Source organism: Clupea harengus, chromosome 17 (genome assembly GCF_900700415.2).
Source record: "Clupea harengus chromosome 17, Ch_v2.0.2, whole genome shotgun sequence".
NCBI classification, from domain to species: Eukaryota; Metazoa; Chordata; class Actinopteri; order Clupeiformes; family Clupeidae; genus Clupea; species Clupea harengus.
In genome coordinates this window covers 24408188-24538187 of record NC_045168.1, presented here as the reverse complement: position 1 = coordinate 24538187, position 130000 = coordinate 24408188, and the positions used below count along the sequence as shown (strand labels likewise).

Genomic DNA, 130000 nt, shown 5'->3' with positions numbered 1-130000 from the left:
ACACTGAACATGATGCATTATTCTCAATCACTGACACTGTACACTGAACATAATGCATTATCCTCAATCACTGACACTGTACACTGAACATAATGCCTTATTCTCAATCACTGACACTGTACACTGAACATAATGCCTTATCCTCAATCACTGACACTGTACACTGAACATAATGCCTTATTCTCAATCACTGACATTGTACACTGAACATAATGCCTTATCCTCAATCACTGGCACTGTACACTGAACATAATGCCTTATTCTCAATCACTGACATTGTACACTGAACATAATGCCTTATCCTCAATCACTGACACTGTACACTGAATATAATGCCTTATTCTTATTCGCAGTCTCTGCCACTGTACTCTGAACACAATGCATTATTCTCAGTCTCTGACACTGTACACTGAACACAATATGCCTTATCCTCAATCACTGACACTGTACACTGAACACAATGTTTCAGTTGGACTGGACTGGAACGTGTATCCTGCTGGAATGTTTGATATCTGATGACATAAATGCTCCAGCGCTGATGAAGGAGAATATCTGGTGTGGCACAGCTGGAAATCTGTGACAAGAGTTCTGTTTATGAGGCAGATTTTCTCTCCTAATTCACAAATAAATGTTGAGTCATACATGTTCCATTTTATGAAAGGGAACCGGTAACAAACATTGGTATACACATGGTAATCTGTAATGCACAAGGCAATGATGTCAACAATAGCCATAACAGATGCGCTTACTAAGATGTAGCGAAGGTATTTAACAACCAATTGCTAACATAGCAAACAATACTGTATATGTATCTGCTACATTAGGCAGCGCAGCCAGTAGCACAATAGTGTTGTGGCGGTCGCAGTCACACAATGCAGCGATGTGAGCCATCTGATAGGCCATAGGGGATGCCCTTTTAAAAAAAAAAATGCATTTGAGGATCAAGCCACATCAGGAATAAAAAAAACACACGTCTGTGAAGCGGTTTGTGAATGCAGGCTCGTCAGTCTATAAATAAATGATATACTGTATGTGAAATATGTTTGGATGAAAATTGTAATTGCTTTTATATACATATATTTGTGAATTTCTATTACATTTATTTAAAAATGTGAAATATTTGTGTGTGCATTGAAAACTTATTTTTGTATGTATATTTGTGAATGTGTGAATCACATGACATTTCTTTGTGAATCCTCCTGTTCTGTATAGACGGTGTGAGTGTTGTGTGCCACTGTTGTGCAGCTACGATGTTCAGAGCTTCAGGGCATATGCACATACAGGCGTAGATCAGATAAATACCATATCAGAGACAAGAGGCAGTAGTGCTGTACACTTGCCATAGTGCCAAATGCCACACTTCCATCAAATGCATTTTCAGAGGCACTGAAAAAAAAAAGTTCTAGGGGAAAGAAAATGGTTTCTTGTAAGAAACTTGAACTTGTAATCCTTCTGAGAGTAAAGCCAGAGGGAGAGTGAAAGCGCCACTCGAGTGGAGAGATAACATTTCAGTCACTGTGACTGACAGGACAGCTCCAGTATTTGTTTGGCTACACAGAAAAGGGACAGCAGGCATCGCTTAGCTTGGACTCCCCTGTGTGGGACTGCATTGATTTAAATAGCTGAGTCACCGTTCCAGGGAGATTTATCTCTGCAAACATCATCGGCACACGTAAAACATGTCAGCCATCATTCACTGGACGGAGGACTTCTGAAGAAAGATGGTGGAAATGAATTTTGCCCAGATGCTTTCACCAGCGACAAGCAGCACACAGCGCTGCCCAGAATCAATTGACAGCAGAACCAAAACTGAGTGATTGACATTTTAATTAGGGTAACACTGGTTGGGAAATGAAGGCAATAGTAAGATCAATATTATCACACATGAACACTTCCTTAATATCCACATGATCCCCAGCGAAATCTTAAATGTTAATACAGAGACCTTTCCGTATAATGAAATTGTAGATGATTGTAGAGATTTATCATTTGGCATAACAGTGATGGATGCTTCACACACATGATATATGAATATGTATTTATAGCAAATGGCAGGCAAATTTAATCAGGCATGAAAACAGGGGTTGCACTCTCAGCTGGGCTCTCAAGAGAATGTTCCGGCAATATCCCTCCCCACAATCTGGTCGCTGTGACCGTTTCAGCAGCACACATTATGTAAACCTCAGGAGGGACAGCATGTCTGGTATTACATTTGAAAAGGACTGAAATACAGGACTCTTTTCAGAGGCCACCCAATATGACAACATGACTAAAAACAGGGAGCTCTCACTTTGTTTTGTCTCTTGATTTTCCTGTGTGGTGGATTGACATGGGAGGGAGTGTGGGATCTGCACGAGGTGTTCGGTCAATCCCTACTCCAGGGGGAATGTGCACTGATGAAGAAACATCCTATCATGCAATGTGCTGTTACTCGACACACAGTACAACCATCAGGGTTGTGCACAGTTCTAATCCTCTCCCCTGTATTCAGTTCTCTTTCATTCATTTCACCATGTATTCCTCTACAGCTTTGAAATGAGAGGCATCACTGCAATAGGGAGCTATACTACACATTCAATATCTAGAATCATCTTTAAAGAAAAAAATGATTTGTTGGTTTATGGTTGACAGTCCAAAAATGTTAATGAATGGCTTAGCTACCTTTGGTGTTTTTATACAGTTCAATCTCACAGGGTAGCTGGAACTGGCACTCTTTGAACCATGTTGTTCTGACTGATTTATAGCCACCATTTGACATCCATATAAATACTGGCCCCAAACAGGCAATGAAATACCAATGGCTTGTATAGTAATGTTGTGCTCAAGTAGAGGAATAGAATATGCTATAGTAATATCCCTATAGGGACTCTATCATGGATGAAGGCAAGAAACAATGCAGAGAGATGGCATGCATATATGAATTGATGAAGTATAATTATCTGGAGGAGAAATAACCATGCCACAGGTCAGAATGTGTTTATGTTTATGTTTATTAAGGATCCCCATTAGTCTACACCGTAGTGGAGACTATTCTTCCTGGGGTCCAGGTGTTCCAAACCTCTCTGTGGCTTTAAGGCAAGATCAGACAGACTCAACCACCAGGAGCTAATCTTTAATCACACACAGACACACACACTATATATGACTATTTATCACCACTATAGGACATAACCTTTAAATGTTGTCTAAAAAAAGGTGACAAATTAAAGTTATGCAGTCTTTCTTTTCTTGTTTTGATACAGCTCTGCTGTTCATCTTTGCAATGAAAACTGGCAGGATGTTTTGGTCCTGTAGAGCTCCCTCTCTCTCTCTCTCTCTCTCTCTCTCTCTCTCTCTCTCTCTCTCTCTCTCTCTCTCTCACTCTATCTATCTACCTATCTATCTATCTATTCATCTATCTATCTACCTGATAGATTTATCATTAAAATGCCTTGCAATGAATTGCATTGCACATTTTTTTAAACAAAGTTTTTAAAAGTCAAAACACCCTAACATCTAGGTCAGGGATAGGATTTAAAACATAGAAAACTTCACTATGACGGCATATAGCATATAGACAGTGGAGGATCTTAAAATAAAATTTCTAGAAAGATGCCAGAACAGTCTCCCAAATGACAAGTACCAGCATTCAAGTAAGACGCGCACCCACCACAATGTCTCCTGATTATGATGAAGTGACAATCTTGCTCCATTTCCAAACCAAATGCTACTTTCAGTTGACACAATGAGGTAAACCTCCACAGACAATGTGCTCCCATGGGTGATATTTAGCCTATCCAGTTGACACACAGGCCTCCCATTTATACACATGGGTGATATTTAGCCTATCCAGGTGACACACAGGCCTCCCATTTATACACATGGGTGATATTTAGCCTATCCAGGTGACACACAGGCCTCCCATTTATACACATGGGTGATATGCAGCCTATCCAGGTGACACACAGGCTTCCCACGACCAAGCAAAAAAAGACTGAAAAAGACAGAGGTATGAGTCATAGCTTTTAATGGGACTTTCAACTGTCTAGGTTCTTGTCCAGTGGTCAGGACCAGTTTAGCGTTAAGCACTGTTAACAGATGGAGAGCTGTCACCAGACCATCCACTCTAGAGCTCATTCAAAAGAGAAGCCAGTCTTTGGCCTGTCACCTTTCCTCACTCACACATGAATGGGTGGAAGACAGGATGGAAGAAATCCCATCATCCTCTCCCGGGGAATTGTTTGTCATAGTTATTTCATGTCTAAAGGACAGAGAGAGAGAGAGAGAGAGAGAGAGAGAGAGATCGTGAGAGATAGAGAGAGAGACAGAGAGAGAGAGAGAGAGAGAGAGAGAGAGAGAGAGAGAGAGAGAGAGAGAGAGAGAGAGAGAATTATAATTTGACGTGTGATTCATCCATACACTTAAGCGTCTTTAGTTTTATGGAGGATTAAAAGCTCAAAATCAGCCTCTGGTTGCATATTTCCAAATGATGAGATTTTAAATGATGCTGTTATGACCTGCACAAGTGACTAGATGATGTGGAGGTTGCACAAACAGTTTTGAGAATTTGAATTCTGATCTGCGAAATGTACCCCAGCGACTGAGAAAAACTCTAATACTCACCAGGCAGAAAGCACAAGGGAAGCGGCAAGATCTTTTCTTCTGTCCTTATGCTTGTGAAGTTCACTAGAAAAAGATTTAGTTATAAATATTGTATTATGACTAAAAGTGATTATTTCCGTTCACTATCTATTTTATACTTGTGACATAAATGTCCACATTTACTCTGTTATTTGCTCTCTATATGAAAAGGAAGAGACTTGTGAAACAGTGGAGATCTGATGACCCATATGGACACCAAGAGGAGTATAACATATGATCTCCTCCTGAGAAGAATGGACACCAAGAGGAAAAAGTACCTTTTATTGAGAGGTGCTTGTTCTTGTTGCTCTGTAGAGTTTTGCTAGATCTAGGAGCCTTGCTTCCCTGTAAGACGCCCCATGATGCTCCATGATATTAGCTGCAGCTTTAGGTTTCTGCTGTGTATTGGGCAACATAAAGGGGGGGAGGGGGAGGGGCTGCTTAGGAGCATCACTGTGGGCTCTGACATGTGTTTATCAACAGCAGAGATAAAAGGCCCCTTTGTCCTCACCAGCCAGGGAAGATAAAAAAGCCCTCAAGAGGATTTAACTGCACCCAGGCCATTACCACGGAGACAAAGCAGTACTGCAGAGCAGAGCAGTGTGGAGGGGAGGATGCACTTGACCAGGTGGCATTCCTCAGACCACAACCTGTGAGCTGGACTTAATGGTCACTTCCATCCACAACCTGTGAGCTGGACTTAATGGTCACTTCCATCCACAACCCGTGAGCTGGACTTAATGGTCACTTCCATCCACAACCTGTGAGCTGGACTTAATGGTCACTTCCATCCACATGGTTGTGTGGTTGTGGCTGTGTGGCTGTATTTGGTTGAGGAGTGGTGAAGAATGACAATGCTCCTTTTCTCCCACACTCTCTCTATGGCCTCTTTTTCTCCTCAGAATCAGAATCAGAATCAGAATGGGATTTTTTTGTCCTCCTATCTGCATATCTGCAAGGCCTTGCTTTGTGTCTGGGTTTCTGGAGAGACAGAATGACAATCTCATCAGAAGGAGCACAATGAGAAGAAACAGACCATGAGCTTGCCTTGGGGTCTGTGACAGAAGGCTGATGTGATTTTAGAGATATACATACACAGAGGGAAAGAAACAGAAAGGAGGGCAGGAGAGATAAAGAGAGACCAGTAGAGTTGGACAGAGAGAGAAAGAGAATGGGGACAGGCAAGGACAGACAGACAGATTAACAGTGAGATCGCAAATTAAAACACACTCACCACAAACCTTTGCATTGTACAAGCCTGCATGAAGAGAAGTACAGTACATGATACACATAATGGAAGTCTGGTCATTTCTCTTTTTCTGGACACATCAGGCATGCCGCATGGTGGCATGATGGCTGGACACAGTGTCTTCTCAGAGAGAGTCAGCACGCCGGGGCAATGCCTTGAGGAGAAACCTGCTGCATATTTGATCTGGCTAGTACTCATGGTTCCTTCTTTGTAAGAACCATTTTGACTCAGGATAAATACTGTAAAAGCATAATAAAAATGTTAATGAGAGTGTATAAATGCTTGTGGTATTGAAGAAAAGCACTTATAAATACTTCATGAATAATAACTCATATTATGCATACTATTCTGTCTTTACCAGAACAACTGCTCAGGTTGGTGTTGCACATTCAGTGCACAGCATCTCACATCTCTTCTTTATCGGACTGAATCAGTCGTTTGACTGAACAATTCAGTTCAGTACAGATGCTGCCAACCTCGATGAGAGGAATGCTGTGTTTCGGATCAAAAGAACCCTATATGGGTGCTTCTGTGGGGGTTGTTAGTGTAACAGAATGGATACGACTCCACGTCCCATTTCCTGTTTACCTAACTTCCGCCATTGTTGTAGATTCTCTTGCAGTGGATTCTCTCCCTCAGAAGCTACTATTGAGTGGATTGCTGTTGGCCATAGGTCCTTCCCTAAGCTAATACACACTGCCTGATCGGGACCGTAGGCCTGGGGTTTGTGTTGTTAAGCAGCTTGACTGGGGTCTACGGCTGCTGCTCTGGCTCACACTACAAGAACACTGCTGCTTTGCTTTTACCAGCTTTGCCTCTAGCTGCCTTTGCCTCGGATTGTTTTGTCTTTTCACGATGGTTTCTCCCCTCGTTGTGTTAGTTGCCTACTGCCAGCTAGCAGACGGTGCTGCCTGCCCCTGTGTTACTCCCTGATTCCTCCCTGTTCACTGTTAGAGCATAGAAAGGTTATTGTTTCAAATCAGTTCAAGAACAGAAAATTCACTTTACTGAATACTTTGTTCAGCTGCTCAATAATAGCTATCAACTGACAAAGTCCAGGCTCTCCAGCAAATGACTCAGAGTTTGAGTTTGTTTTCCCCATAACTGCAATAGATAAGGATAAGAAGCTCAAGACAGCCTCAAGGAATAAAAATAAACAGCACAAGTGAGGTTAGGAAAAATGCTCAGATATTCATTATTTACTAAGGTTTTCTAAACTCATTAATAACAATATCAGTGTAAAGTCAGATGACAAGATGGTGCAGAGGTGGGCTTGTGAGGGCTGAGTCTGGAATATTCTATAGCTTGTATGTCAGCTCCGAGGGAGACGCCAGAAAGAACTCAGAGACAGATAAAAGGGTCTGCCGGTTGTTACCCCGTGCCTTTGTTGTCAGTGAGCAGGGTAAGGCTATTTATATCACAGCGCAGTATGAATTGTGTGTGCGTATGAGTGGCTGGTGTTCTGCCTATGCGTGTGTGTGGTTTGGCATTATACTATGTCCGTGTTTTTATATACGTGCATATATATATATATATATAAAAAACACATGACACTTTAGTTTCCACTGAACGAGATGGAAAAGTGGAACAAGTACAGTTCTGAGAAGGCTCAAACGCTGGGACTCCATAGCACAGGGAAATGCTTTGAGATCCATCTACTAGTGATATCTGGCTCATTATATGCATACACCATACGTCAAGACAACAGTAATGGTCCTATTTGCACAATGGAGAAAAGAGGCAACAGAGCGTTTACCTGCAGGGTCCTCCATATTTCCTCTCCTCTCTCTCTCTCTCTAGAGAGCAAAGGCTGTTTGTTAAACTGAACATGAAATAAGGGGAACTCTTCATGGTCTTTTATAAATATCCCATGATGCCCTTGGTGGCTTCTCTTCCCATGCAGCTTCCTGGGCTGTCCTGCTCTGATGCTGTGGGGGGGCCAGAGTGTGGGCGGGAGGAGAGAGGCACGGCATCTCCTAACAGCTGGCTGTCTTCAGGCATGGCTGCCAATCCACATCCACATCCAGGATGGCGCCCACCCTCTCCGCGCCTACGCAGCTGCACTCTGACCTTTCACCTTGGCTATAGTCCTCTGGTCGAAATGGAAGTGGCACTGGCAAGGAGAAATAAAAAGGTCAATCAGCAGTCCCTTGAGAGGATAGTCTAAGAAGATGATCCTTGCATTTATATTCATGGAGGTACTGCTACTTTTCAGTTTCTAGTGTGTGCATGTGTCTGTGTCTGTGGATACGTGTAAGTGTCTGTACGCAGCCGACTCATGTGAGTGGGCATCCTCCATGTGTGTGTCCATTGTATCACAGACCTGACAGAGACAACACTATAATAATCACCAACTGGCCTTGCCCTGTGCGCTATTAGCCTTAATTGCACTGCGCTTACCCTGCAAGTCAAGGCGCGAAAGCCTAATTCTATTTTGAATAATTGCTGCAAGATTTATAACAACTTTTAATGGTACCCTTCCTGATAATCTTGTGGTTGCTATGGTAACAGGATGGCAGGAAATGGAGAAGAAAATCTTTAAATGTTTTTTTCCTGGGAGCCTCAGCACCTCCTCTCCCCACTCACTCCCAAAGCCAGATCTATTTGAGTACTTCATCAGTTTGTGCTTCCCGAGGAGTAACCCAAACTCATGTTCACATTGTTGTCCTTATTCGACAATATAGCGGTATGTGCCGTTACTGCTGTAGTGGTGATACTGCTTCAGCTACGGGCCACTATGGGTCTTACATCACATAAGAGGAAAAAATGGCTTTCGAATACATGAGATATAATCCTAATTTAAGATGGTAATTTAGCTAATAATCAGTTGCTGCAATTTAGAAAAAGAATGTGTATATAATTAAAGAACTCTAATGGCCTGAATAACTGCCTTGAACGCCTAATTAGCCAAGGATGCTGCTGCTGGCGCTGCACGTGCCCCCTGGGTAGAACATGCCTCAGAGTTGTCCTGTTTTGTTTGCATCGCTCTCTGTCAGATGTACGTGTATACTGTACATCTGTGTGTGTGTGTGTGTGTGTGTGTGTGTGTGTGTGTGTGTGTGTGTGTGTGTGTGTTTGTGTGTGTGTGTGTGTGTGTGTGTGTGTGTGTGTGTGTGTGTGTGTGTGTGTGTGTGTGTGTGTGTGTGTGTGTGTGTGTGTGTTTGTGTGTGTGTGTGTGTTTGTGTACATGCAAACCCTGTGTGCGTGCTGACTAGCTGCAGGGTTTCTTATGTCATAGATTTGTGGTAAACCAGTAGTTGATGTCATGTCTCCACTGTGAACCACAGCCCCAGCAGTATTTTTTTGTGGAGCAGTGCTTTGTTCATGCCTGAGAGGCAATTAATATGGTGTTGGTCCCCAGCGTTTGTTTGCACGCCCTGCCTTTCATCATTTATTCCTCTTATGCGTGATCTCATTCCTGCTTGTTTGTTGATGTTTGAAGTGTGGCATTTCCAAAGGTGACTCTGATGATTCACTCCCTGATAGTTCCTGATAACAGTGCTATTAGCCTTCTGCTCTCCCTTCATCAGGGTCTAAGGGTGGCCTGTGGTCACTGTGCTATCCTCCATATAAAACAGACCCCTCAGAATGACTAGTTTATATGGGAGGATGACAAGTAAACCTTAAAGCCCCATTATGTGAGAATTGGTGTTTTTTTGCTACTGAGCTCCCCCTAAAGTTGTGGAGTGTAGTTCACTTTTACACCACTGTCGTAAATACAAATCACGCTCTGAGGCTGCCTAATGGACACGTCCATCAGGGTCTAAGGTGGCCTGTGGTCACTGTGCTATCCTCCATATAAAACAGACCCTCAGAATGACTAGTTTATATGGGATGATGACAAGTAAACCTTAAAGCCCTGTTATGCGAGAAGTTCACTTTTTACTCCACTGTCGTAAATACAAATCACGCTCTGAGGCTGCCTAATGGACACGTCCATGTACATTTGTTAACAAGCTGAAGAATATGGAAGCAAAAAAAAGACAACACCAGAAGCCAAAGAAGCACGTCCGACTGACAAGGACAACACAAGGACAAGGACAGAATTTTACACAAATATGACTGTGCATTGCTTTATTTATTGTGACATCGGAGATGAACAAAAAAAGAATGTCAAATTTTAGTTTAGCTGAAATACTGCTTGAATTTTCAGCCTTTATATATTGTGTTCTACATAAGCATTTGGATGTGGAGTATATGTAATCGAATCAAATGTTGTTGGAGACATGATAAAGGTACATTTTGTGCATAATATACATTGGACAGTGTGATGTATTACAAGCTAGCTGAGTTACTTCCAAGGTTTATTCGGCGTGAGATTGACGAAAAGTGATCAAACTTTTTGGCGTGAAATTAATTTATTTGGATGTAATCCTCAGATGGTACTGACTTTAGGCATCTGTAAAAACTACACATCTCTGTGAGACATGGATGACACTGATAAGGTGACAGCCTATGTTGTATTCTTTCATAAAAAAACATTGGCAGGGATATTTATGATGAAAAACTAAGGAGTCGACACCTAACACAGCCTAACATCAAGCAAGTGCAACACAAGACATAGCAAGACAGCTAATACGTTATTACTGACCAGCCCAACAGAAAGAAGGCCAGCTCTGCATCTGACTTGCATTCTTTTGTGTCTTTTAGCTCTCGCCAATGAGTTAAAGCCAGTCTCTCTGAGACTCTTATTCGGAAACATTAAAATGAACACTTCTGAAAAAGAACATTGAAGGAGCCATCACTACACAGTACGAATTGTCTCTTTGTTACGTTTCATCAATTTAATAACATGAAAGGTAGCCTGCATGATTATTTAAATACCTACTTTACAATGGAAATGAATGACGTGCATGTAAATGAGATCAGCTTCAGACTGACTGTAGCATATGGCTGGCAAACACTCCAAAACAGCAATCACTTCAGACCCAATCGAGTCGGAGAGGGATAAGGAAAGGGAGTGAAGAACCCCTTCAACACCTAGCTGGAGGAGAAAGATTTGCTTGTGAAAAATGTGTGTGTGTGTGTGTGTGTGTGTGTGTGTGTGTGTGTCAGCATGTGTGTGTGTGTGTGTGTGTGTCAGCATGTGTGTGTGTGTGTGTGTGTGTGTGTGTGCATGTGTGGTGTGGTAATTACAGAGAGGATTGTGCTAGGGAAGCACATATTTCCCCAGCTCAGCTGTCTGGGTTCGACTGATAACAACCAAGTGCCTTATATTTCCCACAATTCTTTACCACTTTGGAGCTCTCTCTCTCTCTCTCTCTCTCTCTCTCTCTCTCTCTATCTCTCAGTGTGCACCAGATGTAACAGTGGTCTGGTCAGAGGGAAATGCCAGGTCCTTGGAGATTTACCTGATTTTCTCCTTAACATAATTCCATATAACATGAGACAGACAGATGCAGCTGTCACTGAGCAGCCCGCATGAGCATACATTACAGCACATAATCCACAGGAGAGTACGACAGCAGGATTCGGCACAGATTAATCCAATTCTGTATCACGCTGTGCACCATTACCACAGCCCACAGACTACCACACTGTGTGACTACATATCCTTTAGAAAAAAACAAAACCGCCTCAAAGCCAGCATTTGTAATAGTTCCAAATCTATTTCTTAAACTCTCCTATGACAGGGTCCTTAACTGCTCCTCATCACTGTCACACATTTACTGTTGTTCGAGGATCATTCTTCTCATTCCTCACCTCTCCTTCATCTCCCTGTGCCACTCCTCTCTGTGATCCCTGGCAGCACTAGTCTCTCCCCTGTGCCCCACTCTGTGCCCACTCTGTGCCCACTCTGGCGGGGCTGCAACTCTAACGAGTCCCCTGGTGTGCTCCATCTTCTGTGCCTCGCTGTGACAGAGCAGGGAATGTGTTGTGTCTTCTCGGGGCTGCTGTGTGTGCAAGCTGATAGGGTGCTGCTCAAGCACCATATAAGGGCTTTTGTTTCTGGGCGAGCAGAGGTTTTGTCAGGTTCCAACTCAGTGGGACACACAACAGATAGAAAACGGCACCATTAGCACAGTTTGGGGATGTTTCATGTCCTCTATTTCTGGTTATGAGTGTGGATGGAGGAATGTTTGCCTGTTTGTGCCACACTCTCTCTCTCTCCTATGCCGTTTCTAACAGTTTAACCTGATATGTCCTGTGTTGTAACAATGCTTACATGGCCACTGTGTGTGTGTGTGTGTGTGTGTGTGTGTGTGTGTGTGTGTGTGTGAGAGAGAGAGTGTGTGTGTGTACGTACGATTGAGTATGTATGTTAGTGTACACACACAGCTATGCGTGTGTGTGTGTGCATGAGAAAGAGAGAGACAGAGAGAGAGAGAGAGAGAGAGAGAGAGAGTAGGATGCTAGACGGAGGGAGGAGGGGAAGAGGAGGCCCAGAGAGATGAACCCGACTGAGTGTGCAGTGAGGCTAACACCAAGAGACACTTCCCTAGCAGGTCAGCCCTGAACCTCCATGGTGAATGAAGTGTCACAGCAAATATGTCAGCGACACACACAGACACTGCATCACCCCCCACCCCTAGCCTCCCAATCATCTACTCACCCATTTACTCTCATCCGTTTAGGCAAAAGAAGAGAGAGAGAACCTGTGCCTGTGTCCGTCCTACAGGGAGAGTGAGGGAGAAGAAGAGAGAGAATCTGTGTCTGTGTCAGTCCTACAGGGAGGAGTGTGAGGGAGAAGAAGAGAGAGAACCTGTGTCTGTGTGAGGGAGAAGAAGAGAGAGAACCTGTGTCTGTGTGAGGAAGAAGAAGAGAGAGAACCTGTGTCTGTGTGAGGAAGAAGAAGAGAGAGAACCTGTGTCTGTGTGAGGGAGAAGAAGAGAGAGAACCTGTGCCTGTGTGAGGAAGAAGAAGAGAGAGAACCTGTGTCTGTGTGAGGAAGAAGAAGAGAGAGAACCTGTGTCTGTGTGAGGAAGAAGAAGAGAGAGAACCTGTGCCTGTGTCAGTCCTACGGGGAGTGTGAGCGAGAGAGATGGGAAAGTACTGACTTCCTGCAGAAGTTGTCTCTATAATAGTCAAACTTTGTTTCCATTTCACGTCACCATTTGCACTTTCCAAACTGCAATATTAACAGAATGGGAGCTAAACTTATTCAAATACATTGCTTGAAAATGTGCAGAGTACCTGGAATAGATACATGCATATCTTACTGAGATGGAGTTGTTTGATTCATGCTGTGAAGTGCATGAATCATTGTGAGCTCTCAAGGGGCCAGGCTTGGCTCAGCACTGGGGATGCAGAGCTATGTCATCCACTCTAGAGTTGTGTTACCTCATCTGGAGAGCTATGTCATCCACTCTAGAGCTGTGTTACCTCATAAGGAGAGCTATGCCATCCACTCTAGAGCTGTGTTACCTCATAAGGAGAGATATGTTATCCACTCTAGAGCTGTGTTACCTCATAAGGAGAGCTATGCCATCCACTCTAGAGCTGTGTTACCTCATAAGGAGAGCTATGCCATTCACTCTAGAGCTGTGTTACCTCATAAGGAGAGCTATGCCATCCACTCTAGAGCTGTGTTACCTCATTCTGAGAGCTATGTCATCCACTCTAGAGCTGTGTTACCTCATTCTGAGAGCTATGTCATCCACTCTAGAGCTGTGTTACCTCATAAGGAGAGCTATGTCATCCACTCTAGAGCTGTGTTACCTCATCTGGAGAGCTATGCCATCCACTCTAGAGCTGTGTTAGCTCATTCTGAGAGCTATGTCATCCACTCTAGAGCTGTGTTACCTCATAAGGAGAGCTATGCCATCCACTCTAGAGCTGTGTTACCTCATAAGGAGAGCTATGGCATCCACTCTAGAGCTGTGTTACCTCATAAGGAGAGCTATGGCATCCACTCTAGAGCTGTGTTACCTCGTAAGGAGAGCTATGTCATCCACTCTAGAGCTGTGTTACCTCATAAGGAGAGCTATGTCATCCACTCTAGAGCTGTGTTACCTCATTCTGAGAGCTATGTCATCCACTCTAGAGCTGCGTTACCTCATCTGGAGAGCTATGCCATCCACTCTAGAGCTGTGTTACCTCATCTGGAGAGCTATGTCATCCACTCTAGAGCTGTGTTACCTCATAAGGAGAGCTATGCCATCCACTCTAGAGCTGTGTTGCCTCATAAGGAGAGCTATGTCATCCACTCTAGAGCTGTGTTACCTCATAAGGAGAGCTATGCCATCCACTCTAGAGCTGTGTTAGCTCATAAGGAGAGCTATGCCATCCACTCTAGAGCTGTGTTGCCTCATAAGGAGAGCTATGTCATCCACTCTAGAGCTGTGTTACCTCATAAGGAGAGCTATGCCATCCACTCTAGAGCTGTGTTACCTCATAAGGAGAGCTATGCCATCCACTCTAGAGCTGTGTTACCTCATAAGGAGAGCTATGCCATCCACTCTAGAGCTGTGTTAGCTCATTTGGACGAGGTAGAGGTGGAGAGAGTAGGGCTGTAGAGGTGAGACTGGTCTGGCCATCAGTAGATCAAGTCCTCATAGGAAGAAAAGGAGCATGGCCCTTTGGCCAGGATGTTAATTTAATCCCGTCACCCCGGCAGAAAGCAATTAGCTCGCCAGTGCAGCCCAACTCATACAGTCTGTTCCCGGAACAGGCACAGGCACAGGCACAAGCTAGATTGTGTCTATCAGTGTCCATCAGTGGGGTTCATACAATAGTCTATCGGATATATAATCCACTCACTGACACTTTCATAACTGCTGCAAGGCACACACTACACAATGCTGGATGCATGCACAGATAAGACAAACACGAACACATTCACACGCCTCCCCACATCCCCTTCCCCTTCAATTTCCCCCGGCTCCCCCCCCCTCTCTCTCGCTCTCTCTCTTTCACACACACACACACACGCTCATATCACAGATCTGCTTACACATTATTCATTTTTTTCTTCACAGATTCAGACTCACAGAGCTAAGAACATGTGATTGTAAGAGGCTTTGTGTCCCTATTTTGTGGGGTTATGTGCTATGTTAAAAGGATTTTTAATTAGGGTGGGAAGTAACCTATTTATACTGTATATATATATATATAGGCAAACCTAGAGGAAAAGCCACAGAGAGAGTGAGAGAGAGCGAGAGCTTGTTTGTTTATAGATCCACCCATGCACAGACAACACATGAGACACACATATGGAGAACCTAAAAGTAGAGTAGAGTTTGGGCTGTGTGAATCACCACACTGTTCTCCACACACCTTTTTTGTGGGGCTGTATCATCTCATGTGGCGGCTAAGCCCACTCGTCACCAAACAGTGTGAGAGCCGTGAACAGCAGCAAGCACTCCGTTTTGACTATTTGTCTCGCACTCCTTTCCCATCCTCTTGGCCCCACTTTCTATCACTCCTCTCTCTTTCTCTCGCCTCTCTTTCTGTTATCCTCTTTCACATGTATTAAGCTTCCACACTCCCTAACTCTCAGCATATGCATATATTCATACACACACTCATGTGATCCGCCATGCTGCAGAGCACTCTTTAGAGAGGGGAGCTGAGAGCAGAATATGCCAGCCTCCTGTGCTCTTCTGCTGACGGCATGTCAGCATCTTCGTGTGCCAGTCCAGCTGTGAACATTCTGTCCTCCAGCACCACACTACGGCAAAATATCTCCCTGTGTGCCACTAGTACTTCAACATCCGTATTTGAAAAAGCCTCGTACCTGACACCTGTTCTTGAAGGATCGTTGACTGGACTGGTGTATTGTGCATAATCAGCACTAACGTGAACACCTAAGGAAGTCACTGATATCAATATGCAGTTCATTTTGCATGGGGAAAAAAAAATATGCCCTACCTCTGACGACTGGGGTGTTTATGGTCATCTTTGTAGACTGACAGAAGCCATGTGGCTTGGCTAATGCACTGAAGACCAGACTACACTGTGATAATGACTTGAAGGTGCCTATTAAAGGAGAACCTGATTTGATATGGTGCGGGGTTGTAAAGCGTTGAACAAGGGGGCTGTTAAATCCCTCTTTTGTCGCTGTGTGCTGCAGAGGAGCGAATTAGGCCGAGTCAATCTGACACGCTATTTGCATCTGCACTATATAGTGCCATCTGATGGCCAAGCATGTAACTGCATCACTCCTTTTTTACTGAGGGCTCGCCTATCTATCCTTTGTTTTCATCTCTTTATTCTCTGTTCTTCTCCCCTCTCTCTCTGCTGCTGCTCTATCTGTCCTCTCTATGTGATCATATTTGATTGAACATCTCTCTGTCTCCGTCTTTTGGTCTTCCCATCGCCCAAGAGACGACTGCTCTGTATACTCTGCTAAATCATTTAAGTAGGTCTCTTTCAAATGCACTGCTACAGTCTGTGAGGTTCCCATTAAAAGAAAAGAACATCTCCAAGCCTCTTCTTTAAGTGTTGCAGTTTCTTACCATTAAATACAATGTGGTGAACCTTGACAGTTATTTTAACATTCAAGAATCCCTTTTCTACAACTATGACCAAAAGTAAAATCAGGTTACCATAATACATTTTAGGCATTCATATGTTTTTCATTTTCAGAATTTAGATATAACAACGATGTCTCACCCTGTGAAATATATAGTATATGAAATGTATGAAACACTCGAAACAGAACAATGGAGGTTCAGTTTCTTTGTTCTCTGATTTGCAGAAAGAAAAAAAAACTATTCTGAGCAACGCATCTGAACATTTCATCTCAGAGGAGAAATATAATTAAAATTGAATTGCAACATAGTCTTCTGGCACTGACAAGATATTACTCCCCAGTATTAGAAACATTATAGTGTTCCGTTGTTGTCTGAGCATGTCACGACCCCTTTGGTGTTTTAGTTGTTTGCCTTGACTTGCTCTTTGCACAGCCAAAGAGAAAGCTCTGTGGGACTCAAAGAGGAACCTCAGTGAGACCTCTTGATCGCTTTTAACTGAGCCAAAGAGGAAAGCTCAGTGAGACCTCTTGATCGCTTTTAACTGAGCCAAAGAGAAAGCTCCATGAGACTCTTGATCGTTTTTAACTGAGCCAAAGAGAAAGCTCAGTGAGACCTCTTGATCATTTTTAACTGAACAATACTAGTGCTGTCTGAGAACAGGACAATAGGACATTTCAAAACAAGACTTTAATCCATTTCATTTGAGAGATTGGGGGATGTTTAACCTACCACCCTATTAATAAAATGAAGTACACCCTTGGTTGTCTACACTGTCCACATCTTCTTCAGACCTCCACAAGCACAGTCAGTTCCAGCCTTGGTCTCCAAGCCCTCTCAGTAGTGTGTGTGAGTGACAGTCCTCTCCTCCCCTCTCCTTTCCTCTCCCTCCTCTCCTCTCCTCTCCTCTCCTCTCTGCTCCTCTCCTCTCCCTCCTCTCCTCTCCTCTCCTCTCCTCTCTGCTCCTCTCCTCTCCCTCCTCTCCTCTCCTCTCCTCTCTGCTCCTCTCCTCTCCTCTCCTCTCCTTTCCTCTCCCTCCTCTCCTCTCCTCTCCTCTCCTCACCACCTAATGGCAGCAATCCAATCCAGAGATCCCCATCAGACAACACTCCCCCCCCCCCCCCCCCCCCCCCCTCCTCGAACACACTGGGACTGTTTACTGTATGGAGTGTGTGTGTACTGTCCTGAATGTTACATCATGACAATGCAATCATACCCCAGGGATTTCCAAAATACAATCAGTACTTTATAGCTAATAAAACTGACAAGTCTACGATAAACATCCTATCCAGTCATCCAACACAATATTCACCACTGGCGGTATGGGATACGTACATCAAGATGGGCTTTGAGTTCAACTGAATTATTATTTAAATGGCATAGAATCATTGATTGATTTCTCAGCACATTTTAGTTTTTACTTTTTTCTCCAATCACCATTTCATGCTTACAAGCTTTTTTTATCTTCAGCCAGTTAACTTTCTGCTGGTGAAATGTTCTGAACTGACTATGCTGGCAAAACATTTCCATTCAAGTGTGCAATTATTCTGACAAAACAGAACATTTCTGTACATTGTATATCAGTCACGAACACCAGCAACCAAGCATCTTTATCTGGCTAATAACAATTACGTGAAAACTATGTTCCTCCTAATGGCATATTATACATACCAGTCACATGACAAACATGGCTCTAGTCAGACATGTTGCACAGAGCTCAGGTGACTGTCTATTCATACTGTGCCCTGGAATTGAGCACTGAAAATGTGCATATTCTCTTGGCTGTAGACCCCACTGAGGGTATACTGATCCATCCCTCTCTCCAGGTCTGTATAATACCTCAATGGCCTAGACAGCTCGAAACATGTTGATGGTATACTGTGATCCATCCCTCTCTCCAGGTCTGTATAATACCTCAATGACTTAGACAGCTCAAAACATGTTGATGGTATACTGATCCATCCCTCTCTCAGGTCTGTATAATACCTCAATGGCCTAGACAGCTAGAAACATGTTGATGGTATACTGCCACCTGCTGGAGGATCACAGGGGCCATTATGGGGTGGAGCAGGGCGGGGGAAGGGGGCGTAAGATCCTGTGAATGATGAGTCTTGGTCAGCAAATGAAAATGACACTCACACTCACAGGCTGAGGCTGGGCCACACATTTCATGACATAGAGAAGTCCCAAACAGTCAGGAGGATTTCAAACAGTAGATGGAGTGTTGAGTCATTTTCAGCCAATGAAAAGCAGATTTTTTTTCAAAATAAAATGGTAATTCTGTCAATAGCATTTTTTTTTTAATAATTACATTTTTTTTTAATAATCATTTTGTCACCAGCCTTGATCACACTGCAGTCATATCATTTAGTTGACAGTTCAAAAAACACATTTATGTGTGCAGTACCTCTTTCAGGCTTTCAATACCACTGAAAATGTAGTTGTTAATCAACTAAGAGGCTCACACCACACCCCAGTATTCAATTTAGACTGTATCTAAATCAGGAGACATGGTATTTCCTTTCACAGCTTTCTCAGTTTTGCTTTACTATTTGTCTCCTGATGATATATACCCCATTGATTCCATTTAAAATAGTGTATTAATAAGGTATTAATCAGGTATTAATATATAATTAAAATATAATTATTTAAAACCCAACCAGAACAAAGGGTCTCTAAAGATAGCAAGTGGTTTCACTCGATCATTTAGGTGGCACTCTTGACTCAGAGATGAACTTTTCACTCTTCTATGGTAAAATCTTCACTGACAAGGACGGGATGAGATTACCTGGCCAACACACCCATTACCGTGGCTGCTACAAGTTCATCATCTCCATGCCTATAAAGCTGTTCCTACCCTTGCACGTCATAGTCCTTCAGTTGGAAGCAGACATGTCCGTAAGTCCCTCCTATGATGGTCTCTTGACTGTTCTATAAATAGCAGTACATGCCGTGATGCTGACCCAGGATGCTGCGCTCTTCTAGTGAGCGTCGTTTGGCACTGCCGTCTGTGCAAGCACGGCAGTCCAGACTATTCTCATTTGTAGTTCCACGTTGGTGGAATGAGCTGCCCAGCACTACCAGAGCAGGGGCGTCCCTCTCTACCTTTAAGAAGCTTTTGAAGACCCAACTCTTCAGAGAGCACTTCCCGTCCTAACTGGCACTTCGACTAGTGCGTAACTTGCAATTACAGCAGTTACACTTCTGCACTCTTTCTTTCTTTTTATTTCATTTTGTTATATTTCTAATGTAAAGTAGTATTTATTTATTGTTACACCAGGTTCTATTGCTCGTAGCTTGAATATTCTCTCCCTTGTACGTCGCTTTGGACAAAAGCGTCTGCTAAATGACTAAATGTAAATGTAAATGATCCAAATGCCTCAGGATCTTAGGCCGAGCAAAAGCATCAGTATTTTAAAATCATAATCTCAAAATGTACCTGTATAGCCTAGCGTAAACTCTGTTTATTTCTTGTTTCTGGTTCTGTCCTTATTGTTTTTACTTACTTTATTATATGTAATTTTCACTCTTTTTAACACTTTTGATAAATTAATTTACAGAGTTATTCTATGGTATGCATGTGAAGGGTTTCGATTGTATTTTTGACTTAATTTTGCTATTCGATGACATTGTATAGTATTTCAATACTTGTGATATAATCACTACTTATATGTACAGTAAAGAGGTGTAATGCCTTATTTAAATTTCTTGTATCCAAATTAATTTATGAATAAAAAACATGCCAATATTTTAAACTGCATTTGGTTGTATTAGTGTTATAAAATGTGACTGGTTGTCTGATGATACTTTGATGGAACACGTTGTGGTGTTTATCACTTCACTGTGACCTTGCAGGCAGGCATTTCTAAACAAGGTGGCTATTGGTGGTATAGTAGTCAGCATAGGTGCCTTCCAAGGAGTTGACCAAGGTTTGATTGCCGTCATGCCCAACTTGAAGTAATTGACTATGGTCAGTAACTTTAATCAATTTATGACATCACAAACCTAGTGACTTAACATACAGCCTACACTGACTAAGCTGCCTCATGGAGGCAGGCAGACAGGGGGCCAATGGGTCCTGTGAGGCAGGCACCAGAGGGAGCACGAGCGAATGGAGAGGCCCAAACCGAGTGTTGCCCCTGCGGTGATTAAGCACCGCACTAGGCTTCACCACAGCAGGTGAGGCAACCGTTCTTTTGACCCTCTCCCCTGACAAACACCATGTTCCCTAATGCTATGGAATGGGAAGAAACCAAAGGGAAAGAAATCTACAGAAAGCTCGTCCATGACAACAGTAGATCTATTCAGATAATATACGGTATATAGATAATATTCATGCTACTGGTATGGAAACTAGTTCTAAAGTGAGTTCCACAGCAGGTGCAATCTCCAAAAAGTTTTATTCAGTACAATGCTAAGGCAATTAGCTAATTTAGCTACATTTAAAGAATAATTTACACTATTGTACAGTGTACTATACATAATACAAATAGTTATTAACATAAAACCTTCCTGCCATAAAACAATCTCTCAGTGGGTAGCTAGGCACTTCAGGAACTAGTTCTTCTAAGGTCCTCTCTCCTTTGCCACGCCACCACCAACAAATCTATTAAAATCATTCGGACTACAGACAAGTGCCCTAAAGTTCCCTGTAGCAGCTTTCATGTGAGAATTCCTTTGATGGAATCAGTGATTACATGCGGTGTATTTTCTCATGGTTCATGAACTCTTTAAGGTTGTGCAGGTTGTCCCACCATTTAAAGAGGAAGGTTTCAGCGATGAGGCTAAACCAAGGTGTGATCTCCAGTTCTTTTCTCTTGGCTTTTTCCAGCATGTCCTTCAGCTCCTCTTTGGTGACGTAGCAGTAACTCTTGATCTCATTGGGATCCGGGTCCAGCTCCACATCCTTCTGCATGAATAGTATGTAGTCGATCTCATGCTCACCCCACATGCCATCTGACTCCGCCTTGTAGTGGATCCGGGTCAGGTAAGTCATTTCCTCTGGTGGTACCTAGATTGCAAGGGCATCTCATGAACAGGAAAGCTAGGAAGGGTCCCAGTTAATCAACCAGATAAGAACCGTTTTTTTTTTTGCTATGCCATCAAATGAAAGGCAAAAATATGCCAGGACGTAGTATTTATTATTTATCATTTATCATTTCCAACGGTAGTTTTGAACCCTTTTTCAGTAAATCCCCGGAGCATTCACAGACACACCTCTATGGGACTGTACCTGATCTGTGGGGATGCCCAACTCTGCTTTCATGCGTCGCTGTGCTGCCCTCCTCACCCCGATGGCATCCTGATCCTCCAGCTCACTGTCGGTGTAAAGTGGATGGCTACAGCAGGTGTTTGTGAAGCAATCTACTCAAAAGAAGGCAAGGAAAAGGGAGAGTGATAAGTGAAGTGGACTTTACTTTGCTGAAAGAACTGAATAGCACGTTGTGGTGAGTTCATCTTTAGGTCAAAATGATAATAAAAAAATAAAAAAAGTTATGCAAAATCAGAATTTTCATATGTTGGTCAAACATGGACTGATCCACACGACAGCAGATTGTACGGCACAAACTATTGATTAACTTTTCTGATATATGATCACCCTTCATCAATCAAAGGCCACAATAATACACTATTTGAATTCCTGCAAAGTAACAAACCTGGGAAAGTAATCTTGGCATCAGATCTTTGTTGTAGTAGAAGCTTCTCTTCGTTGTTGAATAAGAACACACTGAAAGCACGGTGCAACAGTCCTGAGATAAAATAAGAACGTAATTAGGATATGGCTTACGAAAGCACTCTTAGTTTTTCATGTGTACAAATGAAAACATCAAAATATTACACTACTGAAATTACAGCAGGAAGTAAGGTCATACTAAGTAACCTTTCTCGATGTTGGAATTCAGATGACAGTTCTTTTTGCTGTCAGCTCCCGTCACACGATCATTCTCATCGATCAAGATGCACTTCTCTGCCAGGAGCTGGACTTGTTTTTCGTCCAGGTTATCTGTATTCATTTCTGGCATCTTTTCCGACGTGCCGTAAAGTCTTGTTACACTGCACAACACATATTAGTTCAAACTCATATTATTGGCTATATCTACAATGTTTAACTGACAGCAACTTTGCAGATTGTTAATTTTGTAAACAACCAATACTTGAGTGGCAACTGGTTCTTCTACCAGTGCTAACATTGCCGTTAGCATGGATTGTTCTAAACCAATAAAATAATGCAAGCATCAAAGTGAGAAATGATCTTACCTTCGGTATCTCCCTCCTAAAGGAATGATACTCTTTCGGAAGCTGGTCGATACTGCAATGTTTCTCGTAGCGAGTACAGGTACGCTTGGTTTTATCGACGTAAGTCCCCTGCACAATCCTATCCTTAGCGCCGCCCACATAGTGCGCGCCATGGTCTGTCAGCACCAAACCACCAATCAAAACAGAAGAACTTCCCAACATGCCATCGTACCATTCGTTTAGTAAGTAGAAACTTGGTTGGAACCCGGTGGATAATCACGAATAACCTTCGTGGTGCACACTTAATAACGCTCTGTGGGAGGTTGAAAGTCGTTCAGCACATGCACAATGTACCATTCAGAGAACAACGACAAAAAACTCGAATAAGACTTGGATCCAATGCAGCACGCCCGCAACACTTCCAGTCACTCTGACGTTTGGCCTGTTCATTGGTTCATCCAAAACACAGACTACCTCTCTGAGACCGATAATGTCATTGTATTTAAAGGGCCAGAACTGTAGTGGTCCCTGTGTGATTTTACTAATAAAACTGATAATCAGAGATTGATGACAATAATCACCAACATGGGTAAAATCATAATTTGTCTGATTTTGAAGACAGACTTCCACAGTCATTATTACATACCATTTTATGTATCAAATATTTTAAGAGAAAACTTCCGTGTTCAAAGACAACTTTCCCCCCAATCCCTGTCTAATGTAATTTTGTACACCACACGAAATATCTTTTTCCCCTCTGACCCATAGCTGGAATGAAAAAAATAGAAAGCTTTACTTGTGGTAGTTTGAAAGTGTGTATCTACTCTCCTGGACAGTAGGGGCGACACATATATTACAGACCTTCAAGCATCGCTATGATATTTCCATGGGGAACCATAGAAGAACAAAGAAAAGGCCACTAGTTGAAGAAAATGGCCGACGTAGAGATGGAAATTCAAGACGAGAGGTTGAATAATGGGTAAGAACACGTGCAGGACACACGCTATTGTACCGCACAGGTGTTTTGAAAATATGATTATTGAAATTAATATCTCACATAATGTGTGGTTTTCAGTTTATAGTCACTTTAACGAGCTGTTCAGATTAGTTGTAATAATACTGCTAACGTTCGTAAGCCAGCTAGCTAGCTCAGCATCTTAGCCATGTAGCCAACATAGGGGAAATTGCTAACATACGTTACAGTAGCTACATGAGACCAAGCATATAACATAGCGGTAGGTTCAAAGCATACAATAGCAGACGTTAGGAACAGGTTCCCTTCGGTTCTTGATTGTCTGCGGTTTCTGTAATTGCAGCAACAATTAGCGTATAGATACACTGGAAATAGCTAACGATAGCTAGGATAAGTGTGTGGTAAAGCTACATTGTTATTAGAGGACTGATGCTAACGTTAGCTCATGACGCTCTGCGTTGTGTTGCTAATGTTGTAACTGGTTGTAGGTAGCTAACGATAGCGATCAGTCACTCGTTAATACTCGTTAATATGTTGCAAACCCTATAGGCTAAACTTTCTACGGCAACAATGATGCATTTTCTGTCTGACTCGCTTGTCAACACGAGAGGTTGTAGCTCTTCAGTCGTTCATATGGTCACAGATATTAGCAATTGTTTAAGTAATTTCAGCTATCTAGCAATGGTAAATTCCCCGGTTAAACTTTGTTTGGGGAAGGACCTGCGTGTCCAAGCTAGCTAACTCAACGAACACGTTGGCTATCAAGTTAATCAACAAAGTGCTTGTGTGATGTAAAGAGTTAACAAATAATATTAATCCTCGCTGTAATTTTAAATGAAGGAAAAGTAATATCATCAACGAGTGTCTTATTACCTATGCTACTCTTTGCCGCTGAAATATCAAGGTAAATGTTTAGGATCGTGATTTAATGGAAATTTTCAAAGAAATGATTGGCTTTAATTACCCACTTTGCCTAAAGGCAAATTTGTATCTGCCAGATATGTACATACATTATGTGCTAGTACAAGTGAGTAGGAGTTTGGTCTCTAATCTGTTTGTTGTTCTGTAGGAAAGAGGATTTGGAAAGCCCTGGAAAGAGTGAGGGTGAGGATGAGAATGGTGACATGTCAGAAGAAGAGGAGGAAGACGAAGGGGTGGCGTCAACAGTAACAGCTGGGGCCGAGGTAAATGGAGAGAAACCAGAACAGGGGTCCAAGCATCACAGCAGCAGTGGCAAACACAAGAAGAAAAAACACAAGCACCGCAGCAAGCACAAGAAACACAAGCATGCCACAGAGGATGAGAAGGAGAAGAAGCGCAAACACAGGCACAAGCACAAGAAGCATCGACGCAAAGATGGCGCCTCACCATCCCCTACTGCTGCGGCTGCAGGTAAGGCTGAAGGCTCCCCAGGCTCAGTTAACCCCAACATGGATGATCGAGCCCTTCTGGAGGACTTGGAGAAGCAAAGGGCGCTTATCAAAGCTGAGCTGGACAGCCAGATGATGGAGGGAAAAGTGCAGTCGGGGATGGGGCTCATTCTGCAGGGCTACAACTCTGGCTCAGAGGAGGATGCTGGGGGAGGAGAAGGCAGGGCTCGTAATGGGGAGCAGCGGCACCGGGTCGGCACGGGGAAAGCACCCAAGGACCAGAGCAGCCGCTCTGGAAAAAGCCGAAAGGACCCGAGCGATGCCGGCAAGGCAGGCTCCAAGCGCCGCAGCCGAAGTAGATCCAAAGACAGGGGTAACCGGGATGCCAAAGTTGAAAAGACCACGGCAGTCGTAACCCCAGTGACCAAGGGCACAAGTGGCAGTGATACGAACAAGGAACGTGGCAAAGATCTCAGCGGTTCTAAAGACAGGAAGCGCTCACGAAGCCGGGATCGTCCCAAGAAGTCTCTGTCCCCAGCCGGACGCAGGCGGTCACCCACAGACAAACGAGTGGAAGTGAAAGGCCGCCCAGAGAGGCGATCATCTCCCCGGCCAGACGAGAGACGGCACCAGGCTGAACCAAGCAGCAGCAGTCGCAGGTCAAGCTCGCGTGGCCGTAGAAGCCGGTCCAAAGATGGACGGATGGGTCCCTCGGAAGCAGAGAAGGAACGAGAGAGGGAGAAAAGGCCCGGCAAGTCCCCGTCCAAAGACGCCTCATCTGGGAAGGAGAACCGTTCACCGCACCTCAGGCGACCTCAGAGCCCCCCGCGCCACCGCAGCGCTTCTCCACGCCAAAGGGATCGCCACCCACACCCGCCCCCGCCCCCATCTGGGTCTGCAGACAGGACCAAGCAGAGCCACTCCCCCCCCAGAACCAGGTCCCCGGCCAGGAGGGGCAGGAGCAAGTCTCCAGAAGCACGCAGGAGGGACTCTTCACCTATGAGGTACCAACAAGAATCGCGTATACAAAACAATCTGCTGGTTTAGGTTGAGGTAAAATGCTAGAGTTGCTTATAAATCACTGTAATTATTGAGACGGGTATTTTGTCTCGTTCCTGCAAATTGTATAGCCTAGTTTTTTTTTTTTTTTTTTTTCTCCCTCCAATTTTTCTGTTTAGGCCTGATGGATTCATTTGTTACAGTTTGCCTGGCTCTTCTCTCAGTTGTTTCTTTCTGTGAGAGATGTGTAACATAGTTAAACCAGGTTATGAGATTTTGGTCACTGCGGTAGCTCAAACTGATGTCAGGTCTGTTAAATTAGTGTATTTAAACAAATGGTTAGATCACTGCTACTTCTACCTTTAAAATGTTTTGGCCAGCTATAACACAATAACATTGTGCAAATGCAATTCATGTTGAGGAATATTGAAATGAAGCATGACTGGTTTAGGTGTTCTCAGGCACACCGTGAACAAGCTTACACAAAGAGTTGCATTTCTTCATTAGGAGACGTTAGGGGTTTGAGACCTTCTGCTACTTCAGATAAGATATTCACGTCATGACGACATCGTTTTTATGTTTCCCCACTCTTGTCTCCCTCTTGCAGAAAACGGGGTCGTCCAGATGCTGTCGCAGGTAGAGACCGATCACGCGACGCCAGTCCTTTTCGACGAAGAGTCAGCCGCTCCCCCTTGAGGCGGAGATCTCTGTCGCCGCGGCGACAGTCACGCTTTTCTCCCCGCAGACGGAGCAGGTCTCCGATGAGGCGCGGGTGAGGGAAGCTGCCCTAAAACATCTCCGCTGTTTCTAGAACAGTGACTTGTCATTTATAAACATAAAGACCTGTTAAGTAGACTGTTAGAAATGTAGCTAATGGCAGCTGACTCATTGATTATTTTGTATTTTCTAGTGAGCGGGACCGTTTTGGTCGGCCACGACCCTACCGCCGGTCCGGCTCTCGAGATCGAGACCGGAGGAGACGGAGAAGCAGAGATGAGGACAAGTTTAAGGGCAGCCTCTCAGAGGGCATGAAGGCTGTCCAGGACTCCTCAGAAGAAGAAGTGTATGTGGAATGACATGATGCACGACGGGCTGTTTGAGCCCTATTTGTTTGATGGGATTTCATTGTTGGGTGATGGACATTGACCAAGTGAGGTCACATAGCTCACACATACATGCTGATACACCTCCCGTTTGCCTTCTAAATGTGTTCTCTTTCCCTTCAGGCTGGAGGACTATGATGCAGAAGAAGAGGATGAGGAGGCTTTGATTGAGCAGAGACGACAACAGCGACTAGCCATTGTGCAGGTCGGCAATGGCAAACAATTAGTATATGGGATATTTGGTCTGGGCTTGGCCATGGTTCTGTCTAAAAGACTATACAATTAAAAGAAAAATGACATTTGAAATTGTAATACGTGTCTGTTATGCTTAGTTTGTTAAAGCGGTCTAGTTAAAGCTTGGGTCAATGGTTTTAGTGAAAACCCTGACCGATCAAATCCACACGCAGGCTCTGTATCTCTATTAGGTTCAATTGTTAGAGGCTAATGCCACCTCAACTAGACGTTTTGCCAACTCGTAAAGGTCTATGGTTTCTTTTGCCCACAGAAATACAAGGCAGGGAATGACGACAGCAACATGGGCTCCATGGCGTCCGAGCCCAGCAGTCCCCAGAGCAGCACGCGCAGTCGCTCCCCGTCACCCGACGACATCCTGGAGCGCGTGGCAGCCGACGTCAAGGAGTACGAGCGGGAGAATCTCAACACATTTGAGGCCAGCATCAAAGCCAAGCACAACCTCATCGCCCAGGAGAAAGATGGTGAGTGTGTGTGTGAGCAGGGTTGTAGATAACCAACGCTTGTAGCACACACAGGTTTGTCATTTGGATGTAGGCTTTTGTGATAGGCCTATCTTCTGTGTGTCATAGTGAGCTGAGCATGTTTTCACTGTGGGGGTTGGTCTCTCTGTTGTACCCTCTTGTGATTTGCTGTGCTTTCAGGATTTTGATTATCAGGTATTTCACTGATTGGGAGTCTGATTATCTCCATCATTGCAACTAATCTCTAAAGATTTGTCTTTTTCCCCTCAAGGGGACATAAAAGTTTTCAGAAAAAATGTCAGTAAAATGTAACTGCCAGTAGTAATCCTTAAAAGCGTCTGCCACTGGTTGGTGACTGGAAACCACGCCAAGAGACACTTCTCTGTGGTGGAAACAATTGTTTTCTTGTTATGCTACTAGAGAGGGGCTAACAAAGCACAATGCTTATCCCTAACATGCTCTCCTTCCCTGTTAGCGTGGTATTTGAAAATCCTTGTTTGTGTGTTCTTGTGGAACAAAGTCTCTGCGTAGGCTTGACTGACTGACTGACTGACTGATATCCCATTTCCTGTATTCCTGTCACATTTAGGATCAAACCCAAAGAAGCCATCGGCTCCTGACATGTTTACGGAGTCGGATGACATGTTTGCTATGGACTTTGATGTGAGTCACGGTCGATTGGTCTGCCTTCTGTAAATCTCTTCAGCCTTCATTCTATTCTCTTAAACTAAAAAGCGGTTATATATTTCTATACCTATTAGTCCCCTGCTTATAAAGAAGCTGAACATAACAGTTTGTTTTTCATTGTTTACGGTGGTGGCATTAGGCAGTATATCAAACCGCATAAACATTGTCTGTGAGAAATCAGATTGGTATTTCAGTGTGGTGTCTAACTAGCAGCAGTGATTTAAGGTATAGTCCAATCAATCTGTCTAAATTGGATTTGGATTGGGGGGGCAAGAAAGCCTGCTACTGGATCTGCACGTTTCTATTAACATCTAATGAAACAACTCTCATCTCTAGAGCGCACGGATGAGGGCGGCTGGCATTGGAAAAGACTTCAAAGAAAACCCCAACCTCAGGGATAACTGGACAGATGCCGAAGGCTATTACCGTGAGTCTAATCTCCTCCGGGAGGAATCTTCAAATCGATGTTTGTTGTTTTTTGGGTTTCTGAAGTTTGCTATTATTTATTGTAAATCAAGGAAGAGCGATCAAGTCACAAATAGGTGAAGGTGCTCCAAGCAGGAGGGTCAGATACATTTAGACATAACAAGACAATTTTCACTCTTTAAAAAAAGTCTTGTTGCTGTGTTGCCATGGCCTGGTGTCTGTTGTGCAGGTGTGAACATTGGTGAGATGTTGGATAAGCGGTACGATGTCTATGGCTACACGGGTCAGGGCGTCTTCAGCAACGTGATCCGCGCCAGGGATGCAGCCCGCGCTGGCCAGGACGTGGCCATCAAGATCATCCGCAACAATGAACTCATGTAAGCATAGCGATTATGGGCAGCAGACGGCACTCTGCCAATCAGAACTTTGCCCTGATGAAGATCTCTTTGCATATCAAATGTTCGGTCGTGCAATAATTCTTATCTTTTTTTTGTATGGTTTTGAAAGACAGAACATGGTGTGAAAAATACTTTTATTTATTTCATTTCTTTTTAATTTTTAATTTTTTTTAATAATTAAAATGTTTCCCCTATAGGCACAAGACTGGACTGAAGGAGTTGGAATTCCTGAAGAAGCTGAATGATGCTGATCCTGATGACAAGTTCCATTGTCTGCGGCTGTTCCGAAACTTTGAACACAAACTGCATCTGTGCCTGGTGTTTGAGCCTCTCAGGTACACAAAACAGTGCTTTAAACATTAAACTTCCTTCAGGACCAGTAAAGTAGTAAAGCGTACATTTAAATGATCTCACATTTTGTTTGGCTGTAACAATTCTCCAAACCCATGGGGGGGGGGGGGGCATTTATGGGTTTTATTACATCACCAACAATCTGTTCATAGTTAATTTACGTGAATCTACCATGTATACATACATACATACATACATACATGCATACATACTGTTACATACATACACACTGTTACATTAGTTCTCAACAGGCTGTACCTGCAGCCATGACAGTGGGTTTGATTTTTGAGCAGGGCATGTTGCGGTTCTGTCTTCCGGAACCACGACACAAGACCGCCTGTTTGGGTCTCCGTTTCAGAACTGTTACACCCCTAATGACCATAGAGCTAATATGATTTAGGTTTGTATGCAACCATACCTAATAGAATACATGTGCACACAAGTCCGGTTACAAAAAGTCTGTTTGGGAGCTGAGGTGTGAGGTCATTTTGGTGTTTACATGAAGAGTTTTTGGCCCGATCTTTTGTGTCCCTCAGCATGAACCTCCGTGAGGTGCTCAAGAAGTACGGTAAAGACGTGGGGCTGCACATCAGGGCTGTGCGCTCCTACAGCCAGCAGCTCTTCCTGGCTCTCAAGCTGCTCAAGCGCTGCAACATCCTGCATGCCGACATCAAACCAGACAACATTCTGGTGAGCATCACCACACCAAACGCCTCATATAGAATGAGTTCAGCATCACCACACCAAAGGCCTCATATAGAATGAGTTCATTTTTGATTTTGATTTTCCAAATGCCTCACCTATTTTCTGTTTTGTACTCCCAATTCAGGTGAACGAGTCAAAGACGATTTTGAAACTCTGCGACTTTGGGTCTGCGTCCCACGTAGCAGACAATGATATCACCCCCTACCTGGTCAGCAGGTTTTACAGAGCCCCTGAGATCAGTAAGCACATCATCTCACTGTTTACTGTACAGCTTGCCCACAAGAAATGTGTCTTCATGTGCTTTTATATATTGATATATATATTTCTTTTTTTTACCTGTCACAGCCAGAATCTGATATCACTGTAGTATAAGCATACAACACCTTCAGTTGATTTTGAAACCAGATTGAATTCGTTACCAATTTATGATGCACTAAACGCAACTTCATCTGTCACGTGCTCCGGACAGCCGAGATGTAAGCGTATTGAAATGAACACTGCGTGGTTTCTCTCTCCTGGCAGTCATTGGGAAGCCATATGAGATGTAAGCGTATTGAAATGAACACTGCGTGGTCTCTCTCTCTCTCTCCGCAGTCATTGGGAAGCCATATGACTATGGGATAGACATGTGGTCCGTGGGCTGCACTCTCTATGAGCTCTACACAGGCAAGATCCTCTTCCCCGGCTCCTCCAACAACCACATGATCAAACTGGCCATGGACGTCAAGGGCAAGATGCCCAATAAGGTATGCATGGAACTAACTGCCTCAATAGTGTTCAAAAGTTGGGATCAGTTTTGAACTGTCGCCACTGCTTTTTTTAATGTGAAACTGTCAAACTGTAAATGGCCAAGCATTCACGACAAGTACACAATCTTCATTTCTTTTGCAGATGATCCGGAAGGGCCTATTCAAAGACCAACACTTTGACCAGAACTTGAACTTCTTGTACATCGAAGTGGATAAAGTGACCGAGAGGGTTAGCTCTTTCTTTTCCCCGTCCCCCTACCTTTTCTATACATTAGTTGAGTCCCATCAACTATAAAACTGTTGGTTTCTTTAAATGTGCATATGTGTTGCTCACACCCACAGGAGAAGGTGACCGTCATGAGCACCATCAACCCCACAAAGGACCTGCTTGCTGACATGGTTGGGTATCAGAGGCTCCCAGAGGACATGAGGAAGAAGGTGCTGAACCTGAAGGACCTGTTGGACGGGACAATCATGCTTGACCCCGCCAAACGCGTCACCATCAACCAGGCCCTCCAGCATCCCTTCATCCAGGAGAAGATCTAAAATATTGGTTCCCACCAGACACGGTTCTGCAGGACACCAATACAGCTATGTTCCCCTCATCCTTTAAGCAGTCTCTGACCGGACCAGCAGAATCAGAATCAGAACAGACCTGATCCATCCACAAACCTTAGTTAGGACCGTTGGGGACCCCTTTAACCTCCCAAGCCTACAGTTCACTGAATGAGTGTCTGAATGGTAGAAAACAATCCATGAATCTATTTGAATGTTCTGTTTGATACATCTGCACCAAGTCCACATATTTCGCACTCAGTAGAGAGTATACGCATTATGTCTGGATGCCGTGACACCATTTCTCAGATGCTTCAGATATGTGCTGATCATTTTCTCGTGTCATCCAACCAAAATGGCAATGACATGCCATCATTTTTTTTATTTTTAAGGTCTTTACGGTTTTTTGATTTCAATTGTGCTAAAGTGAACTTATTTTTATTGTAAATATGTCAGTGTAGGCTTCCAGTTTTCAGATCATTCAGGAAAGTTATTTGTTCAGTTCACAGCCTTGATGGTGAGAACACTGTTCTCACGGAACTTTCTAGCGACTGGTAATTGAAGAACATAATTGTTAAATAGTCTAAAGTGTACAGCTCAGACGAAGCTCAATGGAAGGCTGTTTATATTGTGATCATAGGAGGGCCTGTGCTTCATGAGAAAGACTGACTGGTCTTTAGAGGATGGCTCGTGTCACTTTTAACAGCACTGAGGTCTTTAAGTGACAAGTGGAATTTCAGGGATGTCATGTGCTCTCACAGGGAATCTTGAGGAGTCCACGTTGCTTTCCCCTTACTTACAGATTCCTTTGATTGTTGAAACTTCAAAAGCTTCGCCGCTTCAGGAGTACCAGAGCATCAGATTTGGCCAGTATGCTTAGAGCGCCCTCCCAATTGTGTGGAGTGCTTCTGCATTCTACTCATTCTACTCTCATTTTTATGACCTCCCAGATCCATGGAGTTCAGAATGCACTCTTCTGAGCCCTGCCAATGACCAACTGCCCATACTCTTTCTGGTTTCTGGTTCTTCACCCCACCTATGGGCATCCTTGTCAAAGTGCCTCCTCCATGAGTGATCTGTGTAAAATGGAAAGCGATTCAAATGACACCCCCCCAAGCCCTGGCCCCACCCCACCCCATCTCATACTCACGAGCACCATCGTTTGCATTACGTGTTGTATATATTCCACAGTTACCACTTTCGTAATGCAAGACATCAATGTTTGTTTCTTATAAAGGAATAAATACCTTTTGTTTCCACTTTGGGGTTGAAACTCATTAATTGTGTTGTGAAGGACATTAAATGAGAAGAACACGTTGAGTGTACCATTACTTTTATTAATAAAATGTTTCATATCTTTTCCAAAAAACACAGTTGTCTCTTAACTGATAGAGAAGTGCTGCAAATGCTACTCAGCTATTTCGTAAATAATTGTACATATTGTGTAAATTTGTGTAACTTTTTGCTGGTTTATAGAGAGGGTACCACCATTTGGTGGCTGATGATTGAGTGGTTCCTCTGAATTTTTGCTCTAAAACTGCTCTAAATGAAGATAAATGAGCCGGTTCACAGTGGCAGTCCATATAGATTTATTTCTGATTCACATGGATAATAGGAGTCATTTGTAGTTTTATGTTTTTTCAGTAACTATGAATGTTCTGGTGTTCTGAGCTGTACCTCTGGTTCAAGTGATGCCTATAGCAGTGGCATGTAGAATGGAACTTCATTTGCAAACTGGCCTGTGTCCTTTGAAGTCAGGCAGTGTTTGGATTACTAGGTTTTCCAAATCAATTCAGAATTGGAAAATATATCAATAATATAAAAAAAACACATCTTCATTTGAAACCCAACCCTATTGAATAGCATTATAAATGGCTCTAGTTTGGCCTTGCCATTCTGATGATATTACCGGCATTTATTCAAATATTCCTGAAACTGGCCATCCTCTTAGGCAACCTTGCACCAATCCAGTCATCCACCAGGAGGCCAAACGTAGGCCAAGCATGTGATGTGTTGAGCACGTCTCTTAACTCACTTCCTCTTTGCCTCTGTCTGCAGAAAAGAGGCTATGTTCTGTGTGAAACATAAGGCAAGTCTTAGAAGAGGCTATGTTCTGTGTGAAACATAAGGCTAGTCTTAGAAGAGGCCATGTTCTGTGTGAACCATAAGGCTAGTCTTAGAAGAGGTTATTCATGACTTTCAAGCTGTAACCCAAGACTTCCTGACCAGGAAAGGTTTTCATTATAGGAAAAGCAGGCTTCACAGCTAATCCATGTTTGTTGGTTTAATAATAATGAGCCTGCTAATTGGGACTATAAGAGTACCTCCCTTAATTCATGGGAAACGGTTGACTAGTTTCAAAATACTAAGAAAGGAAAGTGCCGTCTGCAAAAACAAGCAAATTAGTGGAAATGTGTGGTTGCATTACAGAGAAGAGACTGAGTATCACAGGAGAGATTTGACATCCCTCTGTAGAATGTTTTTGAGGCGGGGGAATATCTTCAGAGTTTCACAAGTAAGATAGAAGGGAAGCTTCTAGCAACACCACCAACCCCCTTTGCTCACATGCGCACTTGGTTTTTCTTCCTTCTGTTTGTCACATAATCTTCAGTCAGACATCTTGCTGCCCATCGTCTGAACTGCCTGTCAAGCCTGCTCCTCTCTTACTCTTCCCCCATGCATGGAGCTCCTGTTCTTCTCCCTCCACTTCAAGCATAAAGAGCCAATGCACGTTATGACAGGCAACTGTCACTTAATAGAGGTTTGGGAGTTTCCCTGGAAACTCAGAAAGTAAAGTTCTATTTTTGGTTGGTAGACATCAGTATGTATCTGTACACAAAAACAATTGCAGTTTTGCAAAACTGAGTTTTGCAGCTCTAAGACAGCAAAAGGTTCTAAAAATCCTTTATTTAATGAGGCATAATTAGTTTACATGTTTAGCGCATATTGTTTCATGTACTACATTGCTACATAGCCTATCATACTAGTCTGTGATTTAATTGGCTTCTTGTATGATGGATTCACTGTAAGGACAACACTGTACATATTTTATTCTTGTTCATTAAATTAAATAAAAAACTAAATGTGATAATTCCACATTCCACATGAAACCACATTTGGAATGTATAAAATATAACTGAATGTGGTAAATATATATTCTGTCAACATGTGCAATGCCACACAAACAAACGAGACTAATTGCAGGCACATAAGCACATGTTTATCTGGATTCCTTGCCTGATCCTTGGTGCTGTAGGCGGAATGGAGCTGCAGGAAACCTCTGTACTTCTGGAGCAGTCTTCAATTTTCACTCTTTGATATTGTTGAGCCATTGTTTTTGGTTTGATTTAAACTCACATCCACAGAACTGCAGAGTATGCATGAAAGCTGAGGCCCACGCCAACCACAGGCACTGCACACGACTGCAGAGTGACCAAAAACATTCAAGTGGATTGTTGGAGTTTCTGCCCATGTTTGGCAGTTCTGTTCACACTCATAACTATCCCTCGTGTTCAGAGCCTATACTTGACTGGTTCTGTTCACACTCATAACTATCCCTCGTGTTCAGAGCCTTCTTGACTGGTTCTGTGGCATGATGCAGTTCTGTTCACACTCATAACTATCCCTCGTGTTCAGAGCCTTCTTGACCGGTTCTGTTCACACTCATAACTATCCCTCGTGTTCAGAGCCTTCTTGACCGGTTCTGTTCACACTCATAACTATCCCTCGTGTTCAGAGCCTTCTTGACTGGTTCTGTGGCATGATGCTGCTGCTGACACACACACTGCTGCTGGAGGAGACGGGGGATAATAGTGGCTGTGGGATCTAGTAGAACCAATGCCAACAGCCTGAAGTGGTTAGGGGGCCAGTGAAAGTACAGCACAGGGCTGCAAATGATGGGTTTGAAACAAGAAATTACCCGTTTAAAAAAGGGAATTGCCTAAGTGTCTAAGTGTCAAGTTACGGAAGTGGTTTATACCCATCTTGCTCTTGCACAATGGACACTACACACACTGCAAGTCCATGTAGAAAGTACTCAAGCCGGTCCCAAAGGCCAAGGGTTACACACTATAACTCAACTTTTCGCAGTCTGCACTTTGTTGTACTGTGTTGACTACTTTTCCATCAGGTATTCAATTAAAGCCGGTATGGTGTACCAAGGATTGCAATGCATTGTAAATCACACCATGTTCAAGGCACCACACGGCAACTCTGTGCAGGCAGAGGCTACCTCAACCAACCCTGGTCAACTCTCTGAGAATAGGGCCTTTAAACCAACCCTGGTCAAGTCTCTGAGAATAGGGCGTTAAAACTGAGCTTCTGCCATTCCATGTAGAGTCATGTTATATCAAACATGAATCCAACAGTGTTCAACTGTTTTTTAGAGGGCTTAAAACTATGAATGAATTCATCCACACAATTTCCAAATGAATTGCTTTAAAGCACTATTAGTTGAAATCCATTCATTATCGGATAAAGATATATGAGATAAAAACCCATACCATAACCTGAAATTATAATCCTTGAATTTCCTTAGTTAGCTCATTAACACGTTTGTAAGTCTCAAAACACTGCTGAGTATTTCTACACATTCAGAATCTCAGATTCGGGATTTACATTTACATTTAACATTTACATTACATTTACATTTACATTTAGTCATTTAGCAGACGCTTTTATCCAAAGCGACTTACAATGTATACACATTTTTTTTACATTTACACTGATGGCACACTGCACATCAGGAGCAATTAGGGGTTCAGTGTCTTGCTCAAGGACGCTTCGACAGGGAATCGAACTAGCAACCTTCTGATTACTAAACGACTTCTCTACCTACTGTACCACTGTCGCCCCTGTCGCGATTAGATTCAGGACTACGGACACCATCCTGTAAGAAAACCAGTTATACAAAATGTCTGAACATCATTCAGCCAATTATCAGACTGGATCATTTGGCCATATTGGGATCTCAATAGGTTAATGCATGCTGTTTAAGGCTATAGCTAATGACTTTCATGTAGAGAGTGTAAATACCAGTTTCATTTAGTCCACTGTAGCAGACTGACTGTCTTGCTTCCCAGACACCAGACACCAGACAAGCTGCATAACGAGACATTGCTGCCCTCAGCACAGCCATTTAACTGCTAAATAATTGAACTCCTTCCCTGATGATTTAAGGGCCTGTCTTTGAACAACTCCCTCCCTGTCCTGTCCTGAAAAACTTTAGTTTGTTGGAAAATGAAGGATACATCTAAATAATGGTAACACGGTAAAGAGTCTCTTTATCCAATACTGGACACCCTGTGCCCCCATAAATGGTTGGTAGTGACAGGAATGTGCTTCAGCACACAGCTTACAGCTATGCTCATGCTTAATCAGCGTTCATTTTTATTTGTAGAAACATGTCTAACGTTTTATAATCCGTCAAATGTCAAAGCAGACATTAAGTCAAGTTTGGTCTTGCGCTGGAACAGAACACACAGAACATCCCCCATGCCCACAAGGCAACCCATCCCATCCCAATCCTTCTCTTATAAAAGGTTTCTAATGAACTTGTGGTTGGCGTAGGAGTTCCTCCCCTCCTGTAACTGTTTTGTCTTTTTTTTCCCCTCAGGTCTTACCACAGAAATAGATTCAACCTTAGTAACAGAGATAGGGCTGCACATTTCAGGGCAGTGTACTTCTGTAGTACGGAGCTCTAGAACTAAATCATGTGCTAAATGCATGAAGGTAATGCAAAATCATCAGTGAACTCCAGTGCTTTGTTCTGCTATAGTGCATTAATGAAGAGAGACCCTTTATTTTGAGTGAACATCTTACTTTCATTTCCAGTCTAGGGTCTGCTTCAGCCAGTCACAGGTTGGCACAGCATACCTGCCCTGGGCTAGCTCATACAAACTGCCCCCTACATTAAACACACTATGAATGTAAATATGAGCAATCTTTTTTTAAATGAACATAGTGATAGTCCTTAGACAAGTGGTTCCTGTGATTACACTTGCCTTAAAAACTGTGTAGAAATATTTAGTGAAGCCTTGCAGAAAACTTTGTCAATTTGCCCACTTGGCTACTTGGCTAAGTTCGCAGGTCAGACAGACCCGACACTGGAGTAGCATTGAAATACATTACAATGTCGAGACAGTAGGTCTCTTCTCAACAGAGCAGCCCTAACCTTCTGATAGGCGGGAGACACTGTAAAGCCGATCCATAAAGCAGTGAGTCTAGCAGATGCTCCACAAAGGCAACCACAGTCAATTACCAACTCAAAAAAGCTTTCTATGTTTTAGACTCTCCTCTTGACCTTCCCCCTTCTTCTCCACTGCCTTCCAGGAGGCTTTGTTTAAGAGGGGATGGTTCTTGAGTTATGGCTCCTCTCGCGGCTTCCTCCTGCTGCTGAAGCTGGAAGGGTAATGGTGGGGGTCGAAGCCCTCTCTCACTCACTTCTGCGGGACGAAGAGAAACAGGAGAGCTGCAGATGTTCTTTGTTTCCCTTTCTCCCAACAGATGCCTCCATCCTTTTGTCTGCTCTGTTCCTGTTCTTGCCATGTCTTTTGTTTTATTTGTGTTTTATTTGATGGCCTCTGTTTGGTTGGAGAAGCCTGGATAAACTATAGGAGAATACCCTGTGCATATGGTCACATAAGTGCAATGGGGTTTATGTCTGGTACCAGACAGGATATTGGAAAATCATTGAGGGGAATTGCTCCACAGATCTTTATCGGGCAGAGCGTAGAGTGTTCAATGTGAGGATGCCCTCATCACCGTATCTCTATTCAAAGAAATAGATGGGCCGTGTTTACCTGGGGTGGAATCAATATCTGAAAAATAACATGATGAAAACAAGAGATCATTATTGACAGTTTGATACTCTTGTTTCAAGCCATTTCCAGATGTGCAGTAACCGATGCCTCTTGCATTAATGATTAGGAGGGGGAAAGTAAGGCACCTTGCAAAAGAAGTTTAATATGTTCATTAAAATGCCAATGCAATTGCACAGTACTTCTTCCTAAGTGTTCGATTCTTGCCCATATTTCACTCCTGTCGACAGAATGTTCTGTTAGAATATATCCAGTGCCTGGTAATGACTTTATAGTGGACCAACTGCATCATTGGTTGAGCTGGCTAGTCCCAACCTTACAAAAGTGATTATCTTAAGACATGACCATTTCAAGGAGTATCTAACTGATAACAAGTACAACACAAGTCCTGGTGGTCTAAAAATGCACATCAACATCATGCTTACTGGTCACAGTGCACACACACACACACACACACACACACACACACACACACACACACACACACACACACACACACACACACACACACACACACACACACACACACACACACACACACACACACACACACACACACACACACACACACACACACACACACACACACACACACACACACAAAGCCCCAACTGTTTTTGTCCTTGCAAGATCTGAAATGCTGTTTGAGTACCAAGAGCCCCATTGTCTTTTTAGCATGTAAACTAGGAGAGCTGACAGAGCAGAAATGCCCCAAGGATCTCTGTTACAGGGCTGGTTACAGGTGTCTTTATGCTTATCGAAACATAAGGAAATCCTCACAGAAAACAAAACAGAGATATGTTTTGTATTTGTAAGTATAAAAGTACATTCACGCAGACTGATAAACAGATCAAATAAGAGACAAGAGGATGATAATGAGGCTTTATTTCTCATGGTGAAAAAGAGACCTTAATTAGAACTACTGACAGCTTATGGTCACTTGACCCTGTCAAGCATGTGGCTGAAATCACAGAAGCTCTGGTGATTGACAGGATCATAATCATTAGGGGCTCATGTTTTCCTGTAAGTCGGTCTTTGTTCTAATAGCACCTTAGATCTGGCTTAATAAAACAGCTGTGATTGTGTGGTCAAGCTTGCAGAGGCTCTAACGCTGTGGCCCAAAGGACTCTCTCACTGCACTTCCCATTCGACTCAACTATCACCAACGTTTTCATTTTCATTTTCATTTTTTCTTCAGAATGTGTATACAGTCAAAGGCTGTTAACAGCCAATCCCTTCCGTTCTATGCTCGTTATGATTAATGGAATAGTGTATGGCTCAGTCTAAGCCATACTGTTTGTTTTTTATTTTGCAAATCCAGGACTGGATTTAGCACACACACAGAACAGACAAGTAGAGGACAAAAAGCGTTTTGGATTAGAATCACGGACTGTACCTTGAACCCTACAGTTTTATGCACTTGTTTCAAGTTTTGTCACGTGAAAGAGTGTCTGAAACCTTTGCAATATGTTATCTGTTTGTGTTGTATTTTATATCCACCTTCTTCAAATGAGCCCTTGGACATGTTTATCTGACAGGATTTGCATGTCTAATTGTACACATCCTTATTAAAGTATGAGACTCCATACATGCAGAAAGGATGCTTTTGCTGTAATCTACATGTTCTCAAGGCATTTGCTTCTCTCTGTGTTGAAAAAGAAAGTCAGGTATAGACTATCATATAGGTTTTGTGTGTGTAACTGCCATGCTATTTAATATACTTCATCTGTGTACAGTGACAGGAACACCATTAGGACTACAGGGACACAGACCTCGGGCGTCCTATTTCTTCATACGGTACATATGTTGCATGAAGTTAATATTGTTTAAATTAATTTTTCTCTCATCAGTCTACACTCAATAACACATCATGACAAAGCAAATGCAGGATTTTAGAAATTGCAAAGTTGCAGAGCAAATTTATTAAAAAGGAAAACCTGAAAGATCACATTGTCATACGTATTCAGACCCTTCACTCAATACTTTGTTGTAAGACATTCCAGCCTCGATTCTTACGGGTTTTACGGGGTTTGCACACCTGGATTTGGGGATTTTCTGCCATTGTTCTCTGCAGATCCTCTCAAGATTGGGGACCGTCGGTGGACAGCCATTTTCAGGTCTCTCCAGAGATGTTTAATTGGGTCCAAGTCAGGGCTGGCCCTAAGCTACTCCTGCATTGTCTTGGCTGTGTCCTTAGGGTCATTATCCTGTTGTAAGGTGAACCTTCAGCCCAGTCTGAGGTCCTAGGCTCTCTAGACCAGGTTTCCCTTAAGGATAGCTCTGTACTTTGCTCTGTTCAGCTTTCCCTAAAGCCTGGCCATTCGCCCAGTCCCTGCCACTGAAAAATACCCCCACAGCATGATGCTGCCACCACCATGCTTCACCACTGGGATGGTTTTGGGCAGGTGGTGAGTGGCGCTTCAGACACGATGCTTACAATTAGGGCATGGCGGTGCAGTGGTGAGGGTCACTGCCTTGCAAGCAGTTGATCCAAATTCAGTTCCTGATTGGTGCAGGTTGGCTGTAAGTCTTATAGTGACCTGACCGTTACCTTTTAGAATTGAGGCCAAACAGTTCAACCTAGGTTTCATCAGACCAGATAATCTTGTTTCTCACAGTTGGAGAGTCCTTTAGGTGCTTTTTGGCAAACTCCAGATAGATAGATAGATAGATAGATAGATAGATGGATACTTTATTAATCCCGAGGGAAATTTCCAAGCGGGCTTTCCAGTCTTTCACTGAGGAGAGGCTTTAGATTGGCCACTCTGCCATAAAGAACAGATTGATTGCCTCAACCTTCTAACTTAGCTTTTGCCCTGAACTGCATTGCCAGCTGCGAGACCTTATGCAGACAGGTGTGTGCCTCTCCAAATCATGTCCAATCAATTGAATTTACTACAGGTCGACTCCAATCAAGGTGTAGAAACATCTCAAAGGTTATCAAGACATATGGGAGTCGCCTGAGCTCAATTTCAGGATAGACATCTTTCAGCTTTATCTAAGATGAGAATGAATTCCGGCACATTCACCTCTAAGTTTCCCCTGCATTCCCAACATTTTTCCAGAAACACGCTGAGCAGCATTCCTGCATCTTGTCATCCTTTAGGAATACTGGAGCTGGAACTTCAGAGAGTGCAGCGGGGAATTTATTGATATTTTCGTGATGGAGATATGAGATTTAAAACCACTCAATCCACTCCCCAATTATATGGCAGATGTTCATTCTGTGGATGACATCACCTTTAAGATTCCACTGACAGCTCATTGGTCGGAAAGAAGGAGACAGGAGAGAAGACAATGATGAACCACGGCCAGGCACAATTAGAGAAAACTCACACGCATGAAGCGCTGAATAAAAAGAGTGGTGTCGAATTTGAAGTGTGAAACTTAGTCATGGAGTTTTTTGTCTAAAACTAGTGAGCTGACTAGCCAGCAGACTTGCCTTGCCTTGCCTTGCCTTGCCTTGCCTTGCCTTGCCTTGCCAACAACAGCAAATCTGTCGCTAATAAAAGTTAGCTAGGTTGCTAACTGATGTGTTCTGGTGATATAGTTGGAGATGCTGAGCTGTAAAAGCTGTTCTTACATTATTTCAGGTGCTCCTCCCCAGACCACACACTACATAATGACTGTCCTGGGCAGCTGGCGGACACAACAGGTGTGCTTACCTCCCTTCACTTCAGGCCATCCAAATGAACTTTAGGATGTTATAAACAGTTACCTACAAAAACGTACCATTGAACACTACGTACTGTCTCTCTAAAAGGTGACGTAATAATGAGGTATTAAAAAATAATCCCATCCCAATTTGGCATGATCAAAGTGTTAGCTAATGCTGAGCAAAAATACATGACCAAATGCATGAATAATATGCTGCCAATTATGGATGCATTCATTTCAGTATTCTATTGATTTGTCTGTAGTATCTGTTTTATTATCAGTTTACTATCATCCCTTACCACTGTTTCCTATCTGATATAATCAGAGTCCCTGTCCCCTAGCACCCCACACACACACACACCTTTCCCTCTCTCTCTCTCGCACACACACACACACACACACACACACACACACACACACACACACACACACACACACACACACACACACACACACACACACACACACACACACACACACACACACACACACACACACACACACACACACACACACACACACACACACACACACACTATCATCCCTTACCACTGTTTCCTATCTGATATAATCAGCCAGAGTCCCTGTCCCTTTTGCTATCGGTACTATATTCTTTTGACCATGTCTACTAACTTCCACTGAATAGCAGGCACCCCACCACACACACACACACACACCTTTCCCTCTCTCTCTCTCTCACACACACACACGCACGCACGCACGCACGCACGCACGCACACAACACACACACACACACACACACACACACACACACACACACACACCATTACAGAATAGAATATATTAGATCCCCCTATATTTTATTTGTTCTTATCATGGCTTTGCAGTGGATGAACAATTTGATGAGGTCTGTATAGGCCTGAAATATTTTCCATAACAGCTGGAATGACTTCATCCAATGCTGTAAAATTCCGTTTGCTTCTCAGTTATCAACTATAGTGAAAACATCTGGACAGTGTAACTTTGACAAATCAACAAATCAGCTAAGCGTTTCTTCATGTCCAAAGCAACTTTCAGCGCTGCTTATACCAGTGTTCTTCGCTGTAACGGAGTCGCTCTGTTGGCCCTACCACAGTAACATAAGACATGCAAAGGAAGACGGAGTTCCAACCTTCATATGTGGCCAGTTGTAGTTGGTTGGTTTGGTGCTGCATGCATATGGTCAGACATATTTACAAACATGCAAAGCCCAGTGCCTTAGGAATTTTAGGAAGTAGGTGAGCACAGATTTCACCCTGCCTGTTAAGATCATGAACATACAGAAATCCCCAATCTGTCAACCTAATATGTTAGTGTTAAGGAATATTATTTACATGCCTTTAATTGACTCTTAAAATGAGTAAGAAAATACATTTTTTTTTGCCAGTGAAAATGTTCACTTTTCCTCTAGCATCTAGTCTACACTGAAACATGCAAGGCAGAGTTCAGTTTATGAACAAAGGTCAGCTAACAGAATACATAAGCAAACAAATGGTTGCCTAAATCCAATCATGTGAGTTTGATAACGGACAGCTATTTGGTAACCGTATGCAACTTGACCATTCGTTTTGGTGCGAAGCTATTACTTCACAAGTATACAACCATTAATGAGCCGCGCAGCAATCAGTATTTTTGTTGTGTTTAGAAGTAGGCAACTAATATTATTGTTCTGTGGAAGATTGCTTTGGATTGTGTGTTTTCGTTATGTTTAGGCCACTAAAATAGGCCTACTTTATCATATGCGTCCACTTTACACTTCGAGTAAACTTTTCGCGCTGGACAATGCCGTAATGCAGGGAGTAGCATTCCTCGCATAGCGTTGAAGAGAATCAACAGGGAGAGAAGGAAGCAGGGGTGGGGAAGTGTTGACTCCTGCGAAGGAAGTCATAAAGTTGTCTCCTTTAGTGTGACCAACACAACGGTCAGGCTACGACTGCTGCAAGAATTGACGGTAGTGCGTGGAGTATTTTTGAGAGAGAGAGATTCAACAAAATCCAGACGAGCTATTGCTGCTGTCCCTACATGTCAATCTGACATTATCTCTAGCACTAGAGAACCAAAGATGAATATAATACGGCACTGGAATTAGGGTCCAAAGCAAAGCTTCTAAATGGTTATTTCCGATTTCTTTGGTTAATATATTTTTGAAGGAATTTTCACCGAAAGGCAACTGGTCAAAGGTTGTGTCTCATGTGTCGGTTACTGCCACGTTTAGAATTGTCTGGGCTGACCATGGCGTCTTCACGGAGGAGTTTTTCCTTAAAACATCGGCTGAACGCTTACTAATAGGTGGAACTTCAGTTTTGTATCTCACACTCAACTGGTTAGTTAAATTAGCAACCCAGGACCGCGCCTCGCCGAATGGGCATGTCTGTTTGATTATTCAGTTTGACAAGAGAGTGCCAACTAGTCGCACAATGTGGGATTGACGGCTGAGGAATGGCATCGGCGATATTCGAGGGCACATCTTTGGTCAACATGTTTGTGAAAGACTGTTGGGTTAACGGAATCCGGAGACTTATTATAAGTCAGCGGGGCGAGGAAGAGGAATTCTTTGAAATTAGGACTGAGTGGTCAGACAGAAACATTTTATACTTGCATAGAAGTTACTCCGATTTCGGAAGACTCTTAAAAAGGCTTGTGGAATGCTTTCCTGAGGACAGACGAACCCTGTCGAAGTCACCACTAATAGAAGGTAGGTTGGCTGCCTGCATTGATTATGTTGATAAACTACAGTAGCCTATACAGTCATCAATTTGTTCAGTTTAACCCCATAGCCTATCCCTACAAACTACCTACATTAATCTGTGATCATTGAGACACTGGGTATTACTTGTGCAAAATGTCTAAATACATGAGCCTACTCTGTTTCTTAGTCTTACACTCAAAATAAATGCATTTTAAGGCTAAACTAATTTTGTAGTTACCAAACTGAATAACTGTTCACTTGGGAGTTCAATGATACATGGGTTTAAACCATCTCCTGTGTTTTAACCAGTCAAGCTGGATATCTTGCCACTAAGCTCGATACATTCTGAGCCTCAGTTGTCAGTTTGTAGATGGGCCGCTATGCCCCACACAAGCGCTGAAAAAGTAATTTTATCTGGTTTTGGATCGGGCGCTTCCGGCCTCATGATCACTGCCGGTGGGAGCTATAGATATACTTTTATAGAAATAATATGCCTATTGTTTCCCTAATAGCCAAATGTAGGACGACAAATATCAGATTAAGATACCGCCTAGGAGAACCATTGACTGTCTCAGTTTATTCTCCAATACAGCATCAAATGTCTCCATCCCCATGTCACATTCACCTTAGAAGACTGCATGACTCCCCCATATTCTTCTTTCAGTTTGGCAGTTTGATGCTGTTGCACACATCATTTCCTCTGTTTCTTTGAGCCAGTATATTTTGTTCACTAGAAGGGCCTATGTCATAGTTAAATGTGCGATGTGCGTTTGAGTACGGTTCAAAGAAAGTTCTATGGAGTAGTTTGTTGTTTAATTTCAGCCATTATAACTGACTGTATGGAAGGCCTCACCTCTAAGTGCAGATGCTCCTGAGACCGCTGCATTGGATTGTGTAGCATTACGTTGTTAGGAAGCCCACAGAACAAAGATCACTGTGAATCTTAATGATTCAATTACAGGAGTCCCATTCCATTCTCTAAAGTGTCTTTAAATGACCTGTTGATGTGTGCTTCACCCACAGTCTCCCAATCCACCCACACTTACCCCACTGATCGCTCACAGCACTACTAATACTAATACTTCACACAGACATGATTATTAGCCACAGGGGGAGTGAAGGCCTGCGCTGCAGTCTGTCTCCATTCACACACTAGATCTCAGGAAATCACAATATCCTTCTTATTCATTGGGGACCCTATGTATTCGCAAAGTAAGACTTGACAGCAAACAGCCATTTATGATGAAATCTTTTAACATCAAGGTATAAAGTAGCAATGACTCAATTCACAAGGCCTACACTCTTTTCTACACTTGTAGAATAAGTGCTTATGAAGTATTTTTGTAGTTGGACATTTAACTTGTCCTTATTTACTGTACGATCTACATTATTTCTAAGTTAAAGTTATCCTTGAACAACCGGTATTGATGTTTGTCGTCAAGGAATATAATGAAGGAATTACCTGGGGTTATAATCAAGAATGCGAAAAAAATCAGAAGCCTTTTCGATCAGTAACTCATCTGGTAGAGGAACGAAGACATTCTTCACAATGAAAACACCCTGTCTTGTTAAGATCCCTTCCATTGCATATAATTAAAGATGATTTGATCTCACAGGCTGATGCTAGTAAACATGTCTTGACTCACACTTCATGATTGCACTGTTTAGTGGGTCACCCATGTCATGCCAGCTCTGGACACATGGCTGTCCTAATGGGCTGATCTGGGACCTGGCCCCGTGCCCACCGTGTGCCACCGCTACAATCAGTCTCAACTTCACTGGCACCTCTGCTTCTGTCCATGCCCAGCCGGGCGAGGTGGAGTTTGGAAACAGTGCCCCAGACAGCCCTTTGTGGCCACTGAAATTGGGCCATAACCTCCACGTCATAGGATATTCATAGACCAACTATTATTGTCAAATAAGGAAAATGACACACTGTCACATATTTTCAAGGCACTCTTCCTCTTTTTTTGGTACCTTGTCCTTCTTTAAAAACCTGCCTTCATCATTGTGTGTATGTGAGTGAGAGAGAGAGAGAAAGAGAGTGTGTGTGTGTGTGTGCGTGTGTGCGTGCGTGCGTGCGTGTGTGTCTTTGTTTGTATATCTGTGTATCAAGATGGATGGTTTCAGGCTGGACCCATGGAGTCTGTGAGTGGAAGTGTGTCAGTGATGTATTGAGGTGTACAGATGAAATCCCGTCTAAACACACTGTTCCCTTTATTTGCCTTTATACAAATCAATGTTTAATTTACACCCCTTTAATTGCCAGAGGTGAACATGTCCAAGCAGGGACATCTTAATCTCCTCTTCTACTGCTCTCCTGGAGCCCAATGCACCATTCTCTTGGCATGGCTCTTGTTGTCCTGCTACTGGGCCCTTGCTAGGCAACTGGGCCAGACACACAACACTTTTCAGGCTGATGTCATCAGCAGAGAGTGACCCACAGGGCTTGGGTGAGTAGCTGGCGAGAGGGAGTAGGGTTCTATATTTATCTCAGCAGACCTGCACACCACACACATGTGACATTCTGAGTGTGTGTGTGTAGAGAGTGGACACATAAGGAAGTTGACACTGAGAGTGAAGTAAGAGAGGAAGTGGACGGTGGTACCATGGCATGGATATGAAACCTTTTAGAATCCTTTTCTTGTCGGGTCTTATGATGAGGGTAAACCATTTAAGTTGTGGAGTGCTGCATGTCTGGATGGATTCCTAGAATGGAGACAAGACGATAAGATGAACAGGAACGATAGCCACACTCAGAATCAGGTCTGTTATGAATGATGTCAGCTGGGCAGTGGAGGAAGCTATTTTAGAACATGTCCATTCTCCACTCAGCCTGTCATGATGAACAACACTTAGGTACTACTTGTATGAATCTGCACCAATTCATATTTTTTTCAAATAATGGGATTTGAGGGCTTTTTGGCTTTATACCTAGTTCAGATCATACTGACAGTCAGGCCTGTTTTCAGTGACAGTTAAACACACTTACAATTACAGCAATAAGAAGGTCCATGACAGAGCAAATATAGTTCCCTCTTTGTCAACCTTCATGATCTGCATTTTCCATTTTAGAGAACTATGTCCTGAAATGCACACTACATTTAAACATAAGATAATTTGGGAATAGGGAAATTGTAATGTATTTCTTGTGGTTTTTGTGGTTTTCAATCTTGATAGGAACTCTTTCATTGAGTTTTAAATGGTCTTGAGATATATCTACAAAGATAAACAGATGCACTCTTTTGCTGTCTTACTGATTATCACAGTGGGCATGACAAGCCTTTTCATATACTGTTCCATGACTAGTACACTTGATGAAATGAGAGAAATATAGCTGCAAAGAAGGAGCCAGATACAAAAATGTCATGACATGCATGTAAGTATTCCCTATATGGCTTCACTTCCTTCTTGCTACAGCACCACCTAGAGGTCATGGCATGAAAGTCAAGTTGTTGGACAGGCCTATGCATGAGGCCAGGGCCCTAGCTTTATTGACATCCAATGTAATGTGCAAAGTCTACCTGCAAGGAGCACATGCTAAATTAATTTCTAGGCAAATTCATTTTGATAATTTTATACCACGTACAAAGTTTTAGGCACCCCCAAAGGTCAGAATAATGCTGTTTGTGTGTGTTGACATGGATGATCCTTGTAAATTGTGTTGCTCAAAACGTACTGAAGTCTGCTTTGGATATACTGCTTACATACTGCACTGCTCTGGTCTTTGATCAATGACAGTAGCCTTTTGCAAATAAGAGTAAACCTTTTAAACAAGTGAAGTGGATAGAGTTACATTCTTGAAGTGTTTTTTTCCCTTCCACATAACACCGGCAGATGAAAGGGAGTAAAGGATCGCCTGTTCCTCAGGAAGTTCTAGCTGGGAATGCAGCTGTTTGTGGTTTCATTGAGTCTTTCTGGTTGTTTCTTTGAAGAAAAGGCATGCTATTACTATATATTTAAACCAACCCAATATGTACGTAGATGTGCCAGTTCTCTGTTTCACTGTTCTCTGATCAGCAAGAGTCCTGCTTTTGTCTTTGCTACTACAGTTCCTGCTGTTAATGTCTGACCACCAAAGGAGACACCCTGTGTCCAGACTTCAGTAATCTGAATACCCCAGCATGACTGAACTGATTTGTATTTTGGAGAGAGGATTAACGTCTGGTCTCTGCCAGACAGCTGTGTTTTTGTTTTGTATTTCAGACTGAAAACATGGGCCGCAGAGCACGTGTACCACCAGCCCTCTCAAACTTCACACCTTACATATTTAATGAATACGACATACTTCACACCTTATATATTTAATGAATACAACGTACTTCACACCTTATATATTTAATGAATACAACATACTCACGCTGGTTTGAAACGATATAGTTGCCTGGTTACATTGCCAAAGGATTTAACTGAGATGCACTAGGAAAGCATCAATTCAAATCTTTTCAGTGGAAATCTGAATGTGTTGAACCGATGCTGAACTGCTCTCTCGGGTGGAGAGCCTCTTGAGTAGAATCAGCAGTTATTCAATGACTTCATATCTTTCACTAGTCATAGGGATGATGTCATCATTATGGTGCACCAGATGACTGAGAGGTGCTGCCTCTCCGCCTCCAGCTCCAGCTCCACTCTCAGCTCTGAGGTTTCTTTGTGTGGCCGATGAGCCCTGTTCCCCCTGTACTATCGTCATGGTTATCGTCATCGCCATGGTTCTCATCCTCAGCATGACCACAGAGATCTATGAGGTCATAGCTTTAGTCTGGACACTCAGCTTTCTGTCTGTTAGTCAGAATCATGTGAATGTTATTACAGAAGCCTTATGGATCAGCATTCACATATTTCAGACTAGAAGCTGGTTCCCACCTCAGTATCAAACGCCTAGTCCCAAAGTCAGTTTAGCTCAAAGGAGAAACTCCATGGGAGAACTTAGAATAAGCCTCAGGTGAGTTTACTGTTCAAATTAGATGTACCACCCATTAACATTTCTAGGTCTTATGTCAGCAAACAACCCTGTATCAAAATCTAAATTTACTGGGACTGCCAATTGTTCACTATGGTGTCACCTGTTTGCTTCTGTAAATGACAACATTCAAATGGGTAATGTGAAGGGAAAGGTTAGCGCTATTGAAATGTCAGCCAGCAGTGTTTCTTGGGGCTGGTTCAGTTGGCTGCTCTGAGCTCTGAGCCTTTTTCGTGGCATAAAACACTATAGTGTGGAAAGGTCAATAAGGCTGGCCTTCATTGCTGTTTGTTATTGCAGTGTGTACCTGTGTGTTTACATTGCTTGGTATTTCTTGTTATCATCCAGGGCTTGTGAAGATTAAGGAATCAAGTGATATTGAAGTGAAGCTGAACGAAGTGGAGAAGTTATTGAAGAATGCTATCAACTTGCCTTGGAAGGTATACAATATATTGGTCTTGGTTCTCTAACTTGCTGTACTTGAAGGATGTTAAGGAATACAATACAATATTTATCCTAGTTACACTGAATCAGAAAAGAAAGAAAGATTTAAATAAAGCTTGTCAGCACAATTTACACCAAATTGTTGTAGGTATGATTGAAGGAATTTTTTTGCTAGACTTACAATAATTATGTTTACTTTATAATTGAAAGTATCCCCCGGTACTTATCTGCGTCCTGTGCATATATATTGGGTTTGTTTTGTACTTTTAGTAACTTAAATGCAATAAATCAACAGGAATATTGTGAAAATGCCTTTTCACAGACTATAGATAATAATAATAATAATGGATTTTATTTGTATAGCACACTTTAAAATACAAAGAAATCTCAAGGTGCTTAACATAGTATAGACAGTCACAACAACAATAATACAAAGTAATAGAAGTGCTAATGAAGTGCAGAAAATAAGATAATATAATATACCAAAAAAAGATAATAAATTAATTTAAAATAATGAATAAGGTTATAATGAGATCGAATAATATGTATTAAAAACAGAGTAATTTTGGACAGAGCAATTAAAACAATGCATTCTAAAAACAACACAGAAAATAAACTAAAACAAAGACCAGGACTTTAGGTGAAGGCAGAGATAAATAAATGGGTTTTGAGGTGTGATTTAAAAGCAGTGAGGGAATCTAAGGCCCTAATGTTCTCCGGGAGCTTGTTCCAGAGTCGTGGCCCCAGTGAGGAGAAGGCACGATCTCCCATTTTAGTCAATTTTGTCCGGGGAACTGCAACGAGGTTTGAGTTTCCGGACCTAAGTGTCCTTGATGTGAAATGAGGGGTGAGGAGGTCCTGGAGGTAGGTTGGGCCGGTAGTGTTTATGGCCTTGTGAACTAGGAGAAGGACTTTGAAAATGATTCTTTGGTTGATTGGAAGCCAGTGGAGGGAGTAGAGGACTGGGGTGATGTGTTCTGATTTCCTTGTAGATAGAAGATATCCCAGTAGAAGAGAATGTTTTGGTATTGGGATAATGTCATACTTAGAATTCCATTATCATTGTAGTTCTAGAAGCACTTTGAACACAACTCCTTTAACTTTTTATTGAAATGTTTAGTGAGAACAAATGGAAAGATGACTTCATACTTACTGATACTACAGGGGTTTTAGGCATACCTACATACTTTAGTGTCTTATTAGGCCAACCTTGTAAAATGTTGATGGATACGTTTTGAACAGGAACTTAGCCCTTGTCTTTCTCTTTAGTATTCCAGGTCAGAGGTTGTGCTAACTTTCTTTGAACGTTCACCACTTGATCAAATCCTAAGAAATGATAATGTTCACAAGATCCAGCCTTGCTTCCAAAGTCCAGTCAAAATCTCTGGTTAGTCACAACAATTTATTTTACTTTTGTGTGTGTGTGTGTGTGTGTTTGTCTGAAGGTGCACATTTATGTGTTCTGCCATCCACTAGCAGTGGAGGGGTCAGTTGTACTTACAATACAATACATTATTCTGTACATTCATTCATTTGGACTGCTCCTGGCTTCCTACAGAGATCATGAGATCCAACGGCTTCTGTCTAGCCAATACGGAGACCATTGTGTTTGATGAAAGCATCCCCCAGGAGAAGGAGAGACCCTCATCGACAGACTCAGCTGAGCATTCGTGGGTGTTTTTATTCGGATGTGTATTTTCAATGATTCCTGTTGTTAGATCATACAGACAAGAAGACTGCTACTGTAATGTGAGACACACCTCTATGTGTGCATGTGCATGGATGTGCGTGTTCCTTGAATGTGAATGTGTGTCCCCCTCTGGACAGGAAGTAGCACAGAGGCATTTCCTTTCCTGGGTGTGAGTAGGAAGTTAAGGAAGTCAGCTTGAGGGTATTCATTAGCAACTTGAACCATGACCTATATGACAAAATCTACTTTATAACTCAGACCGCCTTTAGTCATTCAGGAGTATTTCCCCCCCCCTTATCCACACCCTCAAAGAAAAACAAATATCAAAGTGCATCCTGGCAGCTTGCTGTTGTATTTGATAGGCCACAAGGTCATATTTGGGTTCGGAGTTTTATTATTGTTTTCCTGAATATTCCTCAAATATTCCTCAAAACATAAACCTCTATTTGGAGCCTGGAGACACGACGTCAGTGATTTATCTGCCGTTTTCATCCCCTCCCTTCCCACGAGACTGAATGCTCTGTGCTGTGTTTAGGTATGATGACGACGTCAGAGAGTGCCTTCCTGCGGAGCCCGAGCTCAGTGATGAGGAGCCTGAGGCCTACGTCACCAACCTGTCCTACTACCACCTGCTGCCCTTTGAGACGGACATCCTGGAGTGAGATAGACGCTGCTACACTCAAGCACCATCTACTCCACGTGTCAGTGAAGCACCCATTAGTGCTGTTCTCTCTCCTGGCTGATTTTCATTCAGTGAGCTTGGATGACGTTGCAGGACATTTGTATGGAGGAAGCTGAGACGGTCCTCTACACCCTCGTTGTCTTGGCATCATTATCTCAGAGGTCTACCTACGAGCCAAGGAACATTCACAGACGAGCCTCAATCAAGTCATCCTCATGGCCCCTCAGTGGTACGCAGACTAAGGGCTAAATGGGAGAAGAGCGGTTTGTCAGGCCATTTCTGGAGGAAGAAGGAAGGGTTGTGGAGGATCAGTGCTTATCTTGATAGGAAATCCTAAAATAAGCTCCTAAGATGAGAGATTTTTATTTAATGTTATGTAATTTTATTTTAGATACCTGTCAGTCTCTCACATGCAGGAGTTGTTGGACTTTCTCTGTCTTGGGAACTATAAAGACACAATCACACAGATATCTGGAATTAACAAGCTTGCCTGAACTGCCCAGTCAGCTTCTGTAACTGTTGTAGCATTAAAGAGCATATTCGTTTGGGGTGAATGCCCTAAGCCAGAGGGCACCAATTAGTAGGAAATAAGCTTTTATTGGAGGATTGCAGCTTTACTCCTGCAGCCCCTGGAGTGCTGTTATCTCAAATGATAACCATTAAGCCAGCGCATGCAGTCTGTGCAGCCGCATGACAAATCGAAGTTGCCCAGTTGTCTCACGTGAGTTGGCAGAGTTCTGAAAAAAAGGTTAGATAACATCATCAACTCATTGATATACAAGCACAGTGTTAAGTAGTTGAAACTGGACTATTTGTGTATTCACATATCTATTAAACATTCTCATAGCTCTTGCATATACTTTTCTTATTCAGTCAGAAAGGCTCTCCTTTTTCTGTAAAGATCAATTACTTTTCGCAAAGTGGATTTGGAGGATTTTGCAAGTGGTTCAGATACTTTACACAACCCTAAACAAATGCTCAGTTGGAACAAATACAGTACCAAAATGACCAATGACCATCACAGCTACAACTACTTGTCCTGTCAAGATAGTCGTATCAAATATTGGCATTAGGTCTTGGCATTAGGTCAACCCTCAGGTCAAACCTCAAACCATATCTCTTTCTGTGAGAGTTACTTGTTTAATGTCTCAATTTCAGAACATTTGAAAAAAATTTCATTACTTTCATCAGTATTTGGTAAAAACATTTCAGAGATGTTTCTGACATATTTAAGGCACATTCTGCTGCAGTCATATTTAGTTGATAGTAGTTTAGAGTAGTTCTCATGTTATTTCTCCTCCACATACATTCTCTCAGCATCATTTGTGAAAGAGTACAAGTTAAAGGCATGCTCTAATATTTGCCTGACAGTACCATGTGCAGTTGTGGAAATATGTGGTTTTGTTGTTGAGAAGGCACCAGCCAGTCTGCATGTTGGCAAAGTACTTCTGCTTCTTCCTACTTCCCCTCCATTTCATCCACTCATGAGTCTGTTTAGTAACACAGTCATGCCCCCTCTCTGGACTGTGGGAAAGCATCGCTCTTTCTAAGATGGATTTGTTTCAATGTGTGTGTGTGTGTGTGTACATGTGTGCATGCTTGAATGTGTGACTTTCTTCTCTGTTCCTCCCATCCTCTGTTTACATCGTCTGTGGTTGAAATTGTTGAAGGGGAGATGAAACGCATAGAAAAACAATGGTCTGCATTGTGCAGCGGAAAATAAGCAAGGCTATTGTGAAATGAGTTGATGAATAAAGATGGTTTGTGCATAATGTCTAGGATGTATAGTCGTTGAGGACAGTATATTAACTGGAACTTGGTGGGCATGTGGGAAGGGTTTTTATCTTGGGTCAAATTCATAAGCACAAGGAGCCCCCATGCCAGATTGCTTGTTGATGATCTAGCCTGCAAACTGCCCCGACTTGGGTAGTTAGGTTTCCTGAGCATCACAGCCATCGTAACCCACTACTCATGCCTGCAGGGACACGTGGATGTGACAGTTCATCTCAGTAGCAAGCCATGGGAATGTTCAAGGGAATTATTGAAATGGTCGACAGATTTTTTTTTTTTATGACAATTGTTTTATTTAATACAATGTGAAAGGAGATATTTATTTTTGTAATCACAAAAATAGCCAGGTTTACAGTTAACCAGAGAAACATTCTCACTTCTTGGATCTTGGAGTGTTATTAATGGTGTTAAATTAGAATGATGTAAAGGTTCTGAATGAGTGCAACAATGACATTTGACAGGAGATCAATACCTAGATGTGTCCAACATTGTCTTCCAGGGGGGTTGATTTCATAAGCACTCAAGCTTAATAGGCTATTAAGTTTATTTATTTTATCAGTTTTCAAATTTCAGTGCTTCTGCCTGAAAGCATTTGCAGGCAATAAATGTGTTAAAGCTTTATTTGTAATAAACTGTATTTTTGGTGCTGGCTCCCCATGTTCTACTGTTAACAGTATTTTTCTCTCAGGCATGAAAGATTCTCTTTTTGTGAATGACAAGACATTCAAGGCTTTCGAACTCAAAATACTAAACCGTTACAACATTGCCACCTGCTGGCACAACATCAACAATATAGCAAGAAGTTTTTCTCTACACTCCAGTCGTCACATTGTTTATTCGTAAAACAGGCTGATTTATTTACATTATACTATAGGGTAATTGTATTGTATAGAAACGGGTTCCAAATTTCATGATACAAACAAGCCTACTATCATTATTAACAGGGGTTTGCTCAGTTATTTACAAAGGAATATCTGCTATTTTGGGAAACAATAGCATTATAGCCTATATTTATATAAAAAATACATGTCAAATGTAATCAAATAGCATCCTACTGAGCCACAATGTTTCATTTTGAAAGACCTTGAGTAGGCTAGGCCCATGCCTAGGTGACAGGCTGGAAGAAGTTTGAAAAAACACCACTTGATTAAAAATATTTAGCATAAAAAAAAATATGAAACACTCGGGTATTTGATTCAATTCTTGTAAGGAGTTCCATCTACACCAATCTCTGTCTTTGGTCACATCACTTGGGCATACACTTCCGAGAGAATGCAGTGGGGTGCTTGCGCATGCGCAAACGTATTGGGTTTACTTGGTGTATTTCCTGTTTGATGTTCCTCGTTCGGAAAGATGGCTGAAGTGAGAGTCAGTTTGGTGTATGCAGGTAAGTTACTCGTACTTTTAAATCATTGTGGCGTTATTATCTACACTTTAGTCAGCACCAATTAGCGTATTCCCAAACGCGATCAGTGAAAATGATTTGATTGTAAGTTACGGCGCTGGCTTGCTAAGGAAGCTGATGCATCACATCGGAAGCTATTTGGGCAGCAGCAAATCTCAGATGCAGATGCATTTGGTTCAGTGACAATGTCATTCATCATTGTGAATTATGTTATCTTTCCACAGTGCTTTTTCTAAGTTCGCTGGTAGTAGCAATTGTCGAGGACCTCGATGACTCGTAAGTTATTTGTTCATTTTTATAGATTGAACCCGAACATTATTTGAATGGGTCATCAAATGCAGACATTGCAGCAGTTTCACCAGAACTACCTCTTAAGAAATACGAATATTTTGAAGACAAGAGCTTACTTAAATTGTGTCTGAGAAAGTGCAGGGAAATAGCTTATGCATAAAGTGCGCCCTAGAGTGGACTTAGCTGATTGCATCCCTTGAGCTATTCTGATGTAGACAATCGTATTAACAGTGTTGACACAGTGTTGATATAGACAGTCATACGTTTTGTGGCCAGATCAGCTACGATGTTTACAATTTCAGTCAGAGTTCCAACTATATTAATACAATTCTTCTTTCACAATCCATCTTGCCCACTTTCTGGCAGGAAGGAGCTTCACGGGAAAGAACAGCCTTTTATGACATTCTCTCTATTTTCCAAGTCATTGTCTTATGCATTTTTGCATTGGTATAGTAATGCAACCAATACAACGGATCAATACAGTATTGATCTACTCGGTGTAGACATTTACCTTGCTTTGCCATATTAAAAAAGTCAGTCAAGTTTCCATCACTAAACACGTATTTGTTCTTTTGTAGGTTTAAACAAAGCCGCATGGAAGATGTGTGGTTAGTAGATGTGAGTATGTCTATCTCTCATACACAGACACACATGGACACAACAATCAAACTGTATGGCCCCGTCTAGAGCCGCTGCCTATGGGCATCCTCTGCAGCTCTGTCCAGTTCATCCCTTGCGGAAGCTGCTAGGCCGGTGGAATAGGAGACGATGCGCTGTGCTGTGTTTTTTTAGTGAAGGAGAAGTCATGCATGCTAGATGAGGTGGTGGCTAATGGTGGGGGGTGCTGGGTGGGGTTAGACTGTGTGCGGATGAGGTGGTATCAGGGTTGGTTTAACACAGGGTTCATGTCTGGGGCCTGGGCAGATGGCTGCGATAGTACAATGAGATATGTGAAAGTGTTGGCAGTTTTCTAGAGTCTATGTAACGAACACGAACAAAGCATTTACCAGCCTGAGTCTACGGACAGTAGACTGTATGTTCAAGTCATGAAGTATTCTCATGGTGAATGGATGACTTGATGTTCAGACAACATTTTCAGTTTTCCATGAGAATGCACTCAGGTATCCCACTGATAGTGGAAGGTATCTTGTGAACAGTGAATTTAGGGGTTAGTGAACAATGTAATATTATGATACAAAAAAAGCCCTTCAAATGATTCAACACTTCAAATGATTGGACGTAAAATCTATACTTCAGTTTGAGCAGCCAGTGTCAGACATTTAGCTTCACAAACTATTCAGTCTAATTTTTTGTGTTTGGAAAACAGAAGCCTGCAATCTACGTTTTGAAAGCATCCTTGGCTTACACGTTTCTCTGTATTTTTTGTGTGATTGTGTACTTTCTCTGTGTTTAATGTGTGATTGTGTACTTTCTCTGTGTTTATTGTGTGATTGTTTACTTTCAGCTTACACGTTTCTCTGTGTTTATTGTGTGATTGTGTACTTTCTCTGTGTTTAATGTGTGATTGTGTACTTTCTCTGTGTTTATTGTGTGATTGTTTACTCTCAGCTTACACGTTTCTCTGTGTTTATTGGGTGATTGTGTACTTTCTCTGTGTTTAATGTGTGATTGTGTACTTTCTCTGTGTTTATTGTGTGATTGTTTACTTTCAGCTTACACGTTTCTCTGTGTTTATTGTGTGATTGTGTACTTTCTCTGTGTTTAATGCGTGATTGTGTACTTTCTCTGTGTTTATTGTGTGATTGTGTACTTTCTCTGTGTTTAATGTGTGATTGTGTACTTTCTGCTGTAGTTTTATGCCCCTTGGTGTGGCTACTGTAAAAAACTGGAGCCAGTTTGGCACGACGTCGGCGCTGAGTTGAAGAGCTCAGGGTCTCCTGTCAGAGTGGGCAAAATGGACGCTACTGCTTACAATGGTGAGAGTGATTTTTCTTTTCATGCCAATACATACACATACATATACAAAAACAATCAATTTAACATGGCTGTTATCATTTCCTTGCTGTCCGTAATCTGCGTAAAACAAACTGAGGTCTAATTTAGTAATAATGTGACCTTTACAACATTATTGAGAAATAAAACTAAAGAACCATTTGTTAGAACGGCAACTCTCTTCTAAGTTGTACTGTTTGACTGGGTGCTTGGTCCTGGGTTTATAGATTGATAAGAGGAAAGGCTTTTGTGCATTATGGCCCCACGGGCATTTCACCTGACTAGAAAGACACAGAACACACTGATCACACTTTGGGCCAATCCTCTTAAGCAAGTTAATTCCCAAAGTCTGCTCTAAGTGCCAGATGACATGACATGACATAAAGCTTTTGGCCACAGCTCTCTTAAGAAGCTACTTAAGACGTGTAAAGCAGGGGAGAAAGGTATGCTGACTCTAGGATTACAGGCTTGTCCATCCAGAGATGAGGGAGCTTTATAGTGTGGCAAGCCTAATATTATGGGGATTGCAGCTCTGAACAGCAGTGGGTTTAGGTGGATGTGACCCAGACCTTTCTGTCTTAAAATACCCAAATGCTTATACTCAGGACACACGGTTGCATTTAGATGATGTTTTACGCTGACATAAAATATCCTAATAGTAGTGCTCTTAAAGCTTGTTAAACTTGTGTGTTTTTATAGGCATCTAGTGTTGGTATCATCTTCAAATTAATTTGAATGATGTATGGTCATGTGAAGGACAGATAAGCTTTCACAGTATCACACTGGCAACTATATAGCCCAAGACACCAGTTTGCCAGCTTGTTCTTATGTTGGTGCTTGCAAGATTTCGGCATGCCTTTAAGGTAGCGAGCTCGCAATTTTAGAACAAAACTCCAAACTGTTGTTTTAAATGTAGAAATCAGTGATCTCTGTCGATGTTGGCCCATAGCCATTCACATGCACTCTCACACGGCTGGCCATAAAATATTATATAGTTATTAAATATTATTATAGTCATTAAGCACGGGAGGTGGGTGGACATGGGATATATGTTCTTGTAAAGAGTTATATGAGCAGGAATCTCCTCTGTCTTGGGTTCATGTTGATGAACCACTGATTCATGTGGTGCTTTTATTTAGGGCAAGTTTGTGCAAAGGCATCCTCAACTTCAGATCATTTATGCACATTATGTTTTGTGTTGCCAGGTATGGCTTCAGAATTTGGTGTGCGAGGATACCCAACAATCAAACTGTGAGTACTGAATTGCTGATTGTGAAAAAAAAATAGACATAAATTATTTTAAATGTATTGAGAATATAACACATCTGGTAATACGTTTACAATGATATTGGTTGATATTAATAACGTTGATATTGGTATATATATTGTCAGTGTAGCAATTACACCCATTCATAAATACACAAGTGTAAGTTAGTTTGTATGCGCATACAAATACTAAGAGAATAGAACAGGGTATTTTTGCATGTGCCACAGTGTATAGGTTCAAATGGCCTGAGATTGGGACTTTCAGACAGTTGTTCATGTTGCTTTAGTGGAAACTGCGATGTAATGTGATATGCTCAAGATGTGTTGCAAAGGTTTCCTCGTCTAAAGTGATCTGCAGGGTCATTCAGGCAGCACAGAGCGTACTTGTGCATCAGTAAACCAACGGGAGCGACTCCCTTTGTGCCAGTATAGACGAAACGGAGTGCATCTGTCCGCTGCTGTATATCAGTACCATATAGGGTTTGTCAACGCTGCTAGGTCTACTATTACCACAGCTAGAAATGGTGAGGATAGCTGGAGAGATCCATTAAGAAAGGTTAGTAGTAGGGCTGTGTAATTCATCGAAATTTTAATTTCAATTACGATTATCGATACAGCGATTATGAAAAGGATAGAACGATTCATCTGCCACATTCCTTTTCGCAATGATGCTCTTGTTTTGCCTTGCCTTATAGCACACAGCACACTCATTTCCTTTACATGCTTTCGCCCCTCCCTAAAAGCACAAACTCACTCTCAGCCACTGCTGAAATTTCACACGGTTTAATTCATGACTAAACGCTGTTACATTAGTTAGCATGCTAATGATATTATAGTTTAGTGCTACTGGCCTAATCTACGGGCCAAGAAGTAATCCTACTGTATAAGACTAGTGGTGTAGATGGATTTTTTTTTAAAACACTGAGATATTAATGTTACCATAGGCCTACAGTACTAACCTTTTCAAATATATATGAAAAACAAACTCAGTACAGTACAGCACAGTACTCAGTACACACATTGAATAAAAATGACTAAAGATGACTAAACACTTTTTTTTACAATATTATAATATAAACATAATATATATTGATTCCACTAATAGGGAACGTGAGCTGGGTTAAGACCGTCGTGAGACAGGTTAGTTTTACCCTACTGATGATGTGTTGTTCAAAATAAAATTGAGCGCGAATGAGCACTTCAAAAATCAATTAAATGATTATAACTGAAGGAGCAGACCAAGTTCTCCACATACAAAAAAGAAAAACCCACGCTTAGTGGTAATAATACAGTAAATAAATCAATTAAATAAAAGTGCTGAGGGCCCAACATCACAAGCTCACCCCTGCACACACAACCACACACAACCACACACCCCTGCACACACAACCACACCGCTGCACACACAACCACACCGCTGCACACACACACACACAACCACACCGCTGCACACACAACCACACCGCTGCACACACAACCACACCGCTGCACACACAACCACACACCGCTGCACACACACACACACAACCACAGCGCTGCACACACAACCACACCCTGCACACACAACCACACCACTGCACACACAACCACACCGCTGCACACACAACCACACACCGCTGCACACACAACCACACACCGCTGCACACACCACACACCCCTGCACACACAACCACACACCCCTGCACACACAACCACACACCGCTGCACACACAACCAACCACACGTCTGCACACACAACCACACGTCTGCACACACAACCACACGTCTGCACACACAACCACACCGCTGCACACCGCTGCACACACCGCTGCACACACCACCACACACCCCTGCACACACAACCACACGTCTGCACACACAACCACACACAACCACACACAACCACACACCCCTGCACACACAACCACACACCGCTGCACACCGCTGCACACACAACCACACACCTGCACACACAACCACACACAACCACACGTCTGCACACACAACCACACACAACCACACCGCTGCACACACAACCACACACAACCACACCGCTGCACACACAACCACACACAACCACACCGCTGCACACACAACCACACGTCTGCACACACAACCACACACCGCTGCACACACAACCACACCGCTGCTGAAAAATCATCCTAGTGAAAACACTGAATGAGTAATTGTGTTAAATAATCAGGATCTCAATATTGAGTCAAATATTGACTATTCATTTTAGATTAGGATTAGGATTTTTGCTATAATTGAGCAGTCCTAGTTAGCACTATTGTTTATAATGATGATTCGCAGCGATTTTTGTAAGCCTAGTGTCAGTTTGGCAGAAATTCTATGGTTGTATGCACACATAGAGTTAAGAGTAATGATGCTTCTTATTTACTTCACATGGCATCATGTATGTATGCACGTGTGTGTTGAGTTAATTCAGTTTAACACAAACTATCACTAAACTAATGAGAAAGCATTCTGAAATGAAATATCTGAAACTGCAAACGCACATGAAGGGATGCCTGGTGTTTGAGTTTGGAAGCTGGCTTCAGTTGACAGTGACACATTTTCAGGAGCCGCTCCAGGGTCTGGATCCTCTGGGGCATTAGAGATGCAGTAATGAGAATGGGCCCAGAGGGCGCTGCTTATGCAATCCTGGGCTCTCTTGCCTCGGGAACGAGGTGTTATTGCCACTTACCCAGCGGGCACCATAGATGCCCTGATGGGGAAACTCATTTGGTTTGCAAGTTGGAGCCTAATGAAGGAGGAGAAACCTTTATATGTGTCCTCATTTGCTTGGATTTCAGAGACACAAGTAGGCTCCTCTTATCTTAGAAAAAAAATCGAATCAATCAATTTGTATTGATTGCTATCGTTTTTTAAGAATAAGAAATCGTTTATTTAGTTAACTCTATTTTGAAGTTCTTCAGAACATGACACAGACTACATTGAAGTACTATACTTCTATATAAATTGATTTCTAGATCTTTATTCATTTTTCCTCCCTTTTTTTCTTCTTTTATTCTATTAGATACCCAATAACTTGTGCAATATTTAGTGAACTGTTTGCTGGTCTCCATTATGCGACTGGATTTAATGTAATGGCTCATCAGTGTAAAAACAAACACATGGAGAGAAACCAGACCACCATTTTTTAAGAATGTGCTGTGCCAGGAACAGATTTTATATTATTGATATTTGCATCCCGCTTTGTATAATATGTTCCAAGATAGTTACAAAGGCATTACAAAGTTTAGGTCTAAGACTAGTGTGCTAACAGCAACAACATCAAAGTTGGCACTGATAAAAGCAACCTAGCTTGCTTACTTGTGTATTATTGCGATAAATTCTGAATGATGTGCTGAAAAAGACGTTCTTACGATTTGGGGGGGTAAAGCAGGCAGCTAATGGAAATCTGGATACAGATAATGTCAAACATGAAAACCCACCTTCTTACTATGTCTAAAATATAAGACAATCAGTCTTCTTACTACGTCTAAAATATAAGACAATCAGTCTTCTTACTATGTCTAAAATATAAGACAATCAGTCTTCTTACTATGTCTAAAATATAAGACAATCAGTCTACTTACTATGTCTAAAATATAAGACAATCAGTCTGTTTACTATGTCTAAAATATAAGACAATCAGTCTACTTACTATGTCTAAAATATAAGACAATCAGTCTGTTTACTATGTCTAAAATATAAGACAATCAGTCTGGAGTGATTTGGTCTCCCCTTAACGCTCTCATTTCTTCCCATCAATCTGCCAGACGTGTTAGCAGTCCATGCCCCATTGAGCTTTGACTGACTGATAGAAGGGTTAATACATGTTATAATTATGGAGGCCTTTTGTGTGTGAAAATGCTTTGGAGCCTGTTGTCTCCCTGTTCCTTATTAGATAATGAATTCAGTGAACCACCATCACAATTTGCCTTGCACTCCCAGATGTCTACTTTAGCACGGGGCTGCAATTTGTTGTTTTTTCGCTGAGTTCCCTTCGAAGTGAGATCAGATTGGAGGCGTCTCAGGGGACTATTTAATTCCAAGCCTTCGGGGGGGGATATGCCCTGAGGGCCGCTGGGTGGCCGCTGGGTGGCCGCTGGGTGGGTGTGCATAGGGGGGAGCCCATCTTTTATCCCTCATTAGGCTGCTGGAAGGAGCTAGAATAGACTTTGTTTATGCCAGTAACCCTAGCAAACACTCCTCAAGGATATCAGCAGAGTGCAGGCGGCCGTCACGTCTACTTTAAGCAAAGGGTGGCCTTACCCTGAAAACAATCAAAACAATTTGTGGGTGTGTGTTTGACCCGTCTGAAGGAAATGGCTCTTATACATATTTATGCCCTGTCCAATGAGAAATAATGGGTCTATTTTTGGTTCTCTCATATATGTGCTGTTGACCTTTTATTTGAGTGGGAATGGTGTTGCTCACATCCAATGTAGCATGACACATATTGGTGGTGTTTAAGCAAGATTAAGCTGCAACACTGAAATGTAGCATGACACATATTGGTGGTGTTTAAGCAAGATTAAGCTGCAACGCTGAAATGTATTGCCAGAGGAGTGTGTTTCATATTTGAGTTTCTCAAATGTTTTCCCTTTGAGAAATCATTGTACAAATGTTGCATTTCTTGTTTATGTTTAGCCTTTAGTGATGTGTTGATTTTGTGCCAGGTAAAAAAAAATAAGTGCTCATGTTTTTTTCACATGGGTTTATCATACTGCGTAGTTATTCACAGCTGTGAAGACATCTCAGTCATAACATTCAATACGGTATTGCTCACAAGTATCCTAAAGGGGTATATGGAATATAATTTTATAAATATGGTTTTAGTCTAATTTACTTGCACAAGGTTATACAAGGCTCCTCTTGTCAATCTAAATATAGAATGTAACCCTCTCATTATCTCTCCCTCTCCTCCTCCCTGTCCTCTGCCCCCCCACCCCCCCCCCCCCCCCCCCCCCCTCTCCCTGTCTCCAACTCAATCTCCATCTCAGGCTTAAAGGAGACCTGGCCTATAATTACAAAGGGCCAAGGACCAAGGATGACATCATAGAGTTCACTAACAGGGTGGCTGGGTAAGGCTAACTGGTTTATCTTAATTCCAGATGTTTCTCTTGACATGATGCATAAATGTCTCGGCCAGATGCACATAGGCTATATAGTAATACTTTGTGTTATCTTGAATAACAGAGTCTCAGATATCAGATACTGTAAATGTTCTACACTTTATTACTGTTGTATATAATCCTAATTTATGTTGTTGTTTAAATTGACCATCAGAACCACAGATTCACTCAGATGGGATGCTGAGTATATTCTAAGAATGTTATGCGGAACAAATTAACAGTAGAATGCAGAATTGCCCATAGATGGCCTCAAATTGAATGCTTGTTTCTATAGACTGGTGTCAGTATTTGCCATAGCTGTCCACCAGATGGGGCTAGAGTATCAAAAGTGACTGGATTTACTTTTTGTGCCAGCCAGTGTTACTACACGGTGCCAGTTACAGCAGTGAAGTTTTCATCCCATTTCCTAGCGTGAATATCTATGGTACAGCTGGTCTCTCTGGGTTCTCCCTTCTATTGTAATGTTCCTCTCTCCTCTCTCCTCTCCACTCCAGGCCAGCTGTGCGCCCCCTACCGAGCAAGCAGATGTTTGAGCACGTCATGAAGAGACACAACGTGCTATTCGTTTACATCGGAGGGGAGTCGCCACTGAAAGTAAGCCTATAATAGTAGGAGGCAACAGCTGGCAGGTCATTAGAAAACACAGCCCATAATGACGTGCTCCAACATTTTATTGTGGTTGCTATATTTGGCCAAAAAATGATATTGGAGATATATTGGAAGAAAGCCTGTTTATATTAACATATAGTTGCAATCTCAGTAGATGTTTTTTACTGTAAAGAGAATGGTCTGTAGTTGATCTATTTGCATGGTGATAAAGGGTTGAATGTAGTGTTACATTTTACATTTAGTCATTTAGCAGACGCTTTTGTCCAAAGCGACGTACAAGGGAGAGAACAGTCAAGCTAAGAGCAATAAAAAGCATGGTGTAACAATAAATACTACTTTACATGAGAATTAGAACCACAGATAATAGTGTATAGTGTAGATTTGGTTCCCCCTCAGACTTCAGTACAATTACAGAGTGGGGGAGTGACTCCTTCTTCCAGGGCACATTTTATCAGTTTATAAAAAATCCTTGTAATCAGATCAGATATGTATGTAAATCAGATACGTATGTAAATCAGGTACGTATGTAAATCAGATATGTAAACGTATTCCCCTCTGTGAGTTCCATGCCCCCCTCAGTGTAGCACAGACTGATGAAGGGTTTCACACCAGTGCTCCATCTATAGATTGTTCTGAGGCCATACCCATGCTCTCGTGTCACAGAGTGGACACGCTCGTCTCCTCGCCCCCGCTGCATTCATGAATCATGCATGATGGCCATGGCAGGAGCTGACTGATCCTCGCACTTAATGGCAGCTCTGGCACAGGGCTGTGTGCGTGTGTGTGTGCGTGTGTGTGCGTGCGTGCGTGCGTGCGTGCGTGTGTGCGTGTGCGTGTTGGTGTTAGTGTTAGTGTCCTCCCTCTCATGACAAGCACCCCCCCCATTATGAACTTGGCCTCTGATCACCACTCCCTATGTTGTTGTGCAGAATGCCTTCCGTTGCTCGTAGCTCGTAGCTCGCTAAACATATTGAATAGGAAAGGAAGGTTCCCTGATCCTTTTGTTTTAAAGACATGCAGCTCATATGACAATATATAGAAAGCAGTCTGGACATGAAGAAGAGATGTTGGCTGTAGTGTGTCATGCCAGTGTGTACCCTAGGCATCGTGTTTGTGTCCCTGCCCCGCAGTGGAAGTGGCATGTATTGATTAGGCCATAAAGGGCCCTGCTGTAGCGTGGCCTGGCAGCTGGGGAGAAAGAGAAGCCCATGGCTGTCCACAGCACTGTCAGCAGAGCAAGTCCATCTCAAGCCCATGGCTGTCCACAGCACTGTCACCAGAGCAAGCCCATCTCAAGCCCATGGCTGTCCACAGCACTGTCACCAGAGCTTCCCAACAACTGTGACAGATTGGCCATAAAGTGATGCTGAGACGGTTCCTATAACTCAGTCATCCCCAAAGCAACATTTAGAAAACTCAGCCGTAGCTCTTCAATGTCTCGTTATATTGCGATTCTCTTTGAACTGGGGGCTGATTGAGAGCTAGTGAGGACTGCGTCAGAAAAGGGCTTCATTGCTCTGTTCTCACCTCTCCTCTTCCCCGATTCCCGATTCCAGGAGAAGTACTTTGAGGTGGCATCTGAGCTGATCGTCTACACCTACTTCTTCTCCGCCCTGGAGGACGTCTTACCTGAGGTGAGTTGCCATGCAGAGTTACGTCATTCATCTCGGAAAAACTTATTTTCTTCTTGTATTCGACTTAGAATGTATCAGTTTTATTTGTATTTCATACATTGCACTATGACACCCCTCTAACCACACACACACTCATATACAACATCGTTATTCACTTCTCAAGTAAAGCCCTCTTTTTTTTACCCTCTTTCTGTGGCCAGGCTCTTACCTTGCCCGAGTTGCCCTCCGTGGTGGTGTTCAAAGATGGGAGCTACTTTACGTATGATCGTGAGTATTTGATTTTCTTCTCCATCAAAGTGTTTCTTCGCGGGACACAAATAAGCGTTCATTTCTGTCCAGGTCCTCTGACACCACCCCTGAAGCCCCACCGTACACATGTGAAAACATAAATGCATGGCTTCTCTGCAGTCTTTCATAGTTAGAATGTCTGACCTGAAACAGCCTAGAAAGTCCTTCTGAGTGTGGTGCCTGTAAAGCAGTATGTGTGTGTGTGTTTTCTCTCCATGTTAGGCCTCCCCTGTCAGTTGGCTTTGGGTAAATGATAGCCTTGTGCTAACTCTTTGTGCTCTGTGTCCCCATGTTCTCACTGGTGTTAGTGTGGTTTTTTTTCCCCCTTTTGATTTATTTTTTCCCCTCTTCTTCTGGCTCATTGCTCATGGTTACGAGCCGAGAGTCTGTCATGAGGCCACCCAGTTCAGCTTTGTGTTGGGCCTGTGGTCAGGCACGGCCACTCTGGGGGGCCAAATCCACTCAGAACTCATAGAGATGAATGAGTGCATGGATGGATTGTCTGCATATTTTGGTGACTGAGAGTGATGAGATGAGTTTTGTCTAGTCAGTATATGAACCTCTTGAAATTCAAAGGCACCAGTGCACCAAAGCTGAAGCTTATAGGATTTCTATTTTTCCGAGTGTAAAAATAGCATAAGGCACACACACACACACACACATTTCTATATGTCCACACGCAATACTCCCACACACATCCACATGATTAGAGAGACCTTGTGGCATTGCAATGATGCACAGGAACTGGGAATAGAAGGCTGTCACTCTGAGCTCAGCTTCCCCAGAACAGACTGAGATTGATGTGCTGTGTATCCTTCTGTTTTCAGCAGTTGACTTAAAGAAACAGCACAGCCGGAGGTGAAATGATAGCGTGTCTCTTTCCAAAGCTCTTCAGCAGTGAAGGAATCATTCTGTCTGCCCCAGTCGTTCCCCCTCCATGGTTTCCACACAAGCCTCTGTGCCATGCTCTGTCCCTGAACAAGAGGCTGATGGACGCCGTTAGCAGTCCATTTTCAACCAAATGTGACCAGTTACATTACAAATGACTCGGAAGCCTCTATAAAAAGCTCAGGTGTCTGTTTATATAATAAGATCAAATAATGAATTACGTAAATCAGATACATAATCTTGGAATAATTCAAAAGAATAATTAGAAAAAGAGATCATGAACAACTGGACACAATCCAAGATGTGAGGCAAGATGGTAGCACAGATTTTATCATTTTATCAATGATGTCCTTATTTTGGCTTTAAAAGCGGTGTGTGTCTTTTTTTTGTCTCAAAGACAGTCATAGGCTCCATTGCATCCGACTGACATCCTCTCTCTTAGGAATGCCTGAGCAATAACTGTTTATAGTAATTTATGTTCAACTTAAAATATTAGATACCAAGGCCTATTGCTATCAATCAAACATTTGTGTCAAACATGCATACACAGGGTCAGTCCATGGAATAATACAGCTAATGGTGAAGAAACATTGTAGTGAAGCGGTCATGAGTATATCCATGCCTTTTAAACACCTGTACCACTTCCTAAGATGTTCCATGTTAGCGGTAGAGCACCAGTTCTCCTCCACTTTCCTGCATCACCTTCTTTAAGCCTCTCTCCAGCACTTCAGGGGGTAGGCTGAATCTGAAGAACGTAGCATCCAGGCACAGCCCTGTCACAAAGGGGCCCCAGTAGTGGGCGTTGTCCAGCCCTGGAGCTCTGTACTGGGCTCGGAGCACAAACTCAAGCACCCGGATCGGCCAGGCCCCAACTAGTATGTCCGTCTGCCTCACCTCTTGGTTCCAGAAGGGTTCCTTTCGCCACAGGAACCCCAACAGGAAAAGGTCATCAGACTGAACCCTCACCACCCACATCCCCCCCTGAACACTGTACTCGATCACAGAGATACGCAGAGCCTCCTGTCTGTCTGCTGTTGTCATGGTGATTAGGGAGCAGACAGGGAGGCACACCAAGCCCTTTGGGAGATCTGGCGCGCACAATATCAGTATTCATACGCAGTGCCTGCAGAGTACAGTAAAGCAATACCCAGAACAATTCATTTAGTTTATATTCATATCTGTCATTCCATACACAGATTATACGATTAACATTGTCACTTTGAGCGTTCTCTAAATGACTTAAGTATGGTCAGTGTTGTGACGAGGTAAATCACATGCGAAATGACATTTGTGCGGTACATACGTACATATATATATATCCAGAAGAACATGCTGACTTCTTTTGACTATTCAGCAACACTAAGTTAATACATACTGCTTTTGTTTTTTATATTATTATTTTTACCTGAATGAAGAAGCCGTCAGCTTGAACTGCTGTGTCTTTCTCCCAGACTAGATGTAATGGCCACTAGTGGACTGGTTCAACTTGCTTTCAGAGCAGGACAGGATCATTTGCACAGGCCCTAACATAAGATAAAAGTTTGCATAAAATATAATTACTTTCTATGTAGGTTTATATCACATTTACTGCATTTGCAGATAACCTTTCTAAAAGACCTACTGTACTTAACCCACTGGTGGTAAAATTACACTTACTTTTACAATACTATAAAAGCTTCAAAAATAGTATGTATGGACAGAGATAATTCTTTATGTTTATATTAAAATAGTACGTATGGGCAGAGATCATTCTTTATGTTTATATTAAAATAGTACGTATGGGCAGAGATGATTCTTTATGTTTTTCTGTATGCATGTGTTCATCTTATTTTAGGGACCGAAATAAGTACAGATGCCCAGTTGTTCACAGGGTGTTGCTTAACTGGTGCAATCTTGTTCTCTGAGATCTTCTCCTGAGGCTGTATATCCACAACATGCAATCTTGTTCTCTGAGATCGTCTCCTGAGGCTGTATATCCACAACATGATGCAATCTTGTTCTCTGAGATCTTCTCCTGAGGCTATGTATATCCACAACATGCACAAAAGACCAGGGTTAACACAAATTGCCAAGAGAGTAATAGTTTGCACACAACAATATTGTTTTATATTAGCGTGGCCGTTGCTGATAGAAGAAGACCCGTTTGCTATCCAGATTCAGCAGGCCCATGTTTGGAAATCCTGTTTGACACAAACCCAGCCCAGCTTTGACTGTGTTTGTAGGGAGCACACTTAAAGTCCTGACTGTGTTTGTACGAAGCACACTTAAAGTCCTGACTGTGTTTGTAGGGAGCACACTTAAAGTCCTGACTGTGTTGTACGGAGCACACTTAAAGTCCTGACTGTGTTTGTACGGAGCACACTTAAAGTCCTGACTGTGTTGTACGGAGCACACTTAAAGTCCTGACTGTGTTTGTACGGAGCACACTTAAAGTCCTGACTGTGTTTGTAGGGAGCACACTTAAAGTCCTGACTGTGTTTGTACGGAGCACACTTAAAGTCCTGACTGTGTTTGTATGGAGCACACTTAAAGTCCTGGCTGTGTGTTTGTACGGAGCACACTTAAAGTCCTGACTGTGTGTTGTACGGAGCACACTTAAAGTCCTGGCTGTGTTTGTAAGGAGCACACTTAAAGTCCTGGCTGTGTTTGTACGGAGCACACTTAAAGTCCTGGCTGTGTGTTTGTACGGAGCACACTTAAAGTCCTGGCTGTGTGTTTGTACGAAGCACACTTAAAGTCCTGACTGTGTGTTGTACGGAGCACACTTAAAGTCCTGGCTGTGTTGTACGGAGCACACTTAAAGTCCTGACTGTGTTTGTACGGAGCACACTTAAAGTCCTGACTGTGTTTGTACGGAGCACACTTAAAGTCCTGGCTGTGTGTTGTACGGAGCACACTTAAAGTCCTGGCTGTGTGTTTGTACGGAGCACACTTAAAGTCCTGACTGTGTTTGTATGGAGCACACTTAAAGTCCTGACTGTGTTTGTACGGAGCACACTTAAAGTCCTGACTGTGTGTTTGTACGGAGCACACTTAAAGTCCTGGCTGTGTGTTGTACGGAGCACACTTAAAGTCCTGACTGTGTGTTGTACGGAGCACACTTAAAGTCCTGGCTGTGTGTTTGTACGGAGCACACTTAAAGTCCTGACTGTGTTTGTACGGAGCACACTTAAAGTCCTGACTGTGTTTGTACGGAGCACACTTAAAGTCCTGACTGTGTGTTTGTACGGAGCACACTTATAGTCCTGGCTGTGTGTTGTACGGAGCACACTTAAAGTCCTGACTGTGTGTTGTACGGAGCACACTTAAAGTCCTGGCTGTGTTTGTACGGAGCACACTTAAAGTCCTGACTGTGTGTTGTACGGAGCACACTTAAAGTCCTGACTGTGTTTGTACGGAGCACACTTAAAGTCCTGACTGTGTGTTTGTACGGAGCACACTTATAGTCCTGGCTGTGTGTTGTACGGAGCACACTTAAAGTCCTGACTGTGTTTGTAGGGAGCACACTTAAAGTCCTGACTGTGTGTTTGTAGGGAGCACACTTAAAGCCCTGGCTGTGTGTTTGTACGGAGCACACTTAAAGTCCTGACTGTGTTTGTACGGAGCACACTTAAAGCCCTGGCTGTGTGTTGTACGGAGCGCACTTAAAGTCCTGACTTTGTGTTGTACGGAGCACACTTAAAGCCCTGGCTGTGTGTTTGTACGGAGCGCACTTAAAGTCCTGGCTGTGTGTTGTACGGAGCACACTTAAAGTCCTGACTGTGTGTTTGTACGGAGCACACTTAAAGTCCTGGCTGTGTGTTGTACGGAGCACACTTAAAGTCCTGGCTGTGTGTTTGTACGGAGCACACTTAAAGTCCTGACTGTGTGTTTGTACGGAGCACACTTAAAGTCCTGACTGTGTGTTGTACGGAGCGCACTTAAAGCCCTGCAGTCCTGGAGCACAACCTGAAAGCATGGCACCGCATACATTTTTTAACCACAGTACCAAGATGTTACGCAGGAATTAGATAGTATTACATACTGAGTAATGCAAGAGCTTTTAGGGAAATACTAAATGATTATTTTATTGCATTACATAAGTCGCTTAAGCGCTCTGACTCACCAAGGATGAGAGGGAAATGGAAATGTTATGTGTTCACAGCAGTGGCGTGGTTCAAATACATACATAGATGAGGGCTACTTCGCTCCAAAGCTTCTTGTAAGAGGGAAGAAACCGGACACAGCTCTTATCAAACATGCATTTAAGTGCACTGCTTCCCGTAGGTATTTACTGGTACAATAACAAGTGTCGGAGCATCTGCACCACTACGTCGACAAGATGGCCAACCCCCCCCCCCCCCACACATTTATCGTAGAACATCTCTGTCAGTGGCTGGGTGGTTTTTACACGGTACCGAGGTGTAGGTGCCCATGTTACCGTTTACAATAAACTGTCCCCAGGTGATCCCATTGGTCCTCAGCTCCTCCTCCACCCTCTGTATGCTCCTCCCCCACCCTCTGTATGCTCTGAGTATGGAGATTGGCTTACATGGTAGATGTCAGCTCCTGGTGTGTCCAACCAAACACTGGGATTAAGACACATCTCTGTGAGAGATGCACCTCTACGGGTGCCTGCTATCACTGAGAGACTGAAGACTCCATCGTCCTTGTCTGTGTTGGGCTTTGTCCATCATGTCCTCCCATCCTCCCAGCCTCTGACAGCCTAGTAGTTAGTTCTGCCTGTCTCACTTTTCATTTTGGTGTGTGTGTGTGTGTGTGTGTGTGTGTGGGGGGTGTCTGTGAGTGTGTGTGTGTGTCAAGGAGAAGATGTGCGCATGTGTGGTGTGCCCTTGTGTTGGTGTGTGTCGAAGCTAGAGGCAGCAGTAGAACTAATTTGTTTCAAGGTGAAAGTGATTCAGTCTGGAAGCCTGTGGTGTGTGTGTGTGTGTGTGTGTGTGTCCTTCCAGCCCTGGCTATCCTTTCCACTGACATCTATGATTGAGAAATTAAGGGGTGGGGCATAAGAATTAAAAATCAGTAGACCGAGAGACAGAGGAGAACGTTACGTTCCCACTTACCTAAAACTATTTACAATGTATTCTTCCTTCAGTGATGTCACTTTAACTAAGGTTATACAAAAAACGTTTGGAGCATCTGTGCCACTATAAATGAGAAACTGCTTTGATATGGTCAAATACCTGGGTGATATACCACCCTTGGCAGAATGGTGCAGATTGGAATGGCACCAAGTGGTTTAGTCTTCTGTGATTCGTGGTATTTGTGATCAAGCCTTGAAAATGGTGTCGGTCTTATTAGAATGGCTGTGAGAATGATAATTATTATTTTGAGGAAATATTGTTTGAAGTTTGCCTGAAATCATTATTATTATATATATTATAATTTGTGTTATTGTTAATGTGTATAGTGTTATTGTAGTGTATAGTGTTATTGTAGTGTATTGTGTTATTGTAGTGCATTGTGTTATTGGTGTTTATGAGTCCTGGCTGGTCTGATGAGGGGCTCACACACAGCTGCCTCTACATAGCCACCTCACTGTGTGTGTGTGTGTGTGTGTGTGTGTGTGTGTGTGTGTGTGTGTGTGTGTGTGTGTGTGTGTGTGTGTGTGTGTGTGTGTGTGTGTGTGTGTGTGTGTGTGTGTGTGTGTGTGTGTGTGACACTGCAGTGGGTTTCCTGTCCTATCTAATGTCATATCCAACCTAAGAATGACTGCTTCGCGTCTGTCAGTTAATGTTCAGTTTCATTTCTCATCAAACACGCTTCAGTGGGGGAGGATCAGTTTGTCTTTGGAGACCTACTTGCCCGTCAGATGGGCTCATTGTTTATGTTTTGGCAACTGCAGCCTCCAAGGAAGCATCATCTTATTATGGTCCAATCCTGTCTAAATAGATGACCTGTCCCGACAACATTATTCTCTCCGTGCTGGGGTTGGTGAATATTTGCCAATGTTTGACAGTGTGTGAGTCAGGTTTGTTTACAGAAGCACTGGCCTTTTCCAACATTTCTGTTCAGAAGTCATTCTGCAGAGCCATACTTCACCGTGCACTCTGGGTGCGTGTCCAATGATCCTGACTGGCTGTCTTTGCCATCTGCTGTGCATATACAGTACGTGACATGGCTGTCGTCATGACGCTGAATCTGATTGCCTGCCATAACATTATGTCTGTTCCCTCCGCTGAAGTCTGAGTCCGGTCAGCTTTTATTACTTTGACTTTTTATTATTTACTATGTGGTCCGCAAACTGATAATGATATAAGTGATATGTTTTTCGACCGCAACAGCTGCTGTTGAACGTCGTTTTGACTTCGCTCAGAGCTAAAATGATTGTTACTCTGACTCTCTGCAAAAATGGGTACCTGTTTACATTAGAAAACAAAGTTGGCTCTCATTACTTCCTGCTGAAAACACAAGTTGTTCTTGCTACTCCGAACATTTTCAGATTGCAGTATTGTGGTGCCTAAACAAACACATGTTGTGAAACTGTCTTGCAGACTCGTTAAAATAATTTCCTTGAGATAGTGAATCTCGTCTTTCACAATCACCCATGACCAAAGGTTTCTGTTTGACTTCTCCATCTTTAGTACAGTGTGTTCTTCACACAGGCATTCATTCATTAGCCTCCTGTCTGCCAACCATCTCACCCAAAGGCAAACACTTCTCCAGTATGGCTCCATGTTCTTTCCCCCTCTGCAAACATCCAGTACAGCATACGCCTCCACCATACAACAGAGAATGTTTGTTATTGGTTTTGAATATAGATTTAATTTCAGCTTTATTTCTTTTGCATGTATAATAGATCCATGAGGAGAGACTGTGGGCAGTGTTCTGTGAATATTTCAGACATGCTGTTCTTTATGGTCGTGGTGTTTGTGTCGGATTTTCAGTTTGTGTTTGTCATGTGGTGGAAATGTCTCCCTGTCTGCATCACATAAGGAATTTGAAAGATTCTCCTTTTGTTATGTGTTCTCATCGCTTGCCTCTTTCTTACCCCAGAATATGAAGATGGCAGCCTGTCTACGTGGGTAAACAGGGAGCGTTTCCAGGGCTACCTCCCGATTGATGGCTTTACTCTCTATGAACTGGGAGAGACAGGTGTGGCATTGTCATTCTGATAAAAATGGGTATTAAGATTAATACTGTGGTAATGTGCAAAGTGATCCTCCTAGCAAGCTGGTTTATTATCAGCTTGTATTACATAGTGGAAGATGAACAGCTTTTCTGCTTTTGTGTCCTATAATCTGCTCATTTTGTATCAGGTAAATTGGTGGCGATTGCCGTGATTGACGAGAAGGACCACACAGAGGACAACTCCAGGTGAGAAGCAGCCATAGCACTTTAAGCACCTACTCACCCTGTGAGAAATGACAAACACCTTCGGCTGTCATGGAAACTAGGAGTTGGCTCTCCTTCTGTCAGTCTGGCTCTCCTCTCCTCTGAATGTATGGGGGCCAAATTGAAGCATATTGCTCTTTCGAAGGCATGGGTTTGGGTTGTGAAATCTTTCTTTCTTTCTTTTTTTTCTCTGTCAGGCTGAAGAACCTTATTCAGAGGGTGTCCACAGAATACAGAGATCTCTTCAACAGGTAAGTCACCATGAGTCATACAGGGGCATTGAAAGGACTACCAGAGCATTCTTTGTTAAATGACATTCAGTATTCCCAGTATTCAGAACCGTTCTAAAGGTGGCCTCAAGCTCTACTGTCTCCAACCCATCGTGTTTTTCAAATGGGAATGCTACCACGCTGTGTTAGCCTGACAGCCAAGGCCCTTGTGCCCCATAGTAGAGAGAGCTGACTGAAAGCTCCCTTTGATTATTCATCAACTCCCGTGAATGTTGGACTGCATGGATTCGAAAAAAGTATTTGACAAAAACATTTCATAGTCTTCTTCTTCTTCTTCTTCAACCCCTTCAATGCAGCAGCAACACAAGCACCCTCTGGTGTCCTCCAAAGCCAGGAGCCTATTCATTCATTCTCTTATCATTCTGGGAAGCCTGCGGGCCATTGGTCGCTTCTCAGAAAAGGCTGTAGATCCTTCAGGAGTCTGGTCTCTGTCTGAATAGGCACACTAAACACAGGGACACAGCAGCAGCTTCAGGAGTCTGGTCTCTGTCTGAATAGGCACACTAAACACAGGGACACAACACAGCTTCAGCAGCTTCAGGAGTCTGGTCTCTGTGTGAATAGGCACACTAAACACAGGGACACAGCAGCAGCTGCAGCTTCAGGAGTCTGGTCTCTGTCTGAATCCAATGGGCACACTAAACACAGGGACACAACACAACACAGCTGCAGCTTCAGGAGTCTGGTCTCTGTGTGAATAGGCACACTAAACACAGGGACACAACACAGCTTCAGGTTCAGGTTCAGGAGTCTGGTCTCTGTGTGAATAGGCACACTAAACACAGGGACACAACACAGCTTCAGCAGCTTCAGGAGTCTGGTCTCTGTCTGAATAGGCACACTAAACACAGGGACACAGCAGCAGCTGCAGCTTCAGGAGTCTGGTCTCTGTCTGAATAGGCACACTAAACACAGGGACACAACACAACACAGCTTCAGGAGTCTGGTCTCTGTGTGAATAGGCACACTAAACACAGGGACACAACACAGCTTCAGCAGCTTCAGGTTCAGCTTCAGGTTCAGCTTCAGGTTCAGGTTCAGCTTCAGGTTCAGCTTCAGGTTCAGCTTCAGGTTCAGCTTCAGGAGTCTGGTCTCTGTCTGAATAGGCACACTAAACACAGGGACACAACACAGCTTCAGCAGCTTCAGGTTCAGCTTCAGGTTCAGCTTCAGGTTCAGCTTCAGGAGTCTGGTCCCTGTCTGAATAGGCACACTAAACACAGGGTTCAGGTTCAGTGTCATCTCTTGCTTCTTGCTTTGTGACAGAACGGAGCATCGAAGGCTGTACTTAATTGCATTAAGTCTTCACACAGAGCCCTTCAAAGTGTGTGTGTGTGTGCGTGTGTGTGTGTGTGCCTGTGTGTGTGTGTGTGTGTGTGTGTGCCTGTGTGTGTGTGTGCCTGTGTGTGTGTGTGCCTGTGTGTGTGTGTGTGTGTGTGTGTGTGTGTGTGTGTGCCTGCCTGCCTGCCTGCCAGCCGAGGCCATTAGATGTCAAGTGAATTAGGCAGTGGGTGTGACTGGGTAGTGGGGGCGGGGTGCTGTATGCAGTTTAGCCTAGCATAGGCTGCAGAGTAACTGAATGTGGAATGCAGTCTGTGAGATGAGACGTGTGCCTGTGTGTGTGGGGGGTTTGTGTGTGTGTGCCTGTGTGTGTGTGTGTGTGTGTGTGTGTGTGCCTGTGTGTGTGTGTGTGTGTGGTTTGTTTGTGTGTGTGTGTGTGTGTGTGTGTGTGTGTGTGTGTGTGTGTGTGTATGTGTGTAAATATGGCTCTGATGCCCAGCAGGGAGTGAGGGAGTGGGAGGAACATGAATATGGTGGATAGATGTATACAGGGGTCTCCAGCCTTGCTGGAGGGTAGGGAATTACATGGATTATTATATGTTACATCTTATTATTCCAAAATAATCTAAATGTGTTCGGTTTACCTTTTTAAATTATGAACATTATGCATATAATCCATTAACAGTGATCAGTGAACAGAGGCAGACATATATATATTTATTTAAACATGCAAATGTGATTATCTCAACAATCTGTTTCAATATTAATATCATATCAAGCCAATACTACCAACATTTTTGTTCAATCATTTTAAAGTTTACATTTAAATCTAAACTTAATAAAAATTCAAATCTGTTTTGCGCATTACAAATCATTTTGGTCTTCTGTTTATCTTATAGGGAGAACAATACATTATTTACCACCATACCATCATAAGTTGAAGCAGAGTTAAACGATCTTTATGGAGATTTGGTCTAAAATGAGCAAACACTACCAACAACCCAGCTGGTACTGAGAAAAGCTTGCTAACATGCTAACTAGCTTATTTTGGTGACATTATTGGCGATGTCATGCTGTAAAGGCCCTGGACCCCAGAACTACATAGTGCATAGCCTGGATGGCTAGTGGGAATGACAGGTGTGTTTATCAGGCGTTCGCATTACCATATACTATATGGTCATGTGAAAGCATATACCATTCAGATGAATTTGAAGATGTTACCAAAAGTAGTTGCTCATACAGAAACAGACTTTAAAAAGAGACAAATTGTTGCAAAGTGTTGCTTTAAAGTTCTTATTTCAGTGGACAATAATAACTACTTACTAACCAAGAGTGAGGGAATGCCGGGAAATATCAAACTGAGGCTTTAACGTATCGGCCGGGCGATAGCGAGGTTGATACGCCAAAGCCGAAGTTTGATATTTCCTGGCATGACCGAACGGTCGAGGTTAGTAAGTTGTTTATTATAGGGCATTTTTCGCTCCTTTCATTTTGTAAATGAAAAGAAATGGTAATTGTAAATAGAAAACATGTCGTTTTGTTGAGCTCTCAAGTCTTCTCACGACACAATGTGTTTCAGGTGTTGCGTAGCAACCAATTACTTGCTAACTTCAAGTTACAATTATCAATAGAAAACGGACAACACGGCTCAGCTAAAAAGTAACAACACAAGTTATTCAAACTATAGTTTCATCATCACTTTCAATAACAAATCTTCGCTTCTTCTGAATTTCCTCATGGCTGTTGATGTTTTCATTTTAGTCTGGATAGTAAAACTCAGACTGATCGCTTTTGCTCATATTGAAAATGTCGTCAGAGGGCAATACGGATCCGTATTGACCGGTGAGTAGGGCAATACGCGGCTGGCATGACTACGCATTAGCCAATCAGAACGTTCTTACTGGCGTTGCCATACAATAATCTGTTCTAACATCTCAATAGCAATCACAAAAACACCACTTAAAGCATAAAATTCCAACCTGTGGCACATGGATTTAATCACTGACTTCATGGCTTTTAGTTGTGCGAACTTGACAGGTATGCCATTAAATTAATGTTTCCCTAGATTCTTACAGGTTCTGTTCTCCACTTAAACACTAAATTGAGGGTGCTTCTTGAATGTGCTATGCAGGTGATTTATTGGCCATTTTTTAGAATGGGCACTGTGGGTGACTCAGAGGCTATCAGGTGCCATGTTACCACAACCAGGTTTAATACATACAGTACATACTCAAAAGAATGCAGCTGAGATTGGTTTAATACATACATACTCAAAAGAATGCAGTTGAGATTGGTTTAATACATACATACTCAAAAGAATGCAGCTGAGATTGGTTTAATACATACATACTCAAAAGAATGCAGCTGAGATTGGTTTTATACATACATACTCAAAAGAATGCAGCTGAGATTGGTTTGGACTGTAGGCTGCTGCTCAATGCAACTCAACAAAATAAAACATCAGACATTCCAGGCTTGAGAAAAGCCTTTTCAATATCCCTGTGCCACAAGTACATTTATTGATATGGTAATCAAATACGATTAAATTCTAAGTACAAATGTCTGCAGCAATCTAAGGTCTTTGAACATGTAATGTAACCGCGATCTGTGTATAGGCTACGGAAATTCATTGGCACGTTCACACATCTTGGTAGTATCTCTGGAGACAGTGATACTCCGCACAGGAGCAATCTCTCCTGATAACAGTAATTTCACATCTCTTGATGCATCTCTCTTACCTTCTTTTTCTCCCATTGAGAATGAATATCCTGCTGCAAACCCTGGGGAATCTGCATGATGTATTCAGATAAGATCAAATATGAGGGCAGTATTCATACCCAAGCATTAGTAATCAATAGCAGGAAAAGAAAAACAAACACTTGTACACAAGAAACTCTCCCACAATGCACCACTCTCCTGAACAATGATCGTCTTCCTTTACGCCTATGTGGCGTGTAGGGCCAACACTATGGACTTCCACCTCTCCCTATCCTTTGCTAGTAGGTCTATCTCTTCCATGGTCTTCCCTAGTTTGTTTACTTCTTTCAATATAGTCCTTCTCCATGTTTCCTTAGGCCGTCCCCTTCGTCTCTTGACGCTGTCGGGAGTCCACCGTGCTGATATTCTAGTGATGTTATTCGGATGTCCAAACCATTTCCATCTTCTGAACAATGAGATACAAATTCAATTCTGCCCAGCCTTCTAGTATGGACAAATGAGCCCAGAAAGGGATGGAGACAGTGTTAGAGATCTGCCAATCGTTTTGAATGGAGGTGTCACCCAAGAGAAATGGCAAACAGCCCAGAGAGTTGAGCTGCCCTCTGAGGTGGTTCCTGGAGTTGAAACGGTGGAGTGATCCTTAAGTATTCTTTCAGTGACAAATCTTTCATGAGCAACGTGTGGCCAGTGTTTTTGGTTCAGTCAGTGTAGTCAGTGAATGTGGTTGTGTTTCTGATTTATGAAGCACTGTGTTTTATGTGATGTGTTTAGGCATTTTGAAGTTGTGTTTCAGATGGGAGAAGTGTGACCTTGACACCAGTTGTCTCTCTCTGCAGGGATTTCCAATTTGGCCACATGGACGGGAATGACTACATCAATGGACTCATCATGGGGTGAGTGTGCCTCCTCTCCTCCTCTTCGCCTCATCTCCTCCTCCTCCTCCTCCTCCCGCATCCAGCGCTTCTGCTCTCTGACTTTCATTCCAAAGACAGACCGGCCGTGGGAGGCTTCAGTGTGCCGGTCTGAGATGAGAATTATGACCCACAGATTCAAAGTACAACTTGGAAAGCAGTTTGTGGTAGCTGTAAGCAGGTCATTATGTAGTCTGCATGTGGAGAAGCTTGCTGTCTCCCAGTGGGAGATACAGCCTGCTGCTTTGGATGAGGTGAAGGGGCGTAAGGTCAGGGCTTTGACTACTGGTAGGTGATGGAGGATATGTAGTGTGTAATGAATGGTAGGAGTTGGAGGATATGTAGTGTGTAATGAATGGTAAGTGATGGAGGATATGTAGTGTGTAATGAATGGTAGGTGATGGAAGATATGCAGTGTGTAATGAATGTAGAGAAAGGAAAGAGTCTCTGGTAATGATGGAAGTCTTGCTCTGTAAAGTGGAACCATGCTAGGCGACTGGAGCAGTGGAGGGTGTTCGTAGGTGGCGGTGTAATGAATGTCTTGAACATGGCAGGGGTGATGACGGGCCCCACACTTTGAAGTGGTTTCCATGGGACTAGCGGTTAGGTGTGGTGTGGACGTGACTGTGGGTCTTGTGGTGGGATGGGTAGGGTTGGGGCGCTCACATTGTGGAGCAGCCTGGGGTTGGCAGGGCGTGGAGCTCCAGGACTCCCCCCACTTCTAATTAGCCTCAGACCACAGAGAGGAGCCAGACGCTGAGCCTGATACCGCCGGGGGCCTTCAGGGGGATGCCATTTAAAAGAGCTCGTATATGTTTGTCATTTTTGTTTGAGTGTGTGTGTGTGTGTGTGTGTGTGTGTGTGTGTATGTGAATATTATAAAAGCTCTTTATTTGAACCACTGAGGCAAATAAATGCCTTAAAAAACGAAGTGACTGCTGAATATGCAAGCATTCACTCCTTTGAACTTTGAAATGGAACACAAAACAATCAGGCTCCTGGCCCTGCAGCAGAGGAGTGGAGCTGGAGCTGCACTGTTTGTTTGTTTGTTTGTTTGTCTTGGGTTGTGTGGGAGAGTGGAAGTGATGGACAGTGTGGCCGTTAAAGCTTTTTTATTTGAATCACTGAAGCAAATTAAATGAGCAAAGAGATGACTATGGAAGTTAACTGGACCGGCCTGACATGATTGGGCTGGATTGGAACATGGAGATGTGGTATAGCACACTGTGTCTTCATAGCGAAAGGGTTGGTATAGTCTCTGGTTGTATGGTACCTTACATTGGGTCGAAAAATGACCTAATAAATATTGCTAATAGGTTTTGTCTTGTTCATTGCCCATGTTCTGCTCATCTGCAGATGTATACCATCGTGAGCATGTAGTATTCCATTCGGTTTGACTGCTTACAGTATACTTGTGAGAGGGAGCCATCACCCTTTTATCACGGCAGCTGTGCGCTTTCACTGTGCGAAATGCTCTGGAGCTCCAGGATTAATTGCCCTCCTTTGAGGAATTAAATCCCTGGGCCTGTCAATGGCCACTAATCCGCTCCTCTGGGATCTTGGTCTGAGTCAAATCTGATGCGTTTTACATTCACTGCCTGCCACCCCTCTGCCAGCGTGGACACACTCACACACTCTCTCTCTCACACACACACATTTATAAGCTCTCTCACACACACACACACATACACACACACACATGCACACTCTCTCTCACACACACATACACACACACACACTCTCTCACACACACACATGTATAAGCTCACACACACACACACACACACATACACACACACACACACACACTCTCTCTCTCTCTCACACACACATTTATAAGCTCACACACATACACACACATACACACACACACACACACACTCTCTCTCACACACACACATTTATAAGCTCACACACACATACACACACACACATACACACACACACAGAGAAGACGACACATTTAGACAGCCAGACATGAACACGTATACAGACAGACGCACAGACAGATTACACTCTCGACTGGTAAGGGCTATATACGGCAGCCAACCAAATCATATGTGCCTTCCATCTCCCAGGAAGTCTGTTTGAGCATGAGATTATCATCAAGGCACTGCTCGTGGTGCACATATGGCACGCCATGAGATTATCATCAAGGCACTGCTCGTGGTGCACATATGGCACGCCATCGAGGTTCCCAAGGAAACACATGATGGAGATCTGCAGTGGTGCTGCTGGCAACATAGGGGTTGCCGTGGTTGCGTCGGGATTTGTGATAGGAAGGCACTGCTGCGTGCCAAGGACCAAGGTCTCCATAAAGCCCATCTCTTGTCTGTTCATGGGGACACGCCATGTTTGTGCTGAACTCGACTATTACCACCCCTGTGAATTATTCAGAGGGCCTGCTGAGCTGCATGCACACGCGCTCACAGTCAGACACGACTGGCACTGGAGAGGCAAATGGCCACTGAGTGGGAAGAAAGCTCTTCTGTGCTCCATCACTTTGGCCAGAAGCAATGCTTTTAGCATGTTAAAGCTTCTTTAGTCACTTGTTGTCGAGTGGACTTGGCAGAAAATACCCAGCTGCATGCAATCCTCAGTGGGAAATGGAGTTGAAAAAGCTGATTTTTTTTTTTTTTTTTTTAAATGTTCCCATTTACCATCACAGAGAAAAAGATGAGCCAGCATGTCTTGAGTTTTTATGGCTGTAATGGGTCTTCATGCCTGTGTGTGTGTGTGTGTGTGTGTGTGTGTGTGTGTGTGTGTGTGTGTGTTAGTGACTTAGGACAGTCACGCCGGTTACTTTATCACACATTTTCCAGCATATTTAGTGATATGATTCCAAAATCAAATATTCAAACCGTTGCATAGACCATAGTGAACTGTATGATCCATGCTATTCACAACATTGGCATTGGAGGCTGCAGTTTGTGCTGCTGTTGAATTGTGTTGCGTTGGACTGACACAGGTCTCTATTGTATTGATCACCCCATTTCAATCAGTGAGGCTAAGCCAAAGAACACTTTTGTGTTTAATTCAATGCAGTTTAACAGTACAAGCTATATCCTCCAAAATGATACAGTTGAATCTTAAACTGAATGATTTCTTAAACTGTTTGAACATTATGACAATCATGAAAGGGGATTTATTATAGGACCGTTGTATTCCACTGCATTAGTTTCCGCTAGGTGTACCTAATAAACTGGCTACTGAGTGTATGTGTGTTCTTGCAAGCCTTCTCTGCCTACCTTGTATGCCTTCTACATAGGGCTAGGCCTCTGCTTGAACGTAACAGGGATTCATGATCGTTTGCTCTGTAACTCCTGTTCTGTTCTATCACCTTAAAGTTAGCCATGATAGTGGAGACCTAGCAATCAGGAGAATTCATTTTTCTGAAGCGCAGAAAAGGCCATTAAAGTCGGCTGGTATTTAGCAGTATGTAGGTCCGCTATTTCTTTATAATGTCCGCTGAACTATTTTCTCAGCAGAAACCACGAAACGGTTACAAAATCAATCAAAACAGAAAATGTCTTTTATGGTTTTGGCAAGTAACTGTATAATAAGCTGGATAATGTAATGTCCGCCCCTCCACTGAGCGTCGGGGGCCTGTTCATCCTGTTGGGATTTATTTTGGATACTGACCGGCGGACTATACATTATTCCTTTAAGCCCGAGAACCAACCATGGCACATTTGTTAGTGTCTAATGCTAGGTTTGAGCAGATGAGCAGACACAAACGTATATCAAAAGATCACTTATGAAATGAGTTAGTGGAAATGTTTTCAGTTCCGTGGTTAGACTTCATAGCTCCATTAAATGCCCTGTCACTTAACACTAAGCCTGGAGAGGCATTGTGTGTCTGCAGCTGGAATGTGTTAGACTTTTCATGCCAGTTATATCAGATGAGATTGTTCCATTACAACAACTAAAGGTTTGTTCAAGCGAGTCTATGCTGTGTCATGAAGCACAGCACCACTGAGCTAATCAGAACATTCCATCGCTACGCTTAGCTTAGAGCCAGAGTTTCCCAGTTTACTATGAACTGTGCCTATAAGTTAACTGAGATCATTATTTCAAAGATGTATTTGGCCTTTAATGAGCAATACGATTATATACATATAATGGATATAAACCATAACAGTTTAGATGTAGATCTGCATTTTAAGCTTAAATCAGCCCAAAAGGGGTAATACCTAATTAATAAAATACTTGTTTAAGATTGCACATTAAAATTCACATAAACTGTTTAATTTCAACAACTGTTCATAAAAGTGAATAGTTCAAACAGATCGAGTTGCATTGACTCAAACCAATGTGTGGAACTTTCTGAGCTGCACTCTGTGACGCCTGCCATATACTGGGGGAAAGATCTTCAGTAGTCAGTAATCTTCAAAGTCAGACAGGAGCGGTGCAACTCTCCTTCTAGAAGACTCTGACAGCTCTTTGCTGCATGCGTGCAAAATGTGTCCCTTGAAGTAATTATTATCTAGGTTAACTATAGGTTGAGTTCATGGTGAAAAATTGTACCTTAGTGCCATTGGTGGTTGATTGATGGTTGCTGTGTGTCTGCTGTGTACAAGACTCGGGCAACCATTTTTTAGTAACGAATATGAGGCCGTCTGCACCATGCCTTGTCCAATAGGGGGCAGTAGTGTTCAACCATTGTTGCGTAAGTTAAATGTAGCAGGAATGGACAGGAGCACCTTGTGATTTGGTGTGTGTGTCTCTGGACTTCACACACACACCTGGAAAGTACAGCATGCTACCCATTGAACTGTTCCTGGTGACTTAATAGCCATATATATATATATATATATATATATATATATATTTATATATATAAATAAATAGAATGTAGACGCAGGTTACAGGGAGCAGGTGAGTTTTGAATAGATTTGAATAAGTGTAGCATACTTCTGGGTTTCAACTCTTTTACTGCCTAATGTAGCTGCCCAGAAATGAGATGATTTATGGCCATCCTCTCTGTGTCTCCTCAGTGAAGTGACCGTCCCGAGCGTCATCATCCTCAACACCTCTAACGAGCAGTACTTCCTGCCCAGTGAACCCGTGGACACCATGGAGAAGTTGGTGAACTTCATTAACAGTGTTCTGGACGGCACAGCACCAGTAAGATATACAGAACACACACACACACTCACACACACACACACACACACACACACACACACACACACACACACACACACACACACACACACACACACAGACTCCAATGAAATAATGCACCTTTAACTGATGAAAAATATACACACATGGTCAGTAACAATGCAATTTGATTTCATACCGGACTCATGTTTCTGGTTCTAACAGTAGTAATAGAACTGTTTAACTGTGACCTACTGTGTGTTTTTTTTTTTTCTTTACCGCCCCCTCAAAACTTACTGGAAAGTAAAATTTTGTGTACAAAACCACATTTTCTCCAAAAAAAGGTTCATCTGTTCCGGATCTTTCCCAAGGTTATTTTTACTTGGCCAAACAAAGCTGGCCTGGCAGCTGAGCTGACCGCTGACCATGTTCCTAGGGCAACGCCAGGCAGTACACCTCGCTGCCACGTCTGGTTTGGCAGTGTCTACTACTCTGGGCAAAGGCTCTGGTCTCATTAAAAAAAAAAAAACATAACCACTCTCTCTCTCTTTCTCTCTCTCCTTTTCTTCTTTGTTGTCTTCTGTCTCTTGTTCTCTGTCTGTCTGTCTGTGTCTGTCCTGGTCTGTCTTTGTCTCTTCTGCAGGCTTATGGAGGAGATGGAGTCCTCCAGAGGGTCAGGAGAGTGGGTTACGATGCCAAGTCTACAGTGATGGTTAGTGGGGGCTGTACACTGCAAGAGAACATTGGTGATAAAGCCCACCAGTCCTCATGATAAGATTACAGAGAATACGGAAACACTGGAAGCTGTGCTTTTATGGCTAATCAGAAATATTTATGCAGATCAGAGTTCAGCCTGTTCCAGGGGAACTGTATTTGAAGACTCAAAAGTACTTAAAAGGCCTCTGAATTCACATGAGATGACCGAGTCAGCCTTCACTAATGCGTTGGAACTCTTTTAACAGCATTTTCTTCTTATTAAAACTGCATGACCTAAACATGAAAATGTATAGCAAATGATCCTTTTCGCTTTCATAATCTAGATATGGGAAAATGTCTTTTGTGTTTGTTTGTATGTATGCGTGTCTGCTTTGACAAGCTGACAAGAGAGTTGGTGCTACCACCTCACCATCTCAGACAGAGCAAAAAGATTTTGTCTTTACTTTTTATTTTTGGCTTCTGATTTCAAATTCTCTTATTATTGAGGAAAGCTCTTTTAGTGCCATGTCACCCACAGTGTGTGTTCTGATCTCTGCATCCCAGGTCAAAAGCTCCGGATCATGAGCCGTGGGTGACCTTATTTCCTCTGTGTGAACACCTGAGCCGATAGAGGCGGAGGAGACCTATAAGTCTGTCTTCTGTTAAGGCCAAACAAAATTGCACCGTCTAGTGCTTATTTACCTGGAAATGAGAGACGGGACGCACAAGATTGAACCCCTCTATTGTTCTCACCATATTTCCCTCCACGTCTCCAGCTAATAGCAGCAGTGTCCCCAAAAGGAAGGAAGGGAGGGAGAAGAGTAAAGAGGATTAGCCTCGTTTCGAAAAGCTGAAGGACAGTCGGAAAAAGGAAAACATGTCACAGCGTTGTGAGGTGGAGTGCAGGAGCAGTGAGGAGAGCGACTAATTAAGCTTAAGTTGTGTCCCAGTGGCAGTGTGGTCCCTCTGAGAGGTCTTTAGCTGTAGGTGGTGTCCATGCACAAGTGTTGCTGAACATGAGGTCCTCTGGACCAGAGGACATGGGATGCTGGGCGAGACAGGATGCGATAGATTACTCTTTAAGAGGAAAATATGCTGATGCAGAACAGCAGTGCTGATCCACAAAAAAAAAATATTGAACTTGTTGGGACACCTCAAGGAGAGAGGGACCATTTGTCTCCCTTAACTAGTTTTGCGCAGTTTTAGTTTTTTTTTTGTCATATTGTGCTCTCGATGGCCATTTGGGGCCAGAATGCCTGTCTCATCACTTAAGCATATGCCCAGTGAGTCCAGGTCCCTCTGGCTGACTGGGCTGGGGGCATGAGAGCCATGAGAGCCATGAGAGAGAGAGTGCTACATCACTGGGTTGGGGTCCTCATGAGAGCCCAAGAGTGCTACATCACTGTAGCGGCGCTGGGAGCCATTACTGAGATAGTTCCCCACGCTTGCACGGGTCTCAATGAGTCACAGCGCTGTGTTTGCATAACGTGCGTCACTACCTCATCTCAACCTGAGCTCGGTGGATGGACAATCATCATCATTCACACCCCCCCCCCCCCCCCCCCCCCCCCCCCCACCCCCACTGTCCTAAAGTAAATCTCACAATTCTCCCTCCCTCCATCCCTCCCCAACCCCCAACCCCCAACCCCTGCTAACCGCTGCAGAAGGCAGACAGGCAAGCAGGCGGGCGTCTGTGCTCTGTGCTCTGTGCTCTGTGATGGATCTGTGAACTCTGCGCAGCGCCGCTACATTAAGTCCAGGCGTTTGTTTCACCATTTCTGGAACACGAAGCCACATATTTCAGAGCGAGGCCTCAAATGACTCACACAAATGGACCTCTGTCCGGAAAGGAAAGAGTGATTTACAAGTAAGGGATGGAAACGAGTTGGAAAGAAGGAGAGAAATGGAGAGATACAGAGGAGTTAGAGCAGAGCGTTTAGTTTGAGACCTTGTCGGAATGGCTTTGCCGTGTCGGGCCGAAGGTTTTGAATGTATTGCGGGGGAATGTGTTTTTATGCCGTTCCCCTGACCCGTCCATCTTAAGTACTGTCTTTATTTCCCCCAGTCTACACTTTGTCCTCCTGTCCGCTTTTGCTTCTCTTTATTATATATAGAGCTTCTCTCTCTCTTACATGTTTTTCCCTTCTCTGACCTTTGGGCATCTGTCTTTTGAATGATTCCCTCTTTCCAGTTTATTGTGCCTCCCAACCAAACCCTCTAACACGAGCTCATTGGAAACACACAGGCCTTGTTTCTTTTTATAATTACACATTAAGGTTTGATCTGTAATAATCCTGATTGGTCAATGCAGATGAGTCAATGCTTTTTAGTGTATATATAAAGTGTATGTGCTTTGGATTTATACAGTAGTTTTAATTTGAGTCCTCTGTTAGTTTCTGAAGTATGCTTTGTGTCTGATTTAAGAACTTTGCCTTGCAACAACAAAGCAGTTTGCCTATAAACTAATTCCAGCTTTTATTTCCAGGTTCAGTATTGTCATCACTGCCAACAAACCAGTTTTTAGTGACCCCTTTTAGTGATCCCACCTGAGATTTCCTTTAACGCTCATCCCATTTCTGTTCCCTTTCCTGTCTCTTTCCATTTCTTTCATTCCTTCTCTCTCTCTCTCTCTCTCTCTCTCTCTCTCTCTCTCTCCTCCCAGTCTGTTTTCCGCAGCTCCCCCCTGCTGGGCTGCTTCCTGTTCGGCCTGCCGTTGGGCGTGATCAGCCTCATGTGTTACGGCATGTGCACAGCCGAGTCGGACGATGGCGCCGATGATATGGAGCTCATGAAGAGGGAGGGCCTCACTGATGAGGAGGACGAGGAGGAGGCGGAGGAGGATGAGGAGAGGCACCGGCAGTCGGCCAAGCTGGAGGAGTACGAGGAGGGGGAGGGGGGGCTGAGGATGAAGGAGAGCTGCAACAACCGGAGGAGGAGAAGACCCTAGAGGAGAAGAAGGCTGATTAACTCAGGATGGGTGGAGCAGGAGGGGGAGAAAGAGTCAGCCAGAGGAGAGGAGGAGGAGGAGGAGGAGGAGGAGGAGATTTTAGGAGAGGGCTGAAGAAGGTGAAGGCTGAGACATGGTGACATGGAAGTCTCCACAGGCATATCTACTTTTTTTCCATTTTGATCTGATATATCTGCAGTGAGACAGCTCCTGCCTACCAGTCCTCCCCAAAGCTTCTTTTTTTTTTTTTGGTAAGTTTTATTTATGAGGTTGAAGATGTTACCGTAATTCTAAGTGGTCTTAATGATGCTTCAACATCTCCAGTTGAAAAAATGATACTTGGTCATTGGAAAAAATGTACGGGAACGAGTAGGAATCCAAAAAAATGAAGCATAATTGATGTGAATCAAAGATGATGGCGTATGGTTGTTGTTGAAGAGGAGACATGCCAAACTTTACATTTTTATGTAAAGACATCACTTCTCCCAACTGAATTAAACATACACTCATACATCTAAGTTATGAGCGTGGCATACATCACTTGACCCACCAGGGGTCTTAACAGGTCAGAGAAGACTACTAATGTCCTCTTTGGTCTTCTCCTCAATCCTTCTGTCGCTTGACAAGAAGGTCCTATAGTGGTTGAGTACATCTGAGGGGATGAACAGTGAACCCCTTTTTTCTCACACTTTTCCTCTCATCCTTTTTACCTATTTTCAAAAATGAATATAAAAAGCGCTGGGTCATTCTTGTTCTAAGTGAGCCATAATTCCCATAATAGAAGGCAAAGGCTTAAGAGATATCAATGTTTAACTTTTTAATTAAGAAATATTCTGTCGTCTTTTACCATTGACAATAACTGGAGGTTGCTAGTTGTGGTGGGAGATGTAGTTTCCTAGGCGCAGAGATGATCTAATTTGGGGTTTGGGGGAGCTGTTCCTTAAACCCCACTGTGAGGATTCATCTCCATGGGAGTCCACCCGGTGCTTCCGTCTCTGGCCACTAGGGCTCCCCTGCAGGAGGGCCTACCATCCCCCTCGTGTGTAGAGCTGCAATACACGAAAGTGCAGAGGAGGGGAAAGGACCTTCTCAGCTATGTTTACTCGATGCACTGAAATTCATGGATATAATGTGAAGGTAACCAAGGTCAAAAGGCTCATACAAACACAGCCAGGTGGCACTGGTAGTTTAGTCTGTGTAAAGGATTAACATGGCCTTTTTTTGTATTGTACAATATCTAATGTAATCTAATAAAGATTCCCTTGCAAGGAGAACAAGAACTCCCTACATAAAGTGTACCGAGTGAAAATATGCTCTGAAGTTAGACGTTATATAACGGGTGCACTTTGATTCTTTCATGTAGTTTACTCAATTAATCAACAAGGAAATAGGCTTCCATAGCAAACATATTTGTGTATCCCTCCAAGCATCTGAAGTTTGCAGTTCTAAAGCACACTTCTAAATGTACAGCTGTCCCCATGGTGTGTGTGTGCGCCCCTCATAAAGATACTACTGCCATTTGTTTTTTTTTTATAAGGTATGGATAAAGCCCTCAGAGGATCTAATGTATAGATGACTATGTTTGATTCGTTATGAAAGGTCAAAACCCATTTTCAAATCTTTGTCCACATTTAGCTGTGGAGCCTCTGAAAGTTCTAAACATAGCTTATGAATATGCTGTGCTGTGCCATCTTTAGGTTGGAGCGCTCGTATAGAAAACAAGGTGTCAACCGTGGCTCTCAGATAGATGGCACCACGCTTATGCTGGGGGACCACAGTGCAAACCTGGCCCTCTCTTTGCCTTCTGGTCATTGTAGTTGCCTACCTTAAGAATTTCTGCCAAATATCATTGGTTTTCGATTTGAGGTTGTCACTCTTTACTACAGATTTAAAAAAAAAAAAAATAAAGATTGTCCTCTTTTTTCCTTGTGACTGATTGGTGTTTGTCCTTCAGACTCAATTTCTGTACCGTCTGTCTTTTTTAAAGCCTTCCTTCATTTGGTGAACATGGCCCTTGTGTTTCTCTCTCTCTCCCTCTCAGTACAGGTCTCCCTTTCCCCCCGTCCCCATTTGCCCCAGTCCCAAGGTTAGGACGAGACACTGACTCAATTATTGCTGATGTAATCAAGACAGACACACACAGATCAGGTTGAAGAGAAGTTGATTACATTACCAGAATGTGATCCTTGTTTATTTTTTTTTTCCAGAGGGAAAAAAATAACACAAATGCTGGACAGTCTAATGGAAGACAACCCTAGTCAGAAGAGAGGGGGGGGGGGTGACGACGACAGTGGTTACTGTAAATAAGGGAGTGAAAGATGACCTGATTTCCAAAAAGGCATGAGTTAAAGATGACACATTTCTTTAATATTTTAAGCAAGATTACTTTTCCACACATTTCCATTTTTTTTTAAGATTTCAAAATAACAGAAAAAGGAAAAGGGCCCAAAGCAGAAGCTGTGTTAGTACTCAAGCATCACAGCTTGTAAACCCCAGTGGTGACCAAATAAGAACTGAAAGACTCTTAACTGGAGTATTTTCACCCATATTTCCTTGCAAAAAAGGCCTCTGGTAGTTCTTTGAGATTCTTGGGCTGTCTTGCATACATTGCTCTTTTGAGGTCAATGTACAGATGTTCGATGATGTTTATTAAGTTAGAGGACTGTGAGGGCCATAGCAAAACCTTCCGCCACTTGAGGTGTGTTTAGGGTCATTATCCTCTCCTAAAAGTCATCCTCTGTTCATCTTCAGCTTTTTGACAAATGGTGTGATGTTTGCTTCCAGGATTTGGGATTGAATTGAATCCATTCTTCCCTCTACCAGTTAAATGTCCCCCGTTCCATTCTCTACCCCCACCCCCTGTGCTTAAGAGTTGTTAAGAAGTCCCCTTTTCAAACTTCTGATGTTACATGCTATAGTATATTTCTAAAGGCTAAATATGTTAGTTTTCTATTGAAATAAAAAAATAAGTCAATTCAAAACTAAAATATTCTGTTTGCATAAGCATTCATCCCTATACATTAATACTTAGCAGAGCACCCCTCTGCTACTTCCACTTTATTAACACGGTTTCAATGGTGCTCAATTGGACATCAAAACACTTGGACATTCTCTTGGAGTCTTTTCCTCACTTTGGCATTGAATCACCTTGTCTCATTTAGTATTTCCCTCTGTTATTTCATAACCTGACTGAAGACCCTTAGGTTTGATGTATAGTTGTGTGTGCTATACAGAGCCTACGCTGTAGCGTACCTAAGTGGCCTTTGTCGTCCTGAGCATTTATACACGTGCGCTGGTGTGTCTAAATAAACAAAGATCTCGGAACAAACCCAGTTTTCTGACCAACCTGTTATTGTAACCAACCATTGCATCTGCCAGCCAACTATCTAACAACATTAGCTTATGTTAGCAATCTGACTACCCACAAAGTAGACCGTATTGTATGTTCTGAGCTTGTCATGTTTTTCCACAAGATATCTTTCCCATTTACAATTAACATTTCCTTGAGGTTTTTCACTTGGGCTATAAATGTTCATCTGCTCAGTTTTATATTTAAATAGTATTGCACGTGGCTTCATAACAGAGAAAAGAAATCTCTTCAAAGAGTGAGTGAAATTGAGAGTAGCATTACCTTAAGCAAGTAACCGCTCACCTTACAGTCAGATGGTCAGCTGATGCTCACCAGATCACACAAACACCTATCTTACCTGTTCACAGGTGTGATACAGCAATGACCATCGAATCCCGAGCACCGATCTTTCTCCGTTTGGATTAGTCAAAACATTCTGACCACAAAAAAACAATGTTGAGTAGCTTGTAACAATGGTGTTACACTTGAACCCTGCATCATGAGACTAACATTACCATGTCAGAAAGATAAACATGTCATGACCGATGTCATACCCTGTCATAGGGAGTCAGTCAATGTCCAGTGTCATGTCTCCATAATTGATATAACAGTAGGATGAAAATACAGCGTAGTAGAATGTTCCATAAGCTGTCACAGCATCTAAGATTCTTAAACCTGTGTTATGGCAATTACTGATAATGGTATCATCCCTGATGATGGTAACATCCCTGCTAAAAAGACCGATAATGGTACCATCCCTGATGAAAAGACAGATAATGGTAACATCCCTGATTAAAAGACCGATTATGGTAACATCCGTGATGAAAAGAAAATCTCCCATTTTGTCAGATTTCTATATGAACCCAATTTCTCCTATGGTATTTAAAGAGAGATCTCAAAAGGGTCACAAATCACGATCAGTTGTTACAAAATGTTTAGACATCTCAATACAACCTTGGTGTTGGTGGCGGATGAGGCACACATTTCCCCAAATAAGTGCATTTAACAAGCCTGTTAAAGACTGTTCAAAGCTGTTGGTCAGGAGTCACTCCGAGTAGCTAGGAGATCTTTTTGGTCAGTTATGATAGATTCTTACAATAAAGTGTCTCATCTAATTTCTGGATATGTGGATACATGTTGTAATTAGTTGACAGTATGATGTGATGAATAGCCATTAGTTGACAGCAATGTATCATCTTTTAATGTTTGAAATGACACCTGACTCCCCTGTGTTTATGCCAGTCTTACCACACAGGGCTCCATTAAAGTGTTACAGAAATGGGCGGAGCTACAAAGACTTTTGGTTTTGATATGGTCAAATTGTTATGGCTAGTTGACTGGGTTGGCAAATGTCCAAAACTGCAAGTCATTTAGGGAGCTCCTGGTCAGCAGTGGTGAGTAGGCCTACCTACCAGTTATGGTCTGAGAACGGTCAAACTGTAATCAGGCGACAGGGTGTTAGGGTCCCAAAGCTTGTTGATACATGAGGGTAACCAAGGTTGTCTCTCATCTGGTTTGATCTCACTGGAGGGTTACAGTGGCACAGGGCACAGGGCACAGCACATTATAATGATGGTTACGGGAGGACGTTACAGTGACACAGGGCACAGCACATTATAATGATGGTTACGGGAGGACGTTACAGTGACACAGGGCACAGCACATTATAATGATGGTTACGGGAGGACGTTACAGTGACACAGGACACAGGGCACAGCACATTATAATGATGGTTACGGGAGGACGTTACAGTGACACAGGGCACAGCACATTATAATGATGGTTACGGGAGGACGTTTGGGTTTGGAGCTGCATGGCTGCTGACAGTTCAGAGTACCAATGCCAAACCCTGTCCACTGTGCCTACAATGGGCACGCCATCATCAGAACTGGACCCGGGAGCAATGGAAGAAGGTTGTCTGTTTGGATGGGTCTAGTTTTCTCTAGGGAAGGTAATCTTTGTTTTTTTTTTAACTTGGGTCCTATTTTTAGATCTTTTTGGGTCAAAATATTTACTAGGGACAATTAACGATCAAAATTGGTCCAGTATTGAGTTACGCTAAAGAGCGCTAAAACCGATAACTTACTATATGGGATCCCTACAAAGATACACCTGTAAAGAACTGTAACTGTAAAGAAACTGTAGAAAATGACTGTACAGTGTCTTCTTCCGGCCTCTGATGTAGGAGCCCATTTAGTGCCTGTAGCGGTGAGATGTACTGGTCAATGATCTGATGAAGGACCCCATTTAGTGCCTGTAGCGGGGTGATGTACTGGTCAATGATCTGATGAAGGACCCCATTTAGTGCCTGTAGCGGGGTGATGTACTGGTCAATGTTCTGATGTAGGACCCCATGTAGTGCCTGTAGCGGTGTGATGTACTGGGCAATGTTCTGATGTAGGACCCCATGTAGTGCCTGTAGCGGTGTGATGTACTGGGCAATGTTCTGATGTAGGACCCCATTTAGTGCCTGTAGCGGTGTGATGTACTGGGCAATGTTCTGATGTAGGACCCCATGTAGTGCCTGTAGCGGTGTGATGTACTGGGCAATGTTCTCCATTTAGTGCCTGTAGCGGGGTGATGTACTGGTCAATGATCTGATGAAGGACCCCATTTAGTGCCTGTAGCGGGGTGATGTACTGGTCAATGTTCTGATGTAGGACCCCATGTAGTGCCTGTAGCGGGGTGATGTACTGGGCAATGTTCTGCTGGTAAATATTGGGTATGACATTTATGTGGATATCAATTTGACACGTTCCACCTACCTAGTCTTTGTGAACCAGTTATACACCCCTTTGCTGGAAATGGCATTCCGTGATGGAAGTGGTTTCTGTACCCTGCTACATTGTCCAGGAATGGGTTGAGGAACACAAAGAAGAATTCAAAGTGTTACCCTGGCCCCCAGATCAATCACATGTCAAACGAATTGAGCATCTGTGGGATGTGGACCAATCCGATCAATGGCGGCTTCATTTTACAATTTAGAGGAATCTGCTGTTTAAATCTTGGTGCCAGATGCCACAGGGACACTTCACAAAGACCACGTTGGAGCTGTTTGCCTCTAACCTTGACCCACCCGTGCCATTCAGAGAATAGGTAGTTCCCAACGGTCATGGACACCAAATCCACACCCTACCACTTAGGGTACGAGCCCAACCCCATGAAAAGTCATATTCTAAACAGATATTTTTAAACATTATTCAAACATTTTTATTCAGGAAGGCATTTCTGGCCTTGTGTTAAATCTTATGTTAAAATGGTAAAAAAATTCAATTATGCTTATGTTAACTCATTTTTATTTTATTGTATTATTATAGTTAGTTTCTAATATGTTGGCACTCTGAGATTCTTCTGAATGAAGAGTGCATTACAAATTAAATGAATTATTATTATTATTATTATTATTATTATTATTATATTCTGTGCCCATTCTCTTTGCAACATAGGACTTTGATCTCACTAACTCTAACGTTCATTTACTACACATCACTGAGAAGTGATCACTCTATTCATGGTTGGAAACTTCATTTCACTGTTGGGTGGGATAATAAACAAAGATTTCTAAAGAGCAATTCCTGAGGGGGACACAAAAGATGTCACCAAAAGTAGCGTTGTACTTGTATTAAATGTATATAGAAACCATTATTGCTATTGTATGTGCTATATAATTAATAGGTAAATAACTTAAAGGTACAGTGCGTAGTTTTTAGTGGCATCTATAAGTAGAATTGAAATATAGGACTCATAATTATGTTTTCATTTGTGTATAATAACCTGTAACTACGCATCGTTGTGTTTTCATTGGCTTAGAATGAGCCCTTTGTATCTACTTAGGGAGCGGGTCCTCTTCCATGGAATCTGCCATGTTGTGATGCCATGTTTCTACAGTAGCCCTGAACGGACAAAACCAAAATACTGTCTTTTCGCATTTTTATGACATTTGATGGCCACCGTAGCTACTCACACACTCTTGTAAAGGGTAAAGGGTAAAGGGTATTCAGCTGGTTGCATTCAGCAACCTCATCACTAGATACTGTACATGAAGTGTTAGCATGTTCAAATGTGTTAAATACATTGTAAAATCATACGTTGTAAAGTCTAGTGACACATAATATACTGCTTTAGTAGCTTTGCAAGAAAATCGAGGTCAAAATAAGTCCAGTTTTAAAAGCAGAAGAAATGTGTGCGTGTGATTTTAATTGTGGTAGACCTGCTGCCTCCATAGACATAGATGCATTATGAGATGCGGCTGTGCCGTACAATATGGCCACCATGTTGACGCATAAGATCCAACTTGAAGTTCTTTGCTTCCCATAAATGGAACACTGTTCAAGTGGATTTGAAACTAACGAAGTATTTGTCTGTCAACCAATTTAAGAGCCTTTTAGATGCTAAGGATGCGCCTCAATGCTGTTGTTTTAAATGATTCTCTGATTTTATCTTTTTACTTTTTTTTATACTTAATTTCTGAGTTGTTTAATGTGTTTTGTTTATTTATTTTGTCTGTTTTGTTTTGTTATGGTTTGTTTATTTACTGTTCCTCTGTATTATGTAGCCTCAATCAGGGCATTGCTGCAAAAGAGTCCTGTGCTCAGTCAATTCTCCCAAAATAAATAATCATGATGATGATGATGAACTGGGAGATTTCCGCCTATGCCTATATTCTATAGTCGTCCCGACTGAGTCAATGCACAGCAGGCAGCGAGCTGAGAGCTTACCACTCCCGGCTATTACTCGGGGAAAGCTAGAGAAACAAAAGCTTGGTGAAGCAGATGGATCTTTTTGAAACCCCCGCAACCTATATATATCACCTGTCAGTTTTAGATGTATGTAAAAACAACAACAAAAAAACTGTCACAATATTGGAAAAACCGTGTTTATGTCATATTCATCCATTTAAGATGTAACATACGTACTGTTTGCATCAGCCATACGTTTCATGACATTTTGTTTTAACACCCTAACAAGTAGCCTATTTCATGGTTATTTAAACAGACAGCAACCAGGATCTGTTATGGATTATATGGATGTTTCCGGAGGGTGATACAGGTGGGTATTCAAAGGGGTTGACGTGTATGAAGACATGCAGTGATGAGCTTCTCTCAGTACTCTCCAGATTTTTTACCAGGTCTACCCATCTGCCACTTTCTGTATCTGTACTGGGACAATGATGAAATAATGATACTCTTCACTGCCAAGCCTGGTCATGTGTGTGACTCATCATGTAGCCTAGGCATATGGTGCTCATATTGCACTGCATCTAGGCCAACGTGTTTTATTTTCCCTTGCCCACCGTGGCAAATATGATGTGTATTTCTGTAGTATGGAGAGGTTGGACAGTGTGGTGACTCTGCTGCACTGTGTGATGTGTGTGTTGGATGCTTTCATTGACTAAAGGCTAATAGGTTAATAATCACGTCTGTGCTTGATTCTTGTAGACCCATATTTACTTGGCTGCTGGAAAGGTACTGTGCACTCTGTTCTTTGTCTGCCTTATTTTTACTGACTGTGGTTGTCTTAGAGGATTCTCTCAAATGTGGTTCTGACTTCATAGTTCCAGTGATGTAAATCTTCATCAGGAGATAGCAGCTGGTTAACACCCCACACATTTGTTTTGCATATTTGAAGCACATTCATGAAAATTAGACTATGGAATGTCTGTGTGCATTTCAATAAGCTGTATTATGTGGATTTAAAAATGTACAATCTCCTCATTGTGGGAGGAGTTGTGAACAGCGGTGGGTTTAAAACTTGTTTAGGTTAACTTTAAAGGACATATGTGATATAATCGCAACAAACCCCTTGTTGTTATGACTAAACCTGTTTCTATCAACCAATATTATTTTACCCTTATGCTAATCCCCTCTTTCCAGGGAATACGTCTTATGCGACTTAAAGGATTTGATGAGAAGTTTAAGCATTCATTTGCATTAAATAGTTGGATGGAAACCCAGCTAGTGTTGTGACAGGACATGCGTTATATGCTACTTCTGGTTAAAGTGTGCTTGATGAACAAAATGTGGCACTATTGTTTGGCTCAGTACAGATTCCGTTTCAGTGCAAACAAACACCTGGATTGGCTTGGTGGTTGAGAATGCTACAGTAGTGATACAGGGTGTCTGGCCTGTTGCAGTAGCTTACAAAGAATGTATAGGCTAGTGATGGATTGTGAAAGTGCCTGTCCAAAAATCATTTTCTGGCTACACTATTGGTATGAGGATGTCGAAATATATTTCATAACTAATTATATGCCTAATTAACATCACGTTTGAAAATACTGCATTCGTCTGATTTAACGTGGCTCCGGCATAAACCACACCCACCTCGGGTCTTCTATCCAAACACAGATAGAGATAGAGATCATTTTGTTGGTTGAACAGATACAGGTAATGACATCTCTGTACACCTCTAATGTCCATCTGTCAACTGTTTGACCTTGACACTGCACTTCTGTTTTTCTGTTGTGTCTGTAATTACGAGTGACACCAGTGCTGGACTTGATGTATAAATGGTGAGAGTGTACTGTGGTGGTGCAGTGTGCTTTTCTCTCGTCTCTTGTACCACTCAGTAAGGCGCATGAAGGAGAACTCTGTGAGATCATTCCTTTATTGCCTCCCCCTCCCCTCCCATCTTCTCCACTGTGTCTGCTTCACTTCACTTCACTTCATGTCAGCTTGTCAAAGACTCAAACGTCTAGCGGTGCTCAATAACAGCTTGTCAGCTTAAACGGCAGACCATTCCCCCTTTTTGTTTCTTTTTTCTCTCCCTGACATCTCTGGATTCATGGTGTCTGTCAGGGAAATGTATATGAGCCGAGGAATTATGTTCTTTTCAAAGCTCCTGGACGTCCATCAAAGATGCCAACGCTTTGTGTAGAACCTGCAGCAGGTGGTTATAGCTATCCTTAGAATCAACTGCAGAGGAAGAAAACTATTTAGTGTTTTTAAAGTTTTTTCTTTTTGCCACTTTTTTTTTTTTTTTAATACGGCAGGTAATGATAAGCATCCTTAAAATCAACTGAATAATATATTTCTTGTTTCTGCAGTTTTGTCTTTTTCTTGCCAGCAGCAGCACCATGTTAACAGTTGGAAGAGTGTCTGCTGAGTCTCTGTGCTGTGTCTTAGGCTGAGGTCCTGGACGCTGACCAAAGTATCAGGATGAACAAGACTGCGAGTTTAAAGCCTGTGGCCTTTGGAAGTGGGATCCATTGTGTATTTTACATTTTAGTCTTTGCTTCTTCAAGTAATGTAACAGCAACACTTATTCCATTTGGGAAAGCAGCAAGGCCTCTTTACATTTGTTTCCAGCACTTTGTTCGCTAATACATCAACAATGTCACAGTTTAGTATTACAATTTAGGTGGCTAATTATGCTAATTATTTATGGTGGCTCATGACAGTGCCAAATACTGCATTACTACTTCAGCTACTTCCTGCCTTTCAGAATCAGGACATGTGCTAGCCTGGTCTGATGGGCACTGTGGCCTTTCCCATTGGTTCATAATTAGATGTCTGTGCTTGTTTGCCCTCAGGGCCTGCTCTCTCAGAACTCCTGGTAACCTGGCGCTCACGGTCTCTTGAGGACAGGAAGTGACACGAGCACAGTGGTAACCATAGCCACCAGCAGTTATGACTATGTTTGGCCCTCAAACTGATTATTTAAAAAAGCTAAAAAAAAAATCAGCTTGCACAGCTCAAGGCAGGGCTGCTGTGTTCACTAGTGTGTGTGTTTTCGTGTTTCTGGCTCTTGTATTTGAATCACAGTTCCACTCAGCCTCTCTTATACAGATGTTCTGTGACTGCTGTGCCCAGGTTTTAATTCCTATCCCACAGGGAATGCCAGTGGCAGTTGAACTCTGACCAGCACAAACACACATTCAGTCTGAGTGCTGGGGATGAACACCTTTTAGCATGAGCTCTCCAGGGGAGATTAAACCGTTGGGGGCTCGGAGGGAGAGGTTCTCAGCAGCTGAAAATAGAATATTTGGGAGAAGAGAAGGTTAGACAAATTATTTCAGTCAGAGACACAGAGACTATATCCTCTGCATGATGGCTCTCAAAAATGAGTGGCGAGCACCAGCTGTCTGTAAGGTTCTGTCTGTAAGGTTCTGTCTGCTTCTCACTCTCTCTCTCACACACACACACACACACACACACACACACACACATGTACACACACTCACAAACACACGTACACACACACACACACAAACACATTCTCTCTAGCAAGGATTAGCAGCGTCTGTCATGAAATGATAAAAAGTGGAACGGGGTCATCCAAAGGCGCCTGTGCCTGCAACGATAACTGAGAGTGAAGATCTAGGGCTTAAAGGTACACAGGCAGATTGGGAATAGGATGGCTGATTAGAGAGATGAGATAAAGAGACATCACATATGGTGAAAAACCTCCACCTAATGCACACAGTGACAGTATTGATATTTTAATGTGGTTTTCTATCCGTGCAATTTGCACTAAATGATGTGCTTTGTTATGCTAGCAGAAAGGCAGTGAATACATACACATTATACACATACGTGTTACATACATACTGGTACATACATAGGACCAACTCTCACAAAAAGCAGTTTGAAATATACATGTAGCCATGGTCAGACTGTGATCCCATGAGTGGGTGGTGAGGAGAGTTAATGCTAGCATGACAACAGGTGTTTTTTTAAACACTTTGTAGATTCTTCACTCAGCCGGGACAATTTGAACTTGGTTGGACATGCTGTGGTCTCGCACTTACTGATTTTGTGTATTTAATTGCTTTCAATGACCTAACCAACTCTCCCCTTTAACAGCTTCAATGTTTCAGCATTTGCCTTTTAGCATGGCAACACTAATATAGCATAATTATAATTGCACAAACATAATTGCTAACCTTTCTCGCCTGGAAACAGCCCAGAGTTCTTAGCTTTCACATAATGATTCTGTTTTCAAGGCATCAGTCCTTGAGTAATTCAAGCAAATCAGAAGACAGCATATATGTAACAGCTAGGGTTACTCTAAAGTATGCCTCCAGGCCTGAGAATGAATGGAGATTGCCGTGGCAATTATTTTCCAACAGTGGACAGACAGTGTGGCCAATAGGTTGCATGGGAAAAGTCAATGTTTTTTAGGATACTCAGGGAATTGTAACCCAGAATAACCCTCATAAAACTTTAGGAGCTTTAGAAACCTTGGACCCAATTAGTGGTTCTCGGTGCTTTGAATTTTTTAGAAGGACTTACATAGCTGACTGTCAGTGCAAAAACATTTTATTTAGTGAATTTGTGAGAACTATCACAATTAAACCTTTACCCTCCAATAAATCCCCTAATCCAACCAAATGAAGAAGCACTGCTTAATATGCCAGACTAACAGAACTGTGAAATGCAATCCAAGTCATTACAAATATGTTTGGACAGGAATAGTGTGAGGCCACAAATGGAAGCAGTTGAGCTCACAGGATTTCCTAAAATACCACCAGAGGAACCATCCCATCTCTGGCTTCCATGGACCACCCAGGGTATTAACGGGACAACGTTTTGGGAGATCTTTGAAGGGAAACAGAAGAAGGTGTCTCACCGCCACCACACCGCACCCGTTTCCCTCATCCTGGGTGGCGTCTCACAGCTGGGCTCCAGGCAACCAATGGAGTCACTTCTTCCTGTGTGGTGGGCTACTGTGTTGACAGAGGGGAAAGGAAAACCCTAACCACCCACGCCCGTTCTGCCCCCCTATCCATCTCTGTATTGGTCTTTCACTGTGTGTGTGTTTGTGTGCTTGTGTGTGTGTGTGTGTGTGTGTGTGTGTGTGTGTGTGTGTGTGTGTGTGTGTGTGTGTGTGTGTGTGTGTGTGTGTGTGTGTGTGTGTGTGTGTGTGTGTGTGTGTGTGTGTGTGTGTGCCGGTCTGTGTCTGTGTGTGCGTGCATGCATCTCTCTCTCCCTCTCCACACACACACACACACACACACACACACACACACACACACACACAGTCAGCAACGTTCTGCCCATTCAGTCACAAAGGGATTCTAGGTCGAGGACAGCACACGGGCAGCACACCTGGAGTTAATCTTGCAATCCAGCTTCCGTATCTGCCATGAAGGGTTCCTGCAGGATCAGAGGCTGTCACAGACACTTAGGAGCTACATTTATCAATGGGGACTGAGAGAGGTGAGAGGAGAGGAGAGAGGAAGAGGAGAGGAGAGGAGAGGAGAGAGAGAGAGAGGAGAGGAGAGGGAGAGAGGAGAGAGGAGGGAGAGGAGAGAGGAGAGGAGAGGAGAGGGAGGAGAGGAGAGAGGAGAGAGGAGAGAGGAGAGGAGAGAGGAGAGGAGGAGAGGAGGAGAGGGAGAGGAGAGGAGAGGAGAGGAGAAGGAGAGGAGAGAGGAGAGAGGAGAGAGGAGAGGAGAGGGGAGAGAGGAGAGGAGAGGAGAGAGGAGAGAGGAGAGAGGAGAGGAGAGGAGAGAGGAGAGAGGAGAGGAGAGGAGAGGAGAGAGGAGAGAGGAGAGGAGAGGAGAGAGGAGAGAGGAGAGAGGAGAGGAGAGGAGAGAGGAGAGAGGAGAGAGGAGAGGGTGGAACAGGTGCAGCCCCTAATCACTTCACCCTCTGCAATGTTTCTATCAGGCCGACGAGGAGCGACAGGAGAGGAGCGAACTGGCCCTTCTATCTGGTGGAGCAAGGGGGGGATTAAGAGAAAGGGAAAGAGCAGATGAGGTAAAGTGAGAATATAGTAGTGGGGCGGAGAGGGAAGATAAGGGCAGGGGGTTAGGCTGCTGTGTGTGTGTGTGTGTGTGTGTGTGTGTGTGTGTGTTTCTGTGTGTGTGTGTTTCTCTGTGGGCTAGAGGAAGCTAACCCAAGTTTCCTTGTTGGTAGAGCAAATCACAGGAAAAGGGAAAAGCATTATTTCTCATTATTTCCCAGTGAGGCCGGAGTGAAAGTATTGATTATCAGCTAGGTGCTGGAGGGTGTGAGAGGCGGAGAGAGAGATGCTACTGTATCATGGACGTGAATGCTGAAAAAGAAACTGTGGTTTGGCCTCCCAGGGCTCCCATTGCACCTCACGCTCAATACTGATACAGAGAGCACTAATAATAAACACAGCAATCTCTACCACAAGGAACCTGGCTTTTGGCTGAATTCTGCACGGTAAAAATGAACGGTCACTGTCAGAAGGCAAAGCGATTAGTCTACATTTTTGAGAATGCCTTTGATATCATTACAATTACTTTACAAGTATGAAGTGGAAAAAAGAAATCCAGCACCTCTTTAGAGCTCATAGATGTAGGTCTAGAAATACTATCACTACGCAGGAGAGGAACAGCCCAGGACTGCTTGTCTATCAGTGCATGTGTGTGCGATTCAAACACAAGATGCTTGCATGGCATCGGATCATCAATCAGTTTGGTAGCTGAAAATGAATTTAATCGGATGAAACGAATAACTGCCCAATCAGTGCCTGATTTACTCTCTCCGCCCTCACCACCCCAACAACCACCCAGCCTCTCCTCCAAGCTCAAGCCATTTGTCTTTCTTTGTGCAATTAGACCAGCCACTATTGAGCTCTTCCTGAGTCCCCATCACAGACACACACATACCACACACACACTTATACAAATAGACCGCATTGACGCTGTCTTGCCCTTCCAAATGCGGTGTGCTCTAACTCATTACTCACCGGGCCTACATTGCTAAATCAACCCTCCAGTAGAGAAAAAAAAAAGCCTGGGATGAACTGGATCCATCCATTCATTTAACATTAGCATAACTAATGATTCTTCAGCTCCAAAACAATGCTTGTCCTTGCTGGAACATTGTCTGCTACTTGAACATTTGAGAGCTGAAACAAACTTGGAGCCACTGAGTCATCCGGCAGAGGAACAAGGGTTGTGTTTCAGCTCATTAGTGGGAGCCAGAGCTGATGTGAAACATAATTCTCACCGCAGACCAAAAACAGTTTTTCCTTTCTCGTATCATCCCTATCATCCACAGGGGTAGGAGCTGCAATGTTGGCAGTTATGCCAGAATTGGCAATGACTTTATGGGGACTAAATTACAGATGGAAACACAATGCTTCAAAAGTGCCATTCTGCTCTATCTGCGGGCCCTAATGTTGTATCTTCAGATGTGTGTGCAAAAAAGTGTGTGCAACACCAACCTTTGTCAATCTTTAATATTTACTGTGTTCATTATTATGATGGCAAAACCATTACAGGATACAGATTCTGTGTCTAAATCTATATTTGATTTCACCTGAAGTTAATAAATATGATTTGTGAATATTTAAACAAAATGCAACAAAAACAAAAATGAATCATGACTGTAAGCTGTGCAGATAAATACCCTGTCTAATGCCCTATTCTTGGTCGTCACAGATGTACAATAGGACACACGCAAAGTCAATCTGAAATCTCATTTTCCAGTGTCTACTCAGTGACACATCCAATGAGCATCACCTTGTGTAATCATGAAACTCTCTTTGTCTATCTGTTTCAGTTTATTCGTTTGCCTGTTCATCAAGACTCAGGGTTGCTAATAAGGTATGCCACTCACTCCTGCTCACACAGACACAGACACACACACACAGACACAGACACACACACAGAGAGAAAGAGAAAGAGAGAGAGAGAGAGAGAGAGAGAGATAAAGAGAGAGTAATAGGCAGGTTTTCATATGCCAGGAGCACAATGTGCCGAGACAACCTTATCTCCCCCGAGTCATCTACAACTTTCAAAAGTGCTTATCAAAAAATTGATTCAAATTAAACTGTACCCCTGCGCGGCTGCTCACAGAATATGACAGACTGAGACACTTGGAGATACACATGAACCAAAGTCTGCTTGGCCCCGTCGGGGCTCAGAGCTGTTTGCTGCTGTTTGAGCACGAGGTTCGGTGTGCGCTCCCAGCCTTCTCCTAATAAGCAGCACTGTCATTTGGGCATGATGGCTGCCATTGTCAGAGAATCAGTGAGCCCACAGTTTATATGTAAGGACACACTATGTGAATAGTTGCTTCAAATGAGCTTTAACTAGTCTGTAGTCTGGTAGTGTGTTAAATACTAGTGCCTGTTAACAAATCAGCCAGACCAACAGCTCCCTCCGGTCTCTCTGGTTGGCACAAGAAGACACAATAATGTCTGCTGCCCTCTGCTCACCCATCCCCCAACAGAACACACTAGGTGCCTCAGTCCCTCTGGGGATGAGATCTCTTCTGTGGTGTGGCTCTGTGTCCACTCCCAATTACAGACTGTGTGTGAGACCCCCAGCACTCCATCTAATGTTGTGGGGTGTGTGATGGCTGTCGCCCCCCACACACAGATGTGGGAATGGGAGCTGTCACCATCCTCGCAGATCGGCATCCCAGGTGGACCTGTCAGCTCCGGTCAGCTGCCAGGGCCACTGTCATGGGAATACTGGGCTGGTTAACTCTGAACGTGTTTGCACGGTTAAATGAGACTATGTGCATGTCAGCACACACACGGCTGGGGTTTGAGCATGTGCTACACGATTGTGTGTGGGTCTCTATATGTGGGTTATAAAAAAAATAGGATTCCATAGGCTGCAATGAACTTGGCATCATAATACAGATGCTGATCCTAATACAGATGCTGTTGCTAAAAAATGACCAGATCTGTTGTTGCAGTAGACTGTGATTTAGGCTTTTCATTTATGTGCCTGTTCATTGTCTGATTGCGTGAATTATAATCATCATTGTGTTTCATCACAGAGATCAGTAGTGTTTGGCGAATGTGGAGCCTCGTGAGGTCTGTGATGCCTCAGCGCAGGCACACGCAAGAGCAAACTGCCGAGACAGCACAAGACTGAATAATTATTGGCTTCTCTGGAAGAAATTCACATTATTGGTTTGGCCTGTCCTGTGATAATACAACAGTGAATAAATGCACATATTGATTTCAACAGAACACAACCCCATACATACACAGGGCGATTCATGGTTGATTGACTGTGCTGCTCACAACAAATTGTTTAGACTGTTTAATGATCACAGGGGTGAAATTTACAATTCCAATAGTGAGAATAAATCCTTCTCCTATTATTTAGAAGAAGAATTGAATGCATGACATGGTTGAATGCAAACATGCAGGATGAGTGTTTGGGGTTAAGGGGGGCTAATTTTACAGCAGTGTCAAGGACCAGGGATACAAGTAAATCTACATACACAGTACCTACATATCTTAAGACAGAGAGATAAACTGGCTCCTTATTATGATCCAACCCATTGCAAGGTGCAAGCTGAAGCAATCAGCATGTAATGGAAAACAGCAGGATAGAGGCGATGCTGTTGGTGACATGATTGCATCACGTATGAGCCCTACCCAAAGGGGTATGGTGTCGTGGGACCCCAAAGACAAGTGCCATCTGGCTGGGCTCCCACATAATGAGGCCTGTGCTATGAAAATTCATAAGAGATCATTTGCATGTTTTGATCAAGGGCAGGTTTCTAGGGACACGGGAGCGAGCGCTGTCCAGGCCGAGAGACGGAGACGTACACTAAAGCTGCGGGACACAGACAGGTCATGGCGACATGAAAGCGGCGTGTAAGACGCCAGATAAAGAATTCAGCAGAATGAAAGGTGCAGAGAGATGTGCGAGTGCGAGCACCACGTGAAGGGTGGCGGGGGTCCTGCTGTGAGACATGCTGCCAAAAGAGATACCTGTGTGTGTGTGTGTGTGTGTGTGTGTGTGTGTGTGTGTGTGTGTGTGTGTGTGTGTGTGTGTGTGTGTGTGTGTGTGTGTGTGTGTGTTGTGTGTGTGTGTGTGTGTGTGTGTGTTGTGTGTGTGTGTGTGTGTGTGTGTGTGTGTGTGTGTGTGTGTGTGTGTGTGTGTGTGTGTGTGTGTTGTGTGTGTGCACACACATACTTCTCATGGTTTATAGAAAGGTTGGGCAAGGTTATAAAGGCTATGCTATAGTGTTCATGTTTTGTATTTCCATGTGTGTATGCCACATATAAGTAACAACCACTTTAAATCGTTTGATGAACTGCAATTCAGTTGAGTGTGTTCTCTGGGCAAGATCTTTCACAGACATGATGCTGTTGTTTGGTATACTTGGAGCAACATTTTTTTTTAGTGTTGGTCAAAAATCCTGGGTTATCATACCATTATGAAGTTCACAACTAGTAATTTACTGAATTCGTCTTAACTGAAGACCCGACGACGATAAGAGACTATGTGTATTTTACACAATACCCTGCTGATTTGAAGTCTTTTTCCCTTACATTTACATTTAGTCATTTAGCAGACACTTTTATCCAAAGCGATGTACAAAGGAAAGAACAATCAAGCTACGATTACTGAGTACAATTCTATCCAGCTGTCATAAAAGGAAGTTATTGGAAGTTTTTCAGTAAGCAGGTCTGTGCAGGAGACTTGCTATGGCTAGGGCTAGTGGGTTCAGTGGACTCTAGTTCTTCAGTACTGGGACATGGGCATGGCACTGCAACTAAGGTCCCAACTCTTTGCAGCTGAATATGATTTCAAGACACTCATCATAAAGAGTAGGGGTGGCGCCCTTGCTGTTCTGAATACATTTGGGATTACAAATCCGGATTAGGGTAAGGGTTAGGGTAGAAGTGCTCTTAAGTGTATTCAAAATGTACTAGAAATGCATGTAGTATGTTTGCAGTACATTTGTATTTATTAAATACTTGCTTTAAGTGCACTTAACAACTTAACAACATGCTACCGAAAATCTATTTATTCCAAACATATTTTATTATATATATATATATATATATATATATATATATATTTCACTCTAAAGTACCATTTAGTTTAACTTTGTGTAACACTTTCAAATAAATAAACTTCAAAATAGTTAACTAAACTTGAATAACTAAGTAGAGATCAGATGGGAGAAGAGGTCGTTCGTTTAACTCAAAACTGCATGTATGGTTTAATGTTTGCAGTATATATTCACACAACTTGGGAGATCAATTTCAGAAAACAGTACCAGAGAATTGGGTCTGACAGTACTGCCAGAAACTAGCTTCTGCGCACGCTCAGATGACGGTTACATCTGCTTTGCCTTCACGTCTGCTCCACATCTCTGGCTATTCATGCTGAGATGGGTCATGGGTCATCCCCAGTTCCACAGCAATTTGGATGTGGAGGTTTGAGAACTGAATCGAGTTATCTTAGAAACTGCATTTATTTTATTCAACTAAATATTGTATTTCAGTATAACCTCAGATTGGATACTCAGCTTGCCTGTGGAAATGCAGGAACAGTAGAGCATTTAAGGTGCCATAGAAGGCATTTATTCAGTATTTGAATTTGTTCTCAGATGTATACATAGAAGGTATGCTTTGGTCGTGGCGAAAAATGTGCAGGTGTAGTTTTACACGCACATGTACAACCGTATGATTTGGCTCTAGAATGAAACAAGCCTTTTCCCCTTTTTGGGCGGGCTCATTAATAATGATGATGAGCTCTTCTGTGATTGGCTGGTTTACAGAGAGGCACCATGATGGCTCACACGGAAAGCAACATGTTGAAATAAATCAAGTAAAACATGTTGAAAAAGTAAAACAGTTCAGTTCTTTGGGGAAGAATATGAAAAGTGCCTACATCCCCTTCACAGCCTGGAGCGGTACATTTCTGCACATGGTCTGCTATTTGCGTTGTTGTTGCTCAGTTGTCGTTGTTCATAATAACTGCAGAACTTTTGTAACTGTACAGGTACATATCGCCTTGGCTAGAAAGTGGACGGGAGTATGTACATTTTGTGGATGTAAATATGAAGGAGTAAGGAATATGACAACAAAGTGGGGGATTGGTGGAATTGGCCCGTTGTACAGCTCTCTGGCATATACAGGATTTGCATTTGAAGGAAGACAATGGTGTTTAAGATTCATGGTATGTCATGTTTCATGTTTCATGTACCTACATCTCTTTATTTAACTATTCCAAGGGAAATTCAGTTTTCAATTCTATGACACCTTTAGGCCTTTTCAGGCTCACTGGAAATGGTCTAAGCAGCCAGCTAGCTAGGTACCGTGGCACCCCTGTCACTGCAATGGGAATTTAGCAGCGCGTTTTACCTAGCTAATTGTGTCTATCTTAGACCAAGGCATTTGTGTTCCAGTAGGTTATGAATCGCATGGTACTTTTCGTTTTATGTAGCAGTGCACTTAATAAATGATAATGTGTCAGATGAAGTGCGAAAACTGTCCATTCACCAGCCAAGACCCAGAGGTTCTGTTGAAGCTCCACAGATAGTATTCAGACACCATACCCCAACACTGGCATTGGTTGTATCCTGAGTGTGTGCATTCAAATCTGTGGGTTCACTGTGGATTCTTCTATCCAAATGGCATATTAAAGGTTCGACAGAGCAGCAGGTTTGTTACTGTTGAACGTATCGGACCTGCTTGCAATTCCCACCAGAATGCTACTGTGAAGGTGTAGTAAAATTCTTCTATTTCCTTGTTGCTGATTTTTCTTTCTTTTTTTCAGACACCAAAGATGAGGCACAGAAAGGTGGTTTCCCTTAAATGTCTCCCATTGTTTTTAAGAGAGGTTAGAGGTTTGGTTAATATACATCTTTTAGTTTTTGGTTTAGCATTGCACAAAGTATGGTTGTCAGTACACCACCATCCAATGTGAATTATTGTATGAATCCACAATGTCTAATCTTGGGATTGTTTGGTAACCTACTAAAGGGTTGTTTTACAAGTAAACATGTTATATTTCAGTCATATTGAATTCAGTCATATGCTATATTTTTTGTGCCTATTGATGACACAATAATGTCTGCTGCCTCTAGTTGACCCTGCACATCTTGTTATGACAGTATTATTGTGCATGATATACAATGAATTAAATGGCCCATTACATATACATTCAGTCAGTCTGGATCCTTTTTCCACAACGTAGCTAAAAGGTTTTCCGTACGTACTCCGTGCTGGAGTCACAATCTATCTCAAAAGAAGGCTTGCAAGTCTGACAGTGTTTGATATAAAGGTAAGAAGGTTTATTCTGCTAGTTATTATGCACCGACACATAAACCTGAGCAAGTCCCGTAACTTCACCTCCTCAGTACTTTCAGTTGTATCCACTCTGGGGGCTCCTCCTGCTGTGCAGGGCGTTTGCCTCTTCTATTATTTATGGTGACTCATTCCAGGCCCCTAAATAATAGTGTCATGCCAAGACATAAGCCCAGGCCCACCTGGAACTAATGGTGTCATACCCTGGCGGGTTCTAGAAAACCCCATGGCCCACCTGGAACTAATGGTGTCATACCCTGTATGGTAGTATGTTAAAACACTGAAAATAAAGCAATGAAATTGTTGCGGATATGAGCATATTGTGGATCTTTTTCTAATAGAATTACAACTGCCAGGGTGCTGACAGGAACTCCGGTAGAGACAATGAGTCCAGTAGAACATCACTGCAAGAGAAACCTCTGGTGTCAAATGAATGACCTAATGAATTGAGTTTTGAGCAGCACAAATAATTATTGCCGATGCAACTCGAACAAAGGAGATTGGAGGCGAAAAAGTTGGCCTTGATGTTGATGTGGAGTTGGTACTCAGGTACTCAGGATTATAAAAGGACCCTTGGATTACTAATTGGGGCCGTTTCTTCACTCTCCCTGTTAGATTTCTTTTCTCTTGCATACATATTTACCTCTTGCACTACATGTTTTGTTTGCCTCACCCTTTTGCCCCCACTGACTTTTTTCTTATTTTTTAATTTTTTTAAAGATTTATTTTTGGGCTTTTTGCCTTTATTCAGAAAGGACAGTGCAGGTTTGGACAGGACATGAGATGGAGAGAAGAGGTGGACAGTGGGATCGGGAAATGACCGCGGGTCGGATTCGAACCCGTGTCCCCGTGGGCATTCAAGCCCGTATATGTTCTGGGCTGCTGCTGGCTCCACAGTGCCCCCCTCACTTACTGATTTACTTTTTGCAATTACTTTATTTCTTTATTTTATAAATTTCTTTAGTTAAAGCAGCACTAAAGACTTTATGGCTTGGAGCTCCTCCTAGCGGCGAAACCTGTTGAATTTGCTTTCCTCGTTCATGACAAACTAGCGAGTCAACAACTTTGCTAACACAGTCAAACATCAGGCAAGTGCAAGACAAGACAAAGCAGGACAGCAAATCAACTACTTACTAATCCAGCAGAAAGATGGCTAGCTCTGAATCGAAATCGCTACCCGATCCTAGTCGCGCATGCTCAGACACAAAGGACCGAGCGGCTCCAGAAATCCTACAGACCGCAGTCATTTCCCTACAGACCATATTCCCATATTAAAAGTAATTGTAGTAAGTCATTTTTTCAAGCTGTTATTTTAAGGTAGAATTGTTACATAGTGTTACTTTAAGTATACTTAGAAGAGGCCTAAACACTGTGCAGTCACTCTTCCACATTTAGTTATAATAATAATAATAATAATAATACTTCAATTTTGTATAGCGCTTTTCTATATACCCAAAGTCGCTTTGACATTTTAGGACAAGCAAGACAAGACAACACTAAAATATAACAAAAAGGGTCGGACAAACAGACAAACAGAACATTATATAAAAAAGAGTTAAGTATACTTTGGTGTTGGCACCCCTTTATGTTGCTGCACCAAGAGCCAGGTGGATGAAAAGCATTTATGTAAAACATATGTTGTCCAAAGACACCCACCAGCCAATCAGAAATGAGTATTTTGGTGACTTTGGTGCAATGATAATGAAATGTATAATAGTTGAAACTCCACAGAACATTTTGGAGTTCATTCTGGACCACAGACAGATTCAGACTTCATGCAGCATCACTGATATTAGAGATGCTTAAGCTGTCATTTTCTTGCTAACCAACAGGTGCAGACCATTCACCTTTGCACAGAATGCTGCTAAGTGCTTTTCAGTTTTTGATTTGATTGTCAAACTGTTTGTCAATGCCTTTAGGGTAGTGCATTTCAGAGCTATTTGTGGCTTCTGGGAGAAGATGCTTTCTGCTTGAGTTGCTGGATTTGATTATGCAAATGCGAACAGTGCAGTTACATCAGAGAGCACAATGTTTGAGGTGGGCCATTTGGTATATAAAATAATTTGTCGGCAGTCACAATTTTTCATCGATCTTGGTAAATAGAACACATCAATCGAACATTTTATTTGCTGACCATGTTCAAAGCATTGGAATCCTGCCACTAAATTCATTAAAATGAGTTTAATAAATGATTCAGAAGAATAACTGTACAGTGACTTCAAAAATTCTGAGTTTTTAAATGAACCCCTCCCCTACCCCTGAGGGCATTAGAAAAATAGACTCATCACAAACATCATTAGATCATGAAAGAGAAAGTGTGCTATATTGACCGGAGCAGAGAACTGTGGGTCAAAATTGATTAGCGCTAGTGATTTTTGTTCTCCAAAGCTGTCATCTTCAGGCCGCCCTCTTTATTTTTAGGGCCAGATGTGATCGATGGGAGGCCTCCGTCTTGCGTTCTGTGTGCTGTTTTGCCTCCCTCTGGACCCCATGTAGGTCAGAACACTGCACTTGGAAAGGTTGCAAAATTGATGGGAATCAATGGGTGGGAAATGTCAACGACAAATACTGTTTGCCACACTGAGACTTTCCAGGACGTAGGCGAACTTCATGTTTTTTCATTTAAGTAGAAGTCTCAACCCCATTTATTGTTTCATTCTTCTGAGGCCTCTGTGGTTGAGATAACCATGACCGTTGACTTTCAGTAGGCCTTTTATTTCAAAGAGGGAAATAGAAAAGCAAACCTGGTTGTCCAATATGTCAAGGAGTGTGTACAAAGTGACATGAGTTCAAATATAATATGATGTTTGTGTTAAAGAAAGAGAGAGAGCCCAAACATGGTCTCGGTAGTGGCTTAGACATGGCTAACAAAGTACCTTGGAACAATATGGGCAATTCATATATGTCATGCATGGCATTACTTTTTGACATAGATAAATATAAATATTCCAAATGCCAAATCACATAACATTGTCCTAATTGGTACCGGATAACATTATAACATCACTGCTCCATGTGCCATTGTTATTGAGCAAATTCACCAATTTTAGAATTGTATCCTTGCTTTATTTCTTTGTGGCATGGAATTTGCACCTGACTGATCCTAACGGCATTCTAGCAGGGTAAGAGTGTTAAGTTTCAATGACTGATCCTAACGGCATTCTAGCAGTGTTAGAGTGTTAAGTTTCAGTGGGGCTAACAACGTAGTAGCTTGGTTAGAATTGGACCTAACACCCAGAGCCTCTCATTGAATGTCTTTAGAGGTCTCTATAGGTCAGTACGTCTCGTTTCATAAGGACGTCTTTGAAGTAGGAAAAAGTTTTCCCTTTTGTTAACACAGTGCCTTAAGGCTGTTAGGCATCCACACAGAAAGACATAGAAGAAAAAAGATATCACATCCATACGTAAATACTGTCAAATTGTGTCATGTAATCAAAGGATTATTGCTAACTTGAGAAGGAGAACAGCGAATTCCTAGACTCGAAAACGACCTAAATCCCAAAACTGATAGCAGAGCAACCTTTTTTTATCCACCGTCAGTCTATAGTTATTGTACTCCAGGGCATCTCCAGGCAACAGAATGGGCTAGAGACACTGACACAAATAAACAAGATATGTAGCAAAAGTCTAGGTCCCCGATATGACATTAAATCAATGTCTTTGTCAGGTTACAGGAATCTTGTTAAGAGACCTTTGCTGCAGACTAAAGGCCAATACACACGACAAGCGATGCAATGGTGACTGATGGCAGCGACTGGCAGAATGGAATGGAATCTATTGAAGTGAACGAGGCGACACATAAGCCTACAGCAAGTGGAACGACAGGGCAATATTCGCCGTCACAGCTGTCTGTCTTAACCTGTCCACATGGCCAGTGAATAGGCTGGCTTTTGTGATTGGTGGCAAATGTTGTCCATGATCTAATATCCTTTACATATATCACTCTTCCCAGTATTAAAATGACCGGAAGTTTGTAGTTTTTAGTGTTTGCATTTTAACACTTCCTGGTTCCAAAGAAAAAAACCTTATGGAAAGATTAATGGGGGGTTTTTGTGAACAAAACAACAACCAAAGAAAACCTAGGGCAACCATTTGGTGAGAGTTACTTGTGGTAGTTAAATAACTGCTTGAGAGACCCTGCTTTCGATTCTGTTCAATAAAATGTATGTGTATATTGTCCCCTTTATAGACTTTAGACCAATTACATCTCTGAAATATGTCTGTTGCTATCCTCTCTGGTAACAGCTAAAATATCTCTGGATGCAACATGAAATGAATATGTTTTCGACCCAGTGATTTGTATCGCCAATAATGTTTGGATAGAATATGCAATTTTCTACTAGTCAACAATATTGTTCTAAATCTGTCTCTCAAAATGCTTGCAAACCTATCTCACTGATATAGGGAGGCCAAGAGGAGGCATGATTGCTTGGGCTTACACCAGCCTGTTATGTTTTCTCCCTTTCAAAAAAAGATGCAGAAAAAGAAAAAAAACATCCTTAGGCAAATAGCAAGTTGTGCGATCTCTTTCTAAACGAGTGAGACAGTAAATGTCACCATGATTGGAGGCAGACACCCACCTGCTGTTGCTCAAAATGACATCAGTGATGCAAGAAGCCCAGCTTAATATTTGTGAAAGGCTTCACATTGTGGAAATATACAGCTTCTCTCTGCCTTTGCCTCTCTTCCTCAATGCTGCAGGAATCTGTGTGGTAATTTCAATGAGTTGCCTGTCTTTTCCTTTGATCTGATCTGATCTAAAAACCTGCTGGTAGCCACTCTGTGTGTGTGTGTGTGTGTGTGTGTGTGTGTGTGTGTGTGTGTGTGTGTGTGTGTGTGTGTGTGTGTGTGTGTGTGTGTGTGTGTGTGTGTGTGTGTGTGTGTGTGTGTGTGGGGGGGGTATGTGTGGGTATGTGTGTGTGTGTGTGAGAGAGAGAGAGGGAGACAGAGATTAGGGTTACATCCATTGACTCACAAAGCTGTCATTCAGAGCTAAGTATTTGTAATCACCTCCATGATGTTGTAACAATTTTTTAGTTTTGTTTGTTTCTTTGAAGCATTGATTTTTAAAGATACATTCAGCAGATTCATAAAAAGACTGTTTAAAACCACCAACAGACTGTTGTCAAAAGATCAAAATACAAATCCAGACTGTTTGAACTTTCTTCCTCTGATTTCATCACTTGAGGTTCAAAAGCTCCATAATGACTTTGTTTTTACTGCTATAACTCATTTCAGGACATAACTGATGATGTAGTACAGGCTTTCTTCCAGTTATGCAACATAGGCCAAGAGCTCTAGTCTACTTTTATAGTCTGCAGTAAACACGTAAACCTCAGTCACCCAAACTCAGTGAGAATCAGGCCCATCTGACTGAAATGACATCTCTATAAAAGCTACAGATAACTTACAATGTTTTAAGAAAAGGACTAACTATTTGGAAAGTTTACAAATGAAAAGACTGAGGATCCCTCTCGTGCTTCATCTCATGAGGCTCTCTTCTGCATGTGAGCCACATCAAGGGCAGTGCAGAAGCCTCTCAGGAGGGAAGGGAATGAGACACTAAAGCTGATAGACTTGAGCAGAGGGCAAAAAATGATAAGCAGGAAGTCTGTGATCTTCTACTGTCAGGCACTGTAGAGAATCCTATGCACTGACACGATATATCTCCGCGCTCCGAGTCTACATCTTTAAAGAAAGAAGCTTAGCAACTAGCAGGCATGTAGAAAAACAAAGTGTTCCATTTCTAAATATAGGATGTCAATCTCTCTCAGCCACCTACACCATACACATTTCTGAAACCGCTCAGTTCGGTGTGACAGCAAGCCAGCATTTAGTTTCTTTGGTGTTCTTCCTGAAAGCTGAGATGAAGAACAGGATGTTCTGTAAACCTCCTTTAGAACAGCCACATCTGCTCTGCACTTGGAACAGAGATCAGAACTTGTCTTGTGAGCTCAACCCAGTATGTTAGCCATATGGAGCATGTTTGAATATCAAATATATATATATATACGTATATTAACTGTTCACTCCTGATCTTTTAAGTGTAGAACTAATATTGAAGGGTTACTGGATTGTGGATGCTCCTCTGAAGATATTCTTCTTACTCCTTAATATTAATATTTCATTCACATTTCATAAAGAGTTTATTTATGAAATTATGAAATTCTTTCGTTTTTATTTCAAGTGTGAAAAGAGTTAAGACATACAGGAAAAACTGCAGTGTCCCCTGCAGGAAAATATAGCTTGGGCCAGTAATGCCTCTATCCACGCATCCTAATCACATGGCAAAGAGGCCTATCCAAACAAACCAAACAGGTGAAATGGTGAAAATCATTTCTGTGTGGGCACTACACCTTTTCAGGCAAAATCACTGTGAGTCTAATGCAATGTTAGAATACAAGTAAGGGATAGTGTATTGTTGTTTCGTCCTGAAGGGATTTATTTTTGGATAATGACCGACGGACAATACATTATCCCGCTTATTATATGGTTACTTGCCAAAAACGATAGAAGACATTCCTCCAAAATACCTCTTTTTAATGATTTAGTTGCCGTTTCGTGATTTCCGCTAAGAAATAAATAGTTCTTCAAGCAAATATAACTTTTAAGTTTCAGGTGTTGCGTAGCAACCCATTACTTGCTGACTTCAAATTACAATAAGTCTGTTATGTTAAATGACCGGACTACTTGCGGAATGATATAAAAGATGTGAATTAGAAGCACAAAACCCGTTGCCAATGACAGCGCTCAATATCTTTTCGCAGCGGTGAATATCAAGAAATATTCACCTGCGAACGTTGGGATGGCCCATTCAAATCAACGGTACTTTTTGGAACATTCTGAAGAGCCGTATAATAAGAGACAATAATTCATGATAAAGACATGAAGCAAATTATCATATTTCTATCAAATTATTCTTGACACAAAAAATAAGGGTCTTCCTCCAGTATGACATCAGTTGATTGTGGCTTGAATACAGAAGCAGCTTCCTCATCTTGTACTGTTTTGTGGTGAGCATTCTGGGAAATGAAGATGGACTAATGGAAGGCTTCGTCCAAGCACCTTGGAAATCAAGCCTTCACAAAATCTGGTACTGATTATGGCGGACAACTGGTGATTCAGCACGTCTCAAATGCACCTGCAAGCTATGAGAGGTACGTTGAAACCTACCACAGCTGTACCCTTATGGTGGTTCCATATAGGATTTGTACCTTCAAACAGCATCTTCAAATGAGTTCTGAGGGCACAGAGTCATGATGAGAAGGAAACAGTGTCACCCAGCTGAGTCACCCAGAAATCTTACCTCAATTTGCAATTTTGTCTCTCCACTGGGTATGAATTGCTATGATATTAAAGGAATCACTTTATAGCACTATAGAAATATATCATTCAAATTCATTTGATTTACGTATTATTTGTGTCTTGATAACAACAAAAGCACCATTCTTAAGTATGACAAAATGTCAGCAAATGTATAAGTATGCCAGTTGGTTTTGATTTGTACACAGTTCCAACTTTCCAGCACAAGGGTGCCAAACTCGTAATCTCAGCATACATAGGGTTCCATTAGGGAGGTGCTGTTAACAGCGTGGTGGACAGGGGTATTTAGGGTGTCAGCTCTTGAGCTCACCTAGTTCTGGTGAAAAGGGAAATGCCTTCAGCTGTCTGTGAAAGGTTGAGTTCCACCCAGCATGCCTATTTGTGACCATAAGTAAGGTATCATTTACTGTGTTGAGGTTTACATGGTGGGATTCGATGGTTGGAAATGAGATACTGACAAGTGGAGCTGGATCCACAAGTCCATGAGAAGATCATGTTTACTACACCACAACGCCAATGTGAGTTACCCCCTTCCATATTCCAGAGGATTACACAATTCTGTCTTGGGAACATAGCCTACAACTTATGTTGATGACATGATCATATACTGCCATGTGGAACACCAGCAATTTCAAAAGAATTGAAGGGCCTTATTATGTTTCATAGTGGTGTGGATAGACAAGACAGCAGAGAGCGAAACATGGTCTCTCCTTTGGGGTGTGAATGAGGAGTGGTGGAAGTGACTGTGAAGGGAGTCATTGGGAATCACTGGTTATGAAGGGAATCATTGGTTATGAAGGGAATCACTGGTTATGAAGGGAATCACTGGGAATCACTGGTTATGAAGGGAATCACTGGTTATGAAGGGAATCACTGGTTATGAAGGGAATCACTGGGAATCACTGGTTATGAAGGGAATCACTGGTTATGAAGGGAATCACTGGTTATGAAGGGAATCATTGGTTATGAAGGGAATCACTGGGAATCACTGGTTATGAAGGGAATCACTGGTTATGAAGGGAATCACTGGTTATGAAGGGAAGCACTGGGAATCACTGGTTATGAAGGGAATCACTGGTTATAAAGGGAATCACTGGTTATGAAGGGAATCATTGGTTATCCTCCCCCCCATATAAGCAGTGGGTGGGCTGTCTGTGTGTTCAGAGATGTACAAAAGCTGTTTATTCAATTACTGCACAGGCATGTTTATACATTAAAGGTATAAAATAAAATAAAAAACCTGCTTGCTCTGTTCATGATAACCAAACCCATCAGCCACCTCATAACTGGAGTCCCCACAGTCGTCCATCTTATAACTGAAGTCCCCACAGTCGTCCATCTTATAACTGAAGTCCCCACAGTCGTCCATCTTATAACTGGAGTCCCCACAGTCGTCCATCTTATAACTGGAGTAACCACAGTCGTCCAACTCATAACTGGAGTGACCACAGTCGTCCGCCTCATAACTGGAGTCCCCACAGTCGTCCATCTTATAACTGGAGTCCCCACAGTCGTCCATCTCATAACTGGAGTAACCACACCTGTCATTGGGAGGCCTGTCTGGTCAGAAGTTGATAGCTTCTTCCTCAAAGCAGCCCACACAGCGAAAGAAGGTTGAAACATCAGCAGACTTTTGATTGAGGTATCAGTTGGTACCTCACTACCTACCTCACTACCTAGACTTTAACCTCAGGGCCCTGGGAGAGGGTGTTGTACACAGAGAGGGCTGTGGACTTCTGCACAGAGAGGACTGTGGGCTTCTGCACAGAGAGGACTGTAGGCTTGTACAGGGAGAGGGCTGTGGACTTCTGCACAGAGAGGGCTGTGGGATTGTGCACAGAGAGGACTGTGGGATTGTGCACAGAGAGGGCTGTGGGATTGTGCAAAGGGGAAACTAGGACTCAGCTAACTGGACGCCTCATTCACAGTGGCCAGCCAATTTTGGATGGATGGCCCTGTCAAAGGCATTCAACTACATAATAAAAGAGATCAGATTATATTTAGTGGTCCAATATTCTACAGGTATATCATCTGATTTGATTTGTCCATGATGACTGAAGCACAGAAAGAAGATGAACATAGACTGGAAGATGGTACCAGCCTTGTGCCCTCCTCTCAGTCTGGCCCAGCCTGTGCCCTTAGCTAAGGGTACCAACGTCCAGGCTTCTGCTGTGCCCTTAGCTAAGGTGGTGCCACCGATTAAGGGAAGTGTAGGGTACTCTTGTGACAAAAGCCTGTAATCAGAGGATGAAAAGGAGGTGCAAGCGCTTAGCTGGTCTGGCTTTTGGCGTCTTTGCCTGAAGATTCAAGCAGTCTAACAAATGTATAGATGAAGTTTTCTGACTGTGATGGATTATGGATGAAGCCAATCACACAATCTTCAGTTTCAGAGTACCGTTGCTGGAGCTCAAAATATGAAGTCTACTGTTATAAACTAGTGTATGTTAATTGATAAAAGTCCGGTATTTACAAAAGACTAGCCTACATTACATTACATTACATTACATTACATTACACTACATTACATTAATGCAAATAATTAAGAAAATATATATGTTTTTTATTTTGAATGGCAATTGAAAAACTGTGGTCATAATAAACCCCATGTGCTCATTAGCTCGAATGGTTTGACACTCAGGCAGTTGTAGGTGTTGTGGTGCCCTAAGCCACCGTGCATGAGAGATCTCACCTCACACTGAACCAGATCAATACAACCAGGTACATGGAATTGCTATTATCATTAGCAATATCACGCCATGTCAACGTGTCACTGTGAAATGGAGAGCATGAGAAGTGAATTAAAACCCTTTCCCCCCTCTTGGTAGGGTAGGCCCACAAGCAGTAGGGAGGCCACTAGCACCACGCGAGAGAGAGCACTGTTAACACTGACTGACATTGACAAAATGATTTATTCAATCTATTTCTATTCTATAAATTCTATTTGTGTGCATGGTGACCTGTGTGTGTCAATTCATTAGTGGGTTGTTTATCCTTTCTCTCTGCACTCTCCACACCATAATAACACCCTAGGCGCATAACACTTATGCTACTTATCCTGCAGCCACCATTGGTTTGATCTCCATAAGCTTTGTTTGTTTGTTTGTTTTTTTAAATATGGTGCTGTACACAACCCTCAGTCTGGGTAACCTGCAGCATTCATTAATAGACTGTGATCACTGGTTAGAGGACAGCAGATTGTTCAGGTATAGGGCTATGCAGATGACACGGAGAGAGCTGGTAATGGTGTCAGTTCCATTAACAACTAGCACAAAGAACATTAATAGTTACTGCAGTGTACGACTGAAATGTCAGAAATTCTGGCAACGAAAATTCCTACAGTATGACAAAAGCAACAATGGAGAGCATGGGTTTGTTTGGTAGGGAGCACACATAGCCTACTGATAGAATGTGTTCCTTACTTAAATCCTCTTTCAATAAAAACATGTGGTGTGTGTGTGTGTGTGTGTGTGTGTGTGTTTGTGGTGTGTGTGTGTGTGTGTGTGTGTGTGTATATACATATATACAACTACAACTTTATCACTGACAGTCAACTAAAATGTCAACTAAACTTTTTCTTTGATAAGGCAGGGACTGAAAATAATGATCTGGCAGCGGCAAGCACAATAATGCCCAGACCATAATAATTCTATTAGTTTAAACAAAGACCTCATTGCTCACTGATGTGAAGTACTCATTTCTGCACAACAGAAAGTAATGTCCTGCTCCTATAAATAATCTTACTTGCTTCAATTGATTAGAATGCCTGAAATGTTTCTAGGAGACATTAAACTGACTTCGATCACTGACAAACTGACAAATCAATCCTCTGGTCTCACTAGTGCAACACTAGCAGTGTCCACCATTCTGCTACAGGCCAAAGCAATCGATAGAAGGTCTACCGCTTTTACTGCTACTACCACTGGTCAATATAATCTCCACCTTATTTGACCAAAACTGAAACACACACAAAAGATTTCCTCATTAATCTTCTGCCTGTTTTTCACAGAGTTGTGGTGCGGTACATAATTTGTTTTCCGAGGGCATTATTCTCTAAGATTACGAAGACACAAAGAGAACAAAGGAAGATGTTAAAAGAAGTAGGTCTCTGAATGAGACAAACAGCATGGCAAACAAACAAAGACCTGGCGCGTGCCGGAAATAAAAGAGTTTTGTATTTTTAATGCTATCCAGAGCAGAGAAAATGAAAAGATTTTATCATGCCCAAACACAAATAACAGATTCAGGCTGTATATGTGGCAAAACATATATTAAGTACAAAATGCACAGTGTGTAGTGCATAGACATACAAACTTCATTCACAGCATAGTTGCTCAAAAAGATCTATAATAATAATATGATTATGACAGCGCTACTACATTAATCATTGTTCATACTCTGACTGCAGCAAATCATTAAATGTTATACCTTTTGGGTAATTCTTCACTTATCTCTCACATTATGTCCATACAAACTGCAATTTAGGTCATGGTAATTTAAGCATTAAAGTTTTCTTTGATTTCAAGGCTCTCTGAACCAGATTTGTCACTTATCTCTGTCAGAAACTATCAGAGAGACAGAATCAGAGATTAATCTTTGAAAATACAAGATTTACACTGAACACATTTGATCAGCACACCAGAACATTCTTTATGAAGGACTTAAGAATGAAGCCCTATCTTATTCATGTTTTCCGGCAGACATCTGTGCAAAGCATGTTGTTGTGAGCCAATCGTTGGCATCTTATTTAAAAGAGCAGGGCTGAAACCTAACCTCACCTTGCTAATATTCTTAAATCACCACACCAGTAGAATTAAAGACGGTTCTACGGAACCAGGGGCCTGGGGCACTTACTGATGTAGCAGAAAAAAATATGCTTCCGTGCTTAAAACAATGTTTATTGAGCAGGTTATTTATAGAATTCATTTTAATTCACTTTAAATACACCACGCTTATGAGCCGAGGTCCTACCCAGGGTTTCTTCCTCCTGTTAAGGGGGATTTTTGCCCTTGCCCCTGTCGCTTTTGTACTTGCTTCAGGGGGATTCAGGCCCTGGGCTCTGTAAAGCACCTTGAGACTATTTAATTGTTTGCGCGCCATATAAATAAAATTGAATTGAATTGAATTACAAATAATAAAACAATATAACAATAATACAAACAACAAAAAAAGTGCACACACTGATAGGGCAAAGTCAAATACATGACCATTAATAAATGCAGTACAATAAAGGGAGCTGGGGTGGTGGTGGGTATTTCATTGGCAAATTCAGCAGGCTCATTGGAATGACCAGAAACGGGCTTAAATGGATTCAGAGAAATTGATTCAGAGAGTGGCTGTGGGTGGTTGGTGTGAGTGGATCAGCCGAGCGTCAGCAGGCAGCAGGCAGACCACTGTAGCCTGCCTGAACCAACACCACGCTTGATTTACACATTTGCCATTCTCAGCTACAGTGAATTTCTTTGGACTTCTTTGGTCTTTCGGTGTCATACTAGCATCTCAGTGTTCAGGTTACACACTAGCATCTCAGTGTTCAGGGTCACACACTAGCATCTCAGTGTTCAGGTCACAGTACCTGGCTGATATTCACACATCTCAGTGTTCAGGGTCACAGTACCTGGCTGATATTCACACATCTCAGTGTTCAAGGTCACAGTACCTGGCTGATATTCACACATCTCAGTGTTCAGGGTCACAGTACCTGGCTGATATTCACACATCTCAGTGTTCAAGGTCACAGTACCTGGCTGATATTCACACATCTCAGTGTTCAAGGTCACAGTACCTGGCTGATATTCACACATTTCAGTGTTCAGGGTCACATACTAGCACCTCAGTGTTCAGGGTCACAGTACCTGGCTGATATTCACACATCTCAGTGTTCAAGGTCACAGTACCTGGCTGATATTCACACATCTGAGACAGGAGGACTATTATACCATATGAACAAGAGTTCCAGAGAGGCAGCGTCAGCTGTCCGACACTTCGGTACACAGTTGGTTTATGTACCATTTTAAAAGAGATATGAAATATACAAGAACATTTGTATAACTTTTGTGTCATACTTTACGCTATATATCTAAAAATCAACAGTATGGACATACAGTTTAGTCAAGTTTCTGAGTATATAGTAGTCTCCAATCATTAGTCAGTGCTGTTCATGCTTAAATAGCCTCTCTCATCATTCGTCACACTGAAGATGATATGCTAGAAGCTATTACATCTGTGATGAATTCTGTCAGCCTTAACGGAGGGGTTCAATTAACATACCACCAAACCTCATCAGCAAGAGTGGTTCAGACTTGTGGATGGCTGAGACGGTTGCCATTTTAGGCATTCCAATCCTCTCGCCACCCACAGGGGTGAATTCCTCCGTAAAGTCTGGTTAGTGTGAAGGGGGAGGGAATGAAATAAATCCCTGTCGCCCCATTAAAGACTAAAGGATCTAATTTTGTAATCACTGCTCTTGCTTTAATGATGCTCCACCATAATTTCCCTCAGCTGTTTTAGGATGTTTTTCTCAGTGTTGGTTTTTTTTTTCCTCTCTCAGTTTTTCTCTCTCCATCCATCAGAAATAGAACATCCAAATGTTTCCTTCAGTAATGTTGAATAACAAATGAGGAATGGTTGGACATGGGGCGGTGCAATGCCTCCTGTTTGTGTTCAATGGAGTAATTGCTGTTTGCCAGAATCCTATGTTTCCACGCTCTCCGCCTTGCTTGCCTCCATCCAAAATTGCTTTGGCTGCCTTATATCTGCTCAATATATATATATCCCACTTGCACGGTTGAGCAAAATAGGACTATCTGTATCATGATAGAATGTGTTATCCGGTTGCCACGACAATGCACCATAGACACACTGTTCATGACTTTCCTCACCAGTTTCAGAAGGCTCCTCTTCGTGGCAGACCTCTGTTCCTCTCCCACCCACTCAATAATTCAGTGGCACTCACCTCTCGCTCACTCCTTACAAAAATGAATAAGGAACAGTTTTGGTGCAAACTTGTAAACCACCGAACACAGGCAACCACTTAGGCGAATCAAAGTCAGTAACCTCTCTCTGTCTGAGGGGGTAGAAAGAATGTGTACAGTTGGTTCAGAGGTGTGTCTGCATGAAATACAAAAGGATCACTGCACCGTGAGTGAGTGTGAGTATCTATGTGAAATGATCATGAGTGAGTGAGTGAGTGTGAGTATCTGTGTGAAAGGATCGTGAGTGAGTGTGTGTGAGTATCTATGTGAAAGGACCATGAGTGAGTGTGAGTATCTATGTGAAAGGATCATGAGTGAGTGAGTGAGTGAGTGTGAGTATCTATGTGAAAGGATCACTGCACCGTGAGTGAGTGTGAGTATCTATGTGAAAGGACCGTGTGTGTGTGTGTGTGTGTGTGTGTGTGTGTGTGTGTGTGTGAGTATCTGTGTGAAAGGATCATGAGTGTGTGTGAGTATCTGTGTGAAAGGATCATGAGTGAGTGAGTGTGAGTATCTATGTGAAAGGATCACGAGTGAGTGTGAGTATCTATGTGAAAGAATCATGAGTGAGTGTGTGTGAGTATCTATGTGAAAGGATCATGAGTGTGTGAGACTATCTATGTGAAAGGATTGTGAGTGAGTGTGTGAGTGTGAGTATCTATGTGAAAGGATTGTGAGTGAGTGAGTGAGTGTGAGTATCTGTGTGAAAGGATCATGAGTGAGTGTGAGTATCTATGTGAAAGGACCGTGAGTGAGTGTGTGTGAGTATCTATGTGAAAGGATCATGAGTGTGTGAGACTATCTATGTGAAAGGATTGTGAGTGAGTGTGTGAGTGTGAGTATCTATGTGAAAGGATTGTGAGTGGAGTGAGTGAGTGTGAGTATCTATGTGAAAGGATCGTGAGTGAGTGAGTGTGTGAGTGTGAGTATCTATGTGAAAGGATCATGAGTGAGTGTGAGTATCTATGTGAAAGGATCATGAGTGAGTGAGTGTGAGTATCTATGTGAAATGATCATGAGTGTGTGTGAGTGTGAGTATCTGTGTGAAAGGATCATGAGTGTGTGTGAGTATCTATGTGAAAGGATCATGAGTGTGTGAGAGTGTGTGTGTGTGAGTATCTATGTGAAAGGATCATGAGTGAGTGTGAGTATCTATGTGAAAGGATCATGAGTGAGTGTGAGTATCTATGTGAAAGGATTGTGAGTGAGTGTGTGAGTGTGAGTATCTATGTGAAAGGATCACGAGTGTGTGTGAGTGTGTGTGTGTGAGTATCTATGTGAAAGGATCATGAGTGTGTGAGAGTATCTATGTGAAAGGATCATGAGTGAGTGTGAGTATCTATGTGAAAGGATCATGAGTGAGTGTGAGTATCTATGTGAAAGGATTGTGAGTGAGTGTGTGAGTGTGAGTATCTATGTGAAAGGATCACGAGTGTGTGTGAGTGTGTGTGTGTGAGTATCTATGTGAAAGGACCATGAGTGTGTGAGAGTATCTATGTGAAAGGATTGTGAGTGAGTGTGTGAGTGTGAGTATCTATGTGAAAGGATTGTGAGTGAGTGAGTGAGTGTGAGTATCTATGTGAAAGGATCGTGAGTGAGTATGTGTGTGAGTATCTGTGTGAAAGGATCACTGCACCGTGAGTGTGTGTGAGTATCTATGTGAAAGAATCATGAATGAGTGTGAGTATCTATGTGAAAGGACCATGAGTGTGTGTGAGTATCTATGTGAAAGGATCGTGAGTGAGTGTGAGTGTGTGTGTGAAAGAATCATGAGTGAGTGTGAGTATCTATGTGAAAGGACCATGAGTGTGTGTGAGTATCTATGTGAAAGTTCTGACAGGGGGAGATGTAGCAGTAGAGGTCATGTCAGGCTGATAGCATTCAGAACTTTTGTTTATACATTCATCTGTGCTTCTTTATTGTCCTCCATTGTATTGATACTATTTTTAAACACATATTACTGTGTTATCCCCGTAGCACACGGAGGGAAATTAATCTACAGATGCAGGCCTTACCAGTAGGTTTTGCATGAATTCTTTTTGCTGCAGACACTGACCAGCCCCCCAAATCACACTCTCAGTTTAACATAGAGCTTCTTTAATATCAACTGCAATAACACATCCCAGCATTCTCATTAAAATGATATTTTCAAACACTTAAAAGCCACAGACTACATTTATTGTAAACATTATATCATCACTTCGCCATCATCATACATCACTGAAGAGAATTTGCATAGTAAATAATGTTTTAAAATGGCCATGTTTTCAAGTGGAATTAATTTCAGTGGGGAAGGCTGGCAGGAAATATCTTAACTGCCCATGTGTGTTTGTGGACTTCTGCACATAATGGCACTTTTTCAAAGTACACATAGCCCAGCTTCTTCTCACAAGAAAAATATAAACAGCATTTCTATTCCTCAGAGCATTTTCATAAATAAACATCCTTTAAGTTATTTTTCTCAAAAATATGTTGCCTGGATAAGACAAAGGTCTGCATCTCACAATCTAATGTTCAATCCAAATGCAAATGCTCAGTCCAGTATTTCACACCGCAATCACTATGACCAAGTGAACCAGTAAACATACACAATCAGACACACACATGCACGCAATCCTATCAAATACACAATCAGACAAACACATGCACACGCAATCCTATCAAATACACAATCAGACAAACACATGCACACGCAATTCTATCAAATACACAATCCTTTCAGTGCAAGAGTTAAGGAAATGCTGTTTTTTTAAACACATTGGCCACCTGCAAGACACTTTTTATCACAGTGGTGACACTGGTGTCCAACAGGGAGCCACATGCACGAGAGGAGCTTACATGAGCACAGCTCTGTGTTCTGTCAGTTTCATCACCACACAGCCCTACTGAGCAACGGTGAGACCAAACAAGAATCAGACATTAATGCCAAAGAACAACTCTGTGTTCTGTCCGTTTCATCACCACACAGCCCTACTGGGCAATGGTGAGACCAAACAAGAATCAGACATTAATGCCATCAGTTTCATCACCACACAGCCCTACTGAGCAACGGTGAGACCAAACAAGAATCAGACATTGATGCCAAAAAATGTGCGCGAGCTGGCTACTCCCAATTGAATTAATGGCATGTCTCAGTATTTCATTAGGCACATTTGAGAATGTGCTCATGTGAGCTACCTTTCAGCTTTATAATTCAGACGGGGGTTGAAAATCCTTCCTTTGCAACCAAGTTTGGATTTAAGAACTAGCCTATATAAACTACATAAAAAGCTAATCTTCCATTATGTGATTCAGTTGGTTCTGCCAGTCCAAATTGTTGACTGAACCAAATATCTCATGTACTGCAATACTGACAGTTGACTATGTCAGGGTTATTGAAGGTTTCATTTTAGCACCATGGGTACTGAACTATGGGTGTCTATCAGTGCTATGTCATGTCTCTTTGCTTCCTTATCTTGTGAAATATCTGCAGTGTGTTGAAAACCACATTGTTTCCATTGCAGTATCAGGAAATCAAGAAGTCAATCAGCAATTCATGTGCCTCTATTTGATTGACACATGATGTGACTATTCTATTTCTAGAAGCATTCTGACTTAAAACTACAGCTAGAAGTACAATTCTTCCAAAACAGTAATTGTAGTGTATGTTACGCAGTAAATGTCATTTGTCACTACACATCTCTGCCTCTAAACCAATATCATAGAGCTCCTGTCCACTATTTTGTCTCCTTTTGAAAAGTTTTCTCAAACCTTTCACTATGGTTTAATGCGGAAGCTGGACTATGATCACACACCTCACAAGGAGTTGGTTAACTTGACTGCCAAATTCTATTGAGTGGGATATTTGAGGAAAGTCGTATGCGTCTGCAGTTTTTATTCCAATTAAAATGAAAAAGTTAGCTCTTTCCTAAGGGCTTACATTTATATTATGGTCAAATCACGCTTCCAAGTTACATTTGTCCTGCTTTAATTGGACCATAAAACTTAATTTCAACTTATGTCTTATATTCTTGCTGGGGTCACACATACTAAACACACTACATACTAAACCAATGAAACAGTACTCTACTCTGTTCTTACCCATGCATGCCAAGGAGCGCACAGGACTCTCACTCAGCTACTGCACTAATAGAGAAGGAAATATTATTAGATGAAGTAATTAACACCATCCTCTCAGACACATTGTCAGAAAGAGGTGAAGTGAGTCTAGATTTGCACACTGTAAATGATCCAGTTGTCCCATACATTGTTAACGGTGTCAGTTGATTCCCCCAGGCTTGCTTATGCAATTAGGATATGAAGTATATGACATATATGCTGTAATTGAAAATGTCATTTAAAGGAGCTTAATAAAAGGGAAAGTCATATATAGCTAAAACCGTCCATCCATTTCTTCAAATGGATCACACAAAGCTGTTTTTAGAGAATTACATTTGAAGTATGCAATTTTTCGGGGAGATTAGCTCTGAAGTTAGTTGCGTCTGCAGGATTTAGCGCAGGACTCAATGGAATGCCGGTGGGTAGCATGTTCTGCGTATTCTTTGCAACAGATTTCAAGCGCACACAACACGCTATGATGGAGAGAGAAGGAGGGGTGGTTAGGAGAGATCGTCCGTAGTGTAGTGCAAATCTGGGTTGGCCTTGCAGCCCTTTGTCTTCGAAAGTGTCAATGTTTCCTCGATCCCCCAGCATCATTCCTTGCCCAATTCTCTCACTACATGGTCTCCACACAGCACTGCCACCGCAGAATCCTCCCAATATCATTCCTCCAACAATCAAGTCCTATTCAGTTATAGGAAGGCAGTTTACTTTAATGTAAATGTGATACATTCTTGTGGGGGAAGGATTCACAGGTATATGAAAAACACCAATATTCCTCATTTTAATATACATATTAAGATTTCAAATGTTCTCAGTTAACATATTATACCCACAACAAAATAAAACCTTTTGCATGGAAAAAGACACTGAACATTTGAGTTGTCACATGAGTTGTCAGTTTTGAAATGTAGAAAGACTTTATTAAAAAAAACATTATACTTAACTTGTCAAATCCCATATGCAATAACACAAATGTCAAGATTGCAGTGTTGAGGCTGCATAGGTCAGCAGAACAGAAATGTGGTTACTCCTTTCACATTGTGCTTGTTACATATAGTATACATATCCTACCAACAAAAGATGAAATGGGCTTGTAATCACATACATTCAGCCTGAGGTCCTATGGCAACCTGTGATTAAACCCGTACACATGTCTGGTCTGTCGGAGGTGCCAGTGGATGTTCAGAGTGGTGCAGTCATTTGGAACCTTCCAGTTGCTAGGGTGGAATGTCGTGGGTAGAGAATT

At 42.5% G+C, this 130000-nt stretch overlaps 4 protein-coding genes across 4 annotated transcripts; 3 read left to right on the top strand and 1 right to left on the bottom strand.

Annotated features, from left to right (window-relative positions):
- Positions 1-20664: 20664 nt before the first annotated feature.
- idi1 (isopentenyl-diphosphate delta isomerase 1) lies at positions 20665-22951 on the bottom strand. Its single transcript, XM_012824178.3, has 5 exons — positions 22540-22951; positions 22163-22335; positions 21939-22031; positions 21515-21645; positions 20665-21292 (listed from the first exon to the last, which is right to left on the bottom strand). Exons 1-5 carry the CDS (start codon positions 22689-22691, stop codon positions 20975-20977), a joined length of 867 nt encoding a protein of 288 aa, XP_012679632.2. The 5' UTR covers positions 22692-22951; the 3' UTR covers positions 20665-20974.
- Positions 22952-23353: 402 nt separating this feature from the next.
- On the top strand, positions 23354-32919 carry prpf4bb (pre-mRNA processing factor 4Bb). Its single transcript, XM_012824177.3, has 15 exons — positions 23354-23497; positions 24561-25865; positions 26468-26632; positions 26771-26923; positions 27087-27168; positions 27469-27679; positions 28269-28342; positions 28703-28793; positions 29022-29169; positions 29388-29525; positions 30078-30231; positions 30371-30485; positions 30841-30992; positions 31138-31224; positions 31338-32919. Exons 1-15 carry the CDS (start codon positions 23451-23453, stop codon positions 31539-31541), a joined length of 3126 nt encoding a protein of 1041 aa, XP_012679631.2. The 5' UTR covers positions 23354-23450; the 3' UTR covers positions 31542-32919.
- A 10666-nt stretch (positions 32920-43585) lies between these two features.
- pxdc1b (PX domain containing 1b) lies at positions 43586-54939 on the top strand. Its single transcript, XM_012824183.3, has 5 exons — positions 43586-44720; positions 50023-50114; positions 51388-51505; positions 51677-51788; positions 52344-54939. The coding sequence occupies exons 1-5, from the start codon at positions 44465-44467 to the stop codon at positions 52468-52470; spliced, it is 705 nt and encodes a 234-aa protein (XP_012679637.1). The 5' UTR covers positions 43586-44464; the 3' UTR covers positions 52471-54939.
- A 617-nt stretch (positions 54940-55556) lies between these two features.
- On the top strand, positions 55557-91022 carry LOC105897262 (protein disulfide-isomerase TMX3). Its single transcript, XM_031583473.2, has 16 exons — positions 55557-55668; positions 55911-55962; positions 56556-56595; positions 57791-57914; positions 59136-59181; positions 64188-64268; positions 64814-64913; positions 66485-66562; positions 66763-66829; positions 74732-74830; positions 74995-75052; positions 75268-75321; positions 80196-80252; positions 85268-85397; positions 86020-86088; positions 88735-91022. The coding sequence occupies exons 1-16, from the start codon at positions 55635-55637 to the stop codon at positions 89017-89019; spliced, it is 1374 nt and encodes a 457-aa protein (XP_031439333.1). The 5' UTR covers positions 55557-55634; the 3' UTR covers positions 89020-91022.
- Positions 91023-130000: the final 38978 nt, after the last annotated feature.

Coding starts and splice junctions, on each gene's coding strand:
- pxdc1b (XM_012824183.3), top strand. CDS start 44,465: ATGGCATCGGCGATATTCGAGGGCACATCTTTGGTCAACATGTTTGTG. Junction 44,721..50,022: donor GAAGTCACCACTAATAGAAG/GTAGGTTGGCTG, acceptor GTTATCATCCAG/GGCTTGTGAAGATTAAGGAA. Junction 51,506..51,676: donor AAGTCCAGTCAAAATCTCTG/GTTAGTCACAAC, acceptor GGCTTCCTACAG/AGATCATGAGATCCAACGGC.
- prpf4bb (XM_012824177.3), top strand. CDS start 23,451: ATGGCCGACGTAGAGATGGAAATTCAAGACGAGAGGTTGAATAATGG. Junction 25,866..26,467: donor AGGGACTCTTCACCTATGAG/GTACCAACAAGA, acceptor TCCCTCTTGCAG/AAAACGGGGTCGTCCAGATG. Junction 31,225..31,337: donor TGGATAAAGTGACCGAGAGG/GTTAGCTCTTTC, acceptor TCACACCCACAG/GAGAAGGTGACCGTCATGAG.
- idi1 (XM_012824178.3), bottom strand. CDS start 22,691: ATGGCGCGCACTATGTGGGCGGCGCTAAGGATAGGATTGTGCAGGGGA. Junction 22,032..22,162: donor GAATTCCAACATCGAGAAAG/GTTACTTAGTAT, acceptor ATTTTATCTCAG/GACTGTTGCACCGTGCTTTC. Junction 21,646..21,938: donor TGCCAAGATTACTTTCCCAG/GTTTGTTACTTT, acceptor TCTTTTGAGTAG/ATTGCTTCACAAACACCTGC.
- LOC105897262 (XM_031583473.2), top strand. CDS start 55,635: ATGGCTGAAGTGAGAGTCAGTTTGGTGTATGCAG. Junction 56,596..57,790: donor AAGATGTGTGGTTAGTAGAT/GTGAGTATGTCT, acceptor TTTCTGCTGTAG/TTTTATGCCCCTTGGTGTGG. Junction 86,089..88,734: donor ATGCCAAGTCTACAGTGATG/GTTAGTGGGGGC, acceptor CTCTCCTCCCAG/TCTGTTTTCCGCAGCTCCCC.